General features: G+C 40.8%; 3 protein-coding genes across 10 annotated transcripts in view; 1 reads left to right on the top strand and 2 right to left on the bottom strand.

Moving 5' to 3' along the window:
• Positions 1–10,835, bottom strand: part of agrn (agrin) — a 274,348-nt gene extending 263,513 nt beyond the window's left edge. For 6 of the 7 annotated variants that reach the window (XM_036008107.1, XM_036008108.1, XM_031286349.2 and 3 more), the window contains exons 1-2: positions 10,366–10,835; positions 8,456–8,717 (exon numbers count right to left, since the gene is read on the bottom strand). In XM_036008107.1, coding sequence (XP_035864000.1) covers positions 8,456–8,717; positions 10,366–10,566 — 463 coding nt within the window. In that variant the 5' untranslated portion in view covers positions 10,567–10,835. The remainder of the gene's footprint in view (positions 1–8,455; positions 8,718–10,365) is intronic. The other variant, XM_031286352.2, reaches the window with a different exon arrangement.
• Positions 10,836–25,194: 14,359 nt separating this feature from the next.
• On the top strand, positions 25,195–120,924 carry mtor (mechanistic target of rapamycin kinase). Of its 2 annotated transcripts, none has more exons than XM_031286197.2 (58): positions 25,195–25,391; positions 25,843–25,985; positions 26,214–26,322; positions 26,488–26,720; positions 27,925–28,125; positions 28,239–28,373; positions 28,453–28,728; positions 30,151–30,259; positions 30,551–30,734; positions 31,118–31,246; positions 31,435–31,679; positions 32,322–32,531; positions 32,692–32,897; positions 34,077–34,199; positions 34,668–34,751; positions 36,252–36,344; positions 36,901–37,035; positions 38,400–38,529; positions 43,024–43,274; positions 43,405–43,491; positions 45,224–45,391; positions 48,963–49,075; positions 49,408–49,570; positions 50,044–50,136; positions 50,476–50,622; positions 51,189–51,331; positions 51,924–52,086; positions 53,343–53,488; positions 76,747–76,822; positions 80,539–80,678; positions 83,631–83,731; positions 84,326–84,441; positions 87,487–87,564; positions 88,549–88,656; positions 98,380–98,505; positions 99,177–99,308; positions 102,528–102,643; positions 106,050–106,167; positions 107,040–107,237; positions 107,572–107,672; positions 107,872–107,968; positions 108,095–108,193; positions 108,312–108,434; positions 109,062–109,244; positions 109,917–110,051; positions 111,225–111,399; positions 112,863–112,998; positions 113,224–113,371; positions 115,442–115,564; positions 116,443–116,525; positions 116,623–116,695; positions 116,783–116,857; positions 117,876–118,011; positions 118,847–118,912; positions 118,999–119,079; positions 119,335–119,415; positions 119,918–120,023; positions 120,382–120,924. In XM_031286197.2, the coding sequence occupies exons 2-58, from the start codon at positions 25,857–25,859 to the stop codon at positions 120,395–120,397; spliced, it is 7,551 nt and encodes a 2,516-aa protein (XP_031142057.1). In that variant the 5' UTR covers positions 25,195–25,391; positions 25,843–25,856; the 3' UTR covers positions 120,398–120,924. The 2 variants fall into 2 exon arrangements, with proteins under 2 accessions (XP_031142057.1, XP_031142056.1); XM_031286196.2 differs by having other exon boundaries at positions 107,040–107,321.
• angptl7 (angiopoietin-like 7) lies at positions 56,515–60,252 on the bottom strand. Its single transcript, XM_031286198.1, has 5 exons — positions 59,716–60,252; positions 58,174–58,274; positions 57,848–58,042; positions 57,414–57,609; positions 56,515–57,287 (listed from the first exon to the last, which is right to left on the bottom strand). The coding sequence occupies exons 1-5, from the start codon at positions 60,074–60,076 to the stop codon at positions 57,115–57,117; spliced, it is 1,026 nt and encodes a 341-aa protein (XP_031142058.1). The 5' UTR covers positions 60,077–60,252; the 3' UTR covers positions 56,515–57,114.
• Positions 120,925–144,179: the final 23,255 nt, after the last annotated feature.

Raw genomic sequence — 144,179 nt, 5'->3', positions numbered from 1 at the left:
ACAAAAGAATTGAATGTGTGTTAAACATGAGAGTGGAGACATAAAAACCAAAATGTGATGGGTCAGCTTTCATATATCAGCCCTGCCTGCCACAAAAGTGCAAGAAACATGCCAGATAGCCAATAAAGACGTGTCATAAGCGCGGGACACGATGCGTCCAAACGCACACATGATGACAGACAGACACATGTGCAGGTCATCATCAGAAAGTGAGAACGTGATTAAAGATGGCATGGAAAATAAAGAGATAATGGCAAACACAGAAGGAAAACGTGGAGGACAAGTCACAAGGGAGAGTGGGGTGTTCATCTTAAATTCATTCAACCCCCCTTCACTAACCCCCAGAGAGACGGGTGAGGGGGAGGAAAGGAAGTAACAGAGACTAGGCTGTAGTCTGAGGGGATATAGCTTAGGAAAAGCCTGTACATCCCGTGATTTGTTTGTGTACGTGGGAACCCCAAGTGTCAAGTCTCCCCTACTTCCTGTATGTGCAGCACTGTAATGTAGAGTGTTAAATCAGGCAATGCATGGGATTACACTCAAAGTAGGGTTCAGCAACATTTATGTACTGTACCTGTTTTACCATTACCATCGCTGCAATAGTTAGACACCACAAACCCTAACCCTAAAATTACCCTTAAACGAAATCCTGCACAGAGCCCCACATTCAACCCCATCGAACACCTTCGGGATGAACAGCGCCCGACCTCTCTAATGCTTTTGCGACTGAACGAGAGCAAATCTTAAGTAAAGCTTGCCCAAAAGAACAGTAGGGCTGCCACCTCTTAGTCGATTAGTCGACTAATCGGTCGTTTTGGTCTTAGTCGACTAAGATTTCTTTAGTTGATGAGTCATTTTTTTATGGTTTATTCATGCTTAATTACTCATTTCCAAGAAACTTATGAGCACATTTCTGGTAAGCACAAGATTTAAAGTGGTGCTTTTGCAGGATTAATTGTGGAGAAACTCAGTTTTACAGATGGTTCATTAACTACATTTATATTGTGCTTTTCTAGTCTTAACCACCTCTCAAAGAGCACAGCTCTGTCGATTACATCAACTAATCGATTAATCGACAAAATCATATAAGTGTTAGTCGCCTAAGAATTTCTTTAGTCGAGGACAGCCCTAAAGAACAGAGGATGTTTTTGCAGCATACATGCACACATGGGTGTAATATGGGTGATTAAACAGAACTTGTCAGGGTCCTTATTGAAAGTATTGTTAAACATATAAGCCAGTCCAAATATAGCTAGAGAAGCCTGGAAACAAGGATACCAGCTTTATATAATTAGCCTCATTGCCATTCATTGGAATGGTGGCATGTAACAGGTGCATCCCACAAGACAACAGGGAGCATGATAGGTCTAATTTGCCAGCATTGGGTCAGTGCATCTCCAGCTCACAACCAGAAGGTGACAGAATGTGATTAACCTTTGAACCAAGTTTTACCTGTTTTTTATCCAACTGTGGGGTAATTTCCATAAAATATGTCTCTAAGTCTCATCTCTCAACCCAGAAATTTCTGTTGTCTGAGACTCTCAGACAAATGTTTATTTGTTAAAGGCCAAAACCAATTTAATTAATTCTGAGGAGAAAATCACAGCATCTTAAATACTGCTAGCAAATGCTGACATACACCCACCTAAAGACAGCTGACTGACGTTTAGCATTTGTTGAGTATATTCAATTATCTGCTTTTTATTAAAAGCAGAAGGTTTGAATAGTGTTCACCAAGCACACTTAGTGAAGATCATTTTATTTATTATTTTTTTGAAGTTTGTCAAACTATTTCCAGAGGAAACGTTTATCAAAGAAGTCCCTTATGTATCCAACAACAAAAAGAATTTACAGGGCACAAAAAAACATTTTTCATTTTCTTCCCTTGTTTTCTCTTGATCTGAGCCGCTCTGTAGTGACAGCTGAGCTGACCTAAATACAAATCGCATTAGGGCTTCTGCTATCCCCCTGGTATCCCACCAAAACCCTTTTCTCTAAACCTGATGTTTTTGGCGTGATGACAGTAAGTAGCCACACTTGCCACGGCAGCTGCCCTGCTTTAGAAATGTGGTCTTGGAGCAAGAATTTTGTCATGGATCCAGTTCCCCGGAGGGAACCCCATCTCATGCAGACTGCTGCTCTGAGCTCTAATGTCTGGAATAGAAGAGGGAGGTTTCCAGGTCACTGTACATCTAAGTCCTTGCCCAGAGCCTCCCAGGTTAACTTTCCTGTTCCTTAACTAAAGAAGAACTTAACTGGGACTTTTACACCAGCTAACTTTACATCGTCTTTTCAATTTTGGGAGCATCAAAATAACACTGCTTGTCAACGACGGTTAGCTTTACCATCAAATTACTTACTAAATGACTTAATCATGATGCATTTTAGTATGAATTCTGATCCAACCACAGCAAGAAAAAATGTGCCATGTTGGGAGACCTTGTGCAAGTCTGTTTCAGAAATACTTCGATGGCACTTTGATGGCTGTTTTCTTAACTTTCAAAAAGGAAGCATCAAGATCTTTTCAACTTCTTTTGCCCTTAGGGTAGTAAGCTAAGGAGAAAAGCCAGGTTCTGTGCTATACAAGGGACATCATACAGGTATTTTACAAATCAAGGGAATAAATGAAATCATGTCTTATTGCATTGACCAAATATAAACAAATACATTCCAACAATAATTTCAGACTTTGCCTTATCGCAAGATAGACAATATATTTGGACAGGCTAGATGTCACACATTATTTCTATATGTACACTGTGGGCATGTTAACATCTCACTGAAGTGACAGGCATGTCACTACATGTAGGTACCTTTGCATACTATCGCAACCGATTCTTATCTGCATGAGAGTGATACACTCCTGGTTTGGGCTGGGATATAAGCCAAGGTGAACAGACTGCGGTTAAGTGGTCCGTTCCTCCTTTGCTCTCTTCCATCTTTCATGGCTTTTTCATTTCGGAGTCCTTTATCGCTATGCCAAGCAGGCTCTCCGCTCCCGCATTTTTAATTAAAATCTAAAATGTGCCATAACTCTGGAGACTCTGGGCTAGCTGGCAAACAGGTCCATTGGTCTTGTTTCTCCCTTCAAGCCTTTGTTGCTTATTTCATCAAAGCCTTCCATCAAGCCTTTCTATATGTCCAATTCTGTTCACTTCACTGCATAAATGCTTTAACATAAGCCACAAAGGGTACACCAATTTACCAAGGGTACACCTTTGTAGAAAAGCTCTACACCAAGCAAATGAACTCTCACTCTTAGACTATAGCCTAATCCAGTCAAGGACCCTGAGAAAAATCCAATCCTTAAAGCCAGTCTTCTTGACTTCTCCTTGCTGTAGACAAAAGGCTGCTTGTGTAGACATGGACTGGATAAAGACCCCAGTGCTTTAGTTCAGTCAGCTGTCTGCGTAGAGTTCTCACACACTTTCCAGAGCCACAATAAAATAAACTTCATCTGCCCTTTGGAATTACTCATTAGCCATATGTTTTTATACCTCAGAAAAGTCAAATATATAGTAGGTTGTCCTGTTTCACTGTGCACTAGTGATGTTCTAATCTGTCTCTAGAATGTCTTGGTAAGATTAAAACATGAGCAGGTGGTAGTGGAGCCTGATATTTAAATTATAGGGCAACCAACTTGCTGCAAGATTTCCCAGAGTGTTTCATAGCAGAGGCAGACCACCTTGCCTGAAATAAAGACTGCCCCCGCTAAACTCGGTGGAAATTATTACACTTATGAAATAAACCTTGTGGGAAAACAAGCAGAGATGCTACATCAGATAGAAGAAGCCATATAGAGCCATATGTTTTAGAGCTGCAACGATTAATCGATTAGTTGTCAACTATTAAACTAATCTCCAATTATTTTAATAACCGATTAATCGGTTTGAATAATTTTTTAATGAAAAAAAAGTAAGACATTTCTGATTACAGCTTCTTAAATGGGAAACTTTTCTAGTTTCATCACTCCTCTATGACAGTTAGCTGAATATCTTTGAGTTGTGGACAAAACAAGACATTTTAAGATGTCATTGTGGGCTTTGGAAAAAACTGATCAACATTTTTCAGCATTTTTTGTATTTTATAGACCAAACAACTAATCGATTAATCGAGAAATTAATTGACAGATTAATTGACAACGAAAACAATCATTAGTTGCAGCCCTATGTTTAATAAGAGAGGCTACTTTTTAGATATAGTAGCATGAGATCTCAGCTCAGTTTAGAGAGCCACCTCTGAAAAAAAAAATCCTGGGAGTAAACCTGGGTTGGCTTATCAACATACTTTCAACATCGCATGAGTGTCTTCCAGGGCTTTGAGTCACTGATTAACTTCAACTGTGAAGTGACCCCTGCATTTTGCAGTAAGTCTTTAATTGTTCGTGAAACACAGGAGTCAACTGCCCTGTGGATGATTGGCATTTAAGTTATGAAAAAGTAGACAGCATGGCTGAGGTGTTCACTCCTCTCCATTTTGCCCTTATCATTCTATCATTATCTCCTCACATATCAAGAAGGTGAGAAGGGAGGAGGCAGCCAGGTAGGAGCTTGTGCATGTTAGGAATTCCTGCCAATTCCGGTCCTCCTCCTTGCACAAATAGTGGGGAAATAAGCTAAAAGTTTTCGCTGAAGGAGAGCTGGAGAAGGGGGGGGGGGGGCTCAAACAGTCATCCCACATCCCACCCACCCCAAGGAGCATTCCACAGGACTGTCTGCTCGCCCATCATTAAGCAAGACCACCTGCTGGCAAATTGGGACCCCCATCATGTTCTCAGCAAGCCTGGCTAGCCCCATTACCAGTGAACCTCTGGACTGCTGTACACACAGATCATAAAGAGTCAGTGGTATGTTGAGCAGTAAAATGCTGCTCATTAACATCCCACAAGGACTTTTGATTGTCCAACCAGTGGAGCACACTAGCTGCAGTCAGTATTGCATATTTAAATAGATGCAGCACAAAGGGGCAAAGAAAAGATCTTTGATGCAGCTGTTGCATGACTATGCACTGACTTCGGGCTGGCTCATCTCTCCACTTCTATAAAGAGAGATAAAAAGGGAAGGAGAGGAAGATATGAAGACAGAAGGAAGAAACAGCCCTTTGTTGCTGTTCTTCGTCTGCGCCTTGAGGAAAAGACTCTGGCATCAAGTCATCAAGGGCTGAAACAAAAGCAGCTGATAAACAGAACAAGACGGATAAGATCTCCCTGTATGTTCAACACTTCTCCATCAAGAGGGCTTCCTCTCTTCCACCCCCCCCCCTCCCCCAACACCTCCTCCTTGTCTCTTTGTTGCTATTAACACAGCATTGGGAAAATGGAAATCATAACAAAACACAACACTTTTCAACTTGTTCCCTTTTTACAAAGGGCCTTGAATGTCCCCCTTCATCCACTTTTACAAAACCATGACTTCACAAAGACACAAATGTCTGTGTTTGATTCGGACACATTATCTGTCAACTCTCTGCACAGCACAACTGACTACAGTAACATTTCCCTGAATGGTAGCTGGAGGACCAAACAGAAAGAGATTCTGTGCCAAAGGCCCTCTGCTTATCTGCCCTGACAAGGTACAAATCCAGCAATGCAGATGGTACACCAAGTTACAATTTTTGCTATTTCACATTCTTATTCCAACCCTGTGGTTATGCGTCAGTAAGTAAAGATATGGTATCAGGAAATAAAAAAGGGGCATTCTTTTGCACAGTAAATATGGTGTACAGCATTCTAAGAGCTGGTCTGCACTGCAAGTGTTTACTGAGATCTTGTAAACACTCCTCTGGGGAGGGCCGCTTTGTGGCAGATGAAAGCCTGTAGCCAAGTGATCGCACACATGGACTGAGTGGCCCTGAAGTGCCACCGCCCAGTGCGAAGAGCACAGGAGTAGAAAAAGTGTGAAACATAATGCCTGAAGGCATCTATCTTCACGTGGCACGGATCCAAACTCTGACAAATATGCCACAGCAAACACAACATCCCTCACGTTCCACCTCCTCACATGTACAAAAGATTCCTTTGTTTTTCCCTCGTTTTACATCAATCATCTTATTTTCCTTCGTGTCTCTCTCAAAACTCTTGGTGGCAAGGAGTTCACACAAAGTCTTTTTCTTCCACCTCAGACAATGCGCCTCCCCGCCTAGCTCTCTGCCAGGCATTCCTGAGTCTATCCTAGCTATCGAAAATGTCAAGAATGAGGAGAAAGCAGAGGAGGGTACAATGAGTACTGCGGCAGGTAGAGTCTTGTCCCGCTGCACTGACATCCCACAGTCTCCGGGGGTAGCGGTTGCACAGAACGGATGGGATCTAACTTGACTCTCTTAATTAAAACTCTGCACTGGAACAAGCTTTTAAAGCTCATTCTCTACCGGATGGAGGCATGCAAGTTAATTATCAACGACAATTTTACTCCCCAAAAAACAAATATAGATTTCATGATGGGGCTGAACCTGACAACTGTCCCAGGATATTACTTATTGGTAGGGCTGGGTACCGAATTCAATACTTTTTAGCCACCGACCGAATTACCTCCTTAGTATCGAGTATCAAAAAATGCCTCGTCATTCAATACCAAATTTCAGTACCTAAGGAGCAAATGTCATCAGCGTCAGTGAGCCAATAAGCATGCAGCATGCTTCTACCACTACCAAGATCTAATATTGCTGGTGATTGGCTGTCTAACGTTACACGTCATAGAGACACGCAGGAAAAACTATGTTGCGCACAGAGACGGGGCTCACAAAATAGAAGTTGAAAAATAAATAAAAAGATTTGTGCCCTAATGTGTAATGTTGTAATTTCTTTTTGCTAAAATGGATTTTATAAAATTGGTATGATATTAAATTCAGTATCGTTCAGGAACCGGTACTGAAATCACAGTATTTGTATCGATGCCCAGCCCTACTTATTGTACAATCAATGCATAAGAAGTTCCAGAGCTTCCCTAGAAAAATGTTCAGTTCTCTCAAAGGTCTTAAAACATGATTTCTGTCCAACTTTTGCCTGATGACTTCTTCAAGTATTTCCTTACCGCTATTCCTTTGACTGTAAGGTGATATGAGAAAATCAGGTTATGTGAAGTAAACCCTCTTCAAGTACAAAGCCCCGAAACAAAAAGCGCACATTCTAGAAAGTTTGTCAGAGCCAAGAAACTCCCCTTTCCACAACAGGAGTCCAAAAAGAAGAAAAGAGGGGTGAATAAAAAGGTTAGCAGTGCAGTGTTTCGTGCCTGGACAGACAAACAGAAGAAGTTTTATGTGTGTGCCAAATGCAACTTAACACTGCAAACAAGCTCCATCCATTGGAACATCCTGCCACCCAGAAATGTTTAGCTGAAAGTACCCAGGATATAGACCCTACAACTCTGAAACACTGATTGCCCCAGAAAGCCTTCAGTAAGGTGATTCGTGCTCTGATTCATTTCGCCCTGGTGCTACCGGCCGGTCTAAGTGTTTGATTCAAACTTTGAACAGCTGCCAACATTGTCAAGCATCAGTAAAAGTTAAACAGCAGCAAGCTTACTGATCACTGGCAATGGGGGCAGAGGCTGCTACAGTCTCACAGTCACTGTAAATGCTGAGATGTATTAGTCATGGCTGTATGGTTCTGACAAATTACTTCTCAACCAAAAAATGACTCATAAAAGAGGAATACAAGTATTTAATTCTCTCTTTTAAATGCTAAAGTTCTGGTACACAAATCAATAGAATAAACAACAACACATCACTCATCCCGAATTTAAAAGCTCCTTGAAAGCTATTTTTTAAAGCGTGTATGGGCAAGTTTGATCCGTCCATTCATCGCCTGCTTCTGCTGTTGCAGTCTTTGTCTCTCTGTAAGTTAAAATGGTTTGAACCTGCGTTGCCCCGTAAAGCTCCCACGTCATGTAGCATGTGTATGTAAGCGTTTCAGTAGCATGTGTATGTAAGCGTTTCAGTTTGACCCCTGACTTAATAAATTGGCACAGCTACAGGGTGCAAAGGTCGGGAATCATCTCTTAACTGCTCAACCTGTGTCCTTAATGTGTTATTTAGACACACCCACCTTAAGGCTATGCTGGAAAATGTTGGAGCTTCACCATGGCAACAAAGCTCCTAAAAATGACTCAGGTGTACTTGTTTCAGTTCTGGGAAAACTTTGACATTGTGAGCCTGAGGCTATGTAATTTCAGCAGCCACCGGTGTATAAAATCCTTGCTGCTTTAAGTGATTTACAATTACTGTAAGAAACTACAGCATGAATCCTATACTGAATTTCTCACAGGTAAGACAAAATAGAAGTCACAGCAATTTGACTTATCAACTAGCAATGATAAGCCTTGAAAGGCTTAAAAATTAACTCCTATGCATGTTTATCATATTTAGAATTACTTTTTTAGACCCCCAATGAAATGTGGTGTGTATTCCATCCCATAAAAGATATAGGTCTTATTCCATTCAAAAAAACCTGGCTGCTTACCTTCCACGCAGTGCTCCACGTCCTCCAGGTTGCGCAGGGTAATCCTCATCAGACTTGAGTTGAGCATAAGTTCGTTCTTGTGTTCTGGACCCATGGCCTCCGGGGCAGGGTTGAGAAAGAATATGCGTGTGTCGCCCGTGGCTACCTGGTTGTCGCAGATCCCGGGGTTGCCAAAGCCGCCGATCATCAACTTGTTGCCACCGTCCAGGAGAATTTCGCGGTTGACGTTGGTCTTCCCTTTTAAGTAGCGCCACACCCTGACCTTTAGGCAATAACAGAAAGACAGCACACTCTTTATCATTTTGTCAAAACCCAAAACATATACCCCATTTTTATTTTAAGTATTCACAAGGGTGCTGTTAAAGACTTGGGGCCCCTGTCAACCTCTGGACCATCTGAATCAATGCATGCATGTTTTTGTGATGAAAGTTGTTTTTCCGACTTTACTGTTCAAATCTTTATTAGAGAATGTTATTTACACCTGTGCAACCAAAATATCCCCCATGTTGTCTTACAACAGTGATTCTTAAGAGATTATTACCACTAGAATAAATATACAACATACAAAAGTTCCAGATGCAGCTTATGTCCAGCCACTTGAAAACGTAGTTCTAAAATACTGCATGCACTCATAGATCATAGTGCATCACAGGAAGTGCAGCAAAGTTTTCTTTATGCAAAGTCATGAGAAAGCTCGCCCCTTCCGCTACATGTTAGCCACCTTGTCTTATTTCAAGGCTTGGTGGTGGTTTCTGTTTCCAGAGGGAGAGCTGTGTGCCTCTAATCTACTCCGCTGATTCAACGGGAGACAGGAAGCATATTGCTGCTGAGGCAAAGAGCAGCGAGAGAGCTGACCAAACAACCAGTTGTTTATTTTGACAGATTATAGAGTGGTCTACCACAGATCCATGATGATGCAAAAGTTAGTTTCATGATAATGGCTATGGAATGAGGACAGAGGAAGGCTGCATCCTGACTGAAAATGTGCTTATTTGTGGAACAGTGGATGTTTTGTCTTTTTTTCATCATGCGCTATTATGTGGTCCATTAGTCAGAGACATAATGTTCCTGTGTCAATGAGAGAATGGGAAAATGTACAGTTTCAGGTCTATCACACACAGGTTTCACATGAGTGACTAATGACTATGTATCTGTATTGCTTTGGGCACACCTTGCAGCACTTGTCAGTGCTCTCTTCTGAGATCGAAAATATGTTATTTTCTCCTACAATCACAAACTACTGTACTGGGTGCTTTAAGTGTTTCTGTGGTATTTCAGTTATCTTATTACATGTTTTGGACTTTTTATCACAAGGGGCATCACTGTTATAGCCACAAGTCACAAATCTCTAGTTAGGGATTGCACTTGTCAGCAACACCACAGAATCAATCATGATTCAGAATATCACCTTTGCAGCCACTGGCAAATTAAGTTGCATGTTTTCAACATTTATGACTAGAAATCAAGTGAGAGCTACAGCCGGGGGCCACTCTCTTACTGCAGCATGTTAGGGATGATTACAAGGTTGGTTAGGCCTCCCTTGTAGCTATATAATTGGTAAGTGGAAATAAAAAAAAATCTATCTATTTCGGAAGGCAAATTGGATTGACTGTCAGAGTCCATGTAACCTCTGCCAAAGGCTTCTGGATGAATGAGTTTGTAAAATGTTTTTCAGGCAAGCTGTTGATGCCTTTGAGAGTGTGACTAGAAACTCGGTGGTAATGGCTTCCATCAGCTACACGAGAGTAAAGGTAACGTTAGGGCCTATTTAAGGGATAATGTGACTTCTAATAGTCCACTTAAACCCTATTAGTAGTTTTCGTGCATGGAGCAGGTGTCTTTCTCTTGAAGCGATGCACTCCTGCGGATACTTCACTTGATCGTTACAGAAACCACATAAAATGACTTACCTTGCAAGAATAGGTATTATGCACCGGGTCCATGTTAATTATTTCGTCCACGGTGCCGGTCAAAACTATGTTGGCCTCCTCTTCCCTGTCCTCCAAGTCTCTCTCTGGGCAACTTGCGGCGCAGCGGTGCCACAGAGCCACGAGCAGCCCCGCCAGAAGCAGCGCTGTCCGGCCGGCCGCGAGTGTCCGCTGGCAACCCATGACCACCCAAAAAGTAAACTTTCTTAAAATTAAATTTAACCGCCCGGAGCGCCCGAGTACAAACTCCAAAGTCTTTCGAATGCGTTTAAAACGTGCTCCTTTTCACAACTTCTCTACGGACTACCAGTGTCACTTTCACTCTGCAGCCCTGTTCCCCGCATCTACAGCCCGGGTTGAAAATCCCTCTCTGCCGCCGCCGGCTGAGACCAAGAGGGAAGAGAGGAAGGAGGAAGGAGGAGGAAGGGGCAGGGATCTCTCTCAAGGAATGCAACTGCACTTCTCTCTCCCTCTCTCTTTTCCTCTCTCTCACACACACACACACACACACACACGCACACAGTGACGCTCCTGGATTTGCATGCGATCTGAATTGCTGATCCCCACAAGTGAAGTGAGGGTGAGGTGGGTGGTGGTCGGGGGGCTGCGCGGTGGGATGCATGCAGAAAGTGGCTGTCCAACGTCGCCCCCAGTCGGACAGACAGTGTCTTTACATCCGGATCTCATCAGCTGCAACCCACAGATCTTGCAGATGCACAAAGCAGAAGCAGGTGGGAATCGCATATAGCCTCTATGCAGATCCATTGCAGTGTTGATTGTAAATTTGATATCCATTAGATGGGTCATCAACAGTGTGCAGGGTATGTAGGCTAGTCATAGCTATGCAGGAGCCTACCTCTAGCCAAAATGATCTATTTCATAACAGCACTGTTAGATATTTGAAACATCACATCATGAAACAAAACAAGACTGAGCTTATAGTTAAGTTCAAAGTTAGATGTATGATGCCACTGACTTCCCTCAGACTTGCCAGGCAGGAGGAAGCAGCAGAACTCAGAATGTTAAAGGTTTTAAGGCCCTAACACACCAAGCCGGGGACTAGTGGCGACGAAGGCCGACTGTGACGTGGCCTCGCGTTGGCCGCATGGATGTAGTAAGAGAACGGTGGACTGTGGGGTCATCGGGGTCTACAAAGTTGCACTGATGGATAATGACGTCGTGGATGTATATGCCATCATTTATCTCATCTATGTGAGCATATGTATATCTTGTTGTACGTTTGCCATCTTATGGACATAATGTGCAAAAATAGTTATTCTAATCGTTCAAACCTGTGTGTTTTGTAGAAGAAACATTCCAACGTAATTTTTGACCAGTTTTGACAGCTCTCTTAGTGTATTGCTCAGATGAGATGAAAAATGAAAGAAGCCTTGTGTGTGGCTCTCACAGTCGTTTGTTTTCCTCACTCTCGTTTTCCGACGGCCGAAGACCGCAGAAAAAAAGGCCGACACTTGGCGACAGTGCGGGACACACCGCACAAACTAGTCGGTCCTAGTTGGGCCGACGGTCAGCTTGGTGTGTCAGGGCCTTTAGGAGTACTTTATCACTGACATGAGTTAAGGCTCTGACACACCAACCCGACGGCCGACCTTTGGCAGAAAAGGCAGTCGGACTGACTGCCTCCCCGAGTTGGTCAAAAAAGTGCCTCGGAACACATCGAAGCAACGCCGACTTGAGCATACGTTCTGCGCGTGTGCGAGACATAATACGTCTCCATAACAGCAGGCAGGGCTAATCTTTATTGTCGCCCAAAAATTGAAAACCGGCAGCTGATTGGACAAACGCGTCGGATTTTACAACTGAGCATAATGGCGGCTTGTTCAGAATACAATCTCATATTTTACGAAGAAAGTTCACCGAAACATGTTTCTGAAAACATTTTAAGCGAGAAATAGGCCATGCAGTTGCTGAATTGGTCTTCATTTCAGATCGACAAAGGTCAGTTTAAAAGATTTTCGTCAGATTTTGAGAGGCGTTAGTCACGCTCATCCCGCTCGTCATTTCCGGGTTAGCGCTCCACCAATCAGATTGTTAATTGAGTCCGACTGACCGCCTTCCGATTCAACATGTCAAATTGGCTGATGAAAATCTTTCAAACTGACCTTTGTCGATCAAAAAAACTGACAGATTCAGCAACTGTATGGCATATTTCTCGCTTAAAATGTTTTCAGAAACACGTTTCGGTGAACTATTTTCGTAAAATACGAGATTGTATTCTGAACGAGCCGCCATTATGGTCTGGCTTTGAAATTCGGGAGAAGCCAGACCCACGTGACGCGTTCGTCATTTCCGGTTTTAATTTGTTGGGCGACAATACAGATTAGGGCTGCCTGCTGTTATGGAGATGTATTATGTCTTGCGCACGCGCAGAACGTACGCTCAAGTTGGCGTCGCTTCATTGTGTTCCAAGGCACTTTTTGGACCGACAGGAGCCAAATGATCAGTCCGACTGCCTTTTCTGCCGACGGTCAGCCATCAGGTTGGTGTGTCAGAGCCTTAAAGTGGTCGCCCCTTAACCACAAGATTGGCGGCTCGATCCCAGGCTCCTCCGGCCACATGTCAAAGTGTCACTGAGCAAGACACTGAACCACAAGTTGCTCCCCGGATGTTGTATGTATAGCTGTCCACTGCTCCTAATGGGTTAAATGCAGTAGTTGAATTTCACTACATTGTGCTGTCAATTGAATGTCACAAATTAAGAATAAAGTTTTGTTTTCGTTTCTTAAAGCTGCACAATATTTTTACATTTACGAATGGATCTATTGAGTATAATGTCAAAGCTGTTGCTCATAGTGACAAACCCCACAGGGAATTATGACCCAACTCTGCCGTTCCCCTCAGCTGTAGCGTTTTAGCATCTTTCAGCTGATTGTTTTGGTTTTACAGCATGCAACTTTACTGTTTTGTTCAGTCTCACAGTTCTCATCTACCTCTTTCCAAGCAAAAGCAGGCAGCTGTTTTCAGAGCAATGACAGTTTGCAACTAGCTGGTGAACTCAGTGGAGCACTTAACAGCTAAAGAGGCAGCTGTTTTCTAAGGAGTTGGTGGAGACCAAAACAGAGTTAAAAGTCAAGTAAATATTATACCAGGCACATGACTTCAAATGAATGTTACTGTGTGTCTGATGGATGTGTAAATACAAAATACATAGGGAACTGTTTGCTGCCATGATAACCTTATAAGGCAGTAATATGTTATGTTAAGTTTACAGCTTGTTTCACTGACTTCAAGTTGCCAAATAATCCATGAATGTAGCTTTCAATCAACATTGCATACTCTAACATTTAAACTTGAATTTGTCATCTAAAAAATTCCGAAGGCCTAAATTTGCATTATCCAATGTCATACCATTTGAAAACGTAGGCTTTAGCTTAAACCTTTATCAGATGTGTTTTTCTCATTTTTAGGGTCTTGGACAGTGCCTGAAAAATCCATGTAGACTGAACTCTACAGCCGAATAGGCGGATGCTAAACTCACAATATGTCATATATTATTAAAGATTCCCCTTATATTGTAAAACTTCCCATGTTTAAATCAGTAAATGTTACCATATGGCTATTTTGTTAGAGCTCATATTTAAAAACAGACAGTGCGTAAATTTCCACTCTTCAAAAGCTGTAATTTTAACTACCCTTCTATTCCTGGGGAAATGACAGGCTTGGTTATGCACAGTTGCTAGAGAGGATAGGCTATTTGCAGAAATTTGTTCAAGTAGGCCTCAGTTTTGACAGCTGAGTTAACCCAAATAGAAAACTGTCTTTTAAATGAAAAACTATGTTTGTCAGTGCAGTTTTCATTCAGATGAGGTGAGAATTAAATGTGTTGCTTAAATTATTACAAGAGAACACAGTCATCACACACTATTTATCTGGCAGGTACAGTGAAATCAATATTATTCAAACACAAATAAGCTCTCAAATGAACAAATGACATAATCTGTGACAATAATTTGGTTGTACGACCTGGAGCGGCTCCACTGAAAGTAAATGGCAGACTGACTTTGTGGTTTTAAATAGCATTTTCATTGGCTTCCAGATCTAAATGAGCTTAATGTTATAGCAGTAATGACTAGTTTGAACAAGAGTACATCCAAACACCAAAATATTTCCACTGCATGATATTATAAATCATTCTTAATATATATATATATATATATATATATATATATATATATATATATATATATATATATATATATATATATATATATATATATATATATATACGTATGTTGGTATTGATGCTTTTTTGACAAGCCCAGCTCTTTCTTTGTTTGTGGTTTAAAGGGGAACTATACAGTTTTTTTTTAGCTTGATTTACCATAACTGAACAGCTTTGGAGTCATTGGAATGGTTATATGACTTTTTTCGGGTTGAATGGTGGTCGTCTTGCTCCCCCCTAGCGCCTGTGAGCGAAAAAAACACCCATGCAACTTTCGGCCGGCGAGCTGACGGCCTCAGCGTCAGGAAGTATCGCGTGATATCAGGTCTCGCGATGTAACGAATTGCTTCACGGCACTGCACACATACAGGAACCAGCTAGCTATAAGAACACGGTAGCGATGGAGTTTTTCACACTATCGCCATGGCTGAGCCAGCAAAAAAGAAGCAGAAAGCTAGGAAAGCATTGTCGGAGGAACAGAAAAAGAGGAAACGGCAGACTGACCGAGCGAGGAGTCAGACACAAGTAAACATAGGAGATGCCAAATATCTATTTCAAAGCTGTAGGGGGAGCTCTATAGAGAAACCTGCGAGCAAAAAGCGAGAAAACAGCGAAGAAATGGCCAAAACTGCATAGCGCCCCTTTAAGAAAACAGTAATGAGGGTGTTTTGGGGTACAAACATTCAGTGAAATTTTCACACAACACAACGATAAAATGGATGTTCTTGTAAAGTGAAAGTATTATAGTAAGAGCTATTATTTCCCTCATATTTTTTTTAAAGCCTTTTACTAATTAGCTTAAGAGCTAATTTCTTTTTTACATTTCGTACATTGGATTAAATGACTGTGTACCATGAAACGTAACTGCTAGGCTTGTAGTGACAAACCCACAGGTTTGCTTTACTTTTCTTCCAACATGTTTTATTCCTTTGGTAAATATGTGTATGAACCATTAAAACATATACAATGTTATATATATATTATATATAAATAATATAAATATTAAAAATATATATGCAGAGTCAAATGCAGAGTGCAAAAATTTGTCAGAGGCAGATGGCATTTTTAGCCTTATATAATTTTCTGTAAAACGTCCTTGGGACCGACATCAAGCACCACTGTAGATTATCAGTTGTCTTTCTCTGTGGATAAAAAACACGATTATTGTAACATCTAATAATGTGAAACTCGCCAGAGCACAGGAACGATCACGTCCTCCCTAGTCCGGTTATCTCCTGACAGCCCTCTGCATCCCACAAATATTTCAACAGAAAAGCCCCAGAGAGTTAACAAGCTTTAACAAGTATTTGAATGAAAGAAAAAAAATTCAAAGGCCCCTTTTAAAAAGACATACTGTATGTGACAAGAGAAGTCCAAGAAAAAGAATACATACTCTTTTCCAGTACACCTCCATGTCAGAAAGTCAGTCCCCTCTAAGAAAATGTAGGTTCATGTCTTTGCTCCCCATTTTCTCTTTATCTCCTGTAATTGCATCTGCTTCAACAATCTTAGTTGGTAAAGAACCACTTGATGACTGTGCCATCTTGTAACAACACCTTTTTACAGTTTCTGCAAAGCTAGTTGGTCTATTTTAAACAATATTTGGCAAGAGAAGGGTCACATTTTGTTTAAAATACTAGCTCTCAGCAGTGTCATACTGATCTTGGCCTCAAAAACCCCACAGCGGTCAATCTGTACTTTTCACAGTTATGACAATGATGGAACCAGATGGAGTCTTTTATTATAATCTATTCTACTAAGTTATACTTATGTTGGTGGCTTACATAGAGGAACCCATCGCAGCTGGAAAGAGTTGACTGTGTTTTCAGACAAGTGTCATTGGAAAGAAAGAGGTGTAACCCGAGATGCAACATTAGCAGCCAAATTGCATGCAAAGCCCGGAGCTCTATTTCACCAAGAAGCAGCTGCATGGTTGCACCCCTGGATATCACTGCATCACGGCCAGTCAGAGAATCACTGTGCAGTGCAGTATTGAAAACGTATCCAATCTTTGGGCTTGTGTTCAAGTTATGTACGTGATACCTTACAGTGCGTGCTACATAAATAATGCACCACTCCTGCTAAAGTTATTCTTATTATGTCTTGGCATTCAATTTTATCCACTGTTTCAACATCCTTTGTCCTGATAGTGTCTGTTCATTTACAATGGTGTGTTTTACCTAGCTCTTATAGATAATATGCAGGCACACTCCCACTTAGTATTGCCCAACATGCAACACACAGATACACTACTGTACACACATACACTGAGACATTCCAGCGTTATCAAACGAGGCTGCTGTAGCCCTTTTGTTTTTCCAGAGGACAGGCCCCTTTATCAGGTATAAGCATGAGAACAGAGGAGCGAGCCTCGCCTGCCTGGCATCTATCCGCCTCAGACCACAGACATGGTGTCCAGTTTCCTACAGTACAGCCTGCCCTCTCTCTACTGTCCCTGTGCGACAAAACTCATCTGCATTTTGAAATGCAAGTCATTATGGCTATGTTTATTGTTTGTATATATGTATGCATGCATAAATCCATACACAGATTTCCATGTGAGTAATATCAGTGATACAAGACATTAAACGCATCAGTGAACATAATTGCAGCCTTGACCAGGTTGTTTCCAAACCACTTTGTGCCAAAGACAAACACAGTCGAAATGTTAAGGTGCCTTGGCAACGCGCCTATGTTTTTTGGAAGTTTCACTTTCACTTCACCTTGTCTTTTTACTTAATTGTTTTAAAAGGTTGAGCTTTTCAGTGTCTGGATTTTGATCTGAACATAGCCTAACATCTTCCCTACTCCATGCAGACACACATTTGTATGTGTATTATATCTAAATTAGTAAACTAACAAATTAAATCATTATTATTATTACAAAACCACATGGATTTACATTGTCAAACGCATAAATAGCACTGCCTCATTTGTGTATGCATTATGTGTCAAGAATAAATCAATTAAATACATTGTGTTCACATTAACCCTCTAAAGGACCCCTGGAGGCTCCAGGACCCCTCCAGTGAGCTGATAAAATAATCTGAAGCCAACACTGGACCTGGTTTCCTTCAATCTATCACCCTTTTCATATTAAAGCAACGACGGGAGAAAAACTTTGCTACTGGTTTAAATGGGTCAACACAGGTTACCTGACCTGGCTTCACAACCAGTGCTTCACCACACCTTGGTATCAACTATAATGACTACAGTATGACATTTGCAAATATACTTAAACAGCGAGATAAAATAGGTACGGTACAGTATAAATATCCCTAAGTCAAGATGACCATTGGATGACAGGAAAGCCTGTGAATGAAGGTGGAGCTCCAGAGTGATGTCCTGCTTAAACATGCAATAAATGGCTTACCAGGCATGTGTATGGACTATAGACCAAGACCTTGGTTGAACATCAATGATCAGAATTTCTTCTCAACACCATGACATAAAGTTTTACATGAATGGTCAAAAAAGGAAAAAGGAAAACGTAAATATGCTATACAGGATTGGCTTGAAGCTTTCCTCAGTTTTAACAGAGCAGCGAGAGTACAATCTGAATAGCTTTAGAGTCTGTATTGGTTGCCAGATGGTTTTACTTCTGTCTTTATTACTCTTGCCATAAGGGCAGACATTAACATTTGCTTATGTGTCTGAGAAACTGTAGGAATTTCATCAGGTCCTTTTTGAACCGCCATATACGAAATGCCTATAGCAGCTCACTGCATTTGCATAAGAAAATAGCTTTTTCAATTTTGTGTTTCTGCACATTTCAAATCAGTTTTTGAGTTATTAGACCATCTGGTAGAATGTTCATTCAAAGTTGATTGGTTTTGCAAACAAGGTACGGTTTGTCATTCACAGCATTGGATTGTTTTAGGAATTGCACATTGTTTGCTGGACTCATTCATTGCAGATGTGTTTAGTTCTGCTGTTTATATGTTAGGCATTGATGCAACTAGTGCAAAGCTAGTATTATAGACATATATCTTGTGGAAAAGAAGAGTCTATAGTACAGAAACTTTAGAGCATTTTATTTCCATATGCAACTATAGTCATCTTCGTGCTGTGTGCTTACAGACTAGATGGAAAGTTTATGGGAAAATTAGGTGTTTTCCTGTGCTAAATTATATTCCTCCAATTGCAGCACCACTTTCCCGAGACAAACAGTAGAGGTAGAAGAGCTGCAGCAAACAGACTGTGTTTAGACATTTTGCCAGATGGCCCTCTGCTTTGCGGCGTCAAGTCTAAACAGGATAGTTGGTTTCACACCTGGTTTTATCCCTGTGCATTTAACTGGAATGTCAGATGGTTCAATGCCCTGTGGAGCCTCTCCCCCTTCTTTTTTTCTCTCTCCAGCTTTTTTGAAAGTCTGCAGTTTGAGCAGAGCTGAAATTTTTTTGTCAGTGTCAACAGTGTGACAAACTGGTACACGTCTAGCTGCACTGGATGAGGACTCACGCAGGACCCCCTTTTTCTCTACGTCTCTCATACCCAAATATGAAACGTCTCTCTGTGTTCATTTCCAATATAAAAATACCAGCCTTATGGTCCTTGAGGTTCTCCAGCACCATCAGTATCTGCCTTATTTGAATGGATTGCCAAAGATAATTTTGAGTAGAGATAAAGATAAAGCAGTGTCAGTGAGGAACACCATGTCGACTGTCTGATTCATTATAGATAAGGACCCAGATAAAGTCCATTCATGCCACACATGGTGACTGTATTGCCTCCTAGAGAGTGTTTAATGTTGCCACACATAAACATAATAAGATGAAAGTAGAATCAAGGTAATATGGAATTTTCTAAACTAAAATAAATCCACAAAATTGGGGTTACAAAATGTTAATGTCAAATGCAATGTGTCAGTATGAGTTTCCTGTAAACCATTATGTTTGAAACCAGCTGTGAATTGTTTACTGGCCATATTGACGGCAGGGTAGCAGAGAATGATAGCGAGCCAGCTTCCATTACTATTAGTTGGTTACGAGACCTCTCCATCCTTCTGCTCCTGCCCAGCTCCTGCTCGTTGATGCAGAGTGGCCACAATTGAACGACGACTATTTTGTCTAATGGATACCATTAATTCTTTCCCAGCCTGCTCTTTGGCAAGCGCTCGCCAGAGTCCATTAGGGAATTTGTCCACTGCGAACGCCCACAACCACGCCACTGCAGATGAATGGCAAGATCAAAACCTGTCTGACTCCAAGTGATTTAGTCGCCACTGTTGAGCTGATTTTGTATTCTGTAAATGTTGGCTATACAGTTATTAGATGTGTAATGAGATATATTTTGATGTGAAATTGACTACTCCAATTCACCATTAATGTCATCTCCTCTCTGTTTGACATATTGGATCTCACCATAACAATGGGATTACCTAAAACAGTGGCCTGTTGTAGAAATCATAAGTAGTATCTCCATGGAAACACCAACGCCATTTCAAATCAGAGGCGTCAGTGCTCCCTGATTAAAGACGTTTTGATGTTCAGGAACTCGGTGTCAGAGAGAAAACTAATTTCCATAAGCTGGCATTAGGTTTCCCTGCACTGCGATTCATTGATTAGTGTTTGATCCAAACGTCTCACCAAAGGAAGGAAACACAATCAATAGGTGTGTGTGTGTGTGTGTGTGTGTGTGTGTGTGTGAGCGAGCGTGCGTGAGTGCGTGCATGTGTTTGTGTGTGCGTGCGTGCGTGTGTGTGTGTGTGTGTGTGTGTGTGTGTGTGTGTGTGTGTGTTTGTAGCTGCCCTTCCTAAGTCAGGGAGCTGAGTACTGTGCCAGAAGACAAACTAAGCACTGTGACAAGAAAGTGCAGCATCATTATGGCTTCTTCTTCTGCAGACTTGGTTCGACCCAAAATGGCTGTCCACTTGCATTAGCTAATTGAAAACCCATAAATCTGTTGTCGCTCAGCCACTTTGCACATTTTCATCTGACCATGCATGCCGCATTCATGCAATGTCTGCAGAATGAATGGGAAACCTCCTGCTATCCTGACTTGGGAGCCTTCATGCATTGCTTTAAGATTGTTACCTCCATTGTTAACCTTACTCACACCACACAGTATAAGTCTAAATTAGCTATTTTTACTATGTTACATTAACTTAGTAGAAGCAAATGCAAACACATAGTGTGTGGCTCCTGTATTGATTAGCTGAATAGCTTGTATTAGTGTTAATATCAGATTTAATTTAGATGTAACTGCCAGCCATGGTGGCTAAAATTACTTTGCCACAGGTTTATTAACACATCTGTAGTTTGGTGGGAAATATCGTAGCTTTGAGGAATTCTTCAACGGACACCTAAATGGTATCCAACCCAAAAATGGTAGGACAACCATCACCAACTTTTGCTTCCAAAGTAGTTTTTATTGGAAGTGCCATACTGAACATATCCATAGGCTTGTGCAGGTAGGTAGATTAGGCCAGGATACAGCGCTGGGTTGTGGCCAAGTAGGGGATGAGAGCCGCCCCCATCATCTAGAAGCAGATGTTAGCTTATGAATCCTTGCCCAGGAATCTGTGACTCATACCAAATTCCTCTTTCTGCTTCAGAACAATCATCGGGAACCTGTGGAAGAATGAAATGGGGAAAGGAAAAGAACATGGGGTGGTGGAGGGTAAATCATAATGTGTGTGACAGAGGGAGGGAAGGAAGAAGGTGGGAAGGATTAACGGATGGATGGATGGATGGTTGATGAATAAGGTGGGTGGAGGAGTAAGTGCAGGAGTAAGCTTACCTTTTCAACCTCCCCACTCTCTCCTCCTTCAATCTAGCTAGGATGGCAGACTCTATCACATCATAAGGGAAATATTTCAAAAGCACGGCTGAGTGAGGAGGCATAGCAGAAAATAAACAGGAGCGACGGCAGAAGAATCAAAGCCTCGGACTGATGAAAGTGCTCCCAACATCCTGTCTGTCACTTAACAGAGGAGGCCGACTGCCTGTTAGGACAAGAGCTCTTTGTGGCTGTGAGAGCGCATGCATTTGTGGTACTCGAGTGGTTTATGTGTGTGCTGAAGTCAAGTGACTGCATGTGTGTTTCATCTCCCAAAAAAACACCCTCCCCCTCTCTTTCTTGTTTCTCTCACTCACACACTACACACACAAACTTTCCAGTGAAAGTGCATGTCTGAAAGAAAGGTGAGTGTTGCCTATTGAATGAGTTGATGTCTCATCCGTGAAATATGTCTGGCTCGGTCAGTCCTGAGAGAGGGGCCTTTGGGTGCAAACGTGGGAATCTGCAGCCTTTCCTAGCATTGTTACATTTCACTTCCCACCCCCTCACCTTCTCATCTTCTCCATGCATGGCTGCCAGGCTCTATTTAAGCTTCTCCTCCCTCTGCAAAACCACATCACACATGCACATATTAACACACACATTTGCACATGTGATGCACACACAGAAACACACACTGCTGCAGGCTGTTACTGTCTCAACCTGATTGGAGTTTAATTAACATTATGTAACTTTGCATGTTAATTACCAAATCACACACCAACTAAATCTGCAATAACAACACTTTTATCCAAAGCAACTTACAATAAGTGCATTCAACAGTGTACAAAGTACATTAACTTTATGCTGAACTGCCTCAAGTGCTCCATTTAATTGATCTATACATTTAAAAGCAAAAGAAGACCCATTAATCTGAAGTCCTAGGAGAAAGATTTACGAATATGTTATTTTTTTACTAGATACAGGGGTCAACAGAAGAAAATCTTAAAGGACGAATCCGGCGCACAATGAACCTAATAACATAACCTTAATAACACGTGTACCAAGTCGACCGTTCTCTAGGACATGTTTTCATGCTAATCGAATGTGACCAGTTTTAGCACAAACCGCTAATTAGCTTATAACGCTAGTCGTCAGGGCACAGGTAAAGTAAAAAGAAATTGCTATTTCTATACCACTAACAAGGCTCAAAATAGCACCACACTTCCACGGTAGCATAATGAGGGTCCCTACATCTAAACCGAAGCATTGAGAGCTTTGTAAGTGTACAGACACTTTATTAAAAATATAGTTTATAAAGACAGTACCGTTCACGTATACATGCGGGCACCATCTTGGAAAACAGTCACGACCAGTCGATCGACGAACGCTGTGTAACCAGTAACCAGTAACATAGCTCAAGCACGTGAACGGTACTGTCTTTATAAACTATATTTTTAATAAAGTGTCTGTAGACTCGGTCGACTCTGTACACGTGTTATTAACCCCTAGATTCATTTTGCGCCAGATTTGTCCTTTAAGAGTTTTATCATTTAATAAACACTTTCATTGCCAGAAGTCAGTTATACTGTGTATGTGTCAGAGTGATTCAAGTCCGCCATTTATTAATTGAATAGAGTTTGAATATAGGTTATTTCAAGACTACTTTAAACCAGATGTTTGTGCGTGGTATTAACCTTCATCTTAAATGGTGGTCTTCTTTACACGCTTCTATGGAAGCGTGTAAAGAGAAAGTTTAGTTCAGCTACAATTTTAGTTCTCTAAATAAAGGGCTCATTAGACCAGGGGTCACCAACCTTTTAGAAACTGAGAGCTACTTCATGGGTACTGAGTCATACGAAGGGCTACCAGTTTGATACGCTCTTCTGAAATAACAAATTTGCTCAGTTTGCCTTTAGATATATATGATTATTAATGATTAATGATACTCATCTATGTGAAGACACTGATCACGTTAATGATTTCTCATTATCAATAATTATCAACAATGACTTAACAAGGTGGAAACAGATAATATCAATATTCAATTTTCATTTTTAGAACAGGCCTGAGGGCTACTCATGTGGTCCTTGGGGGCTACCTGGTGCCCGCGGGCACCGTGTTGGTGACCCCTGCATTAGACTTTCAGTAAATGGTGCTCTGTGTTTATGTTTTTGACAAGGTCCCAGTAAGAATATCTCCAGCTTGACTCACATTCAATTGACTCTTTAAGAAAACCTTTTATTAAATCAGTCTTCATTATAGCTTACATTTGATCTATCCTGAAATTAAACCACTCCCCCCCTTTGCATGGGACCTCTTGGAGCTCCCTAAAGGACCACTCATGTTCTTCATGCTGGGAACCACTGGTATAGCTAAATGAGTTGGTGAAATGTTTGCTTACAAGAGGAAACATCTATCATACCATGACCTCAAACTAATGATGTTAGGAATGTAAAAGATCATGGTAATTATGGTTCATTTTGATGAGGATGAAAATGCATTTGACATTTAGGTGCTAATTTCCTACAACTGAAAAACATGAGGGTATGGGTCTAATTGGTGTGTTGCAGTGTGTTAAATGTCACCATTCAGACATAGAGCTACCTGCAGTCAGATATGTCCCTCTCAGTAATAAAAGCTGGTTGAATACCTTGACAATGTCTCCCCCTTGAGGCTGAAAATCATTTAACTATTTTTACTATATAGGTACAATTATTTATAGAAAACATAGTTAAATAATAAGTATTTACTTATAGGTAAAGACACATTAGCAGGACAAAATGAACCTGCTAGTTGGCCTTGGGTTAAATATAAGATGCTGGGCCTCAGTTAATCCCCTATTCCTCCTACTCTCTCAGGTGTTCTGTGTGGTAGTTTATGTATATATGCACATATAAAGATACAATTAAAATTACAGTCTTAAATTGTTCAGATTCAAGGAAGAGATTGACTTTATTAATTCCTCTTGGGGAAAATAAATGTTTTAACTCTGTTTTTACTTTTATTACACACACACACACACACACACACACACACACACACACACACACACACACACACACACACACACACACACACACACAGATAGATAGATAGATAGATAGATAGACACTTTATTCATCTCAAGGCAAATTTTAGGCATCCAGTAGCTTAGACAACCATAACACAACAAACACACATACACACATATATCTCACATACATAAATATCACTCACAGAAATTTAAAGAGTTAACAATTTGTGAAGTGATTACAAAGGTCTGGTATGGACTGACCATGTGATGCAATGACCATGATAAGGTGCTATGGTAGAGTGTGTGCAATGGTGGTAGTGCAGGGATTGAACAGTGCAATAGCTTATTATTAAATATTAACTATGACTATGAAAAGACAAGAATGTAAACAATAGAATTGCTTGACAAGCATGCACAAGCAATAGTTGTGGAGAGATGTCACAGTGATGGGGCTGCCACACTGCAACTCCAAGCAGTGCCTTGGAAAATGTTGGCCCTGTCCATAATTCCTAATGCGGGCCTGCTTCTAGGGCTCTTGGAGTTCTGGTACCCTGATTCTTGGTAATCCAATTCACAGCAGATTTTTTTTTTACATATTATAGCAGGAAATGCACGGAAATGCACATAACAGCACATAACACAAATAATGGCTCCTTTGCAGTGTCTCAGAAAGCCATGTCAGAGTGAGAACACCCAAATGGAGTGCAGCTATTAATATTAATAACATGAATAACACCTGTGCTTTTTATAATATGAGTCTGAATGCCTTGAAAAAGGTCTATTAACTATGACACGTTCAGGCTTTCAATTAAGTGGTGTCATTACAAATCCTACAAATGTTCAAGTAAAGTGTATCAATGTACCCAATTTATCTGAGCTAGATGCGTTCAGCTCTGCGCAGGCCACTCAACGCAATACAACGCTTGTGAAGTTCGCTGTATGTACCCTGCTGGAGACGGTCCAACTCAACAGAGCGATAGCATAGCTAGCTAGCTAACATGTATCTGTGCTAGCCAGATAGCCGTAAAATGAGCGATATTCTGCAAGAGCCGAATAGCAATTAAGCGGCCGACATATTAATAGAAACAGGTAAGTGTTACAAACCGACTTTACTATCTTACTAGCTAATGCTTTGCTACAGCAATAGCTAACATTAGCTTAACAAAACCAGCATGATGCTCATGATGCTCAGAATTAGCCTGTACCTGATTTATACTACTTGGACGTGTCAGTTTTGTACTAGTGGCGTAACGCTAGATGATTTATCTTTCTAGTTTAGTGTAATGTCTCTGCTCGGTGTGTTGCTAATTAGCAAGGTTGACAATTTGTTACACAAGCTATCGTAAACTAGCTAGCACTCTATAGCTAGCTGTAACGTCAGCTAACAACAACATTGACCTGTGTAAACAACCCAGGACAAATATACTTTCTTTCCAAGTATGGTCTTTATACTTGTCATCCTTTTCTTTGTTGCAATTCTTTTGATAACGAAGAACATTTCAGTGAAGGCATGTTTTATTTGTTATTTGTCTCTTTGCAGATTAGGCCATCCAAATGGTAATCATGTCAGGCACAGCCACTGTGCTGCAACAGTTTATCAGTGGGCTGAAGAGTCGAAATGAAGACACCAGAGCAAAATCTGCCAAAGATCTGCAGCACTATGTGACTACAGAGCTCAGAGAGGTAACAGCAAAATACACATGGATGTAATAGAAACCTGCCATGATGATATAATCACAATATACTGTATACTGAATGAGTGTTGTTGCCCACAAGAGCTTTTTACACTTTCAATAGTGGATATGGACACCTAGTTTTTTTACCTTGTCATCGTAGGTTCAAGTTGCTGTCACCAATTTTACTTTTCCTATTGACGTTTCTTTTGTGGTACTGGTTTTGTGCCTTCCACAGTTAAGCCAAGATGAAGCCACTACATTCTATGATGAGTTAAACCACCACATATTTGAGCTGGTATCCAGCTCTGATGTGAATGAGAAGAAAGGAGGGATTCTCGCCATTGGTAAGCCGTAAACATTGACATTCCAAATTTACTTAATTAAGTATGATTCACATAAGGTCTGGTGGAATTACTGCTCTTGATATATGTCACATGAAAATGTGTATAATAGTATGCACACAGTATGTGTGAAACAGTATATTACTGTGACTCAATCATTTGTTCCAGTGAGTCTGATTGGAGTCGAGGGAGGCAATGCCACCAGGATCAGCCGCTTTGCCAATTACCTGCGCAACCTGCTCCCCTCCAGCGACCCCGTGGTGATGGAGATGGCCTCTAAAGCCATGGGGCACTTGTCTATGGCTGGGGACACCTTTACTGCTGAATATGTGGAGTTTGAGGTGAAGAGGGCCCTGGAGTGGCTGGGAGCAGACAGAAACGAAGGCAGACGCCATGCTGCAGTAAGTGACTAGCAGACAGCAGGGACTGTGTTGTTTGTTGTTGAAATACCACCACTTTTTGGTGGTGTTTATGTGTGGTGAAGATGAGGGCGTAGGAGCGTTTGACTCAAGGTTGTCCCATTGCACCGTCGCCTTTTTCGTTTTACTTTGTAGAGCAGTACGAGGCACATTTGTGGCTGGTCTACCTTTCCCTGGATGGAGAACTCACTCATTGCTGTTCAGGAGACAGTGTTGAATTTTGCTAGTAAAGGATAAATACCCCCTTACCTAATTTTTAAAAACATAATTTTTTGCAGAAAGACTGTTCTTCAGTATCAACTTAGTTTTTGTGTTTGTCAAAATACAAACATAACCGTTTTAAACCTAGCTTAAATAGGTTGGAGGGCGGCAGTAGCTCAGTCCATAGGGGCTTGGCTTGGGAACCGGATGGTCGCTGGTTCAAGGACAGAGTGTGAACTGGTAGCTGGAGAGGTGCCAGTTCACTTCCTGGGCACTGCCAAGGTGCCCTTGAGCAAGGCACGGAACCCCCAATTACTGTCACAGCTTAAAAACTCCTTTACACCGAACAAGAAGATGTGGATGTGTTTGAGCTTGTCACTTGTTAAACAGTAGATGTGAGTAATTAGTTAGTCTGTAACACACATGCACTCTGGCCTTGTTTATCTTATCTGCAACTATTCTCTGATGCAATGAGGAGTCTGTTATTAAAACCCTGCACAGGGAAGTGATTCTAAAATGATCAAATCAAATGTAGGCTTTTTGTGATGGATTTTCTAACTTGGGAAATTTTCAAATATGAGTGTCAGGAACTGGCCCTCCTTAAATAAAAAATGTTTGCTGATGTTTTTATGGACAGCCATTCATGCTGACTCTGTGCAGACATCAGCAGAAGTTATGAAAATGTTTAGGGCCACCAAAATATTTGGCATGAGTAATGCTATTAACCTCTATAAGATCAGCATGGAGAGAAGAGATTATGGTTGCCAAGCTTGCTTTAAAGAAGTTGTTAGTTGTTGACGTTGAAGGTCACACGATGACAATTCACACAATTTTTAAGTGTTGAACTTTAGAGCTCGGGAATAATACAATAACTGCTGAGTGATTTCTGAAATCACAATATTGACATATATTTACACTGGAAAGAAATAAAACCCAAGAAAGTCAATTTATAACCAGCCATAAAATGATTTGTTGTCTTTCCTAGGTGTTGGTGTTGAGGGAGCTGGCTGTGAGCGCACCCACCTTTTTCTTTCAGCAAGTGCAGCCCTTCTTTGACAACATCTTTTACGCAGTGTGGGACCCCAAGCAGGCCATCCGAGAAGGGGCAGTATCTGCACTGCGAGCCTCTCTCATCCTCACCACACAGAGGGAGACCAAGGAAATGCAGAAACCACAGTGGTACAAAGTAAGACATTCCACTCTATCGTCCTAAAGAAGTATCTCCCTTACATGTGTTTACCAGGGTAAAACGTATGTCCTTGTAATAGGCAACATGAGTGTTTGTCTTTACTGTAACAGCAAACCTTTGAGGAGGCAGAGAAAGGCTTCGATGAGACTTTGGCCAAAGAGAAAGGGATGAATCGTGACGACAGGGTCCACGGTGCTCTTCTGATCCTAAATGAGCTGGTTCGTATCAGCAGCATGGAGGGAGAGGTAAGGGCTCCATTTACTGTGGAAACATTCTCGCGTCCACAAGCAAGACATTCCTCTCACTGTCTTGTGTCTATGACAGCGCATGCGTGAGGAGATGGAGGAGATCACGCAGCAGCAGCTGGTCCATGATAAGTACTGCAAGGAGATGATGGGATTTGGAGCCAAGCCCCGACACATCACACCCTTTACTAGCTTCCAGTCGGTGCAGCCACAGCAGTCAAACGCCCTCCTGGGCCTGCTGGGCTACAGCACGCCTCAGGGCTACCTCAGCTTCGGAGCCACGCCGGCACCTACCAAGAGCTTGCTAGTGGAGAGTCGATACTGCCGTGAGCTGATGGAGGAACGATTCGATCAGGTAGATTTTACAGCAGAGGTCTGGTTTTTCCCAGAATGCAACAGTTGTTTGGGTAATTGCTTGATCTGACAATTATTATGTTAATAAATAGTTTGTATGCCTGTTTTTTGGGTTGTCCGTCCGTCCCTTTCTCGTAAAGGCGATATGTCACTAACGCCTTGAGGGAATTCCTTTCAATCTGTGCTGTATTTTAGACCATAGCGTATGGTGTTGTTATCTTGGCATACATCATTTTATAAAGTTTACTTTGTCCACTCCTAATAACAGTTTGGGATGATATGGTTGTTTATCAATATCTTAGTCTGTGACTGTTAGAATGATTGTTTCGACAGTGGCTCACGCTGTGGCCTTCACTTAAGAGAGAAGACGCACCAGCCCGATAATCGGCCGTCGGACCATCTGGCGAGGTCAGTGACTCGAGTCTGTTCAGTGTGTCCCGTGCCGTCGGCCGTCCGAGGAGCCGTCGGCCTTCATTTGGGCCGACCCAACATGTTCAGTCGGGGACAGGGCAGTCGGGACTCACCCGGAAATGGCGAGCAGATGAACCTCTCAAAATCTGACGAAAATCTTTTAAACTTTGTCAATCTGAAATGAAGACAGATTCAGAAACTGCACGGCCTATTTCTCGCTTAAAATGTTTTCAGAAACACGTTTCGGTGAACTATTTTAGTACAATATGAGATCGTATTCTGAACAAGCCGCCATGAGAGTCTGGCTGTGAATTTCCGGAGAAAAAAGAACCACGTGATGCGTTCGTCCAATCAGCTGCCGGTCTTCATTTTCTGGTAAATAATCAGACTGTTAATGGAAACAATACAGAGCAGCGCCGCCTGCTGCTATGGACACGTATTACGTTTTGCGCACGCGCAGAGTGTACGCTCAAGTCGGCGTCGCCTCAGTGTGTTCTGGCATTTTTTGGACCTCGGGACCCGACTGATCAGTCCGACTGGCTTTTCTGCCGACGGTCGGCCCGTCTGGTTGGTGTGTCAGGGCCCTTAGTCTTGGAATCAGCATGCTGCTTTGGTTACGAGTATGAGCTGCTAAGTCTTAGTTAACTTAGAAATATGATATGTGAGAAGAAGTATCTTTGAGAACAAATTGAAAACAAGAAAGACTATTTCATTTGTCAGTTCAATTTGTTTTTTCAGCTCTATATTTGTCCAGGGCTTTCATCTGACCAGTAGTCCGTGAAGATGGCCAAGTACAAACCACTTCATAGGACTAGTAAGCTGAAAGTCATCTTTCCATCAAAAGTTCAAACTTAGTGTTAGAAATAATGATACTTAGCTCCAACAACATTGTAGCAGGCTCATGAAGAGATTCAACAAGTATGTGTATAAGGTCAACAACACAAGGCCAGTGCTGTTTTGAGCACCAGAGAAATCATAGTTGACACAGGCGTTTATTATGTGCTTTGTCCAGGTGTGTCGGTGGGTGCTGAAATACAAGACCAGTAAAAACCCTCTGATCCAGATGACCATCCTCAACCTCCTTCCACGCCTTGCTGCCTTCCAGCCAAATAACTTTACAGGTAGAACAAGTTAATGTTTGAATCCAGATGAATCCGTCTTTAATACAGTAACATGCAGCCATGTATTTTTCCCAGCACTATATCAACAGGGCTTTTTGGTGTTTATGGACAAGAAATGTAACGAGGTCATGACCAATACTTTTTAGACTCCTCTGTCCTGATTTCAATGGGCTTTGCAGTAATACATTGCTTGTAGTTTCTCCCAGTCAGTGTCAACAGTCATGTGTTGCAGCCTATACAAAGCCCTACCTCTGTGTTTAACTATTTGCACTTCTTTCATCCACTGTGCAGACCAGTACCTCTCAGACACTATGGGCTACCTGCTGGCCAGTCTGAAGAAGGAGAAGGAGAGGACATCAGCTTTCCAGGCTCTGGGGCTGCTGGTAGTGGCCGTCAGGGCAGAAATCCAGCCTTACCTCACAAAGATCCTTGAAATCATAAAGGCTGCCCTGCCACCCAAGGACTTTGCACACAAGTTAGTATTTAAATGCATGATATTGGCTCTACAGTTAGTCTCTGTATACTGTACATAGTATTTCTTCACATTCAGATGTTAATGTTTGATTTGTCTTTTATTATTTTGTTGTATTTTAATAGTTACTGTCTTGCTACACATTTTTGTTCACTTTTCTCACTAGGCTTTAATTTCATTGTTGCTTTACATGTTTTAAGAATCATTCTAGTTTTGTTTTTGTGTTGTGCAATATTGGATGAGACCCTCCTCAATCTCCAAGTGCTAGTTTATTAAATGCATACATTTTTTAAAGTTTAAATAATTTTGGGATACTGTCTATGAAAAGAAAAAGAGACCTACCACGAGAGCATGTTTTTTCATTTTCCCGTCTTCCATGTGTGCAGGAGACAGAAGACCATGCAGGTGGATGCCACAGTGTTTACCTGTATCAGCATGCTCTCCAGGGCCATGGGTCCCAGCATCCAGCCAGACATCAAGGAGCTGCTGGAGCCTATGCTGGCTGTGGGCCTGAGGTAGGACAGAATGGTTTTACCACTATGCTGAAAAATTCAACTAACAAGGTTTTACCATTGCCTGGAGTGGATTTTTGGGCTGGGTTTATACAAGTAGCAGGGTTTAAATAGAGAGTTTGTTCATAAACACAACATAGTTCTTGGGTCTTTTCATGTTAGATCTTGTCCTTTTTGACCTTTTCATGTAGTCCTGCGCTGACAGCAGTGCTGTACGACCTGAGCCGTCAAATCCCCCAGTTGAAGAAGGACATCCAGGACGGCCTGCTGAAGATGCTTTCCCTGGTGTTGATGCACAAGCCGCTGCGTCACCCAGGCATGCCCAAAGGCTTGGCTCACCAGCTGTCCTCGCCAAGCCTCACAAACATCCCAGAGGCCAGTGACGTAGGCAGCATCACACTGGCCTTACGCACGCTGGGAAGCTTTGAGTTTGAAGGCAAGAACCTTGCAAAAGACACAGCTTTAACCCTTGTGTTGTCTTCACGTCAACCTTGAAAACCTTTTCGACGTTTTTGACGCCTTTTTTTCACAGCTTGTTTTTGCTTTTTCAAACGTTTTAAATTGTTACATGTTTTTTCTACACATTTTCAGCGCTTATTCTACGTCCCATATTTTCTGATATAAAACAAAAATTGAAAACGGGTCAGTGTTTCCCGAAGTCAATGCAAGGGTTAAAGCAGGACCATCATATTCAAGTTTTATATTTATTTCTTAAAAAACACAGGGAGGGGAAAACCGCACTTGGTTCTGTCAGTGGAGGAAAATTATGATTTTTAAATGTAGGCATTACAGCCCGAGAGAAATCATAAAGCATGGTCACACTGCACTACTGGACCGTGTTATGAGTAATTAAATATTTTTGGCTCGTCCTTTGAATACAAGTTGTTAACCAACTCGCACTGCAGCACACCACCAGCCTTCTCCAGAGTTTAGTTTTGAAATCCCAAACCAATTGAAATCGAAGCCTTCTACATGCATTCTGTATTACTGCCCTAATTTGCCCTAAACTACAGCACTCTAGCTGTAATTCTAAATCTCCCAGGGTAGGGATTATTCTAACTCTTTGTTCTTTCACCAGGACACTCCCTCACCCAGTTTGTGCGCCACTGTGCTGATCACTTCCTGAACAGTGAACACAAGGAAATCCGGATGGAGGCAGCTCGGACCTGCTCACGCCTCCTTACCCCCTCCATCCACCTGATCAGCGGCCATGTTGTTAGCCAGACGGCTGTGCAGGTTGTTGCAGATGTGCTCAGCAAGCTGTTAGTTGTTGGCATCACTGACCCAGGTAACACATGAAAGGGTAAAAAAAGTGGAGGAAAGGGGTAGTAGTACCGTGTGGATTTATTGAGCATAGTTTCATTTTGAAATTGGTGGCACTTGACGATAAAGGTAATAAGAGTGATAAAAGGGTCAAAATACTTTTTCTTGTTCCTGTTGTCCTGCAGATCCAGACATTCGATATTGTGTACTGGCATCTCTTGATGAGCGCTTTGATGCTCACCTTGCCCAGGCTGAGAACTTGCAGGCGCTGTTTGTTGCACTAAATGATGAGGTGTTTGAGATCAGAGAGCTAGCCATCTGCACAATCGGACGCCTCAGCAGCATGAACCCTGCCTTTGTCATGCCCTTCCTACGCAAGATGCTCATTCAGGTAGGCACTACAGATCTCACAGTACGATTGGTTTAATGCAGGGGTGTCAAACTCAATTTCACTAAGGGCCACACTGGAAAATGAGAATCACATCAAGGGCCAGACATGTAGGGTTTATTGACATGCTTTTATTTAATCCAAAAAGTTAAATATCTTTGACTGTATTATTGCATGTCTCACATAGTCTTCTCACTCACAGTTTGGTCGACATAAAGTCCTAAAAAAAAGTCAGCAAAAATGTTCTTAGCCATCATAGAAGAAAGCGCCCAAAAACGAAGAAAAAGCGACAAAAACTAGGTAGGCCAAAATGTATTATAAACCAAAATTGATATGCGGGCCGGATCAAAATCTGCGAGGGGCCGGATTTGGCCCGCGGGCCTTGAGTTTGACACGTGGTTTAATGGTTTATTGTGTTGAAGGTTCTATATGGTTCAACTGAACACATTGAAACATACTCCCTCTCCTCCTTATTGGTGCTTTTTGGCATTTTTGTCCTTTACCCGATTTGGTACACTGACATGCCCAAAAAGGTCAACGCCAGATGTTTAACAGCTGTAGTACAAGTGACAAATTTTCATTATTAAAGTTCTGTTCGGGGTTACAGTCTATCCAGGCAGATTTTTTTGCGGGCATGGCGATGTACCAACATGGGCATGGAGGAAAAAAAACCTTCTTTCCTAAAAACTTATGCCATCTGAATAATTTGAAATATGCTACTCACTATCCACATAGGGGCTTTTAATCACATTTAAAATAGAGCATTTTTGAGTTGAAATCATCATAACATTCTGCCCATTCGTAACATTACGTTTTTTTTAAATCAAAAATAAACGAATAAAGGTTATTCCTGTCAATGGAGACGATGTTAGATAAAAGGAAAGGATGTTAAATAAACATACAATATTTAGATTTTTACCATCACACACATCTATATATGTTTGTTCTACTTGAAAAGATCACTTGTTGTCTGTTGTTTCAATTGGACACCAGATGGCGGCAGAGGCTGTGGTGTTATGCACAGCCTAAACATCCAAAGTATTCCTCTATAAGACCTAGTGAAGTTTTCTTTTTCAGGACGTTGCTCCCATAACACTACTATGTACACTATGCATTAACCTTTAAGATGTATTCCAGATAGAAAAGACGCTATACTTGACACTGTTTTAATTATTGTTGCAGATCTTAACAGAGTTGGAGCACAGTGGTGTCGGCAGGAACAAAGAGCAGAGTGCTCGTATGCTTGGCCATCTAGTCTCCAACGCCCCCCGCCTCATACGGCCATATATGGAGCCCATCCTCAAGGTACAAGTCTGCAAGTTCTCCATTGCGAAGGTGTATGAGTGTATGAATGTAAACCAGGCTGTTACTTGAGAGGAGCATCTGTACTCTGTAGGCTTTCTCTAAATAAGTAAAAAGAGATCTCCACAGATTTCACACATCAAAGTCTGTTTACAAGTCCTGGGGAGTTCTACTGCATATGTGAAAAAAGTTGGATAAACCCCTCATCTCTGCTTGAGGCTACCAGCTCGAAGCTCTGTTAGCTGCTACGAACTGTCTGTGTGGGTCATGTAGGTGCCAGTTTTTGACAAGGAAGAAGAATGTGAAATAAAAAAGACAATGTTATAGGAGTCCAATGCAAAATATGTGGAGGTCTTTTTATGTCCATTACCATCTAATTTCCTGAAGCTCACTTTTTTTTCCTGAATATTAAAATGGGGAGCACTGGGTTTCAGTGGGTTAAGTTATCCCCGTTACTCTTTACTTTTGTAGGCTCTAATCCTCAAGCTGAAAGACCCAGACCCCAACCCTGGAGTGGTCATTAGTGTCCTGGCGACCATCGGCGAGTTGGCCCAGGTAAGGTTGATTGTTTCAATTACTTGAAGCTTTAGGAAGACAGTATTAGCCTGTGTTTGTTAATTTTCTAGCTGCTGCTGCTGCTGAAACCCAATCAATCTAAGCACAATTGGTTGCCCTGTGCATAGTATTGCAGTTTTTAAAGTCTCTCACTTAAACTGTTTTAATGAAAGCAATCTGAGCATGTCCTTTTCTGAGCTGTAAAGTTCAGAGTGGAGCCCCACCCATGTATGTGTGCCTTGCTCCCACAGAGGAGTCAGGAAAGCACAGTTAAAGGCAGGCAGACTCTGCAGCAGTTCTGACAGAGTGCAGGAGGTGCTCAGGTAGACCAAGTTTTCACAGTTGACTCAGTGCAGGAAGAGGCAGAAGCCCCGCTGATCAGGAACCAGCTGGAAGACACAAGAAAATGTAGGGAATACAGACGAGAACCACTAAATGCAATGTCAACTTGCATGCTTCATTTGTTAAAAAAATGCATACAAGCTTAAAGCCACTATGTGTAGAATTTAAAATCTAAATTTGTAGTGGTAGTATCAAAAAAGACACTAATGAATGTAGCAAAGCACCCTCCCTAATCTAGTCTCACATTGCCAGACCTATCTCCACAGCGCTGTTGAGTAAGGTCTGGCTACACCACAGATACATTCTAGGATAAGAGGATATGTTCTGGGTTGTTTGCATTTCTTTAGACCAATCACAGTCGTCTTTTGTGGCGCTAATTTCTGGACGCAGCGACAGTGCCGCTGCAAAATAATCCCAGGAAAGACACTTGTTTTGGTGAACCATTGGCAGCCCACACAAGAAAACGCCACATAAAATATTAAATTAAATGAAGTTAACTGTTCACACAATACAGTAACATGAGTTATTTAAATTAGCTGGATACATGGTTGAACCTAATATGCTCTTACCAGTGTGTCGCCGTTTGTGCGTTGTTCATAGCAATCCCCACCAATCGGCCCCGAAACATCCCAATTAGCTGGTAAATGCCGTAAACATATTCTTTGTAAACTTTACAATCGTTCACCAAAAGAACCAAACAGACCTGCCTTATTGAACGATTAAAGGTTTCGTCGAAACTTGCAATTTTCAGCGTGTAATGTTAGCTTGCTACCTCAGAGGTTGTTCTCATTGTTTCCAGTAGCGAAGGGATTTTGACACACAGATAGCAGCATGGGAGGGGCAAAGCCTTGTCAGGCTTATCCTGGCAATGTATTTTGTCGATCCAGACTACCCCTACCCTAACGAATCCGTCCCATATTAGAGCTGTCTGTGTTAAAGCTTGCCATAAGAATAATTGAACAAATGCTTTTTATAACATCAAAATTACACATGGTTTGATTCAGATTGAAATTGTTCACTTGGATCACTAGCCATTTTGATGTAAAAAGTAATTATTCAGTCCTTTTTTTAGATTTTAAAAGATCTTACTGGCAGAAAATTGGACATAAATTGAGATTTCATCAGTTTTGATTGGTTCTTCTGTGCCTGCCCTGCCAGGTGAGTGGCTTGGAGATGAGGAAGTGGATGGACGAGCTTTTTCCAATCATCATGGACATGCTGCAGGACTCCTCCTCATTGGCCAAACGACAGGTACGCCAAGAACATTTGTGTCTGCTTCATCTGTTCCTAATTTTCTTCTCTTATTTCTCCTCAGCACTACTCCAAGTTCTGAAAAATATTTATTCCTTGGACACAGTATAATACACGTCTACTGGAGTAAACAAAACTGGATGTAATTTCTGGAAACCTTTTTAAGTCACTCAGAAAGCATTTTTAAAGCATTGTGCTTTTGGTATTTACTGTTTAAACAGCATTGTGTGCCAGGACTCGGAGCTAATGCAGGGAGGAATCATTTAAAAGTATTAACCTATGATTTATCGATTAGGAACTGAAAAGAAGATTGAATTGATGAGACAAATGGGAATAATGATTGGCATTTTTATTCACCCCTGTTAATACAGAATAATATGAACAATAAGAATACAACAAAATCAAAATATAGTAACTGTTGCATTGTTTGCTAAGTAGACATTTTGTTACAAGGATGGTGAAGTAACAATGCAAACAAAAGTACATCCCAAACATGCTTTATGCTTCTCTGTCAGTGGCATTGTTCAAAGAGAATCTGCTTCTGACTCTCCACCAGGTGGCACTGTGGACACTGGGCCAGCAGGTGGCTAGTACAGGTTATGTGGTGGAGCCCTACCGCAAGTACCCCTCCCTTCTGGAGGTGCTGCTCAACTTCCTCAAGACGGAACAAAACCAGGGCATAAGGAGAGAGGTATGCACCCTTCTTTTCCCCACCGTTTTCTTAGTAGCAATGTGAACCCAACTCTGTCCTTCTGTGACTCATTATGTGGCCAGAAACCCTACCTGTCACCATATACTAAACACATTAAGGTCTGTTTAGATGTATTGACTTTGACTGGTGAATTATAATCACACAAATACATACAGTAGGAGCCTATGCACATTTTCCATAGTTATAAGGAACTTGTCCTATTTCTTGAGCTGTGATGTAAGTGATAATTGTCAAAGTTTCTACCCTCGCCTTTTACATTGGCGTCAGACTGTGTCTGGTGTGTGGTACTCGGACTTAAGCTCTAGCAACTCTCGTACCTTGGATCCACTTTTTGATAAATCTGAAATCCAATGGCAGTTGCTAGTCTAGATCGAATACATATTGTACTCTGTGCTATAGCCTCTGCCCTCCTTGAAGGAACAAACTTCAAACAGCAAGTATTTATGTTGAGTGTTAGCTTACTTTTTACTTTTTTATATGTTGTCATTTTGTTATAATTAAGGAATACCCCACTGAAAATTTATCTTTTGAGTATTTAAAAACTCTCAGCCTACCCACTGCTTCACAGAGGACAGCAACTGTGGTCAGCTTGGATTCACAGCACTTACTACAAGGTTCATACGTTTTGAAAAAACCTGGAAAAGTTATGGAATTTGAAAAATGCAAATTCCAGGCCTGGAAAGGTTTTGGAAACAAAAAAAGACCCAGAAAGTTTTGGAAAAGTCATGGAATTGTTTTTTAACACAGCATAATAATATGTGATTAATAAATGTATTTTCACGTCGTCTTAACCTCAACGTTCTCTTCGGGGCGCGATATTACAAATCCCACTATGAACCACATAAATTGTCATTCATTTTATTGTTAAACCTCTGAGGGTAAACTTTAACACAGATTTTTATTCTTATTGTATAATGTCGACTGACATTTTCAGGAATAAATAGTCATGGAAATTTGCCAAAAAATCATGGAAAAGTATTAAAAAGTCATAACATCCACTTTGGATCAATGAAAGTACATTTCCTGGATAAAGCCTGACATCCGGCGCGTGGCTCACATGCAGGGTGTCGGCCCTCTTTGTGTTGCCGTTTTCAAAATCCCTTTGCTACGAGGAACGACAACAAACTTTGAGCTAGCAAGCTACACGCTGAAAATGGCAAGTTTTGAAGAAAATTTGGATAATGTAATAAGGCAGACCTGCTTGGTTCTTTCGGGGAATGATTGTAAAGATTTACAAGGCATATGTTTACAGCATTTACTATCTAACTTAGACAGATTTTCCAGTGGAGGGCTAATATTCAGTGGAAGATTGCTAACTGTGTTTGTATGTTTGGATCCAACAGGCTATCCGTGTACTGGGTCTTCTCGGAGCTCTGGACCCCTACAAGCACAAGGTGAACATCGGGATGATTGACCAGTCACGAGATGCCTCTGCCGTCAGTCTCTCTGAGTCCAAGTCCAGTCAGGACTCAGGTAGGCCACTATTACTAATCACTGTTTTGGGAACAATTTTGGTTGCAATTTTTTTTTTACATATTTGTGTTCCTCAAAGTTACAGCAGGATTCATTTCTCAACTCTTGCAATTCTGCAACGGCTGGAAAATCTCTAAATCAACATGAATCTTTTTAAAATCTCACCGTGTGGGTGTAACCATTGGGGACAACAGCATGTCTGCGTAAACCTGATGGATAGTCTTGTAAAGAGTCTGTATATGGAGGACTTGGTATGATTTTGGCCTTGTGTTTCTTACATTCATCCTAATGGCATTTGTGTTGATTCTTCAGTCAGCCAGATTGCAAGGGGCAAGTAAACCACAAGACAGAGGTTATGTTTCCACCAAAGCATGAAGTATACACTGTATTAGCCCCTCTGACACCCTTTCAATTCTAAACCTCTCCCAAACCGCTCAAGGTGGTCAGATGTGTTTTGACCATAAAAGTAGAATGAGAGTAGAATGGACATTCCCGTTCAAATCGACATAGCAGGATGGTCAGAGCGACGGACATTTTTATGTCTACCATTGCCATTGCAAAGAACTGTGATCGTTGTAGCGGGCTAACAGATTATATTTCTAAGGTCAATGCACAGTGCTGAGCGCCATTTTCTTGAACTAGTCAAATGACCATGGCAAACAGTTCAATGTCTGTTCTTCTCTCATTCTATTTCTATGGTTTGAACACATTTAGAACATAAAAAGGGTGTCTCTACATTCATACAAACAAGTCCCGACCAGGAAGTGCACAAATCTGGCAGCAGACAGCCTAGACAGTAACGCACTTCTTCAAGATGGGCTGTGAGGTTACTTTCTGGAACAAAGGTCACAAAACTTATAAAGTGGTAGCTAGCATTTTAGAAGATGCATATACATTTCATTCAGAAAAGGCATCTGTAGTTGGTCATAATTTGATTTGTCAGTAGTATAGTATGATTTATGAAATACCAGCCAAATATTGAATTGCCTCCATTTTTGTCATGCAAAATAGCTGATGTGAAAAGAAAAGAGGGTCACAGATTATACATTTAGTAAACCAGCTGTTAATAGTGATAAGGTGGAAAGTCTAATTGAGATATGAAACCATTTGTGCAGGTGTGGTCGTTACACACATTTGCATGTTGAAACATGAATGCACACACAGAATCCCCTCAGCTATTTACAAGTCAGTCCTGCGGAAAGAGCTGTGAGTAAAATCCTTCGCAATCTCGCTGCACAACTTTTCTTGGGGCAGAATTCGATCACTCTAGAGAAGAACTGAGTTCATTTCTAATTGCTTGAATTGCTGAATGTGACTCGTAAAACCAATGCCTTGCCAAAAACACTTATCATTATCTACAGCTCATTAGGAAAAAAGGGCACAGTTACGTGATATGTCCACACTCCTGCATTTGAAAAGTTAGGTTTGAGATGTGTTGGAGCCTTCGGAATCTAATCTCTGCCTGCCGTCTGATCTACACCCAACTAAACCTCGTCCAAAATGAGGGTCTGCCAGTTCAGAGGGAAATGTAACCCCGACAACTGTAGTTAGATTTGTTTTTAAAGTGTAAGGGGTTATAGCCACATACGTTCTGTACACTAGAGGGATTTCCAACATTACCCTAGAAGGGGCAACTATGTCATGGCGCATTGCATTGCTGGCACACCGCTTTGTTTACATTCATTTTCAACCATGAGCACACAGCTACAAACCCAAATCAACAGAGAACACTGTGACAAAACATTATCTAACAAGTGTAGCGAAGTGGCTCTGTGTAAAGGCTAATATTGCTCGGTTAGCACACTGACAGCATGTCTGAAAGCACAGCCGAAATGATAATTCATAAACGGAGTAAACGTTAGTGTTAGCCACCATGCTAACAGCATCGATAACTTTGCCAAACAGTGCTGTCAGTATTTTTATTTTGCAGTTTATTAGCAATCTGTTTCTTGCAGATTGTTATGTTAATGAGAATACAGCTATTAGAGTTAATATGTGAAGTCGAAGCTGATTCTGTCAGCTGAAGGGCAGCTAACATTAACATGAAGCTTCCAGCTGAGCTCCTGCTGTATAACTTGTGACGCAGTTAGGAAACAAGAACAAGCTAATTAATGATAACAAAAGCATTTTGACTTTGATGGCAATTTTGTTGTCACAAACCATGAGAACAAAGCATGAGCTGTATGTGACAAAAGGGAACAAGGCATTTTCTTACCTTAGCAGTATCTCCTATGGAAAGATACATTCATGATTACTTAGTTATACCAGGTTTCAAATCTGGATCATATTCTCTCCCAGCCTCAGGTTGTTTTAAAAGCAAGGGTATCCATGAAAAGTGGTCTTAAGCCGGGAGCCCAATCGGCTGCATTGTTCTTTACTTTTCACAATATAAAAGAAATAAAATTCTGATGCTTTTAGTCTTTTTTAGTCTTACCAGTAATGGTGTAAAAACAGTTGAGTTTATCCTGAGATTGGCACTTATGGAAAGGCCATGTTGTCACCAAAAACATTATGATTCCTCCACTGTTGCCTGCCACAGAAACTCATGGTAATTCATGAGGTTTTGACGTGCCTTATTATGGTCGGAAAACTTTTTGAATGTAAGGTTTTTCATTTCAAGGCTGTCATCCTCTGGAGATCTTGAAAATTCATAACATTGACAATACAAATGGTCAATGCAGGTCTCCACTTGTTTGACCCAGTCATTTGTCTCAGAATTTGATCTTGGACAATATGATAATAGATTTACAAGTTTGTTCTCCGATTAAATGGACTGTGACTGGAATTGGAAGCTGTACATCTGTTGGCAGATTTGTCAGGGTCAGTGTCTGAAGCACTAGCAATATTTGACAGCATGTATTTTGTTACGTGGGAGGTCGTTGGCTAGGCCCAGCTCCTCACCTGACAAACGAGACCAATCGCGTCACTAAAGAACGTCAGGGTCATAAAAACTGATGAGATGGTGCATATTCCCTCTTAGTAAGTTGCTGTAATTACATCTATTATTATGGCTAGGAAACACAGCTGAGGCCTGAATTACTACAGTACTGCTGCCTCACAGCTACATCAATGCCTGTTTGTGGGTTGTAAAGATACAGATGTGTAGCCGTCTATCACCAGCATTAATCTAGACTTGGTGAAGGCCAAAATAATAAAAGATCCAAAGCTACCCTCTTTAGCCTGCGTGTTCTGTGCCAATCTGTTTTGTCTACGGTCCAGAGTCTTCAGGGAGACAACTGGAGCAGCTGAAACTGTACTCCTGCAGAAGGCCAGTGAAACGCTGAATACCAGACGTCTGTATTCTCAGATGCCTTGTAAAACTCAATAGCTCTGTATAAATAAATGGACATACTGACCCCATTTAACACAAAACACATTAATACAACTATTTATTTAAAAGATATATGCATTAAAAATGTTAAAAAATACCATTATTGTTGCTCGTTTCTTTTTAAGAAATACATAAAATTATGCTCTCTAATTCTGGGCAGACTGCCGAAACCCTCATGTGGCTCTTTAGATTCTCCTGTACTTGATGGTTTCTCAAGTGGCTTCTTACAGATGGCAACATGAATATCCTAAATTTTAAGGTAAAAGTGTGAAAACCAGAACCAGTGCCAACCAAAAATGGCACAGTTTGAAAGAAAAGCAAGGGACAGCATTGTTGTGGGTGAAACACGATCCAGGAAGGCTTGTTTGAGTATATATCCATGTGTAAAGGTTTATCAGACACCCACATGCTCCACAGCTTTTTAAAATGTGTACTATGGGACAGGATTTTTACAACACTATCATCTTATCTTCCGTTTTGACAATTTCGAGGCCATCAGAAGTATTAATCTTCATATTTTAACAATCAGGAATGTAAGCTTGCAATGATGTTGCATTGTGTTGTGACAATAGTGGACCCAGCTTCTACGTTTTAGCTGGATGTCCTGCGATCTTTTGCCGAAGCCCTCTGCGTCAGGTTCCCCACTGTGCTCTGTGCAGCATTCTTATTTAATTAAAGGGATACTTTGCCGATTTTAATCCATCTTTGTGTGGGCAGTGTGTTAAGATGAACAGTGTGTTGCTTCCCTCCGTGGCGCCAGTGCACAGAGCTCGGAGCAGCCGAGGTCTGCCGAGATCCACTGGATGACGCGAAATGTGTTGTTTCCGACCTCCGCTGTGGCCATGAAGGGAAGATACACACGTTCATCTGCACACACTGCCCTGACACAGAGCTGGAAAATCAGCAAAATATCTCTTGTGTTTGAGATGCCATATATCACTGTTGATATACTCAAACTTACACACCGGAGAATTTTTGTCTGACTAATGGTCTCAGAGTGTCACAACGGCATAGCCTTCTTTAAAAAAACAAAACTAAAAAACTACTTCTGGTTCTTTGCATACCATACAGCCATCTCTTTCTCAAGAATGTGAGTGTTGTATGATTCATTTGTAGCAAACATTTAGTTAAAACCTTTTCACCAATTTTCCTCTTCCTTACAGCGGACTACAGCACTAGTGAGATGCTAGTGAACATGGGCAACCTGCCCTTGGATGAGTTTTACCCTGCCGTGGCAATTGTCACTTTGATGCGCATCCTGAGAGACCCTTCACTCTCCAACCACCATACTATGGTAGTCCAGGCCGTCACCTTCATCTTTAAGTCTCTGGGCCTCAAGTGTGTCCAGTTCCTGCCCCAGGTCATGCCCACTTTCCTCAATGTCATCCGGGTCTGTGATGCCAGTATCCGAGAGGTAGGAAGCACTACAGAATAAGAGGAAAGAAGCTGTCTGGTTGATTTATCTGTTTACCTCTGGTGGTCAGTTATTCTCAAAGCAAGTCTCTTACTCTTTTTTTCTTTTCTGTGCTCTTTTTGTTCTCCAGTTCCTCTTCCAGCAGATGGGAATGGTGGTGTGCTTTGTGAAGATCCACATCCGCCCTTACATGGACGACATCTTCACCCTCATCAGAGTGAGTAACTGTGTCAACAACCCCCCCCCCCTTTATTTTCCTGTGAGTCAGGCAAACAGCTGTAAACTCTTAATTGCACTCAGTTGTGCTCGCCACTTATTAGGAGTAATGTATTCGGGGCCCCTGGATGAAGTCTAAGTAAGATAAAAATCACAAAGTGCTTCACAACAAAATGTAATAGAATACAACAAATTAAAGTACAAGAAAATTTAAATACAAATAGAAAACATAACAAACAACCATAAAAAACCTAACTAACTAAAAGCCTGCTTGAATACCAGAGTCTTCAATTGCTTTTTAAAAGATTCGACAGAATTCATGTCACACAGCAGTTCACATCATGTGTGGTGTGGTACTTAATAGCGAGATTAAAGAGGCTGCGGGACAGGGAGAGTGAGAAAAAGTTATTTGGGTAATATTCTTTTTACTCTCCCTTTATGCAGTTAAAAATACACTTTCTAACAGGTCGGCTCCTGTTGTCCAATTCAGAGAAATCTGGTGAGGACTCACCCTTATCACATGATGTGGAACAACTGCTAAAGTCATAGCCCTTGCACTTGCACAAACACACTTGTCTAGCACATAATCATAGCAAGGCACAAAATATCATATGACTGTCCTTGTATCGGAATCTTGGTAAGCCTGTTACCGGCACTTTTGCAATGGCGGTAACTCCTCCTGAAGAAAGTAATTGAGAGAACTGGACCACTGAGTCCCTCTGAGTTAATAAATGGTGAGTGAAACAAAGAATCTATTCATTTTTGCTCCAGCTCAGCTCCTGCATCCAGATGAGGGGGCTGGAATAGCCATTCAGGATGTACACTCACTTGCTCTCTAGTCAGCTGCCACAGGCAGGGAAAGCAGGAAGTTGGGGGCTGCTTGAGACCTCTGGTCACTGACAAAACACCTCTGCCAGATCTCACAGCTGAACCCCATTGACTGACTGACGTATTGCGTGACTTCAACTCCTCCACCGTAACTCCAATTGCTATTATCTCTAATGTACACAGTGGCTGTGCCAAGATTTTCCAAAACGGTGTCATAAGCCACACATACGTGATGTCAGTCCCAGTTGACAGGAAATTGTCTCCATTCCTCGCCATGTAGTATCATGACGCTCCTTCTCTGCCTCTGGCACGTGAAAGGGAAATCTGTCCAAACGTCCATCTAACACTCAGCTCATTGATGGAAACGCATTTTGACCCAATTCTTCAGACCCACAAAACATAGGAGAGCAAGGTGAATGAGGTAGTGCTTTCTACTTAGTGCTTTGGATGTACTCTCTGAATATTAAAATTTTATATTCAGAAATTGGCCTTGCAGGAATTGAGATCACTCTTACTTAGGACAAACGTATAACTTATGACAACAGTCACATCTGTCTATTAGTTTAGGGATTATTAGTTTTGCGCATTTTTTAGCTCACACTGTACATTTGAGGATAGTTTTGGCCATGGGTTTCTCTCCATAGTGTGACTTCCTAATATTATTTAATTGTTGTTGTTTAGTAAGGTAGTAAACTCATCAGGTAAGAGAGAATAATTCTAATCTGAAATTCTGTAGTAGACATTTGCTTGATAGTATAACAATCCCTTTTAGAGCTGTATAGTAGCAGAATGTGTTCTGCTGGTGTGCTATATAAAGCAAGGACATTATTCCCTGAGTTTCTTGAATAAATAATACATATGATGGTGTTCTAATTCATGCCAACATTGTATGCTCTGTCCTGTAGGAGTACTGGACACCAAACAACCCCATGCAGAACACCATCATCCTTCTGATCGAGCAGATTGTGGTGGCGCTGGGTGGAGAGTTCAAGCTCTACCTGCCTCAGCTTATCCCACACATGTTGCGTGTCTTCATGCACGACAACAGCACCGGGCGCAGTGTTACCATCAAGGTCAGTGCAATGTGGTGTAGTTCAAATGTCAAAATCACCAATGCTGCTGTGCGATTATAGGCCTACACCTGGCTAAAGTAGTGTATCATTATTTTTCATGAATTTAAAAGTACATGTGATAAAAGGGTACACCAAAGGTACAACCACCAGAAGTCAGTGAAAAGCTGCTGAATATAAGCTGCTGTCCCTCCTAATAATGCTAGATAACAACTCATGCTAATGTATTATTATTGTATAAGTTTTTTTTTAGCAGTAACACATATTAAACACATAAGTAAAATATTTTTTTTTGTTTATGATTAGATGAGAAAATAGAAATTACAGGTTGAGCCTTTAACTGGGACACATGGATGATTAACATGTCAGAATTACAGATCAAATAAGAAATTCAAGGAGTTGTGTGAAATTTAGGTATTGCAGCAGTAACACTTACAGAATTAATCAGGTAAGAATAAACATACACATACAAATCTAATTGAAATAATAAAATTAATAAAGATTTAACAAATTGAGATGTTACAGAAATCAATCCAGTAAGGCTGGAATTGAAATTGTGTTCACAGAGCCCTCAACAGAGGCTTAGCAAAAAATAAATGGCTTGGAAACAGGTTAATACTACCATGAATGCTTATGCAGCAATATGAGCAATAGCTGATATAAAAAAGAAATTGAGTCATTCGAAAATACGCGCAATAAAAACCAGCTGCTGTGGCCCAGTGCACAGGCAGTATCATCATCGAGTGCGTGTACTTTTCAATGATGCACTCCCTGCATATTGCATCATGTTCCAAGTCCTCGAGCAATGCATCATTTTCCATTTGTACAGTCATTTGTTGCCTTTCACATAATTTAACTGGTGGTCTCAGTTCAAAGAGTATGTCTAACTCTCACTTTCAAACTGGCATGGATGGCAGTTATTCAGTCCTACCTAGATACATTTGGTAATGCTCTGAGAAAACCTATAGTAGCCTAAACATCTGTAATATAAATGCCTGAGACTGTCAGTTGTCAGCATGTTGCCATGCTTACTTTTTTACTGTTAGCAAATTTGGGGGATTATATCAGTTCCCAATCTACTGTATTTGGTGGATCATTTTTTTAATATGCAGCTTTCCTTGTTGTCCCCAAAGTGCTGTATGCAGTACAGAATTGATACATTCCACACTAGAACAGGTAAATAACCTGATGAATCAGTCAGATGAAGGTAAAAAAGGTATATATGGAATGATCTGAATCCTTCGTACCATTTAATAATCTGATCCAACTAATCAATCATCCTGTCTGTAAATCAAAATTACTGACTTGAGATTTAATGCTACCCTGGAGAGTTTTTGACCACTAGCAGCACTTTGGAGCAATATTTTTTATAAGCGCGTCTCCGTACGAGCACAAGTGCGCAAGCTTCATGATACACATTCCTGATGACAGTGTAACGTTATGCCACTAATCAGCGGTTTGTGGCAGTAATGCACCAAGAAAGGTAGCAATGCACGGAGTGGCAGTTTCACCACTCTGACATCTCTTCACAACAACATAATGCATGTCTATAGGTCCTGTGTGTGTAGTTCGGGCCTATGTGTGTGTAACAACGGAAATAAAATAGAATTTTCCGAAGAGAGATTAATAAAGTTCTTTTTCTTCTTTTCGACAAAATGTGTGTTTGATTAAACACAACGTAACAAATTTGTGGACTGCTGTTGTTAGCATGCTAGCTCCAGCAGTTTATTTTTACAACCTGACCCACACTATTTCCTGTTCCTCCTGCTTTTTGCCACGCAAATACATTTTGTCAGGCGGATTTTGGTGTGACTGTGCCGTAAGAATTCTCCAAGCAAGACAAACCCTGTGCAAGAGAAAGATGTATAGGAAAGAGGTAGGCGGGAATAGGTAGCTGTAATAGAGAGTAAAGTAAACTGTTAAAGTCTAGTGCCCATAAGAGTTGACCGCTCAGCTCACTTTGACTCTACTCTGATTAATAAAGAAAAAGTGACAAGTTTTGTGTCATAAATCTGGTGGAGGAAGTGCAATAACTAGTTTGAAAAGATCATATGTCAGATTTGAGTTGTCATTTGAGTAGATAACTTAATTTTGCTAGCTCTGCCAAGAGGAGTGTGTGTTTTAAAAGTAACCCCATCACTCCACACTATTTCAGAAGGCACAGGAGCTCAGTCCACAGTTGACTTATTGGGGTGCTGTTTTCTTTTCGCGGTTTCCATCGATATCCATCAAGACCATTCAGGTCTAAGCCATTCACTTACAATGCAGCAGTTCAAAGAGCATATACCTGTAGCTAACACACTCTCCCGTTTCAGCAGCTGCTGCCAGTAGTGGTCTGGGTTTTCCCTCGAACCTTAAATCATGGTTTGGGCACAGACCACAAAGACAGAATCATAACAAGCACGGTCATCAAGTGCTGTTTTGTCTTTAAGTCTGCAGTATTAGATAACCCAGCAGCCCACAGTCTGAATAGTCCATAACTCTGGCCTGGTCTGGAGCCTAATCTTTAGCACAGGATGGGGGTCACGAAGTGGGGGAACTGGGAATCGGGTTACCCTCTAGTCCAAAGGAGAAGAAAAGAAAAACATACTCCCATCAGGAGCTGTTCAGCCACCACCACCCCCCAGCACACACACGCACACTTGTACACATCCACCTTGGCTTCCTGCTGTCTCGCCTTGCACAATTTAGACATGGGGGTGGAGGTGCGAAGCCATGAAGTGGTCATGGTGTGTGTGTTGGGGGGTGGGGTGTGTTTGTTCACTGCAGCATACGTCATCCTTTAAGACCACCATCTATCCATGCACACTCCTCACACATGCTCCACACAACATGACGTGACCATGAGACGAAACTACAGAAGGCTTTCTCAAAAAAAGAACACCACAGCTAATGTTATACACTTTATTTAAGATGTGTTGACAATTAGCTGGCTGGATAGAGGCGACACTCATAACATCCATTGAGCCCTGCAACACTGATCCCTTTTTATGAATTTAGAACTTTATAGTCAGACATGAATTCAGACATGAATCTAATCTTTCTCTCATAGCTTCTTAAAGGTGGTTCTCATAATTTTCTATTTGTTTTATGTGACCATATGTGTTTGTTTATTTGTTATTTCTGTTCTCAATTTTTTTGCATTTTTCCCAAAGAAAAGCTTAAATGTGCTCTAAACATATCCAGTGGGATTCAAACCACGAACATTAAAATGACATAGTACACATCTCATAGGATAGTTCAGTATACGACACGCCCCACATGGTTTCTGTGTGGAGTTTTTGTACTTGAAATGTGCTATATTTGTAGCTCTATTCCACAGGATTATATGTTATGGTCCGTGGTGTGTAAATGACGTACATTAATAAGATATTCGCTCATTCATTCACTCATAGGAATGTAAACTTTTCCTGGAAGGCTAGCATGTGTGCCAGCACCTTCCTGAAATAAAACACCATCCGGCTTTTCTTGGGGGATTCCTGAAAAAGGCCATTTAGCCATAACAAGCTCATTAAAAATCAACTGCTCATGTTAAGTGTATGCAGGACTGAGCAGTGTGTGCTCTCCTTTGCAGATGCTCAACGCCATCCAGCTGTTTGGTGCCAACCTAGATGACTACCTGCACTTGCTGCTGCCGCCCATTGTCAAACTGTTTGATGCCTCTGATGTGCCCCTGCAGGCCCGCAAGTCAGTACTCCACACGGCTGTCCCTGTGCTCATTTTTGAATCTAGCTCAAATCCATTCTCACTGGATCTCACACAACAGTGATTTTATTTATGTAACTTTGTTGTATTATCTCCTAAATCGATTTTGATTGTATATACACATAATTCTTTTACTATACTAGACCTATGATACCAAAAAGTAGAACAGGGTTCCACTGGTAGTATTCTTTACAGCATACCATTTTTATGTGCACTTTTGAGTCCTTGGGAGCAGGCCATGTCTCTCTGTCCTGCTAATGTTTAAGTGAAGCTGAGTGTTTTGTGTTTATCGGTTTTTCCTCTGTTTGGCTCAGGGTTGCCTTGGAGACATTGGACCGGCTGACAGAGTCCCTGGACTTCACAGACTATGCTTCACGCATTATCCACCCAATTGTCCGGACACTTGACAGCACGCCTGAGCTTCGCTCCACCTCTATGGACACCCTGTCCTCGCTAGTCTTCCAGTTGGGAAAAAAGGTAGCTATAGCTGTCCCCAGGGCTCCCTTTAGATGTAGCTATTATTCAAAAGACTACTTCCAGCCTTCCTACTGCTGGCTTTACATGAACAGCATTTCGGTAACCATCCACCCCCCACAGTCTTTATTACTTCCTGCCAGACTGCTGATGTCATTGACCATTTGGTGGCGGGGGGTGGTGTTTATGAGAGTGGATGAGGTCACATTCACCCCTCCCTTTCATCCCAAGTTTTCCCCTCCTTATACTCGATCCCTCCTATCGTTTGGGGCTTAACCTCAGAACCACCAGCCCACATGCAGCCTCGTCTGGCAACAAATATGCAGGGGAAGCTTTTGATCTGATACTCATTGTGGTTAGAGACAAGTGCAGGATACTCAGTTATTTGGCTTCTGGTGTCGGGAAAAAGGTAGCCAGGCAAAACCACATGAAGCACACATACACCCTTTTATTTACCCTTTTCCCCTTATTTTCAGTACCAGATCTTCATCCCCATGGTGAACAAAGTGATGCTGAAGCATAGGATCAACCACCAGCGTTATGACATACTCATATGTCGCATTGTTAAGGTAAGTCCCCACAATTTATCCAGGTGTTCTCAAAAACAAAAACACATTTCCAACATGTCTCCTAAATTCATTGTTCTTTGCCTTTTGCCCAGTCAGGCCCAAACATTATAACCCTTCATGACACAAAGTAACTGCACATGGTCAAGCAATAAATTACATAATCACAAATAAAAAAAACCTTTTTTTATGTACAGTGCATCATAAGCAAGTCGTTACCATGCTCTGTTTATCAACAGTTATCCCTCAGGAAGGAAATGCACTTCTACATTTATAATGTATGTTTTGAGGCCTGACGTGTGTGTGTGTGTGTGTGTGTGTGTGTGTGTGCGGCCATTATAGGGCTATACTCTGGCTGAGGAGGAAGAGGACCCTCTAATCTTCCAACATCGGCATCTTCGTGGTAACCAAGGTGATGCTCTGGTCAGCGGTCCTGTAGAGGCGGGGCCTATGAAGAAGCTTCATGTCAGCACTACTGCACTTCAGAAGGTCAGAAGGGATAATTGATATTTTACTTTAAAAACGGGTTTTTGAGTTATACTTCCATAGTGAGAAGTAGCACATACAAGTCCAGTGTTGGTTTCACTGGCATGGTTGTTGACTGCACCTATTGTGATTGTACACAGTAAACAGACCATAGTTTACTTGTAGTGATGACATAAGGACCAACAGACCGGTAATGAATTGAAGATTAAACCTAAACAAATGAGCTGAGAAACACACTTAAGACAGATGCTTATATTCAGGGCACACGGGGTCACTGAATATGAAAATGATGTGAATCATATGCTATGGCTCATGGTTGAATACCCATGAGAGATTGACACGCAGACTGATGCGTTGCACAGCGTTCTCCATCACCATCATCAAAGCACCAAATGAGGCAATATTTTGGAAGAACGCGAATGTGATGACCAGTAGCAAAAGATTTATGTGCGCATCTCAGCCAGATCATCCCACACGCATTACCTGTGACACTCAGATCTGGTGAAACTGTGTTGCTCCCACGTAGTTCCCAGTGACGTCTGAGATGGATGATTTCTTTCTCTTCACAGGCTTGGGGTGCTGCCAGAAAGGTGTCCAAAGATGATTGGCTGGAGTGGCTGAGACGCTTGAGTGTTGTGCTACTCAAGGAGTCGTCCTCCCCAGCTCTGCGATCATGCTGGTCACTAGCACAAACCTATATCCCTCTCGCCAGGTACACCACTTCTTTGGGTCTACCTTTTCTAGCTCACTTTCTCCCTCCTCTATAAGGAATAGAGGGAGGAGAAAGTTGCTTTTTTCTTGTCATAGTTCTCAGTGTTTAGTGTAACCACTAAAAACATTCACATAATCGCCATATTCATGTAGAGACATAGAATGATAGAGCAAATAATTTAAAGCTCTGTCTTTCTACTTCATACCTCTAGTATTAGTGTAGTGGACAGCCACTGTTGAGCAAAGCAATGAAACTGATTTTGTAGATCCACTCATCCATGCAGGGCTTCTCAGATACTAGCATTAGCTTCTATAGTTTCCAGATATGACTGAATGTGTGTAATTGTAAATGTGAAGCAGATTGTTACTGGATAATACTATAAATGCGCTGTGATCAAAGCTATAAAACAACATTGGACCTGGCTATACAGTGATCCTTTTTACAAGCTATAGAATAATTTAGCTTCTTATGGATTTGCTGGACACCAAAATTCAAAAAGCCTAAAGCCTGCTTTTGCAAAATATCATAAATGTAATGTCACACATTGTGGTTATTTGTTTTAATGTGTAAATGCTGTGTCTGTGGTCCACAGGGACCTGTTCAACGCAGCCTTCCTGTCTTGTTGGTCTGAGCTGAGTGAGGACCAGCAGGATGAGCTCATCCGCAGCATTGAATTAGCTCTCACCTCCCAGGACATCGCCGAGGTCACACAGACTCTGCTCAACCTGGCAGAGTTCATGGAGCACAGTGACAAGGTTAGCATTGAACTGCAGCAGCTAAATTAAACTACAGGACCACTGTAATACAATTTACACTGAAGGATTGCTCATGTCATGTTTTTATTTATTGCAGGTCTGTTTTAGTAGAATTTTCTAAATTCAAAGTTTAATATTAGGTAGTGCATTTTGAAGGGGTGATGAATAAAGCTTTTCCTGCCTCATAGAATTTAATCCCAAACCACCCATCATAAAGGATTAGATGTTATTCATTACTACCAATGACTCAACTATAACGTCCATTTTTGAGCTTTTTATATACAAACTCACCAGCCCCTTTGCGGAACAAAAAGAACATGCTATTTGGATGTCCATGACATTACATGCACAACATGATGTTGAAATAACATTTGAAATCAGGCTGTACTTTCATGGGTCTCCAGCTGGCAATGCAGCAGCATTCAAATCTCATTTGTTTTAATCTTGTCTTTGTGGAAACAACGATGACGGTTTACTTGGCTCTGTTAATTTTATGCCTTTCTACGTCATCAACGTATCTTTACACTAAGTCGTGCATGAAAGTATTCAGTGTTTTAAATGTATGTATCTGCTCGAAAATTCAAATGGCGAACCAGATGCAAAACAGAGTTCATGACCGCAAATAACAGAACCTACATATATGTGCTAAGTAAATGTATCAATGCAAAAACAAGAGAAACCACCCTAGTCTCCTCATTTGCCCACATACTTCTCAACAGTAACATTAATAGTCACAATAAGAGAGCGGATCAGAAAACATTGCTATCATTGCAACATGGCTGCTATTATTGTGATAAAAATCAGAACAGGAACTGTTCTGAAGGAGATAACATTTAAAACTACAGCAATACTTTTTCCACCGGTATTGCAAGACTACTAAAACGTTAACGGAGAAAGCCTTTCTGAATGGCACTTCCCCCCTATTGAACTGTTTGACCACACATGTTGAGCTAATTAGTGATGGTACTGTTATGTTGAGGGCAGAGACCGTCATAGGTCATAATAATAAAGCATTTCAGCGGGGTTACCCCTGCTGTGAGGCTGCAGTAGAAACACATATAAAGTGTTGTATTCCTGGTCGGTGGAAAGAAGGGCATAAGATGTTTTCTGTAGGCTACCAGACACCCCTTTTTACGGTAACTCAGTTGCTACACCAAACAACCTTATTTCAGTCCTTCACTGTAATTGCGTTATAGTGTACATTAAATATTACAATTACAAATTGGTTATTTTATTCAATTTGTTTCCTTTTGCAGGGCCCTCTGCCCCTCAGAGATGATAATGGCATCGTGCTGCTTGGCGAGAGAGCTGCCAAATGTCGCGCCTACGCCAAGGCTTTGCACTACAAAGAGCTGGAGTTTCAGAAAGGTCCTTCTCCTCTCATCCTGGAGGCTCTTATCAGGTAGGTGGTGTGAAAACCTCAGAAGCAAACTTTTAGTATGAGAAAAAAACATGTCCTTTATAAACTGTGAGAAGTTGAACTTAGTCTTTCTTCATTACAGTATTTGACTGAAAACAGTAACACAATTTTCCTTTACATGAACAGGGAAAATTAGAAATAACTGTATTTAATAGTCCACCTAACTTATTGTATGATTGTGTAATTTCTCCTTTGGTCCCAGTTTAACAGTTTTTTTTTTAGAATTTAAATTATAGTAGAGTCAAATGAATATGTAGCTTCTTTCAAAGCTGTATGTAGCTTTTAACTTTGAATAAATATTTAACTTTGAAAGTAATTATTAACTTTGAGATCCTAACATAATTCAGTGTTTATAATTCAGACGAGGTCTCCTCCTGTTAGTGTAGATTCATCCTCGTCACAAAAACTAGGTTTGACAGGTGCCTCTGTGATAAAGAGTTATTGTATTAGAAGTTATTGCTTAAAGACAAACATTAAACTATTCTCTCAAAGTCAATTTTTATTTTAATAAATAACAAAAATTTATACTACACATAATCCTCCCATAAGCCTTTGATATCTTCTGTCATCTTTTCCATCCTCTTTTCTCATCCTTCTTTATTTCTATGCCTTTGGCATGGCATGGAGAAATCTGTTTTCCAGGCATCTAATTGGACGCTTGCCTCCTTTTCATCTACGAGTGTCTGGACTTGTGTTTCTCAGGGGCCTGTTTTCAATTTCTCAGGAGCCTTGATGATGATGAATGATGGGAGCCAGCACTCTGGTGGTTTCAATATCCCCATCTGGTTCTCACCTCTCCAGGATTTCCCATAAAAGATCTAGAGACTGTGTGTGCAAAAAGAACCACGTAAACCTGGCTTTACTGAGTTGTTGCTGTATTTAAAAAAAAAAAAAATAATAATAATAATATCTGATGCACACTTTTTTTAAGATGAGGAGGCATTCTCACTGCTACTTTAGTACCAGATGAGTCATGGTGTTTGTAGATGAGTTTGCGATGATTTCAGGAATTGTATGCTCTTATATGGATCTTCAGTTGAAATTCAGGGTATTCAATCTGAATTGGTGACATTCTCATAATAGTACATATTTTATAACTGTTGTAACTGGATTTTGGTGTGGTTCGACTATATTCTCAGGCACCGTAGTTTGGAAAGAGCCAGGAAATTGGTCACATTTTCCCAACTTTTTACCAACAACAGAGGAACATTGTTAATTGAGCATGCGGCCTTTGGTGTTGATGGTACATCATGCAGTGTCATTAAATTGACTTCGATTGGCCATTCGTTTCTGTTTTTATTAAATTTAGTTGAATTTGACACTCTGGTAGAAGGAATATAAATTTTCTTTCTTTTTAAGATTATTTTTTGGGCTTTTCCGCCTTTAATTCTTTGACAGGACAGCTAGGTGAGAAAGGGGAGAGAGAGGGGGAAGACATGCAGGAAATTTGTCACAGGTCGGATTCGAACCCTGGACCTCTGCATCGAGGCACAAACCTCTCAGCACATGCGCCTGCTCCACCACTGAGGCAACCCGGCCATGAAGGAATTTTAAATTAAGTTTAGTACAGTGTGTGTATGTTCAGATGTATAGAAGGCTGCAAACTGTTAAGCAAAATCTAATCTTATGCTAGCCATCCAGAGTGGCTTTTGTGCATTATTTTACTCAACTGCTCAAATGTACTTAATGTTTGAGTGGAAAGGGGTGGACACAATAACAGGAACATTTGTACAAGGTAATGCAGTCCAGTAGCCACACAATGTACTACATTTGTGAACCTTAAGATGTTCTACTTTTGTTATTACTGCGACAGGTGTGTAGATTACACCTGTCTGATAAAAAGAACACTTCATACACCTTATAAGTATAGTAGTGTGTGTGTGTGTGTGTGTGTATATATATATATATATATATATATATATATATATATATATATATATATATATATATATTTTTGTAGCTTAAAATGATCCCAAACTTTCTGTTGTTTTCTCCACTTGTCTCTTCTCTTAGCCCCTCACTATTTTCGCTCACTTCCTTCATTTTGTAATCCCGCCGTCTCCAGCAGCGTCAACCCGTTGTGCGACAGTATTAATCATCTGTGCGGAAACATAGCGGTATACAACGTTAGTTACATTGTTTGAACGAAGCTTCGAGGCATAGAATTTTGCATCAATGATGTTCAGTAATCAAATTATTCGAGTTACTCGAGGAATCGTTTCAGCCCTAATATTTATCGAATAATAACTTTTGGCAGCCCTATTCACTAAAGTTTAACTCTTCAGAAAATGTACAAAAAAAACTATAAATTACTTTTGTAGCAGTTGGGTTTCCTAAGTAAAGCTTGTTAGTCATTAGAATTGTGTTGTACCGTCAATAGTAACTGACCTCTTATAGATGCAGTTGAATCATCCACCACTTTTCAAGGTCTGCTTTTGTTGTTGGATATAGAAAGACCTGGTCATTTATCACCATCCAAAGGTCCCCTTTGGGTGTCCTTCATTCCACCGTGGTCATCTTTTCTAAAGGGCAGAGATACATGTCCAGCTTTAATTAGATTTTTACTCTTGACTGAATGTGTTACCTTGTAAAAGGAAGAGAATTTCACTAAGCCTACCACTGAGCCTGTATAGGCAGTGGTCCCTGTCTGTAGGTATTTGAATGCTCAAAGGAATTCTTTGTTGGTTCAAAGCGTAGCAAAACGGTGTTATTGTTTTTAAGGTAGTCAACCTAAAGGCATTTAAGTTGACAGGCAGAATTGTGTGTGTGTGTGTGTGTGTGTGTGTGTGTGTGTGTGGTCTTCATTCCTGCATTTGGCTTAGGTGCCCTGGGACCTTTGGCCAAGATGTCAGTAGATGACACAAGAGTCAGAGGTCGGTGGTTCAAGGCAAATATGTTGCTATTATTGGACAAGAATGGACACAAAATCTCCATTGAGTTTGTCATGTTTCAGCTGTGCTATTAAACGAAAAGAATAGTGTTGAAAAAAAACAGTTTGAGACAGCTTATACCACTCTTTTAAAAAATATGTTTATTTTCTATCACATAAAACAACATAATTACAGAGCTGTACACATTTTACAAATGACACATTTCCGTCATCAATGGTTTAGGTTTTACAATAAAATGCAGTGTAATTCATAGGAAGTACCTTCGGTGGTTAATCCCATTCCAGCAACTCACAAAGATAATTAGTTCCTACCAGTTTTTAATGATTTATACCTGAACCAGACCACTCTGGACTGATTCTTACTACTACCCATAAATGGCTTTTGTTAACTACAACATACATCCTAATGCTTTCAAGACAAATGAGAGAAGGAATCAAAATCCAGTTACCCATATGGGACAGTGGTAAAAGAGCATCTATCAAAGCTTTTGAAAAATAAAATATTTTACTGATAAATACACAGAATGAACTACAATTTACAATTAACCACAGCAAAAACATTACACATTCATCTGACTGAAACTTAACCAGACCATCACAAACTACATTTTCATTCCTTTCGCAGTCATGGGAAAGCACAATTTGGTTGAACAGGTATTAGTGAGATCTCTCAGCATTCATGCGTATGATCTTGGTCCAGGACACACAGCTGAAGCACTTATGGTTGAAAATTCACTGGCCGGACCTTCATCTCCACTTTCTTAAGGGAGTAGTTGGACCCGTGCCAGCCATACCAAGTGATTCCATCTGCGTTCTTTGTTATGTGCTGACCGTAGCGGTAAAAAACGCCATTCAAGTTTGAGTCAGTGCAGCAGTTGTACCAGTAACCACCTGGAAGGAGATGAAGGAAAAATAAATAGACTTAATGTTAATTGGAGGGAAATATGTATCTACTATGTATCTACTAATTACTGCAAGGATGGATTTCTGTGGGTTTCTGTGGCATTAATAATTTACCTTTGCGCAGGGAAGCACAGTCATCCACACATTTGTCATTGTCCTTGTTGACGGTGCTGAAGTTGGTGTTGTTGTGGTAGCGCAAGGAGTCTCCAGCGTTCCCGCTGTAGTTGGCAAGGAAGAGCTTGTAGCTGTTAAGCTCATTACCCACAGAGAAAAAGCCATACTCTGCATAGCGTTTCTCTCCAGCCCAGTCCTACATTGGAAAACACATATAACAGGATTTAGAGAGGGACAGTTATAAAACCTGAGAATATTGTCTGTCATGGTCTGCCTAACATCTCTAAAAAGGAGTTTGATTTATTATTAATTTTCTTACACTCAGTACCCATAGAAACAAATTGGTTCTGTGTTTATGCCCTTTTACTTTTGGCAATGAAATGGGTCGTACAAGCGTTAAAGCTTACATGGGTGCCATGTTTTCCAACACGTACCTCCATCTCAATCCTGAGCATACTGGGCTGCCTTGTTAGACGGAAGATGTTGTCATTGCCAAGCCAGAAGTCTCCGCGGATGGATCCAAATCCACTTTTGTACTGCTTCCAGTCACGGTTGAATGATGTCAGTCCGATGTTGCGCCTTTGGATCAAAGTCCAACCACCTCCATTTGTATCCATATCACAGAAGACCTGAAAGTATTTACCAAAATGTAATATAATGCGATGCCTCACTATCACCTTTTACACCTAAAAGTACACAACACTGAAATACATATAATAATAATAATAATAATGATAATGATAATAATAATAATTCTTACGGTCAGCTCAGGTGTACCCAGAAACTCATCTTTAGGCAGTTTGTACTCGCCAGAAATCTTGTAGTTCTTGCTGTACAGGGATGCACAGTCATATGTGGCATCTGGAAAAAAGAATCTCTTCAGTTATGATAAAACCATATGCAGTTTCTTAAAAATGTGAATGCCATAAATTCTCACAGCTTTATGGATATCCGAGTGATTGGGCAGATGAAAAAGTGACCTTTACCCCCACCAAAAGCAAAATAGATCAAAACAGAGGGGAATATGCACAGCATGGCTCAGATTTTTGCATAATTCCCCTCTTTTACTCCTGTTGCAGTATGGTGATGCCATTAATAGGGCTATGAGATCACTATGGAGCAATGAGCCCAATACTTTAAAAAGTCTGTGTAAAAGAAAAAGAGATGGAAACCTTCCACTTCTTCTAATCTTTGCATCCCTTCCTGTTCTGCTCTCCTGTCTCTAATTTGCTCAAGTTTTAAAAAGGCCTCTGTGTTCCCTTTGCCAGTGACATAAATGTGGCACTGCTAGACCACACAGTTAAGGTATTGAAATAATAAACTACGTCATGCCTGGTTAACCTCTCTGCAGCAGCCAGTGCTGATTAGTGGTGTGTAAAGTTCAGATGAATGTCGGAGATGATTTGGCTTTGATGGAGCTCTTTATGGACAGCCCTGCAGATGGGACTTCAGCTCCAAATTAATGCTTTTGACTGCTGTCGGGCAGCTCAGATAAGTGTGTGCACTGTAATCTACCTCGCAACCAATTCACAGCAGTATTTTGAAACTCACAAATCAAAGGCTGATTATAGTTTTTCACAGCTAAGATATAAAAATAGTGTCTTGTGTGCAAACTAGTTGGCCTATTTAAGGACATTCCAGTGAAATGAGGGCTTGTTATTTAGAAGAGTACATCTTTTCAACTTATTGTAAATTATTCAAATTAAACTGATAATTGAATTGAAAACAAAATTGAGATGGGCTGAAAAGGTTGGTAGGCAAACAGTACATTATAAGTTCAGTCATATCTTAAATATTTGTCCATGTGTGGAAATAATTTTGACACCAGGAGTGTGAATTTGACACCAACTGCTCAACAGGCTAAAGAGAGATGATGATGAAAAGAGAGTTGTCAATTATGCACAAGATTTAATTCAATTACATTTTATTTATAGTGTCAAGTCATAACAGAAGTTATCTCAGGACACTTTACATATAGAGTAGGTCTAGACCACACTATAATTTACAGAGAGCCAACAATTCCCCCAAGATTGCATTGCATTTGGTGGCGAGAGTAACTGATGATGTTAGAGTCACTGATGGATCAGTTTTACCATGTGTGAACATTTTACAAACTCTCCAGAAGTATTTTATTTAAATTGCTTTCATGTGAATTCATTTTGGCAAAAATAATCGTTAAACTAAAAATTATTTCTGCAATTTTTGAGATGTTGTGACACCAACCAGCAGCACACAGAACGTTGGTCAGTGTGTCATTGAATTCCTACTCTATTAACAGCTGTTAAAAAGTGTTGGTGCTCACCTGATGAAGTCTGAGTAGCAGACTGCGAGGTTTGTAGCTGCATGATCTCCACACGGTTGTTGATCTCTGAGTATTTGCTCTCTGCCTCTGTGACCCGGGCTTCTTGCTGCCGATTGTGCTTGTCCAGCTCCATTATTTGCCTCACAATGTTCATCAAGTCTGTCTCCTGCTTGCGACTCATCTCCTCGAGGAGACTAGTCAGATTGGCCACCTGAACCTTGAGAGAGCGCACCTCATCACAGCACTGAGCCTTGGGAGGCTTTGGAGGTGCCAGTCTCTTCCTGGGATTCTGGGCCCATGTCTCAGCCAACAGGAGCAGTGTGACCCCCAGAGCCACTATGCTCAAATTTACTTTTGCCATTTTCTAGATTTTCACAAATCTTTTGATTGCTTTCAGTATTCAAGAGTAGTCTATCCCTGTAGAAGGTCTTTGCCGGAAATATCAAACTGACAATAGCTTTGGCTGACCAGTTGAGTTGGAGCTCCTCTTTGACCAACGGCTCCCCCAGACTCTGTCTTATATCCACAGTGAAGCCCTCCTCTGCCTGAACATCTTAAATATTTTGCATGTGGGTCCTCCCCCTCTCTCCCAGTGCACACCAGTCACCGTGCTGACCCTCTCCAACCTTCAGGGTGGAGGACCTTTCCAGTCCCTTTCCAATTTGGTCTTCACATGCCAAGAGACGTGTGAAGTCATTTAAGTACTCTTAATTGTAGGTTAAAAGTTCTGTTGATGCTACCTTTTTTGGCAGATGTTAAAACATGCATGTTTTCTGCAGACACTTTCAGCATCAAATTTCAAAGGGTATTGATACAAGGAGAAAGGCTTAGTAAAACCTTGAGGATAAAATTAGGCCAAAATACAGTCCATTAAGCGGAAAGAATTTGTTCAGGAGAAGACAGGCAAAGTCTGAATATGCTGTCTACATGTGTAAAGGCTTAACATTTTGCCACCACACATGTGCTGCATTTTTTTAAGTAGCTAAAATGGTATACTGTTACCCACTAGAGAACAACAGAACTAAGTGATATTCTTGTGGCTTTGATGAATAACAGAAGGGTGCTTCTGTCTTATAGCACAGACAACACTGACATTGGTGTTCATGTTGCATTACTACTGCAAAATCTACAATTTAATAATTATTTAATAGATTGGGGAAAGCAATGTAATTGGACAAATATTCTCATGAATATTCAGTTTTTTTATGTCAAGTCGATTTTTTATTTATATACCGCCAAATCACAACAGAAGTAATCTCATTACAGTTTTCATATAGAGCAGGTCTAGACCATATTCTTCTACTATAGCTAAAATATTAATGGAAGATGAATCAATAATTGTTTTCAACCTTTAGTTTATTCAGGAGAGTTTAACTGATAAATTGCCTGTTAACTGACAAAAAAGATCCTCTTCAGATCAATGAATCACTGTCCTGCATAATCACTGTCCATCTAGTGATTAATACTGCTGCTCTTATTTTTTTGGACCCACTCATAAAAACATTGCTCCACAGTACTACAAGTGGTCAAAACTCCACAGGGTACATTTGAGGCAAATGTATACATTTTCTAAAAAGGACTAAAGGAGCTCTGCACAATAGTTTTTTTTAGTTTTGTAATACTGTACACTATTGGAAAGAAACACTCATGGCACATACAATGGTCATTGTGGTTGGAGCCAAATTTGTAACACCTACAATTGTGGATGGTACAAAGCAGCCTTATGCCAGTGAAAGTGTTCATTGGTGGTTTGACCCACCATTTACAACCTGGTGCTGAATGTGGTGCGTTTGTGTGGCTAAATGACAATGTTTGCAAAATTCCTGCTTTTGGGTCAGCTTCTCTTTTAACATTTCTAACAGGCCAATTGCTGGCTGTGGGTGGAAATGACACCTTTGCATTGTTAGACATCAGAGAGGCTTTCTTGAATCTTCAATCTGTGGAATTTCTAGCTCATTCCAGCTTCCCTGAGGAGCTGCCAGCCTTGCCAACTTAGAGGAGCCTTTAGAGATTAAGGCCAAAGGGGTGGTTGTGGGGTTTTGGGGGGTGTATGCCTTGGGCATTGAGACAACAGATCATGCATGACTTTTATGATACTCAGCTATGTGTGAACATTGCTGTGCAAAATAGGTGAACTGCCATGATGAAGTGCCAGAGTATGCTGTAAATACAGGGAGTTGTGCGTAACAATTTTAACTGAGACATGGCTGAACCAGGACATTCCTGTCAGGTTTTACTTGAATTTTATGGCTTTGCACTCCTCCACATGGACAGGAACGGAGTGTCTGGAAAAGGCAGGGATTGAGGCGTTTGCACATTCATAGACAAGAAACAATGTTGACAGTATATGTATGAAAACACAACATTGAGCTACTCTTTTTAAGCCTTTAAAGACCAATAGATTTGCCTCAAATGTACCCTGTGGAGTCTTTGACCACTTGTAGCACTGTGGAGCAATGTTTTGTGAGTGAGTCAGTATCTAGTGTATGTTCATATGGATGATGCGATACACATTCCTGTTGGGACTAAAACTTAACATCTATAAGTGAAAATATTTTACATTTGCACTATTTGCAATACGAGACACCATAATCCCCAAACATGTATCCCTATTTATGCCATGGCTTGCATTTTAATTTCTTGTACTGTACGTTACCCTGCACTGTACAGGACAGCATGAGACTTACTAATCCTGAGTAAGTTATATAAATGTATTTAACCCCATGGAAGCACAAAGCTTAGAGCTGAGGGGCATATAGGGTTGATGGAATATCACCACTGTGAAACAAATATAAAACTTGACACTTCTCCCTTAGTCTCCCATTTTACTACATAATCTCACATTACTAGCAGAGACCTTGTTGTTGTTTTTTAACTGTAGGCTTTTTGCGTTCCTCTTGCCAAATGTTTGGCAGGCGTCCGTCACTTTTCCTCCCTTGGTCAGGCAAACAAATAAGGAAACACTTTTGATGGTTCTGCTCTGCATCATCTTTGTGTCACGGAAACTGCGGTTCAGAGCACAAATTGCCAAATATCACATAATTAATGGTCTGTTATTGCTTTGATGTTTCACAGTGTTGAAGCTAAATGTTTGGATGTGTATAGCTCTTCCTTTAACTGATTAACATTAACATTGATCCTTGAATGTTGCTGGCCACTTTTTACAGCTGGTCACCACTTTGCAATTTCCCATGCACTTTAAAAAAAATATATATTGACATGTGCTTTTAGTTTCCTGTATTTGTTTGATTTGTAAGAAGCATATGGGAGTAATAAGCCATTTGTCGTCTTAATACAAACATAATAGGTTGCCTTCATGTGCAGTTTGCTGCAATGTTTTTAACTGCCAGACACATTCTGCACTCTGGTTAGATCATAGGCATGACCATCCTCTCGATTTTCCCCCTTTGTCAAAAAATAACAACAATTCTCCATAATGTCATGCTCAGGCCCAATATTTATGTGACTCAGTCACATGTATCTACTGGTGCTTGTAGCATAAAACTGCAAACAAATGTGATGATTGCAGGTTAGGTTCAGTCACCACATAATGATCTCCTGGATATTCATTCTTGCCATTATATTTTAAAATCGTGCTATGATATCTACCAGAGAGAAACTATTTAAAGGTAATCCAATTAGGATAAGTATCTTTGCTATGATATGTTAAATATAATTGAGTTACATTAGAAACTAGTTCTAACTCTGCTGCCAACAGCAGAAAGTTTACTAGTCTGAATGTTTGCTCTATTTTCTAACCTTAGCTTCTGTCAACATAATAGCTACAGTTGACAGATGTTTCTAACTAATAATATTATAAAAATAATGTAATGTTTGATGATGCGTAGTGCCTGTTGACCTTAAATCTTAACCTTAAGTCATTGATGTGCGTCAGTCTCTTGGAAAAATGTGGATAATTTGCCTTCCTGGATTTTCTCATTGTGAGTCACATCTCACTCTCCAGCAATGCATCCCAGCGGCATCACTTTCCTCTGGTCCTGGACTCTGTCATTCAGTGCTTGTACAAGAAAGTCCAGATGGATGCTGTTTTATATGTTTAGCATCATGCAGTTTCCCCTTCAAAACAGCTTCTTTAAACAGCATTTACCCTCTAACTATGTCTCACCAGGCTCTGTGTGAAAAATGCATGGCTCCTCTTAACATTAGAGGTATTCACTAAGCCTACCCAAAGCCGCCTTCTTTATATGACTTCCTTGGGAAGCCCACACATTTCATTGAACAGATTTTTTCCTTTCCCCTGTAAGACAGGTTGGACACCCTGTTGTGCTTTGCAGCAGTCATCTATCTTTGATAAGTGCGAGCTGACAAAACAAAGTGTTGTTAGTCAGAACATTCTCACAGACGGCTTTTGTGTCCCTAAATACACTGGAAAAACGTTTTGTAATCAAACAGTGACCACCGGGGCCTAGCTGTCATCGGAGAACTCATGGGTTCAATTACAGGAAAGGCAGGAGGTAAAAGCAGGAGCCAGTGGATTCCAGGGCCTCTATCTCAAAACTTAGAATTACATAATCTTTATTAACAGTAACCTATTCCACCTGTCAGCTCTGTCCGCACAGAAGATCCTCAGTTTGAATTCTACAAATGTTATTGTTTTGGCTTATTTAAAGGCATTATATTTGCTTGTGCGCCTTACACTCAGTATTTTGTGAATCATTAATATATTCTGTGTTTAGATAAACAAAACATATCAAAGGATGGAAATTGGAAATGGGCTCCCTGTGATTCACTTTATGATCGTTTTTAAGAACAATTTTTGTTCTTTACTGTAAAAAAGCAGGTTTGCTGGATTTATTTTACATTTACAGATACTATTGGTAGTTATAACATACAGTCTAGCTTAATTATTAGCACAGTTTGAATTGAAATTACATGCCGATGGGATGGATATTATCTTTTATAAGACAAGTATACCTAGGTTACCATGGATTTGAATTTTAAAATAATACATTGCATAATGATCTGCATCTCAGTTAAACCTGGTCACGTATTGGGTGAAATAAACTGTTCCATATTTTCCATAATGAAGGAGACAGTATGCACCAGTGTATCCAGCTCTTAGAGTGGCAGACTTTATGCCCTGGCAGGCCATCAAGAGGTCTGGTGGCTTAAGCTGGAGATGACTACCAGGTGGCGTCTTGTTGTTGCACATCGTATGCAGGTCAGGCAGTGGCCGTCTGCTCGCCACCCTTCAAACCAGTAGCTGGGACAGATAGTACAGGAGGGGAAGAAGGGTGGATAAGCCACTATCCCTTTTATAAGAATTCCCCCTGCTTTTTGTAAACACAGTTGGCCATGTGGCACTTCTTCAGAGAGACGTTTCGTGACACTGGGATGTAAAAATTGTGGGACAGAAAACCATTTGTGCCAGCATCTAGGGATCCCATTGTTGTTGTTTTTTTAGCTTTGTGGGTATTAGAATGATCCCAGGCATTTAAGTAGGTCTAACCATTAATTGAGGTGTGTGAAAATGCAAAAAACTCTTACTTTGTTTAATGAAGCTGTATAAGCTTTAACTACTTCTGTATCTATATCCATGTACTTAGAATTCCTCAATAAATATGAACACAGTGTAACCAGTACAAGTATAAAAACTATAAATATACTAAATACTTTTGCCTCTTTGAGCAATAGCTGGTGCTTTGCTGCTTTATGACTCTACTACTACTACGACACTATTTATTTTGGAGAAAACTCAATTATAGCACGAGTCAATTTCAATAGAACAAAATAAAAAAATAAAAATGAACTGGCATCTTCCATTGGAAATCTTTAATGGATAATTTCACTTTAAAAATGTTGTCAATATGTCACCCGTGGAAACCAGAAACATAGTATACAGATGTCTTTGTCCACATGGCAACAGCAGCATTCCAATGAGGTAGCTGTAAGGACTTTTTTTGGAGGCCACTGGAGACGCTTTGTTCTGTTGGCCTCTTGACCTGAAGGTGAGGAGCCCAGGAGACACATTCTGTAGTGGCGTCCCAATGTGGTGATACTGTGGTGTAAACATGGGTGGAATGGTTTCTCCGGCTGATGTCTCAATGGCCCCCCTAACACGTCAACTTCCTTGAGGAAAAAAAATGTTGCGTGAAATTATGCGACCGATCTGTTTTCTCTATATACTGTATACTATATCAACAGAGACGTGTTTTTCATTATTTGCGATACCACTGTTTATTTGCCCTTTTCCTATGTACAATTCCACATTTCACAAGTACTAAACTTTATGATAAGCTTCACTGGGAGAGCTGATTTTGGTCATTTCGAAGAAATTCTTTCAAAGTCAAGGGATACTAAGTGTTTCCTCATGCTGCGGCATCTGCTCGGTGACGAAACAACCACCTTTTTGTCTTGACGTTTTTGAAGAAATGAGAGACAAAGGGCTAGTCAGATGGTGTCAGAGATGAGTTCAACCCTCCTTTAGCCACACACATCCCAGGGCGATCTGGAAGGAAGCGGGTGAGGTAACCACTTTCTATCCCTCCATGCTTATCTCATGCAGTGATGCATTGCTGTTTCATAAGACACAGAGGCCAACATGTTGCGCATAATTTCCAGAGAAGATGTGTGCGTGCTACCCTTAAAGATCTATGTTGTGTTCATGTTTTACAAGTTTAAGATTTAAGTCCATATTTTAGATGGTGTTGAATGACACCGGCGTTAGGTATGTCACAACATTTAAGAGCTCCTATTATGCTCGTTATCAGCATCAGATTTGTACTCTCGGGCTCTCCTAGAATAGTTTTACATGCTTTGATGTTCAAAAAACATGTTTCTCATACTGTCCATTGCTGCAGTGCCTCCACCTGAAACACTGGGGGCCAGATTGTACGTACATTTGCGAAAGTAGCGTTATCAGCGCCGTGGCCAACCCGCAGAAAGCGCATGCTGTGATACATCAGCTTACGTCGTATTTACCAAACCTGCAGTTCATCGGGTAATCAGTGCCCTTTTCCGCTTGCTATACTGTAAATTGCGTGCATTTAAAAGCGCTAATTGAATGGGCGGTGGCAAAGAAATCCTGCTTGATGCGTGTTATTTCGGCATTAGTGGTGGGGAAATGTATGTATTGACTAGTGCGCTGTAGCAAAGCGTTAAGTACTTGTGCTATGATACGGTTGAGTGCAGACTGCGATATTCCCACTGCTGATGCTATAACTGTTTGAAATGATCCTGATGCCAATATTTGTAATGTAGTGAGGAGTTTAACAACTGCTGGAATGGAATGTGAACGCTGAGTCGGGGATTCAATGTCATCTTTGATTTCTTCCAGTAACTGTAATTTTGCACGGCTGCTTAATCTGTAACGCTTAATGATTTTGTGTTCACTCAACTGACAAAGTGTGATCCTCGTGGCAAAAATCTTTTCAGCTTTTCAAATCTTTTTCAGCCTATGTCTTTGTCTTGATCGGATTACTGCTGCCATTTCACCAGGAGGCAAACGCGAGGAAACCCGCTTGCGGCTGGTTTACACCTGCTTTTAAGAGGCGGACAATTTTCACTGCAAGATAGAGGCGCACTTTCACAGGAGGTGTTTGTACATACCACGGAATACATAATTAGGCGCACTTTACGCTTCTCCTCCCATCTCTTTATGGGAAACTCCCACTTTCCCCTTTACCCACCCATGAATACATATGCATGACAAGGAAAAGCGCAATTTGCCATTTTCAGTCCCCGCGACAGGCAGTCTGCGCTTTTACCTCAGTGCGGCCTGTTTGTACATACCTCGCCATGCTTTTACGTGCACGTTGCGAAATGAAAGCCTGAAGTGGGCGCAAAAGCGTTAGTACATCTGGCCCAGAGTGAGCTTTTGGCCCACTGTCAGTACCCGATCCGTACCGCCTGCAAGATCCGTTCTGCGCATGCGCATTATTACGTAGTAGAAAACTAACATTGTCCCTGTGCGATTTGTACTACGCATGCGTTGAAACACTTTACGACCAAACATCACAACTTTTGTATTAAATCTTTATTATACAATAGTCATACAAACAATCAAGACTTGTTGTCAGTTGTCACTGATCCTAAACCGTGTAGCAACGTCGTTGTTGTGTTGTTTATGTTAATGTTTTTACTTTTAATACTTCGTCTTGACTAATAACCATAGACTGTATATTATTAATGCGATGAAGTGTAAACGTACATAAGTGTCCTTTCGAAGACGGGATGACAGCTCTTCCAGACACCACTGCTGTATACCACTATAGTAGCTACATGCTAACGGCAGTAAACATGTCATCTTAGCTGGCAATGTTGTTAAATTCTCCCCAATTCCGGGTCACATTCCTGCTGAAACATGTCTGATTGTGTAGTGTTTGGTTCAGAACCCTTAATCTGCGATTTTTTACGTTAGAAAGTGCTACTTCGTTCCACTACAATCTAACGTTAGCATACTTATAGCTAACTATTGTAGCTGCATGCTAACGCGACATAGCGGAGCATATATAGCTAGCTATATATGTACGTATGTAGCAGGACTTTGTACCCTAAAAAAACAAATACAGTAAAGTGACCGGAATTTGGGGTGAAATGTCCAGCATTGAGCTACATAATAGTTAGCTAGGAGTATGCTGGTCTCTCACAGAGATCTCATTTGTAGCCCTGTTTTTACCTGATACTTTCATAAAAGTACAAACACGTAAAGTGAGAGGTATATGCACATGTTTAAACTATATTTCAAGCAAGATTAACCTGAAGCAGGACGGAGTCATGACTTAAAACACCAAAGGAAGGCTTCTAGCTCAGGCTAGCTAGCGTTAGCAAATTACCTTCAAAGTTGCAAAGAAATGATGAAACGTAAAATTTGAAGTCTTTATTTAATTTGCTACATGGTGTTGTACTGGATGGCCGGACGACCTCCGTATATCATTAACAGATACTTTCGGCAACTCCAGCAAACACCTTGTAAACTTCATCTCTGCCATCATAACGGTCTACTGTCACTGTCTAATGTTTTCTTCCGGTAACCATAGAGCTGTGCGCAAGCGTAGAACTGATCAGGCAGTGTCGTAAAACACGTTGAGTTTCTGCGCATGCATGAATTAACGGATCTTACAGGCAGTACGGATCGGGTACTGACACCCACCTTCCTGAAAAGCCCAGTCTGGTTTGATTGGTCAACCAAATTCAAACAAGCCACTGGGCGGACTGTGCTTGCTCAAGCACCACCTATGGGCAACATTTGAAAAACTGGGCTGGCTTTCTCAATCAATGACATCATTAATCATCTATTACACAAAAAAATATATAACATTCTAAAAGATGGGAAAAATAAAAAAAAAAGCATAATAGGGGCTCTTTAATCAAAGCACTGTAGTTCTGGGCTTCAAACCGTTGGAGATAATTTCGTTGTTTGACTCTTAAAAGCAAATGGTAAAATGAAGAATGTCAGTATCAAGCAGCAGATTTTAGATAACTCATTTGTACAAAAATAAAGCAAAAGGCTTGTCCCCAAAAACAAGTTGATTTGTCTTTGTTTGAAAGGGCTTATAGAAATATATCAGCCTTGCCTTAACCTGCCTTCATTCATCAACTGATTCACATGCCAGTAGTACAGTATCATTTTCTTTCAAAGCTGGTTTTGCTGCTAAAAACATATCCAGCTGAAAAAATAGGAATGTTTTGGACCAATTAATGTCAATCATTCTCTAACTGCCCATGACTGATGTCTGAGTGGGATTGTCGGTGCAACTTTTTTCTGGACGGAGAAGGAAAACAAATGTAGTTCATGCTACACTGGTCACTGTGATAAAATGAACAAAGGAGAATCATTTAAAACTAACTATTTCCAAGACCATCAATCTTGCAAAAATCAAGACTTGCTTTAGTTCAACACTTCATAAGCAGTACTAATTTTGAAGTTCATGAAGGTTTGCATTCTTAAATTTCTTTTGCTAAATGTGTTATAGCTTAATTTTTCTTCTTTATACAGTAGCTGGTGTGTGTGAGATGAGTGAACAATGGATATGTCCTTTCCAGGTGTGTGTGTGTGTGTGTGTGTGTTTTGAGGATTTTCGTACTTGTGCCACTGAATAAAAGAATTGTTTTGTAATACGCGCTGATGTAGTGACTCCCACCGCTTGACATGTTTTCTTGTAAACATGAGGTCATCTTGGATGGGCCTTCTCATGCCCTGTTGTCTTAGAAAGTGTTTGTTTCAGAGACATCGGTTGAAGCAGTGTAGTGAGTGTTGTCAGCAAAGTTCCGACTCCACACGTTTCTTATTTGTAGTCTGCTCGGACAAGGCCTGTGCAATGGAAAGACTCACCTAAGGTGCTAGATAGCTGGATTCATTCTGCCTGGGAATATTGTTGATTGCATTTTGGCTGCCACACGAATGAATGGTTTTTTTTAGGCACAAAGTCCAAAGAAGTGTCAGACAGCTAAGGCTCAGTGGTGTGAAAGTAATGGACCAGCTAAGCAGTTGCTGTTTTGGCTTGCCTTAGTCACATGTAATGATTTGTAAGGACCGAATCAAACCATGAACCTAACATGTTAAATGTATATGGGCAGCATTTTCTCTCTTGTAAAGTGATCAAACTAACTTATTGCCCAACTCCACTAGTTTGTGATTCACATTGTGATTTTTTCATATTTAACCTCTACATACGGTTCAACTCTCCCACGTATTTGAACCGTTTTTTGTGTGTGCATGCTTTGACAATGCAGTAACTAGGTTTGGCAATTCACAACTTGCACCTAATGAGAGACCTGCAGGACAGGTGTCAGTGCACCAGTCTTCAGTGATTAATTAATGTACTTCCATTGAAAGCCTGTTGATAACATTTGCCAATATTATATAAGATGTTTTTAAGAAATATCCAAACTTACAAATATGTTGAATTGATTCACATATGTTGTAAATCAATTCAATGGACCTTGATTCAGCTTTTCCTTGAACAGTGATTAGATAGCCATTCCCATTTTGAACTTATTATGTTCAACATTATGGAATGGAGTCAGCACTTGGCAAGCAAAGGGCCCAAAAAGCAGTAAGGATTAAGTGGATATCTTCCTAATTAGATTAAATTAGGTCCAGTAGTGAGGCCCAATTTTTCCTTTCTGTGAGATTCACGTACTTCTTACCCTCTCTGGGGGGACATATCTGCAATTTCCTAAAGGATCATGCTCTCTCCTCTCAACGAAATAGCCAAGCCACTTTAGAATAGTTGAGATGGGGATTATGGATTATTTTAGTAGAGTAGAAGGGATTTTGTTTCTATGGTTTAACATTTAAAAAAAAAAAAAGCTTGCTGCTTTCTGACCCAGGGTAATCATGGTTAAATGTATTATATTAATCAGAATCTTATGTACACATGCTGGTTTAGAGTTAGCAGTGTGATAAATAATTTGTGTTTTACTCTTGAGACACAAGTAGAGTTCAAGTGGTTTGTTTCTCTGTGTGTTAACAGCATGCCTCTACCTAGGTCCCACCTGAGATATTCAGTCAACATTTCTGATTAAAATATGCCAAAAACATACAACATCACTATAAATCTTTGTATAGTTAAAAGCCAAATATGAAGCATGAGTCTGTTTAAGGTGATTGTTTTTCTTTCTCCTCTGGTCAGAAATGTTTAAATAGCAATGATGCAGTGCTCTGTTTTTGTAATAGAAGGGCCAATAAAAATGTGCAGTCATAAGGTAAGATGAAAGACCAACTGTTCTTTCTGTATTTGGCCAAATGTAGGTATAGGGTCTGCATGTGTCCTGTCAAATATGTGATTTAATTCACTCTCAGACTATTTTGTTTTTTTACATTATAGAGTCTGACTGGCCTTGTGCATTTTAAAAGTATCAGCTATCAAGGATCTTCTCTCCTGAACTTCTGTGGAAAAGAGCCGCGTGCTAACCTCATTCAGGGTTTAGAATCAGACCACAAAGAAATCTGATTCAGGATACACAGCACATTTTTCTAAATTTCGTGGCATGATATAATAAATCATGACGGTTTTACAATTGTTAGGACTTAAGCTCAAGTTCTTTGCAGTGACTTGTCAATGTCTCACATGAGCAAATTTTGAGAAAAGTTCAGTTAGGAAGTGAGACTTGTGGCCCTGCACGAGAGAGAGGCTTGACAGTGGTTTCAAGAAGTTTTCTTCTTGCTAATACTGTAGTTTGATGGAGGTTTTTTAATTTTAATTTTTAAAGATTATTTTTTGAGCATTTCTGCCTTTTAAGGGATAGGACAGCTAGATATGAAAGGGGAGAGAGGGGGGAAGACATGCAGGAAAATCGTCACAGGTCGGACTCGAACCCTGGACCTTCTGCGTCGAGGAATTAACCTATATATATGTGCGCCTGCTCTACCAACTGTGCTAACCTGGCCACAGTTTGATGGCGTTTTTACTTGAGGAGAACTTTACGTGAGCCTTGTCATCTGGATGTGTTTAGACTGCGTGTGCTTGGAGCTGGCAGCCAGATGACTTCAGCTGAGGGACAATGAAATCTCCAGGGTCCGCAGGAGAGAAAGCCCTTATTCTGATTTGTCTCCTCAGATGAAACCACATCTGGGCAGCTTTAGCACATACCTCTGCAGCTTGTGTGTGGTGCGACATGGAGGACTTGCAGATATTTGTTCATTTGATGCTAAGTTGATTATTTGACAAGTAGTAATTTGTTGGTCCAATTTAAATTACCAAGTATACACAACATACCCATGTAATATCGTCAGTGATAGTCAGAATAATGGATAGTAGTTGTGTTTATTGAAGACTGTGGGATTGTTATTTAATTGGTTGCTGAAAGAGTGCATGGCACTCTATCAAGCCCCATGAGGGTCACACACAAATGCTTATTTACTAAAGTGAGCTCACTTTTCCATGTTATGCAATCACATCCTTGTCTAGTTTGATTTCCTTCAGTTCGTAAAGTCTTGCACCCTCAGTCATCTGTTTACACCAGGATCTTTTGAAAAATCACTTCAAAAACTAAAGGATGTGAAAGGACAATATTCATTGTCACGCAAGGCCAAAAGATATGATGGATATCCTGCGTCACTGTTTGGTTTAGTTTGGGATAGATCTTAGAACTTGTATATCAATTCTGAAATTTTTGTTACTGTAATACCATTTTATTTTAAGAACACTTTTTTAGAAATTTTAGTAACACAATCAGTGTTACACAAATGGTGCAGTGATTAGAGTGTATAGCTGATGGATGGATGGATGTTGCATGTGGTATGTTCAGACAATCTTTCTCTCTCTCTCTCTTTTTTAAAATGGCTTACAAGATATACATGTAGGGCTTCACTATTCTGACAATACACTTCTGTAGCACACCTACATGATTGAAGCTACCCCACATGGCTACCATTGTTCTTGTTGCATACAGGTACCAAGGAAACTTATAAAGAAGGAAGAGTCCTACGTCATTAGAATTTTGCATTGGTGCCAGACTTTGGTGCCAGCGTTATTTTCCTTGTTATTGATCTCGAAACAGATCATGGCTCTGCCCAGCAGCAGCTACATCATGAAACATGAGCAAACTGGGCAGGTCCGACATATAAATCATGATGAAACGATTAAGCTAGAGAGGCTGGAACGTAAGATTTGCTACTCATCAACACTGCAGCTCCCTGTCTGTGTCTTTTACACCTTCACAAGGATTATTTCTTACTAACGGGGTTTTATCTCCAAATTAATGTACAAGGTCAAGGTTCATTGACAAACAAAGTAACAAGTACCGAACCCGTAATTAATAATATAAAATTTGGCGATTAGCGCCACCTTCTAAAAATAATAGGAAACATTATCGATAGGGCTGGCTAACATTAGCCATCCTGAATATTATTAAATATCAAACAGTTTGATGGTTGGTTAGTTATAAATAACAAATATTCTCTATTACAATCAAATACATGTAGAATGCTAAAGGCTTGGCACCAATGATCTATGTGATGACTGTTCCTTCTTTATAAGTTTGCTTGATGGGTACCAATTCGAAACACCAGATGCACTTTTTTTATTTTATTTTATTATTAAATTGTGTCTTAATTATGGAATGTTGTTGTATGAACACTTATTGTTAAAAATGATTATAACACATAGAATATTTATCCCAATCACGTCCAAACAGATTATAAATTGTAAAAGTGAAAACAGCGCTGGTATTGGTATCATCACTGGTATCAGCGTTCTGTGATCGTCAGTACTTTGAATTTGTGTACCGGAATCGGTATCAGGAGAGAATCGGCAGGATTGGTTCATCCTTAGTTGCATTAAGTCTTTCTTGGGACACATATTGGCACATGACTAGCAACTCAGAGCATTGAGTCCCTGAAGGCAGCGATTGCTTTTTGAAAGTTATTTCCAGCTCCTGTTGTGGTTTTTTTGTTATTTTACCTGTCATCATGCAGGCCTGCACCAGCAGCTCCCTAAGCTTTGGCATGACCACTTGCTGTGCCATTTCATCACATTTTGTGGTCTTTACCCTCAAAACCTTTTACCTTTACTCTCTGTCAAACCAGATTTCTGACATATATGCTCAAGTATCCTTCATCAACTTTTGCCTGCTGTCCTCAGGAACTCCACTGCATACCAGCTCTCTTCAAACGCTACATTTTACAGATGTATTGGCTGTGGCTGCACACAGGTTTTGCAGTTGAGGAAATATAATAGACTTGCGGTTCATATGAGTGTTTCCAGATGTGGTGGCGGTGCGGGTGAGTGGAAGGTGTACAAACGGGAATTGTGGTGTCTTGACAGATAACGCATCATTTGTGAAACAAGTGTGACAAATGTCAATAGGTGCATTTACTTTTCACAATAACCACCTTGCTGAAAGAGTAAACATTTATTCTACATTGCCAAAATGCATTGAAACAGGTTTCTTAGTTGGCAATGGTAAAACTGCCTCATTGTTGGGTAAATTACTTTTCTTTAAGTCACATTGATAGTTCAGGGACACAACTCTCATTCATCCCTGGAGAAAACAGGGGTAGTAGTTCCACTGGCTTTGTTCTGCATTCTAATAATCACAGCTGTTTGTGGGTGGGAATCTGGTGAAGACAACCTTGACTCTGCTAGAGGTCTTCACAGGTCCAAATATTTGTGCCCAAAACAGACCCGAAAATATATTACCTGGGAGACATGGCACCAATTTGACAGGTGATTGCTATTTACAAGTTAACGTTAATTTACAAGTTGTCAAAACAAAACTTTGTGTCTTACCTAATGTAATGTAAGTAGCCTTCTCCCCTGTGCCTGGCCAACCTCCTTGCCCAGAAAGTTGGTAAAATACATCCATTCTGTTATTCCTCTCTTGCTGATTGAGACAGCAAGGCTAATCCACTTGTTATTTTAGTTTAAAAGTCCACTTGATGTCACGGTAACGGATCATGACAAAGACGGCTCGTTAAGAATCAGCTTTGCAGTTTTGTTTTTTCTAGCATAGTAAAGATAACTTTGGCCGTTTGTCTTTTTAAACTAAAATAACAATGTTGCTTGTTGCTATGGCTGCTATTGCTAGCATTGCTAATTTACTGCCTGACCTGTGCTCTCTGACCCTTCACCTCCTGAGCAGGGGCACTCGCTCACGCAGGTCATTTGGTACCACCTTGTAGCCGCAGATGCAATTTGAATACACACTAACAGCACTTTTATCATGGTCAGCCTGTCTGATCTCCACTCGGGTATTACACATAATGGCAAACAGACCTGGGACCCACTGTAATACAAACCCCAATTCCAATGAAGTTGGGACATTGTGTAAAATGTAAATAAAAACAGAATACAATGATTTGCAAATCCTTTCCAACTTATATTCAATTGAATACACTCAAAGACAAGATATTTAATGTTCAAACTGATAAACTTGGAAAAAAAAAAATGAAAAAGAAATTGCAACTCTTCACTCATTTTGAATTTGATGCCTGCAAAAAAGCTGTTACAGGGGCAATAATAGACTGGGAAAGTTGAGGAATGCTCAAAAAACACCTGTTTGGAACATTCCACAGGTGAAGAGGTTAATTGGTCATGATTGGGTATTAAAGGAGCATCCCCAAAAGGCTAAGTCATTCACAAGCAAGGATGGGGCGAGATTCACCACATTGTGAACAACTGCGCGAGCAAATAGTCCAATAGTTTAAGAACAACATTTCTCAACGTACAATTGCAAGAGAATCTGGAGAAATCTCTGCACGTAAGTGGCAAGGCCAAAAACCAACATTGAATGCTTGTGACCTTCCATCCCTCAGCCGGCACTGCATTAAAAACTGACATCATTATGTAAAGGATATTACCACATGTGCTCAGGAACACTTCGCAAAACCGTTGTCAATTAACACAGTTCGTCGCTACATCTACAAGGGCAAGTTAAAACTCCACCATGCAAAGCAAAAGCCATATACCAACAACACCCAGAAACGCTGCCAACTTCTCTGGGCATGAGGACGTAAAGTAAGTGAAAACGTGTGCTGTGGTCTGATGAGTCCACATTTCAAATTGTTTTTGGAAACAATGGACGTCATGTCCTCCGGGCCAAAGAGGAAAAGGACCATCCAGATTGTTATCAGCGCTAAGTTCAAAAGCCAACTTCTGTGATGTTATGGGGGTGTGTTAGTGTCCATGGCATGGGTAACTTGCACATCTGTGAAGGCACCATTAATGCTGGGAAAGAATTCCACCTACAAAGCCTCAACAATTAGTGTCCTCAGTTCCTGCTTATTGAGTGCTGTTAAAAGGAAAGTTGGTGTAACACAGTGTTAAACATGCCCCTGTCCCAGCTTTTTTGGAATGTTTTGCAGGCCTCAAATTCAAAATGAATGAATATTTGCACAAAAAAATAACAAAGTTTTATCAGTTTGAACATTAAATATCTTGTCTTTGTAGTGTATTCAATTGAATATAGGTTGAAAAGGATTTGCAAATCATTGTATTCTGTTTTTATTTGCGTTTTACACAACGTCCCAACTTCATTGGAATTGGGGTTTGTTGAACGCCACCCGACTGTTGACCGTATATACCGTGGATCCTAACCTGTGGTTGTTTTTGTCATATCTTGCAGCATCAACAATAAACTGCAGCAGCCAGAAGCGGCATCTGGGGTGCTTGAGTACGCCATGAAGCATTTTGGAGAACTGGTGAGTGCTTTTCCCCCCTCTCACCCTATGTTGCATTCAGGCCGACACTGGGACAAAAATCCTCTTTCAATCGTACCACCACAATGGCACAACAGGGACGCTGCTGCAGAGGGCCTTTGCAAAAAACATTGTGCCATTTATACCTTTAGCAACAGCCCTAACCAATTCATTTGACCTTTGCATTTCTTGATACATTTTCAGACTAAATACTTTCTTAGTTAGCTTAGCCGCCCGTGACAGTGTGCTGTATTATATGTGGTCTCTTGTCCGCGTACACCTTAATGTACACACTTAATGGGATGCCATTTCCCCATACACACAGTTTAACATGGGGATGAGGGCCATTTGAGACACATGCTCCCAGAACACCCTGTTCCTAATGTGCAGTACATGGAAAAACCATCTGTTACGCTGATCAGTAGTCAACAGCAAGAAGAAAAATGATGGACTTTTTCATCCAATGGACAGGATCTTTGGATTTTATTTACACCTTTTATATGTCGCTGCTGTGTATTTCTTAAAAAACTACTATTTACTTTTTTCCAGTGTAAAAGGATATGTTTCATACAAAAAATGCAAACCGTAATGATTTCTTAATGGCGAGCGGTTTGTAAGGTCTCTGTAAGGCCCGCCGTCCACAGCTGCCCAGAGAATTTGGCCCACCCATGAGGAAATAGAGCTACAACCGTGGCCGCAAGCTGGTCAAGGCCACACCCCCACCCTCCACCTTGCCCCACTTCTCTTCTCCTCAATAGCATTTAAAGCTACAGACACAGAAATGGCACATCCTAAGGAAAGCTCATTGTGGGATTGGCTCGTAGTGGCTGTAATTCTTCATCAAGGCTGAATTTCGGGAAAGAGACTTCAGACACAGTATTAGGGGACCACTAAGGCCTATATAAAAGCATCCAAAAAGCAGCATGTCATAAGACCTTTAAAAGTGAAAAGACTCAGTAAAACAGTTTCACTGTGCACTTCCAGGAACCTTGTTAATGAGGTGACCATTTGGAAAGCTTTATTGTGGAAGGATGCAAGGTTTCCCTGTTTAGTATACCAGTCAGGAACCATCAGTAAAGCAAAGGTTGGATGAGATCTATATATGTATCATTGGTTGGTGTCTCCTAAAAGAAGACCCAAGTCACTTTTACAGGAGGTCAGCATTTAAATATAATAGGTCCAGGATTGATTGATTAAGTTGGGAATCTCTAATCAACCATGCAAAATTCTAATATAAGTTATGGAAGTCTTTGGGTGACTGTGAAAGGACAAGGTGTGTAGTTTGAACCAGGTTCACTGTTAGGATGCAGTGATGCTAATGTTTTTACTCAGTCTTTTAATAGTCAGTGTTTGGCAATTTTAGATGAAATGCACCTGTGAAATCAAGCCTTCCCACTCATAAAAAAGTCTCGTCCCTGGATAAATGAATCAATACAGCAGTTTAGGAGAAATTGTTGACGGATTGAGCGTCTATGGAAGTAGACTAAACTCGATAGACTTCACCTTAGGGAGCTAAGGTCTTCTTTAAATGAAATGCTGAGAAAGGCTAGATCTCAATACTTCTCCCAGCTAATATCAACCAGACAGAACCATGACATTTTTGACAAATTTCAGTCAGGTTTCCACAAAAAGCATTTCACGGAAACAACATTACTTAAAGTCTCTAGTGACATTATGATGTCAGCTGACTCTGGGGAACACACAGTTTTGGTCCTATTAGCCCTTTCATCTGCCTTTGACTCCATTGAGCATACTATTATGATCAGTAGACTTCACGATCTGGTTGGAATGTCTGGATCAGTTTAAAGCAGCCATATTATGCTCATTTTCAGGTTCATATTGTATTTTAAGGTTGTACCAGAATAGGTTTACATGGTTTAATTTTCAAACACTCGCATATGTGCAGTAGCTCAGATGTAGATCATGTCAGCTAGCTAGCTCCATAGACAGTAAAAGAAAGGCTGTTTCTACAACTTCGGTCAGTTACAAGGCAGGATTAGCTGGGAGACTTCTAAATGAGGGCGCACATGGAAGTAGTTCTTTTGTAGATTATCGTGAACTTGTGTGTGTTGTAGCAGTGCTTTGCTATTGAGAACGAGGTAGCATGCTAGCGTTAGCATTAGCGTTAGCATGCTAACGCTACGAGCTAATGGTTGCGGTTAGCCTGCTCGTTTCGGCTTGTGACGTCACAAGCCGTGCCGATTTTGACCAGCTCACCCAGAGACTGAAGGCAGGACACATTCAGAAACCGTATCTCACTCTAAACAGCATGGATGGATTTTTTTCAAAGTTTGTATGTGTGTGGAAGCACCAGAGACACAAAAGAACACCCCAAATCCCAGAAAAAGTGATTTTTTCATAATATGGGCACTTTAAAATGGTTTACTTCTTACCTTTCTGGCAGAACTTCAGTGTTTTTGTAAACCAGATCATGTCGGACACTACAGGGTTGTCATGTGGGGTACCTCAGGGTTTTGTTCTGGGAGCGATTCTGTTCGTTTTGTATATTCCCTCTTGGACAGATAATAAGCCAGTTCAGTGACATATCTTACCATTACCATTACCATCTTTATGCTGATGATGATATCCAGCTGTACTGCTCCTTTAAGGCTACTGAGCTCTACAAACCTTTGTCCTTGATAAACTGCTTTACTAGCATCAAGCAGGGGTTAAGTGACAACTATTTGCTGCTGAACCCAGATAAGACGGAAACACTAATTATTGACCCTAAAAGTAGCGTCCCGCTGATTAAGCAGCATATTGGTGCTTTAGGCTTGTCTCCAACCGAGCCTAAGGAATGTAGGTGTTGTTTTTGATTCTGCGATGTCCTTGGAGCATCACTCCAAACAGTTAATTAGAAACTGCTACTTTCAACTCAGGAACATAACTCTGAACTTTGACGCGAAGGTTGAATTGGAAATGATCATCCATGCTTTTATCTTGTCTTGTTTAGATTATTGTAACAGTTTTTTTACATGTTTGAACAAGAAAGAGCTTTTCCGTCTGCAGGTTGTTCAGAAATCCACTGCGAGGCTTTAACTCACACAAGCAAAATAGCGCACATCACACCTGTTTTGGCATCACTTCACTGGTTACCAGTTCATTTTAGAATACATTTTAAAATGTTGGTCCTTACTTTTAGAGCCTTGCACAGACAAGCTCCTCCTAATATGTCTGACCTGATACAGCGTCACACTTCTTCCCGGTGTCTGAGGTCATCAGGTCAGATGTTGTTAGTGGTCCCCTGCACTCATTTTAAAACCAGAGGGGATCTGTCTTTTCAGGCAGTGGCACCCAGGCTGTGGAATGCACTGCCGCTCTTTACGTTGTTCAAATGCTGTTGATTCTTTTAAAAGCAGTTGAAGACTTGGCTATTCAAACAGGCTTTTAGTTAGACAAGGGCTTTTATGGCTGTCTGATTTTATGTACCTATGTTTTCCTTGTATTTTTACGTCTTTTTTTTCATATTCCAATTTATTGTAAAGCACTTTGTGATTATCTGTGAAAAGTGCTATGTAAATAAACTTTACTTACTTACTTTACTTTCAATACTTTTTGCTAACACAAAAAACCCAAATGTATTAAATTGTCAACTGTTCTAGATAACAAACTTTGTAATGAAACAGAGAAGTAGTTCAGGTTAATTGCTTGGTATCTTACAGTGACATGCTTCCAGTTTAATGTTTCTCATGTGTCTCCTTTCTGCTTGTAACTACTAGGAAATCCAAGCCACTTGGTATGAGAAGCTACATGAGTGGGAGGATGCCCTGGTAGCATACGACAAGAAGATTGACATGAACAAAGAAGATCCAGAGCTCATCCTGGGCAGAATGCGCTGCTTAGAGGCCCTGGGAGAATGGTATGTCAGTTGTCCAGTCTGGGTTGGAGTTAATTTACCATTATTAATGATGGTTATTTAAAAGTGTTACTTATTTTCCTGTGTAAACACTTAAGAGAATCAGTGTTAATGTTTGCTGACCTGTATTCAATTTACAATTCAAGTTGGTTTTCTAAAAACAAACTGCTGTGGGCATTTTTGTATTAATGTGTTGTGTGATTTGCTGAAGTGATGAAGAAGAAATTAGTTTCTTTAGTTTTTAACCTTGGCTCTAATGGATAAAGAGATTGTCTGAGGTAGTATACTTGCTGTGAGCTATTCCATCTCTCATTTTTAATTTGCGTCGGCAGCCTATTCCCTAATGAGTCCTGACATGGAGGCCTTTGATAACTGGGCCAAAAGAGAGAGAAAAGTTCCTCTTAGTTGACCGGAGTAATTTTACCGGGAAATGCATGAACAGGCATCCAACGGCAGTAAGAGGCGCCACCACTCCAATGAAACCTCACCACAGCTGAGGCTCAGCCTGGTAACACCCAACCCACCTTCAAAGACCTTTTTTTTTTTTTTTAGAGAAAAGGAAAATCACAAGCTCTCTGAGGGATCCAAATATGTTGATCGTCACAGTGCTCATAACGTTAAGCAAATGTTAATTTGCTTATGTAACCTGCCTCCTTGTGCCATTGATGTATACACTGAGTCATTTCACACAAAATGATTCAGTAGTTTCACAAGAAAATTATTCAGCTGAAGAGAGGCTTTGTGTTTATGTTTGTTTGTTTGTGGCTGGGTAAGCCTGGGCAGTTGACCAGGGTCATTAGTCAAAGGAGATCAGACAGAAACATTGTTCCCTGTTAAGGTACATACAAGGGGATAATGGACCCGTGTTCTCAGTGATAATCCGCTGCTCAGAGTGATTGTTTTATGTGTAGTTGATGTTTTTGACACTTGAACTCAAACCTTAGTTGAGTATTCGGCAGCTTTGAAGTAACCTTTGGTCTAGAATGTACAAAGTTTTGAAGTTATTTAATCAAGGGGGTGAAACACTTAATGAAAAAGGACTTTGAATTGGCTAAGTCATCACTGCTACAATATTAGGGCCAATTTTATTTAATTTTATTATCTACCCCCCTGTATTCTTTATCTGTCCAGTATACTGTATACAATGCAGTACTAATACATGTTAGTGTTTTTCAAATTGTGACCACTAATTGTCTCTTTCAATGGAGTGGGTTTGGGAAAATGTCCATTATTTTGAGACAACCCCTTTGACACAATTAATAAATACTGGTGCTCTTTTATTTAAAGAAAAATTGCATTTGCATTTTTGGTTGTAATAGTCTTTTCTTTGGAAAACAGAGTGGATTTTGGCAAGAATTTATTCCAAAATAACAGGATGTTGATTTCCTATATTTAGCACTAGTTGTGTTGCAGTTTTGTTCTGTTATAGTATGATGCTAATGTTACTTAAATGCCCTGCACACCCACACAGGTGTGAATTGATAAGATTAAAAAATGACTGCATTCCAATTAGGTAAGCTGGGTCCTGGTCATGGCTTACTGGACACTTAATGAAACTGAGTCATTGTTAACGTGTGCCGTGAAAACTGTCTATTTGTCTCAGGTATAAGGAAACTAACAAGAGAGTGAGGGAGATGTCAATCAAACACAGTTGGTGCACGCTCACAGTCCTGAGAAGAGGTCTTATCAGGCACAAGCAAAAACCCCTGTGTGGCTGGACCAATGGTTTGTAGTGTAGGGCCTTTAAAAGACTGTTAAATTAAGACATGCTAAATTAATGTCTTATTTTAAAATGTATTTTAGCAACTTCTCAATTGAAATTCCTAAAATGTGAATAATAGTCTGCTGAGTCAAATTATAACTCAAGCTCTTCCTTCCGCTGGACTCTCTGTTCGTCTGCTGTAGACAAACTCACATACACCCAGCGTACCGGAGCTTTTTGTACTTGTGGCTGTCATGTTATACAATAGCCAGGCAGCTGGAGAACGGCTTCACTTCACTGACCCCTATCCAAACCTTCCTCTCTCTTTTTATCTGTCTGTGCCTTCCTCCCTCTTTCTCTTCCTCAGTCTAATCTCACTCCAGCTTCCTGCCTGTAAAACACATGCAACAGGTTTGATCTCCTCCTGGACAATGCAGCACTGATTGTTGTTCATGAGGGATTAGTCTTGGTTAGATGCAGCTGACCCTAACATGAACATTCATCTGTTTGCTTTGATACTTGATTTTATCAGGACTGTTACTGGACGGTACACTGATTTAAGATGTTCATCTTTAAGAACAAATTAAGAAATAAATAATGGCAGATGTAAAAGAAACCAGGTCTAATTTCTCCTCATCCTTGGCTGGAAGAGCTTGGCTATTCTGGTGAAGGATTTCTTCAACTGTTGTTCCATGCAGGAAAAGAAAATTTTGTGTTTTTTTTTTTTTTTTTTTTTTTTTTTTAGATTATTTTTTGGCTTTTCCGCCTTTAATTTTTGACGGGACAGTTAGGTGAGAAAGGGGAGAGAGAGGGGGAAGACATGCAGGAAATCGTCACAGGTCAGATTCGAACCCTGGACCGCTGCGTTGAGGCATAAACCTCTCAGTATATGTGCGCCTGCTCTACCCACTCAGCCAACCCGGCCACGAAAATTTAGTGTCTTGACATGTATACATTATCATTAGAACATGGACTTTAGAAGAACCTTTTATCTCTTGAGGATAAAGACTAGACCAGTACAGTATAGCATCGCTTTAGACAGTTATTTTTCATGTCAGCTACTCATGACTCTATACCTTTGGTACTGCAGTGTATACAAAAGTGCTGTGCACATGATTACCTGATTAGTTAGGGAACCTGATGATAGCTACAATCAGTTCCTGATTCACTGATGTCATCACTGTGAACATGGGACTGAACAAATCAGGATCTGCTTTTTCTACCATCTGAAGCCTGTGGTTAATGTTTTCCAGGGGCCAGTTGCACCAGCAGTGCTGCGAGGAGTGGACGCTGGTCAGCGAGGAAACCCAGGCCAAGATGGCTCGTATGGCTGCTGCTGCTGCCTGGGGTTTAGGTAACCACTAAAAAGACTTCATATCATATATGAACTAACAATTGAAAAGTCAGCTGGGTTTTAAGAAAAGAGAAAAGCACTGAGAATTTAGGCCATCCTCAGCCTGACTCAACAATGCAATTAAACTGAGCAGCAATGAAAACAGTAACAGCTCTTGCCAAGTCCCCCTCACATAACCATATGGGAATGGTATCCAGTCATAACATTGACATATCGTAACGTGCAGTGGTGGAGAAATGCAGGGACCACACTGCAGAAGCATCCTCTGAGATTTGCGGTCTGTGGATTTGACTTTCTTAAGTCAGTCGTAAACCCTTAGACGAACCCAACCACCGTCTATCTGAAGACTCAAACCATCTTTTATTGTTGTAGTTGGGAAGCAAAATGTTGAGGTTTCAATCATTTAAATCATAGCAAGTTGAGGTGAAGTGTTGTTTAAACCAGCAGTGATGGGCTGCCAAACTTCAATCTGCCTCAGTCTTGCTAAGTCAGGTCTTAAGACATCCGTTAATTAGCCCTTTCAGTCATTATTAAATGCTTCCTGCTGAAACCAGTTTTTTGTGCTTTTTCGTAACGTGATTGTTGTTCCTCCAGGGCACTGGGACAGCATGGAGGAGTACACGTGTATGATCCCAAGAGACACACATGATGGGGCTTTTTATAGAGCAGTGCTAGCCCTGCATCAGGACCTCTTCTCATTGGCCCAGCAGGTGGGTTACATTACCACTCACAAACACACCAGTGGATAAGATTTCCCCCCATTCAACGTACATTAAAAGTCTATATTTTTAGAAAACATCTCATAAAGACATGCCACATGGGAATTTGCCTAGTCTCATGGTTTCTGGAATTTTCATTAGTCTTCATAGCAGGGTATGAAAAGTTAAAATCATTGGAAACGATCTCTGTAAAGTAACATAAAAATTGCTTTACGCCTATTCCAGTCAGTATCAAATTCCTCCATCATCTCAGGCTTTTCATTAAAAGGAATAAAATGAACACGTTTTTTTTTCTTCCTTTTACAATGTGGTACCTCGTTGGTGTGGAAATATTGTGTAACTCTTGAAATTGTAAATCATCACAGCATTCAGCCTCAAACAAATACAGATCCCGTTCCCTCTGCTGTGTGCCTGTCAGCAAGGTCTGGTGGAGGTCAGGGTGGTGTTTTCCTCATTTGATGAAGGTTGGGATGTTAGATGAGCTCATGGCGCCTAGAGATGGATTTGTTCAAGCTGGATGCCAGCATGTCCTATGGACACAAGCTCCAGCACTGACACCAGTAAACACCTGCTCCTCCAATTTCTCTGGACTCATCCTCCAACTCCCCTTTTCACCACAAAGCCCGGGAGACCTGCTCCTTGTGCCCCTTCATCCCTCCACAGCCACCCTCCCGTCTCTAATTTGGAGATTAGATCCAGGTGTAGCCTATAGGATTCTACATCAGCTAAAAAGGGAAAGCAGACTTTTGACTATTGTCATCATTGAGGCAACTCATAATGAATGAAAAGAAATGAAAAGCAGATGGAGCGAGGGTGAAAGCTTAAATGTCAACATGAGCTCAGTCTAGTCTTCCGGATGTGGTTGGTAATCCTCGCACTTAGTCCTTTTGATTCCATTGGGCTGTTCCTTTCCTCCCTCTATACCCCCAACAACCACACATGTGCTCCAGGAGTTTCAGCATGTGTCTTTGTGAAAGGGTTCAGGTTACTTTGCTTTATAAATCTCAGTGTTTGGTCTGTTCCAGCGATGATGTGTAGACACGGCAGTCATGCTCCCCCCAGTAAAGCAGTCTGTGGCTGTGCCAAGATTTGTTTTACCCAGTCATCCAGTGTGCATTTGATTTGTAAATTGTCTCATGGTTTTTTATAAACCTCAAGTTTCCTTTAGCAGTTGATTTAGCGCTAACCATTTACATAGAGGCCTTCATATCACACTGTAATAATAAAGTAATCTCATTGGATTTAACCCTATTTAAGTACATACAATAAGTGCAACCTTTATGTAAGGGAATGGAAGATTGGGTCATAGTTTGTTTGTGCAGCCAGAAGCCAGACACTGCATTTATCAGGAGTCGTCTGGACTGCACATTTCCAATGAGGCCCCAGCGCAGTATTTCAGAGTGGAGGCTGTAAAGAAGTAGCCTCATTGTCACCTTGTCCCAACCACCCTCCCAAAACCCCTCCTCTTGTTGTGCATGCCTGAAGAGGTGTTTAGGCACGCCATTCCTCCTTTCCCTCCCCGCAAAAAATAATAATTGGGGGGATTTGGTCTGAAACAGCTGTGTCTCCTGGCCTCAGAGAACTTCCTTACTCATCCTCCCTTATTTTACCTTCCCACTAATAACAGTTCCCAAAAACATTGGCTGTAGAAGCCCAAGAAATCATCACGTTTTCAGCCACAGTACTTGTGTCCTTGTTTGTCCCTTTTGCTGCTCTGGATCAGGTTTTTCTCTCAGTTACTGTTTTTCCACCCCTCAGGGTTCTCACTGGTGATGGAATGTCTGCAGTATCCCTGAATTTGGGGAAGTGTAGTCCTGTTACGAAAAGTTAGGGAACTGGAAGTTTACAAATGAGTCAGTAATATACAGTAATACATAAAAAAAAACAAAAGAAAAACGGGAAAGTAGGAAAAACATTTTTAGGCCATGAAAGTACTCTGACAGTTGGTTGACCATTATGGAAACGTTTGGGAATTTGCATCACAGTTATGGAAGGAACAGTGACTAACAGCCCCTGTTTTGAACTCTTCTTTATCGCTCGCCAATTCCTCTCCTTTTCTCTGAATGTGCATACAAAATAAGGCTGTCTTTTTAAAGATACATCCACAGCCATGGTTACATAACTTTCACACATTTCCCTCTCCTCATAAAACACTCAGCAGTGCATCAAACCATTTTGCTATACAAGCAGGTGTTCTAGTCCTAGTTGCATTAATGTGTCACTGTTGGCTGCACTTAAGTGAAAAGGGTGTGAGCAGCGAGCAATAACATGCCTTCGTTCATTTGTACAAAGTACGTTATTCCCTGGGTTTAGTCCAATCCCGGCTGTTCCTGATGCAAGATGGTTTTAGGATGCTGTGACATTGTGTCATGGTTAGGGCTGCCACCTCTTAGTCGATTAGTCGACTAATCGGTCGTTTTGGTCTTAGTCGACTAAGATTTCTTTAGTTGATGAGTCATTTTTTATGCTTATTCATACTTAATTACTCATTTCCAAGAAACTTATGAGCACATTTCTGGTAAACACAAGATTTAAAGTGGTGCTTTTGCAGGATTAATTGTGGAGAAACTCAGTTTTACAGATGGTTCATTAACTACATTTATATTGTGCTTTTCTAGTCTTAATCACCTCTCAAAGAGCACAGCTCTGTCGATTACATCAACTAATCGATTAATCGACAAAATCATATAAGTGTTAGTCGACGAAAGAATTTCTTTAGTCGAGGACAGCCCTAGTCATGGTACATTCTGGGGTCACGCTATCCTTATGTTATTGAGGAAATGCCATTGCTTTTTATTAGCTTTACTGAAGAGTTGGAGTATCTTGGGCAACTAAGTGGGAAAGGGAAACTTTGCAACTTTTTTTCAACCAGCTTTGTGTCATTGCAGTGTGGTTAGTATATGCAGATAAACATTGTTTGTCAACACAAAGACAAAAAGCTGGTTGAAAATCTGCAAAATGCACCATTCAGGCCGACATTCATTTCATTAATAGATCATACCGTCAATTTTTGTTTTGTTTTTGTTTTTCATGTAGTGTATTGACAAAGCAAGAGACCTCCTGGATGCAGAGCTGACGGCCATGGCTGGAGAGAGCTACAGTCGAGCCTACGGGGTAAGTGTTCCGCCGAATCAGCCAAAATATTTAACGCCTGGCTTCAGTCCACCATCTCATTTTTCATTGTATTCATGTGCAGAAGGATTATGCCACGGCAACACAATTTTATTACAGTGATGATCTATAGTGGCCGGGTTGGCTCAGTTGGTGGAGCAGGCGCACATGTATAGAGGTTTACTCCTCGACGCAGCAGCCGCGGGTTCGACTCCGGCCTGCGGCCCTTTGCTGCATGTCGTTCCCCCTCTCTCTCCCCTTTCATGTCTTCATCTGTCCTGTGGAAATGGGGGCCTAAAATGCCCAAAAAAATAATCTTTAAAAAAAAAAAAAAAAAAAAAAAAAAAAGTGATGATCTATAAAAGATTAAGTCTGAGATCGAGCTTCTTTAGAAGTCAGAAGTATAAATATTTACAGTTTCCACTGCTCCAGGCTCCTATTTTATTATCTATATATGTTGAATTATCCATCAACATTTCAAATCTGAAGTTGAAAACTCAAACAGCAGTGCTCCTCTCATACAGATGTTGTCAGGTAATGTTCTCATGATAGCCATTTGATCTTAGTTGATTTTGATTCACATACTGTAGCTGTTCACCATGAACAGCAGACACACTTCAGCAGGCATCTAGACTCTGAATCTTTGTACAAATGGCAGCCATAAACAAAGCCTCCATATGGAAATTACCAACCTTTTCTGACAGATGCCGTACAAGAAGGTCCAGTGGGTTGCTGAATGCATTCGATTGTAGATACTGATTAATTTACAAGCTTTAATGATCCTTTTTATATTACACAGAAGGGCCTTTTGCAACATTAATAATGATTGTGTGGATAAGAATAAATGTGTGTGTGTGTGTGTGTGTGTGTGTGTGTGTGTGTGTGTGTGTGTGTGTGTGTGTGTGTGTGTGTGTGTGTGTGTGTGTGTGTGTGTGTGTGTGTGTGTGTGTGTGTGTGTGTGTGTGTGTGTGTTTTTCCGTTTTCCAGGCTATGGTGTCTAGCCAGATGCTGTCAGAGCTAGAGGAGGTGATCCAGTATAAGCTGGTGCCAGAGAGGAGAGACATCATTAGGGATACGTGGTGGGAGAGGCTTCAGGTAACTACACACACACACACACACACACACACACACACACACACACACACACACACTCTTGTGCAACTAGAAATGTAAAGCAGATGCTGGAAAGGCTACTGTTACTAATGGGAAACATTACAAGCCAGACACCATACATACACACACACTAATACCTCAGTGTGTGAGGATTTAACATATTTTAGTTTTGTATGTTTATTTCTACATTTGAATTTAAATTTAAAGAAGATTCATAGAGTAGAATCATGTTGGACTCTGGTAAGTGTTATTTACTGTGGAACAAACTTCAGATGAAGGTCAGTAGTAACTAAGTCAGAGATATGTTATTTACGTAGCCAGAACTAGTTACTATCTGTTCAAATTGGTCTACTTATCTATAGAAATTCTGTCACAACCTTTCTTGACAAAGAAAGTCACTTGAGCTACACTACGTTGTATAAATCAAATGTTTTTTGACACTGCACTCTGCAGTGTAGAAGTGACCAAAATTTGATTTGTTTGGTTTTTAGTTCACCTTTGATTCTGGGTGTATGTTTCTAGTCACATAGCAGGTTGCTTATATTAGACCAGTGATTCCCAACCAGGGGTACATGTACCTTAGGGGGTACTTCTGCAGTTGTCAGGGGGTACATGGAAAGATTGAAGAGCAGCTTAACTAATTTGAAAAAATAGACGACATGATTTTATTAAAATATATCCACATATTAACATTAAGTCAAATGTAACACCTGAATACTACATTTTGCAGATATGGAAGAGTGTGTGCACTGAAAACTAGTTGGCAAGTAAGTACAGAAGTTTAAACAGGTAACCAAAAGTAATGACTTAACAGTTCAAACGATTAGCTTAAAGTAATGGAAAAATGGTTAAAATAGTTTTGCTTGTTGATAAAGTGATATCAGATTTGAACCACACGAAACTCACTTTGGCCACGGATCGTTTTGGACATTAACTGAAGGTTATGACCAAAGGTGAGCATTAAAGGGACAAACAGTAAATGGACTTAAAGGTCACATATTATGCTTTTCTGTGTCTTCTGTCATATCTACAATGTTATAATGATGGATTTTCATGTTAAACGTGGCCTTAACTTCAAATAATGAGGTGAATGTATTTTAGACAAATCCTTGTGAGCTAAAACATTCAGATTTCCAACTATTCTGAACACTCCGGTTTCAACAGTTTTTTCTACTCGGCTATGTACTAACTCTAATAGAGAAGACACACCAGCCCAGGTCCGTGACTCGAGTCTGTTCCGTGTGTCCCGTGCCGTCGGCCGTCCGAGGAGCCGTCGGCCTTCATTTTGGCCGTCCCGACACGTTCAGTCGGGGACAGGGCAGTCGGGACTCACCTGGAAATGGGGAGCAGATGAGCCGCTCAAAATCTGACGAAAATCTTTTAAGTTGACCTTTGTCAATCTGAAATGAAGACAGATTCAGCAACTGCATGGCCTATTTCTCGCTTAAAATGTTTTCAGAAACACGTTTCGGTGAACTATTTTAGTACAATATGAGATCGTATTCTGAACAAGCCGCCATGACAGTCTGGCTGTGAATTTCCGGAGAAAAAAGAACCACGTGACGCGTTTTTGTCCAATCAGCTGTCGGTTTTCATTTTCTGGGAAATAATCAGACTGTTAATGGAAACGATACAGAGCAGCGCCGCCTGCTGGTATGGAGACGTATTACGTTTCGCGCACGCGCAGAGCGTACGCTCAAGTCAGCGTCATCTCAGTGTGTTCTGAGGCATTTTTTGGACCTCGGGACCCGACTGATCAGTCCGACTGGCTTTTCTGCCGACGGTCGGCCCGTCTGGTTGGTGTGTCAGGTCCTTAAGCCAGCCTGCTATGGTCATCTGCTCCAGGTAGGCAGGACTGGAGTGTTTTTTTTTCTAAGCTAACATTAACATTGTCCCATGTAACTACATGCTAACTAGTGTTCATTTTGTCACCTATTTTTTTGTTAGTCAAGTTTTAGTCAACTAAAAGTCTCGTCATTTTAGTCTAGTTTTAGTCAAAAGAAAACTCAATATAGCTTAGTCAAGTTTTACAAAAAAATGTAGTCTTTTTTTAAATAAATTATTTCTGAGATTATTTCTGATAACCATTTCAGTCACATAGTTATATAAAAATATATAAAGTTATATAAATATCGATGGAGTGCCTTCTCCAGGTAGGGAATGAGTCCTTACTCCAATTGAAGGAGTTTAAATACCTTGGGGTCTTGTTCGCGAGTGAGGGGACAGTGGAGCGGGAGATTGGTCGGAGAATCGGCGCAGCGGGTGCGGTATTACATTCAATTTATCGCACCATTGTGACGAAAAGAGAGCTGAGCCAGAAGGCAAAGCTCTCAATCTACCGATCAGTTTTCATTCCTACCCTCACCTATGGTCATGAAGGCTGGGTCATGACCGAAAGAACAAGATCCAGGGTACAAGCAGCCAAAATGGATTTCCTCAGGAGGGTGGCTGGCGTCTTCCTTAGAGATAGGGTGAGAAGCTCAGTCATCCGTGAGGAGCTCGGAGTAGAGCTGCTGCTCCTTCGCGTCAAAAGGAGCCAGTTGAGGTGGTTCGGGCATCTGGTAAGGATGCCCCTTGGGCGCCTCCCTAGGGAGGTGTTCCAGGCACGTCCAGCTGCAGGGTTTCCCGCAGCACTTTGCAGCTCGGATGGCCCGCCTAAGCTGGGGAACCCTACCGCCTTAACTAAGTCGTCGTCAAAAAAAAAATCCGCTGCACAAAAGGCCGTGAAGTGCATCTCGGACAATAGCGCGGACGTGCTTCACACCGCGAGCGGGCACGCGTGCCACACGGCCAAAATGAGAGAAAGAAAAAGAGATGTGGTCCGTCGCTGTCTGGACGATAACTAGCCAGTTGATATCGCGCGTGTGTCCGTGAGAACAATCGCCAATTCACCGGTGCGTGTGCGTCAGAGTTTGTCAACAAATGTACGGCAGCTGGGGCATTTATATATGTTTCTCTGTCCTGTTCTTCACATCAGTGAGGCTTTCTTCTCTTGTTTCAACGAAGTGAATACATGACGAAGTGACTAGAACTATCCATCACCTCTCGCGCGTGGTTTCGCAATGTCCCAGCTGCTGCCCGGTCTTTGAGACACAGCAGTTGTCTGGTTTTTTTTAATCACTACACGCGGTTCACAATACATGGTTAGTTAGCGTAGTTACACACAGTGAAATGACGTGTCCTGTTTTTATTTCACGCATACTATCTGCTGGAGTGAGTGAAGCTATGGGCTTAGCTCTGTTATCTCAGCGCAGTTTTGGAGACGAGTTGTCAGGCGAAGTGGAAGAGTGCGTGTCACGGAGGATAATGGGAGCAATGCCAGTCAGATGGCAAACCTATCACCTTAACTAACACATTTTCTGTGGGAAACCCTGAGCTGGGAGGAGGCCTCGGGGAAGACCCAGGACTAGGTGGAGGGATTATATCTCCAACCTGGCCTGGGAATGCCTCGGGATCCCCCAGTCAGAGCTGGTTAATGTGGCTCGGGAAAGGGAAGTTTGGGGTCCCCTGCTGGAGCTGCTCCCCCCGCGACCCGATACCGGGTAAGCGGACGAAGATGGATGGATGGATATAAATATTGAGCCTCTTCCTTATTTCACCAGTAAATTCCTGTTAAATGACAAAATCAACCACTGGATGGGAAAAGGGTATTTTACAATAACTTTGAATGAGGCACGAGGCTGGCGAGGCGCGTTTCAAGTGAACGCAACATCTGTGTTGTTTTTCAGACAACGGCAGCTACAGACTGTCGTACGTCCTGGTATTGGAATCCTACACAGTGAAATACAGACAGACTTTTAAACCGTTTAGCTGTCAGCATTTTAACTGTGTTTAATCCAGCTACTAGCTAACGGTAGGCTAACATTACCTGCTGCCAAGTGTAGTGTTAACTAGCGTGACATGCGGCGATGTTTCGGTTGCCTCTAACATCTTTTTAGGAGCATCAGAGAGAAGCGCAGGCATTTATGTGGCACCGAAATGAGACACCAAAATCTGCGTTGCTATTCGGTCCGTTATAACGGTCGTTAAGGCACCGGTGCCGTATTAGCACCAGGTCTTGGTACCCAACCCTAGTAACAGCTGAATATTCTATCTCATGATGAAAAAGTAGAGACGATTGTAGACAAAAATGAAGAGAGATTTTATCTTAGTTTTTATTTTATGCAAAACATTTTAGTCTCGTTTTTTTTTGTCAACAATAATGCATGTTTAGTTTTAGTCAGCGTTTTTGGACATTGGTGCAGTCTCATCGTCTCGTCTTAGTCATGGAAAAAAAAGGTCGTTGACGAACATATTTAGTCTTGTCTCGTCTGACGAAATTAACACTAATGCTAACAGCAGTAAACAATGTCACCTTGGCTGCCAGTGTCGTTAAATTCTAAAGTAGCTACATGGGTAATGGCAGTAAACAATGTCATCTTGGCTGCCAATGTTGTTAAATTCTCCCCAATTTGGGTTGCATTCCTGCTGAAACATGTCCTATTGGGTAGTGTTTGGTTCAAAAGCCTTTATCCGAGATTTTTGATGGTAGAAAGTGCTGTTTTGTTCCCCAACGTTAGCATACTGCTAACTATTAGGTAGCTACATGCTAACGCGACATAGCTGTAATCTCGGCCAATGCTGGTCATTTCTCCCCAAATTCTGGTCACTTTACTGCTGGGACATGTCCGGTTGTGTAATATTTGGTTTAGAAACCTTTTATTGGTGATTTTTCATGATCCAAAGTCCTGCTATATACTCCGTTTTCAGTAGCTCCAGCTTCAACTAGTGAAACATGGAGCGGAGGCTCTGGAGCTTATTTAACCTTCAAAATCGGGAAGATGTCCAGCAGTGCCATCAGCTCAGACCTGGCAGAAACCAGTGGGACCCATCTACTGTCCGGAGAAGTCTGGCCAGACGTGGTCTTCATGGAAGAGTTGCAGCCAAAAAGCCATACCTCGGACATAGAAACAAGGCCAAGCGACTCAACTATGCACGAAAACATAGGAACTGGGATGCAGGAAAATGGCAGCAGGTGCTCAGGACTGATGAGTCAAAATTTTAAATATTTGGCTATAGCAGAAGGCAGGTTGTTCGCCGAAGGGCTGTAGAGCGGTACAATAATGAGTGTCTGCAGGCAACAGTGAAGCATGGTGGAGGTTCCTTGCAAGTTTGGGGTTGCATTTCTGCAAATGGAGTTGGAGATTTGGTCAGGATTAATGGTGTCCTCAATGCTGAGAAATACAGGCAGATACTTATCAATCATGCAGTACAATCAGGGAGGCGTATGATTGGCCCCAAATTAATTCTGCAGCAGGACAACGACCCCAAACATACAGCCAAGGTCATTAAGAACTATCTTCAGCGTAAAGAAAAAAAAAAAAGAAGTCCTGGAAGTAATGGCATGGCCCCCACAGAGCCCTGATCTCAGCATCATCGAGTCTGTCTGGGATAACATGAAGAGACAGAAGGATTTGAGGAAGCCTACATCCATAGAATATCTGTGGTTAGTTCTCCAAGATGTTTGGAATAACCTACCTGCCTAGATCCTTCAAAGACTTTGTGCAAGTGTACCTAGAAGAATTGATGCTGTCTTGAAGGCAAAGGGTGGTCACACCAAATATCGATTTGATTTAGATTTCTCTTCTGTTCATTCACTGCATTTTGTTAATTGATGAAAATAAACTATTAACACTTCCATTTTTTAAAGCATTCTTAGTTTACAGCATTTTTACACACCTGCCTAAAACTTTTGCACAGTACTGTATATATATGTATATACATATATTAACATTAAAGCATGTAAACATGTTCTAGTACAAACACAAAATGCAAGTATAATCCTGAAAATGCTATATAATAGTTGCCCTTTAAAAATAAAATAAGAACATATTTTATTAAACTGTGACCTTGCTTGCCATAGCCTGCATGAAATTACTCTTGTAGGAATATTCAGAAAAAGCGTGGCTTGTTTTGTGTAACCCACACTGTAATCCCATCCAAACTCTTCCTACTTCCTGACACTGATTAAGATTACTGTCATTATCTTCATTATTTGTGAATTACAATGTTGTACATGCTGTTAAATGAGACAGCAGGACGTGTGGAAGAACCACAAATCCACAAGCGGTCAGGGAAAATTGTGGCACCCGCCAAGTCTTTGGATTTTGAGACAAATGCCATCCGATCTAAGATAATGCTGTTCAAGTTCATCTTGAACAGTATTCAAGTTCATCTTGAACAGTATTAGGCCATGTTGGCCTTTTTACAGCTGTATCAAAATGTGATTGTTTGAAAGGTCTCATCCTTGTATGTGCATGTTGAGAGAAGAATTAAGTCAGGCAGAAAAACCATAAGCCATGATAAGCCATTGACCTGTGATACACCTTTCCTGATCCCTTGGTATCCACGCTGCTTAGTTACTCTCAGTTCCTGTGGGCATTCCTGTCTCACATCTCCTGTTCAGATGGTCCTGACATTTTGGAAAATCCCCAAAACCTGTGTCATCCTTTACCTTAACCACAGCCCAGGAAGATTGTATTTGTCTAAAGACTGTATATTCCTGCCCAGAGGGCTCTAGTATACCTTTTTCAAAGTCAAATTTGGAGTATTCTTAAAGGCTGTTTTTTTAGCAACAGATGCAAAGTGAATATGTGTATGTGAATTTATGCCAGCCACATGGATGATCTTCAAACATGAGCGACTGTCCATTATTTGCATTCCATTATTAATTCTTTTCCATAACATTGTAAAAGCATTAGTCACACAATAATACATTTCAGGGCGATGTAAGAGAGAATATTGTGCTAACGTTGAACTATTAGTCGGTGCGTGCATTATAGTATTTTGAAATTAATTGTTTTTTTTAGCCTTGGATTAGGGTTTACATTGACATTTGTCAGCACCAAGAACTTGTCTAAGACAAAAAAAACACTGCTTGTTTTCATCAAAAAAATATTTTCCTGTCGATTCGTATTACCCAGCTGTTAGAAATGCACCTCACACTTACTAATTTCTTTGTGACATTTCAAAAGATTTTATAAAATTAGCTTGACCGTTGAAATTAAACCATTACACACATACTTAAATCCCTGTGTAGTAAATGAAGATACTCTTGATCGTTTTGACTTTTTCCATTCATAACAGATGGAGGTTGGTTGGAGGAGGTATTTAGGATCAAGAAGGGTCGTCTTGAGCAAACAGACAAGGCCAGCAGCACCAGAGCTGGGTCTGCAATGCCTGACAGTTTTTTTCTCTCTAGTGATTTATTGGAGGCTGACCTCACACATCTGTCAGGGAGTCACTGTCCCGCTTCTTTCTTTTATACCAGTCTCTCCCTCATCAAAGGATTAGTGGTAGGGCAAAGAGTGTATGGAAATACTGCACCCCACTGCTTGTGGGTAAATGTGTCAAAGTTCTTGCACTTCTAACCCTGTGAGAATTTTGGACTCTTAGCTGTAGGTTGCTGTTCTAAACTATTGATCTTCTTATGTTCCCTGCTCTTTTTTGGTGTCTCAGCTTCCACTAATGTAAATCATGGGACATTTATAACTTTCCTCCTAGAAAAAGTTGGGTCGACATCGGGTCCAACTTCTCTTGCTTTACTAATGTTCCCTGTAACCCTAACCCAAATTTTTAAAGCAGCCATATTATGCTCATTTTCAGGTTCATATTGTATTTTAAGGTTGTACCAGAATAGGTTTACATGGTTTAATTTTCAAAAAACACCATATTTTTGTTGTACTGCAGTGCTCTCTCTCACTGCTGCAGATCCTCTTTTCAGCTGGTCTCTGTTTTAGCTACAGAGTGAGACTTCTTTTCTTCTTCTTCTTCTGTACTATCTTTGATTGCACTCGCATATGTGCAGTAGCTCAGATGTAGATCATGTCAGCTAGCTAGCTCCATAGACAGTAAAAGAAAGGCTGTTTCTATAACTTTGGTCAGTTACAAGGCAGGATTAGCTGGGAGACTTCTAAAAGAGGGCGCACATGTAAGTAGTTCTTTTGTAGATTATGGTGAACTTGTGTGTGTTGTAGCAGTGCTTTGCTATTGAGAACGAGGTAGCATGCTAGCGTTAGCATTAGCGTTAGCATGCTAACGCTACGAGCTAATGGTTGCAGTTAGCCTGCTCGTTTTTTGTTTGTTTGTGACGTCACAAGCCGTGCCGATTTTGAACAGCTCACCCAGAGACTGAAGGCAGGACACATTCAGAAACTGTATCTCACTCAAAACAGCATGGATGGATTTTTTTCAAAGTTTGTATGTGTGTGGAAGCACCAGAGACACAACATAACACCCCAAATCCCAGAAAAAGTGATTTTTTCATAATATGGGCACTTTAAACAATTTACTTACTCCACACTTTTATTAGGCCTATTCAATATATTAACCCTTTCTCTAGCCCCTTTGACAATATAACGGTCAAACAGTCACACATTGGTAAACTGTGGCAGAAAATTGACCTTAATATTCATACTCCTAGACTAAGGCAGTGGGTTTGAAATTGGCATACCAATGACACACAGTGTTGTGTATGTTTGTTTTGGTATTTTTGCCCTTATTCGATACAGTGGTTCAGGCGGCAGATGTGAAATATGGGTGAGAAAAAAAGGGGGATGACATGCATGATCCATGCATGGACATATTCAAACCAGGGACGTTGCGGTTACATGGTACACGTCTTAGACCACCTGTCCACCATGGCGCCCCCAATAATATAGAGCCGTTCTTTTCAATCAAGTTGCTTCAACTGGATAATTTGGCACTTCCTTATAACTTCTCAGCAGGATGATGTCAGTAATCTCTTGCAGTTAAACCCAGACTAAACATCTAATCACTGAACATAGTTTTTGCCAGATTCTACCTGCACTCAGCCCCTTATCCCATCATGTTAAGCCTACTTCAAAAACTGTAGTATTTAATTCTAGCCTCAGCTTTCAACAGCTCACAAAAAGGCTCGTCCCGACATACTTTTGCCATCTAAGGAATACAGCAAAAAAGGTTTTTAGATAAGATCAACACTTAATGAAAAGGACTTAAACTTTGAAGGAAGTAAATTACCGCGCCAAACACAAAGATGGATTGTATTATCTGTCAAACTCTGCTAGTAAATCAGCACAATACTGATTTCAAGACCTCATTTGTTTCTGCTAGTTGCCATGCAACCTAATATGACCCTTCCTTGTGATTATAATTAAGTCCTTTTTCGTGAAATGTTAATATTATTTTGTCTACTCCCTGTTGATTTGCTTACATTCAAATCATACAGAGAGGATTATACAGCGCATGCTTTTTTTCATCAGAGTCGGATTACTCCACTGTCTGCCTGCCCCTTCAGTACTGTGTTATACGTGTTCAAATTTGTTTATTATTAGGATAAACCCCTTGAGATGTATCATCTCGTTTTCGAGGGGGTCCTACAATGATGAGGTTGAGGGTTAGGATATTAGGATATTTAATAAAGAAAATCTGCTAATGGTACTTACAAATATATGAATACAGAATACTGTTTTTCTGGCACATCAACCTGTACTCACATGTGGACTTGTTTAAGACAGGGACCCCTAGGAGTAATAGTAGCTCCCTTGGATTTCTTCTGTACTACTCTCTCACGTGTGCTCATTCTCTTGAGTTTAACGAGTGGGTTCCTCTCTTTGAAGGGAACAACAAAAGGGTAATGCGTTTAACCGGTCTGATCCTTGTGATTTTTGGTGTGTTTTCCTCTAGGGTTGTCAGCGTATCGTAGAGGACTGGCAAAGGATTCTGATGGTCAGATCGCTTGTCATCAGCCCCCACGAGGACATGAGGACTTGGTTGAAGTATGCCAGCCTCTGTGGCAAGAGTGGCCGCCTGGTCAGTACATTGACATATTTGTACAAATCCCCTCAGTATTCTCTGATCTGACCCCTGATCATGCATAATTAATTAGAATCCTGGAGAAATAGATCAGAGTTGATTAAATCAGTATGGTCAAATGGAAAAGGGAAGTCAATCACACTGTTAGAAACCTGAGACGGCATATCTGCACAATTTAAGTGGTGCAATTTTCCATCCTTTACCTCACTGTTCTAATTGATTGCAAGGGATGGCAGACAATCGGCCAATTTTTCCTTCTACACACTTGTTGCATTTCAGCACACACACACACACACACACACACACACACACACACACACAGAATGCCAGAATCCCCAATTATGATGTAACTTAAAAACGAATGTGATTGTCAACGTCAAACATAGGAAATGTGATTACAAGGGGGAAAAAATTACCCCACTAAGACTTTCTGACTTTCTTTGTCTTGTTGTTCTCTCTTTACAGGATCTTTAGCACTAACTCATGTACTGACCTATTTTATTTTTCACTCTTTAAAAAAAAAAAAATCTTAATCAAACCTTATCAAGGTAGAAGTTAATCATGCTTGTATTGTCTTGGGGTTCCTAAGAACCTTCTGGGTTGTTATTAAACTGTAAACTTTCCTTAATTTGCTCCTTTTGCCTCTGTTGCCCTCTTAATCCCTGCAGGCACTGGCCCATAAGACCCTGGTGCTCCTTCTGGGTGTCGACCCCTCCAAGCAACTTGATCACCCGCTGCCCACAGCCCACCCACATGTCACCTACGCTTATATGAAGTACATGTGGAAGAGTAACCGCAAGGTAAGAGCGAGTGTTGACTCGATGGTTTATAAATAACATTTTGTACATTTTTGTTGCTTTTCTGTAAGTCATATATAGGCAAGGCAAGGCAGCTTTATTTGTATAGCACATTTCAGCAACAGGGCAATTCAAAGTGCTTTACATTAAAACAGATAAAATATGAGAATAAAAGTTACAGTGCAGTATAAGAAATTAAACATTAAAGAGCAGTTAAAACAGTTAAATATATAAAAGCAGATACAATAGGAATTTCTCTTTATATGCTTATATAGATTGTCATACAGTGTCACCAGTGCAACTTCAGTATAAGAAATGAACAGTTATTTAAAGAAAGGCAACATCAAAAAGATAGGTCTTCAGCCTTGATTTAAAAGAACTGAGAGTTGCAGCAGACCTGCAGTTTTCTGGGAGTTTGTTCCAGATATGTGGAGCATAAAAACTAAACACTGCTTCCCCCTGTTTAGTTCTGACTCTGGGGACAACAAGCAGACCTGTCCCAGATGACCTGAGAGGTCTGGGTGGGTCATAGTGTAGCAGCAGATCAGAAATGTATTTTGGCCCTAAACCGTTTAGTGATTTATAAACCAGCAAAAGTATTTTGAAATCAATTCTTTGAGGCACTGGAAGCCAGTGTAAAGACTTCAGAACTGGAGTGATGTGATCCACTTTCTTGGTGTTAGTGAGGCCTCGAGCAGCAGCGTTCTGAATCAGCTGCATATACTGTGAATGTCATCATACGTGACAAAAGTACAGGTAGTGCTTTTTAAGGATGAACAGCAAAGGGCAACATATCAGCTTTTAAAGAGTTCTGATGGTTATTACTTGTATTTGGAAGTTTTTAGTGCAACATTAGGCAACAATCAGAGTTTTAAATATGCCAGATAGGGAGGGTTTAAATTACTGGAACATAAGTGACATAAACGGCTAATTAATTTAACATTATCGGGGAAACAGCCTGAGAAACATTAACACCAACAAATTACATCTGTAAAAAAGAAAATTGAAATTGCTACCAGCCTTGTGATTGTATAGTCAAACTTAATTAATCAGTCCCACCAGGATCTCAAAGGTGTTTTGTGATTATTAAAAATGAGGTAACTGTTATATAATAATAGTTCCACATAGAAAGATTTATATTTAGTGTAGTAGGTTCTCTTTAGATAAAAAGCCTTAGGAAAAACAAAAAAACATAACATAAATAATATAAAAACATAAAATTGAAGCTATAAATAGCATATGTTAAGTAAACATAATAATAATAATAATAATAATAATAATAATAATAATAATAATAATAATAATAATAATAATAATAATAAAAGAAATCCATTTTTAATTTGTATTGGTTAAAATTCACAGTAAACTTGAAGCATAACATTTAACCACCCTTCTTTTGACAATGTAATGAGCACTGGCTGTAATATTAAGTGCGTGCGTGCGTGCGTGCGTGTGTGTGCGCGCGTGTGCGCGCGTGCGCTCGTCATTCGCGGGGGGAACGGAGCAGCAGCCCCGCCCGCTGCAGGGAGCCGACAGGATTGAAACAGCAGCAGCTTTCAGCGACTTTATAGTGAAAAATCGTTACAGCGTACATTGATGTTAAAATGTATACAGATAGTTACGCGTCTGTGGCCGATCACGTGAAAATCGGCCAATTCCGGTCACCAGCCAGTCAATCGGTGCATCTCGACTTGCTAGCTTACTGAGATGAACGTGAGACGCTAGATGCAAAACATGTCCGTCAAGCTTAAGTTGTTCACTTTCTTGTTTGTAAAACTGCAACATATTGAACAGTAAATGTTCACAGTAAAAGACAAGCGTTTTTGGTCGCCATTCGAAGCCATTCCATTACATTTAGGGACTCATTCTTGTGTAACTTCTGAGACGTTTACATCTTCTTGGATAAAAGCCTGAGTCGATCAGTAAAACTAACTCAACTGTTTATGTTGTTGTCATTAATCTTTTTTATCCATGGCAACAGTGCGTGAAGTAAGCCTCACTTAATACTAGTACTCATAAATGTTAGTGTTTTGTTCTGAACGATTAGTGCTTTCTGCGGCAGAGCATTCGGCACAAAAACACCCGCCAAACTTCCAACTACCAGCAGTGGTGACCTAAGATTATACTGTAGGTTTCAAAGTACATGTCATCAGAGCAGCCTGGGATTGAAGCGCTCTGCCCTGTGCCATTTGTCTACCGTGCACTCATCTCTCACACACACACACACACACACACACACACACACACACACACACACACACACACACACACACACACACACGCCTATTCACATACGGTATATACACCCCTTAACGCACATAAACACACCCACATTTATTGCCAGGTGTTGAATAGTGTTTGTGGCTCCAGAGTGCAGCTCTCATTAGGGGACTTAGGTAAGCGTGAGCGTAAGCGTTGCTGTTGCACGAGCCAGCTGCACTGCTCACCAGACAAATCAGAATATATAAACACACACACACACACACACACACACACACACACACACATACACAGCTGGAAAGGACATATCCATTGTTCACTAATCATACTTGCCATTAATGGGGTGCTATTGAGGGAAAACCATGCAATAGTGGGTCATCTATCAGGGCTAATGATAAGAAGTAAAGCACCTACAAATCAGAGCCTGAGCAGTTTCTGGTACAGACAAATTCTTCATTTTTCATTTTTCTAATTTTATTCCTGATATATCATTGTAAAGGGTAATCATACATGATAGAACTTCCCAAATCCCAAATCTGTGCAAGCTGCATGGCATGTAGTACAGGTTGCCTCTAATTTATTCAGATCAGACATCATGTCACAGTCATAATAAAGGTAATGTAAGTTCAAGTAATACAAAACAGTGTAACCATGACAGCAGAGGATTTTTCCCGGTGAGCCACTGGTGAGTCCAGAAACACTGATATGGACAGAAAAGAATGCTCGTTGTTGGGCTTGACTGCATTAGACTGGACAGTCGGCTCTGTAGGAGCCGTAACCAAATGACAACATGTAGTTGTGCCACTTCTATCAAGACAGGTAGATAAATATAGTATATCATTTTGCTAGTGAATTTAGCACAATCGGTTCACTGTTTATCACAAATCACTTGCTTGTATTTAATTCAAAGGGGTTTCAGAAAGGACCAAAACAGACAAGCGTCTTGCTCTAAATGACACAGAGTCTTTACCTGCCGTTGGTATTTGTTTTTTATCTCTCCAGATTGATGCCTTCCAGCACATGCAGCACTTTGTGCAAGGGATGCAGCAGCAAGCCCAACACGCCATCGCAGCTGAGGACCAACAGCATAAGCTGGAGCTCCACAAACTGATGGCCAGGTCTGTACTTTTCTGTAAGCACAGTAGCAGCAGCAGCTCACCACCTAATGAGCCTTTTTCACAGAAAACTTTTTCCCATGTCACAGTAGGGAAAGCACAGGTGTAAATAATAAAATTAATGATGGCTGAATTCCATTTAGCGGCTTCAGTTTCAGTGTCCTGGTATTGTGCATGCTGGCTCACTGTTAATGCTATTAGTAACATGTGCTTTTCTTACTATAACAAGTCAAACTTTCTGCTGTGAAAAAGGCCTATGGTGGATATCAAGTGTCTACATACCCAGCTTGCAGACATTTTCATTTTTAATGACGGATGGTCCAAAATGCATGTCATTTCATTAAGATAACTTGCAAAATATGAGTAAACATTAAAGTGCAAAACAAATTATAGCTATGATCTGATCTCCATCAAAGGCTTACTTGAAAACGTATTCAAGTACTGTATTCAGTAGACTGGTAGGAAAACTGGTAAGAAAACAGATAATTGTCTCAGTCTGATATCTTGATGCTTTGAGTTATATATTACTACAAAGTAGTTTTGACATTATTTCTTGATTCCTCATCCGGGCGTGCCAGAGACTGATCAGTACAACCTGTACAACATTGTGGTCAAATACATTTTAACAGAGCCAAGTGACATCTATAAACTATGTTGCCATAAAGTAAATGTAATTGGATATCAGTCATGTAGGCTAGGTTCAGAAGTAGCATGTATGAGTGGAGTAGGTGAATGTAGACAAATAATGGAGATGCTCTTCTTTGGAGGATAGGTTTTTGTGAACAGTTCTCAGCACCGGCTGCTTTTAACTGCTAACCTAACATAGAAATGTAACCATTTAAAGAAAGGTGATAGTAATTATATTCAAGAAGGATAGAAGGAGGGGAGCAAAAATCATCAAATTAAATGTTGAAACTTAAATGTAGTAGCTTTACATGTAAAGTCTGCTTATTGCATTACATGTAATATAAATCAAGCAAATAATGAATTGGCTTTAACCAGTACAAGATAAATTGAAAACACTGCATGCTTTGAAGAAAACTCCAATTTTATCTCTTCAGATGGATGCACAAATAAGGTTGACTCCATGACTTTCGTTTTTTGGTACATATCACTAGTGAAGCTTCTTAGGGAAAGTCAAATTCACACAAAGTAATGCCATTGTGTCATTATGCATTTAGATGTGGTTCAGTAGTATTTAATCTCAGAACTACCTCTGTGCCAGCCTCTATACACCCACTCCAGCACAATTGAGAAAACAAAAAGCAACATGCTGAAGTAACGTCATGTATTTTCTGTCCTTGTGTTGTAAACACAGGGTCGTGAACAGTGTGTTCTGCTTGTTTTTCATGAGCATGACCTGATCTGGCATACCACCTTTTTTACCAGTTCATTGGCGTCTTGTATTGTGGTCTTTTTCAAAGCTGTCCAAATTCTCTGAATGTCTCACCTCAAACCTGTCAATAAAACAATCCCTTTTGGCAGTTTGTCAAACACAGCTACTTATCACAACCCAAACATGGCACAGTGCCTACAGGTATAACAGACCAGGTGTGTCTCTTCCACTGTGTGGCTGGTTTGCACCTACACATCTTTGACTGGGTGTTGTGATCTTCAGCTCTCATCAACAGCCCTGGCACCTTTCCACTATCATCAACTCACCTCCTTGTGGCATACGATGCAGTGTGAAGTCTGTTTCAAGCAGTTGCCAACACAACACCAGATTTTTGGAAAAGGTTACATTTAAATAACGCTGATTTAGGGGATTAGAGAATGGAAAGTTTCGTATCTCCCAAAATGGCTTGGAATGACTTCAAAGTCAGAAGTTTGCATGCTCTTGTGGGCTCATGGAAATATTTGAGGAGGATATCTAAAGCGGTCTCATTTAGGTTTGAATGTTGGCTGCTTGCTTGCGCAGGAGAGAGAACAATTACTTTTTCAATTTGACTGCACTGCATTGTGTATCGTGTTGGTCAAACGACTCAAAACAAGCAAGGGGTGCAACCTGGAAGCAGACGGGTATACTCCTATGTACAGTAAATCATACAGTCGTCTCACCTGGCCTTGTGCACAAACACACACCAGTCATGTGCACCCCCCATCTCATAAATCATACATGACAACACACAAGCGTGACAACAGGCAGAAGGGGCTTTTTCACTTTTGCATCTTTCAGACAGTGACTCTGTCTGTCTGAGGAATGCATGTTGGGGAAAACACCTGTATAATGTCAGTCAGGACGCGTCCTCTCCAGACGTGCTGACACACTTTCGTGAATACAGGTCGGCTGTGTGGTATGGAGCACACCTAGACTGCTCAGTCAGACATACAATCACATGGATGCCTCCACTCTCTCTCCAAAGAATCAAGTGTAATGTCACTGCTATTTTACTTAAGATTAATAACCCTGGTTTCTCCTTTCCAAAAAAAAAAACAACAACAAAAAACATGTTTCAATGTCCCCAAACACCCTATGCTCCTCCTGCTTCTCCCCCAAAAGTATAACCCTTAACACGTCTAACCCAAACTGTACGCTCGCATGGAAAAGCACTCAGAAGAAATTACGTAATCCTGAAAGACAGCTTATTGGAGTTGCTCTGCAAACAGTATTCAGACTGCTGGTGGATGGGTCGACGATACAGTGCTTGCCAGTTGCTGGCAAGTAGTTGTTTGTATGTCTTAGCCCCTGCCAAACACAACTAGTTTGACTATTTGCCTGTAAGCATCTGTGTTTGTGAGGGTGATGAATTGGTCCTCCACATGGATGCCACAGAACTCACTGTTGAGTTAAATTAAAGGAAAAGTGGATTGGATAATTGAAAATCTCTAGATGTGATCTGAGAACCTTAGAGCACATAAATGCACTGCTGCTATCAATAGTGATACTTTTGATGAATGCCTGCATGATATCCAAGTCTTGTATCATTATCTCACTCCATTGTAATGGACTGCCCTTGGGATGTACTGAATGTCACTGCATACTCTATAAGCAATAACAACATAGGCATGGTTGTAAACTCATGGTAATGTTTCTTTGTGACTTGAGCCTTTATTTCCTCTTTGCTAATGTTGTCATGTAGTCATTGAATAAGTTACTGCAGAGCTTCTATTTACAACATTGCACTCTGACCTCGGTAACTTTTATGGTCTCAAAATTGTTTTTCTTGTGATCGGCAGAAAATGTCAGTTAGTGTTTTTATTATTTACAGAATACATTTCAAGTGTTTGTAATCGGAGCTTCATTGATTGGGTACCACTTCATTGTTAGGGTGCAGCTTTATACATGTTGGTTGGAGACTAATAAGTCAAATAACCTATGCTACACCAGGTTGGGCAAGTAGAAATGTTAAATAATATTTTGGTGGGATGAAAAGCGGGCATTTAAATGATCATTTTTCCTTTTATGTAGATGTTTCTTGAAGCTGGGAGAGTGGCAGCTCAGTCTGCAGGGCATCAACGAGAGCACCATCCCCAAGGTTCTGCAGTATTACAACCACTCCACTGAGCATGACCGCAACTGGTACAAGGTCAGTATCTCCCTTTTAACTCTAACCTTTCACTTTTGACTCTCTGCCCGCAGTAAAATCCCAGCTTTGTCGGCAGGAGGTTGCCATGACACTAATGTGTCACCAGGAAAACCTTAGAACCCATTGTATTGCCCTTGTACAAAACATGTCATAACATTGTTTAGTTTTTGTTTTTTGTCTGTCCACGGCTCATTGATTTTGCTCATCATATTGTTATATGTGCCTCTTCTGATGCATTAGACAGGGTTTCCGCGGTGTCTTAAAAAGTCTAAAATTTCAAAATCAAAATTTTAGGCCTTAAAAAGTCTTACATTTGCTGAAGTATTGTGTTCTAGGTCTTAAATAATTTTTTAACAGGTCTTAATTTTCCTACGTCAATGTCACACTACCTCTAATGCTCATTGAAATGTTCCTGCAGCGCTTTAGAATGTTTTTTTTATTTTTTATAATTTTTATTTTATTATTTTTTTTGACATCTGATTATTTATTTTTTTATGTCGTGATATAGGTCTTAAATTTCATTCATCTTGGTCTTAAAAAGTCTTAACTTTGACTTGGTGAAACCTGTAGAAACCCTGATTAGAGATATGAGGTGATGGAAGAGCTGGGAACAACTCTGCCTTTTCTTGTCCATGCCTGTGCTGCAGGCTACAGAGATGTCATGATATCCACATACCCCTCTCCCCATCCATCCTCACCAACGGCAACTCTTTGGATCAGTTGAATGTTTGGATGAGAATAATTACAGCCCGCTGGGAGATATCTGTCCCTCAGTAAACTGGAAAATTTCATCATGAACAAACGTGCAAGTCATTTCCAGTTACCTCTTCTTAGAAATCCAGTTTCACTCAGTTTGTACCATCTTTCTGCAGGCTTGGCATGCCTGGGCGGTAATGAACTTTGAGGCAGTGCTGCACTACAAACACCAGAACCAAGGACGTGACGAGAAGAAGAAGCTGCGACACGCTAGTGGTGCCAGTGCTAATAGTGAAGCCAGCAACAGCGACAGCGAGGTCGACAGCACTGACCACAGTCCTGTGCCCTCACCCGGCCAGAAAAAGGTCAATGAGGTGAGAGTCACAGAGAATGAAGCCCTCTACACACCCATCCTCATCGGCCATTCAGTGTTCTCCTCTTCTCCCAGTCCAACCAAGGTAGAAACAATTACTCAGAAAGCATAATTTTAAAGATACAACAACAAAAATACACTGCAAAAATTCTATCAAATTTTGCATAATGTTTGCTGTCTCCGGTAATGATAGAAAAATGACAATGACTGTCCAGACCTTGCCATCCCCACGTACAGTCAACACCAACAGTGCTGTATGTTCTCCAATATAGCTTTTTATTTTTTTTTTATTTTTTTGCATTAAAAAGCATCTGCCGTGTGCTGTCCCTCCACAGGACCTCTCAAAGACGTTGCTCCTCTACACAGTTCCTGCTGTTCAAGGTTTCTTCCGCTCCATTTCCCTGTCCAGAGGCAATAACCTGCAGGACACACTAAGGTGTGTTAAATGACTAACACACATTGGGCAAGTAGTCCAAACAAACAACCAAACAGTACCCATATTCATGGGCACCCAGCAGACGTGTTGTGTGGGGATAGGAGGACCTCTAGTGGTTGATTGTGATGTCATTATCCTTAATAATCAGGCAAGAAAAGATTTAGATTTAATTTAGTCTTTTATTGTTTGTATCGTTCAGGGTTCTGACTCTGTGGTTTGACTACGGTCATTGGCCTGAGGTGAACGAAGCCCTGGTGGAGGGTATCAAGACCATTCAAATAGACACCTGGCTCCAGGTAAAACATGCACGCACGCACGCGCACACACACACACACACACACACACACACACACACACTAAATGTTATATTTCACTGGTTACTGAGTTTTTATTTCGTTATCATTATCATTCTGCCTGTGCAGGTGATCCCTCAGCTCATAGCTCGAATTGACACTCCTCGAGCCCTGGTGGGTCGCCTCATCCACCAGCTGCTAACAGACATCGGACGGTATCATCCCCAAGTATGTCTGCTCACGCTACTGCTGATGTTGTTTCACAACAGAACCAAGAACACATTTGCTATGGTAACTCAAAGAAGTACTGTCAGAGATTGTTGGATTGTTCTGTGTTCCCCTCCAGGCTTTGATCTACCCGCTGACTGTGGCCTCCAAGTCCACCACAACAGCCCGCCACAATGCTGCTAACAAGATCCTGAAGAACATGTGTGAACACTGCAACACTCTGGTTCAGCAGGCCATCATGGTACAGAGATTTAATTGTTTCTATTTATCATCCTTAAATTTGAAAAGGTTTGTTCTTGTGGGTAAAATTGGAACTTTTGTTTGTCTGTTGTAACTGTGGATCAATTAACCAAGAATGTTTTTTTTTTTTTTTGTTTTTTTGTTTTTTTTTTACCTATCCTGACATGAATTATTAGAGCAAGAGCTCCTCTTCCTTGTCTCCTTATTTTTCTCCCACATTCAAGTTTAGTCTTTGGTCCGATTAAAAAAAAGAAAGTTGCAGTAGAAATATCTGTCAATCTGAATCAGAAAATCTCAACTGCTTCCATTGCCACTACTGTATACGGTACTGTCAAAAGGCTCTGAAAAGAATAAATTAAGTCCTGCCACTGCTGCATTGCAGGTATTTGTGCTTTCTGGGTTGCACTGATGTGTTGTCTGTTGTCTGAGGGATCAGAGGCTTGAACTAGTTTTTCTCCTTTTTTCTTTAGAAATGTCATATTTGTTATCTAGAAAGCTTAAAGTAATCAAAAATGTAGATACTGTATTATCCATGAAGACCAGGTGCCTGATATCTTATACCTCTGAGGTTTAAGGGGCAGTATCAGAAAACAGTCTGACCTTTTCATCTTTGTTTTTCTTCATCCAGGTGAGTGAAGAGCTTATCAGAGTGGCCATCTTGTGGCACGAGATGTGGCACGAGGGCCTTGAAGAGGCGTCACGTCTTTACTTTGGTGAGCGCAACGTCAAGGGCATGTTTGCTGTGCTGGAGCCTCTACATGCCATGATGGAGAGGGGACCACAGACCCTCAAAGAGACCTCTTTTAACCAGGTGCGTGCCATCCCATATTGGGGTTGACTTTAGTCTTGTTTTGTGCAACACCACAAACTAAAGCGTCTTCATGTCTTCTGTCCAACATAGATTAAAAGTTGCACGGCAGTCTTGTTGTGTGCAAAAATTAAACCACAAATTAGGCTGTGGTTTTTTTAATCTTTCGTTGTGACATTCAGTGGAAACTCGAATACAAATTCACTAAAGGAACATTTACTTCCTGAGCGCTGGAAAAAATAATGGGCTTAATATATGTACTTGAATTACATCCGTTATTAGATATCTTTCTGTTGATTAGTGTCAAAAAAGCGTCATTAAATCAAATCTGTTAAACAATGGGTTCATATTTTTGTAGGCATTGTAAAATTAACTCTGTTTATTTAATCACCACAAATTAAGTGTGAGTTTGTACACAGGACTACTGACTTCACAGCCATAAGTCATGCCAGTGACCCAGGCTCTCTGTTCAGATGTTTCCACTCAGGCTGCCGATGCAGATGTGCGCTATTAAAAACAAAATACTTACTGAAATCCTGGATTAATCAAGTTGGAACAGTAATGTTTATTGCCTTGACATTCAGTTTTATAGTCCTGCTGTGGCAAACCATATTTGTTTAATTGAATGAGTCATTGGACAGGGACAGAGTGTGTTTGTCTTACTCCATTCTACAGGCTTACGGCAGGGACTTGATGGAGGCTCAGGACTGGTGCAGGAAGTACATGCGGTCCGGAAACGTGAAAGACCTGACGCAGGCCTGGGACCTTTACTACCATGTATTTAGACGTATCTCCAAACAGCTGCCACAGGTGAGTGAAACTATAGAGTCACTGCACTGAATATGTTGTACTAGTTTCGTATAAACCTCATTCTGCGATTACTGTATGTACATGGACGTAATACTCTTAAGGCTCCTGGGAAAATTAGAGCTGACATCCTACTAGTTCTGCATTCCTATGTCCATTCCAATATCTTATCAGATGTGATGAGATACAATATATTTTTGCCTTTCATGTCCTGATTCTGTCTTAGTCATGTAAAGTGGCATATATTAGAAGATAATGATAGAGAAACAAGGGACTTCTTTCATTCTTCCCTTTCTGGGTGAAGTCATCAAACAAGATGCCAAAAATAGTGTTGAAAGATGTTGAAATATGTGATGAGACAGAGTGATGATGAAGTCAAAGAGGAATGGCAGAAGATCATAGAGTAGCACCACTCCTTTTAATATCATGCACTCAGTAGCCAGTAGCAGACAGCCGTTTTCTTGATAATTAAACTACTTTGTCCTTCACCGAAGATTCCAATATACGTAGTAGCTAAATACTCTTACAAACGCCCTCTGAGTAAATGGCTTACCAGGTCTTGTTGCTTCTGCAGTGAAGATGAAATGAAACTGATAGTCGTTCCTCGCAGAAATCATTGCGTTGTTGCAGAATAACACTAAAAACAGTTCTTTCAGGAGCTCCCTCATTTCACATAGCAAATGGAGATGGCAACACTATTTGACATTGTGGCATGGTCCTGCTGTCAGGGAAGCTCCCTGCTGTGACATTACAGTAAGCAGCATGAAATACATACAGCAACATAATAACATGCTGGGAGCATTTTATTCCTCCTCTGGGCATTAACATAGAAATAAACACTCTCCATAATGCATCCAAATGGCAGACCTAGAGCAGGTTGAGGCTGTGATAAGGCAACCATACATCAACATTCAGAATTTGCCTTTAATGCCGTTTAAATCACTGATGGTTGAATGCAAACAAGCAGAGAATGCATTTATGATAGACACACAGAGTGATTTACTAAACAACTTAAAACAACCAATGTCTGTAACATAAGGCACTGTTGACAGGAGCCGTTTTGCCAGTGCAGTGCAGGTTTAGTTTATTTTTCTTCTTTTTTTTTTTTTCTTTTTTTTTTACACATCAGACTTACAAACTAATTGCCTCTTCCCACCTCATCAACTTTCCATGCAGCTGACCTCCCTGGAGCTACAATATGTGTCTCCAAAGCTGCTGATGTGCCGGGACCTGGAGCTGGCAGTACCAGGCACTTATGATCCCAACCAGCCTATCATCCGCATCCAGTCCATCGCCGCCTCCCTGCAGGTCATCACCTCCAAGCAGCGCCCACGCAAACTCACCATCATGGGTAAGATTAGGAGAAAATTGCACAGGCCTTGTGGCTCTGAACCCATTATATTAGGAAAATGAATTAAACAATATCTGAAGTCAGAGTTGTATGCTTTCAGCAGGCGTGGGCCATCGCATTATTGAAAATTCAATATTAATAGAATCTTTACCCAAACACCAACAGCTCCAAGACCACTATTCATTTTGAATTTATCAGTCATGGCAAAGTCTTGTGTTAAACCTGTGATTAACTTAATACCATAATGAATCCCACCACACACAAAGAACTACTTTTTAAAAAACTCAATAGCCGGGGAGCTCATGTCATGAGTCATGTATTGTTTTTCAGATTCTATCCCGAGAGAAATTGTGCATTTGTCAGGAAACCTCTTCCAACACCGTTCCATTGGCATTCATTTGAATACAGAAATAAATAATTCTGACATTTTATCCCCTACTCGGCTTTTTGATGTAAAATACAAGACCGAAGTTCTTCTAAAATGGTACAGCACTGTAAAGTCACCTTGTCTTGAAGCGATATCCTCAGATTATCAATCACAAATGGTTCACCCTACTTCACTTTTCCACTGCACAATGTGATACCTTGTTCTGATGTATCCCATCAGTGTTACACAACGTACTCTGTAAAAGATTACAGCCAATAAATCAACTGACCTCTGGAGCAAGACTTCAGATTAAGACCTGTCACCCACTGCAGGCTGCTTAGATTTACTGTCAGCGCTCTGTCCCCCTAGTGACACACAATACATTGCTTACTGGGATTGTCATTAGGAGCAGACTGAGGACTCTGTCTTACTCGTTCCACTGGAAGAATCAGTTAACTCCATTAGAGGTAGTATGATAATTACAGTGAAATCATTGTGATGTGGTCTGTTGAGAATACTGAGGACAGTATAAGATAGTGGAACAATTAGATAAGTGACATCATATGTACTTCAGAGTTAAATACATTTTCCTCACTGTCATGCTGAAAACTTACTTACTTACTTACTTCTGCATAAGAGGATTGAGTTGACGGCACAGTTCATCCAGGTCATAGATACATATTTTCCAGTTGCCGCAGTCAACAGAACTGCATGTGAACTTCACAAGGTACTTTCAGTATGCATTTATAAAGCCATGTGTTTGTTCTGTGGGGTTCTTTTCCATGACAGAGTGATTATAACACAACCCCTCATATCTGTCTCTTTGGAGTGCCATTCCAAACCGAGGTTGACCATTAAGTGAGGGATTATTGGGACAAAGCTTACTATAAAAGTGATTTAATATGGGTTCACATGAAATCACTTATTGCCTGCTCAAACTTCCGAGACATTGCTTCAGGCGAAGGTAATGGAGATGCAGCTGCACAGCAGCAGGCGAGCACCCTGGAGAAAACAGCCAGTAGTGCCAAATCCAACCATATAATGTTCCTTATGCAATGCCTCAGCAGTTTTTGTTTGTTTGTGGCGCCCTCTACAGGCAGCAATGGCCATGAGTTCATGTTCCTGTTGAAGGGCCATGAGGACCTGAGGCAGGATGAGAGAGTTATGCAGCTGTTTGGTCTGGTCAACACACTTCTGGCCAATGACCCTGCGTCCTTACGCAAGAACCTCAGGTAGATACACATGTTTACACACACACACACACACACACACACACACACACACACACACACACACACACACACACAGTCTGAGGTATGGTACGTTTCTCACGTCTTGAGCACACACACTTTCATACTCTCACAGTTGTGGACATGAAGTTAAAAAAGGTATTGAAGCCTTGACAATGAATTGTGCGTTTGTTTGTGATTGTTATTGCTGTATGTTGCATTCACCAGCATTCAGCGCTACGCAGTGATCCCCCTATCCACCAACTCAGGCCTGATTGGCTGGGTGCCCCACTGTGACACCCTGCATGCCCTCATCAGAGACTACAGAGAGAAGAAAAAGATTTTGCTCAACATTGAACATCGCATCATGCTCAGGGTGAGGAACCACTAACATCAACCATTAGGTTTCTCCTTTCTGCCTTTTAATAACCGCAAACAGACCGCATATGCTTTTCCTGCCTACACATGTTTGTTTACATTATTGGAGCACAGTTTTCTCCGTTTAAATCTCAGTTAACTCACCTAGCAACATGTGTGAAACAATTACAGTGCATTCCCAGGACGGATTTGAATTATGTTATGTTATTAAATACGTGTGTGTATGTAAATGAGCATATGTCCTTGGATGTTATTCACTGTTTTGTGCCAACAGGTGTTTAATTCATGAAATGTATGTAAATTTGTTATTTTCATATAAAGCATCCACACTAAATACTAAATAGATTCATCAAAGCTGAGGAAGCGTCTTTTTTCATTACTCTTTAATGACAACACATTCACAGGTGCTTAATTGTCATGAATTAACTAGATATCTCTGCCTCAGAAATGCTCAATTAGGCATAGAGAGCACACACATACTGTACATAATCTTCCTCACTAAAATGTCACTACAAGAAATGAAAGTGCATCGGATTACATATTTTAATTTTTTTTAAGTTTTGTTGTAAAAGGCCTTTTTTTGTTTTGTTTTCAACAACGTTTTTATTGAATTTTTAGTAGTGCAATTATTAACTAGGCATAGATAAGAAACAAAAACACAAATAGGAGCAGAGACTTCAACAATAAGGGGCATAAATCAAAACAACAAGAAATGAGATATGTGTCCACAAATCTTTCTTGCAATTTTACTAGAGTAGATTTTTGTTAGTGCTGAGAAAAATATTTGAAAATCAAGTTAAACTTTATTTAAGTAAACTTTATTATTCCAAAAAAGGGAATGAGTGCTAACTCGCTATTTAATACAGTGAATAGGATATTTACCCGTAAGAATCATAAATTATTTTGAAATGGGTTTCTTAAACCTTTGGGGAAATCGATCACCTTGGTTGACATTTGGCAGAGACAGAGCGGGTTAAGACCCTGACATTCGCTGTGCGAAATGCTTACAGAGAGTGGTTTGATTGAAAACTGTACACTGAAGAAGAAATATCAAGGCTACGGGAGAAAGGCTGAGGGCTGGAGATCAAGTGCAATTGGTCCAAAATAGGATGATGACATCTTGTCCAATTGTGAAATGATTTACTGGTCAACAGGATGACTGACTGTGACCAGACAAGCAGGAAATGTCACTCACTCTCAGCCCCTCTGTCAGTTGCTGTAATCACAGAATAAAATAAAAAAATAAAAAAATATTTTATAAATATTTATAAAAATAAAATAAAATAAAACAGGGATTGAACCAATTGAATCCGTGTCCTGTGGAGTTGGGACATGTTAAATTCACTCAGATGTGAGAACAAATTGGCCATGTACACACTTTTGTTTTTTTGCTGGCATGTTTTAAATGTCATGAAGATGAATTTGATTTTCAACTGACTAATAGCGTTATTAATTATACGTTGCATTCAGTTTAAGCATTCTAAATGGCAAGATATTAAGCTGACCAGTCAGTCAGCCAGGCCATTAATCAGTTTTAGATAAAACATGAAGAAGATGGGAGAGGGAGACAATGATAGATTGTAGTTTTTTGGAGTTTCACTGTTTCTTTCTAAACCCAAAAACTTTATAGTTCATTTAAACTTAAAGTGTTATTACTTCCGCCAATATATCCATCACTTGAATTCATTTTTATTTTACTGTAGTAGGTATCAACGCAGTAAACATTCGGTATGAAGAGTCTGTCAACATAATTGATCTTAAATTCACAAAATAATATACTAACCTTCCAAAAGCATATCAGGTTAAAAAAATGAATCATCCTTTTTAATACATTCCTTGAGCTCTTCCATTCACTTTGAGGAGTCTTTAAATGTTTTTCAGTGCTCTCTGGCAGCCTCATATTTATGCACCATAAAGTTGTTTGACTTTTCATTTGAAATGCAAAATCCAGTATCGTTCCCTTGTAACTGGCATTAATGATTCTTGAATTTAACTTGTCTAAACTCGCTGCATGATATATTTATTCACATTTGAAGTGTGCTTTTGTAATGGGCTTTGTGTATTTCAGATGGCCCCAGACTACGACCACCTGACACTGATGGAGAAGGTGGAGGTGTTTGAACACGCCGTCAACAACACGGCTGGAGACGACCTGGCCAAGCTCTTGTGGCTGAAGAGCCCCAGCTCTGAGGTGAGAAACTCTGCCTCTTTACTCTGTCAGCACAGAGGACGATGATTGAGCGCACTTGATCTTTTCAGCATCCATCCTCACATTTCAGTGCTTCTGGGGTAAAATGTCAAGAGTGTTCAGTGATAGAAAAGATAGCATACAGATCCATGCATTGACATTTTTCCAAGAGGCTGGACTGGCAGAGGGAACATAGTGAGTATCCAGTCTAGGGGTGGGGGGGGGGGGGAAATCGCTACAGCATAGTATCGTGATATTTTTCCGTGGCAATACTGTATCGATACACAGACGCCAAGTATCGATATTTTATTATACATGTGTTGGTCAGTTGTCCACTTGACAATCCCATTTTGCAGCAATAAAATTGAAGTGAGATGAACAAACAAAGAAATGTATCTTTTTAGATAAAACAGATGTTGACAAAGTTTCCTTTTTGGGACATTGTTTGAAATTGGGGAAAAAAATTTAAGTTGAAAAAAACGTCATAAATTGCAATATATTGCAGATTATTGCAATATGTTTAAAATTGCAATAATATTGTATCGTGACATAAGTATCGTGATGATATCGTATCGTGAGGCCTCTGGTGATTCCCACCCCTAATCCAGTCTCTCACTTTTCTAAATATTTTAGGTAAATACAGTAGAATTTAAATAAAAGAAGAATCTTTTTTCTGGGTTGTGTGTCCTACTTTCAAACCACTGACTTAGCAGGACTTAACAAACCTTCAAATTGAATACATTTTTAGGAACATTAGTACCTTGTGTTCCTGATGTTCTGCATGTTCAAGTGTCTGGAAAGTTGTATCAAGCTGCCCGCCAGAGATTTCTGTGCCATTTACTAGAAGAGCTCTCATAATGCAGATGTTGTCTCTCCTCCAGGTGTGGTTCGACAGGAGGACCAATTACACACGCTCCCTGGCTGTGATGTCCATGGTGGGCTACATCCTCGGACTGGGTGACAGGTGAGTTTCTCAGCCAAAAGGTTGAAGTCTTTCATTATTTCCAACACATTGTTAGAAGAATAATAATAATGACAGTTATCCTGTTTCTATTCTCCAGGCATCCATCCAACTTGATGTTAGATCGGTTAAGCGGCAAGATCCTCCACATTGACTTTGGAGACTGTTTTGAGGTAAGAGGAGATTTTCTTTCAAAACGTTATCCACAGATTATTTTTTTTCATTTATCCGAGACTGACCCTTATTACAACATACAACAGGTCGCCATGACCAGAGAGAAGTTCCCTGAAAAGATCCCATTCAGACTGACGAGGATGCTGACCAACGCCATGGAGGTATGCATCTCTGCGGCATCTTATGCTGTGATAAACACACTAAACACAACAGCGTGTTAGTATTACTGCGTGTGGGATAGCTTAAAGCAACCGCAGGAGTGTATCGCTTCTAGCCTGGTTGTAACTGAGAGTGGGTCTGGGCAAGCTTCATTCACAGCTCATTTCCAAAGGGGCGTCACCAACGGATGCCGCTCAAATGCCTCTGGGCGCAATTGGATAGTCCTTCAACCAATCAGACCAACGATCCGGGTGACGGAGCAGCGGCATCGGGTTGCTGCGCTACGGTGGCCGTCATGTTGAATGTAAACAAAAAGGTGCTTGCCGTCACTGTGCTATCGTCATCGTGTAAAGCCCGCCTCAATGGTTGTGATTGGTGCCTCGATTTGGAAAAATTGGAAATGGGCTCGAATGGGCTCTTGGCCAGAAATTGTCAATGTCAAATTTGCCGGACGTTCGTCAGGGTTTTCCCAGGCTAGTTCGCTTGAGCTTGGAAAGTCAAAAACTCTTTTTTAATGAGTTTTTATTTTTTCTTAGTGTTAAAGTCCCCCACATTAAAGCTATAAATACTCCTACCCATACTACTGGAACTAAACCGAATCCTGTCTGAGCTTTTCCTCCTGTGTCTTCCGTGTTTTAGTCAGAATAATAATTAATCTTTTTCGAATGTGCAGCATTTTATCAGAAGTCATATCTCACTGTGCCTTGTATTTATTGAGCAAATGAGAAAAAGCATTACACATCAAAGCATTAAGAAATAAAATTCAATATTTTAAGAGGTTTAAGTTGTATTGTCTCTTAAATAACTTAAATTATGTTTAAAAAGGGGTTTAAAGCCAAATTCTAGGATCTAAATATAAACAAAAAGGTTGCACCTCTACAAAACCTCAAACACCAGATTGGATCCTCCTCTTAACTACCAAAAAAATCTTTAATGTACAAACACAAGACAGAAACCTAACCTGATGTTATGAAAGTTTATTTTTTTCATCAGTAACATTTCCATCTGATTGTGTGGCAGGTGACAGGCTTGGACGGTAACTACCGGATCACCTGCCACACAGTGATGGAGGTGCTGAGGGAGCACCGGGACAGTGTCATGGCTGTGCTGGAGGCCTTCGTCTACGACCCGCTGCTCAACTGGAGGCTCATGGACAGTAAGAGATCATCAGCATGGTCAAAACTTCAGGAAAGGAACACGCACAACTGAAAATACAGACAAAAATAACCACGACAGCATCACATGACAATAACAATAAACAGAATGAGAAAAAGATCAGCCCAGAAAAATACATTTTGCGACAGTCAGCGCAAATTACTCTACAAACTCCTTTTTTGAAGTGGTTGAGAGTTTGGAGCATTGCAAGTAATCAGATGGGGCTAAAAAGCTAAAGTGCTTTCACTAGTAAAACTAGTACACTAGTAAAATGGAAATCTATTTGGCTCGTATTTGGGAGAGAAATTAACCAAATGCTTGAAGTGGTGTAGACATCTAAAGGTCGTTGGTTAATTCAAGTAAATGAATATCTCTGGCACTCTATCAACGAATACTGTCAAGGTTGCCTTAAGCAAGGCATTTTATCCACATGCTAGAGTTCAACAGCTTATTGTAAATGAGAGTCAGTGTTTTCAGTTTAATACAGCTTTTGATCATTAATTGTTAAATCGTTATAAAATTATTTAAAAAATACTTAATTTAACTATTTATAGTTTCTGACTTACTCCCAGAGTCTGCAGGATGCATTAGTGGGCCCATTTTCTCTTTTCTCTTAATTTATTTCTACAATTCAACCAGATCTGGTTTACAGTGAATATCAGAGCCTTAACTACTTGTAAAGGTTAGAAAAGAGCTTCATTCTTCTGCATTTATAAAGGTCAGAACAATGCTGCTGCTTTCTGTGTGATGGATGAAAAATAGAATATAGTACAGTAATTGTCACGTTGAGGGGGAAAAAAAGACTCACTCACACACCTTTTCTGTTTCACCCACAGCAAACACCAAAGGCAACAAGCGCTCCCGCACCAGGACCGACTCGTACACTGCTGGACAGTCAGTGGGTGAGTCTACAGTACAAACTGTAGCCATGTTTTCTACCTAATAATGTAAGAATGTGTTTGAACCTGTGTGACGGTGTCCTTTGCAGAGGCTCTTGAGGGAATAGACCTTGGAGAGACCACACACAAGAAACCAGGGACCACAGTTCCTGAATCCATCCACTCCTTCAGTGAGTTGCCAGCTCATTCTGTCATCCATGGATTAAATGTTGAAGCCTTTTGTTTTTTTTCTCCGCTTGTTCTACTACAACAATACTAAGCTCTCTTGCTGTCATAAGTGATTGGTGCAACTGCTGTGCTATTGTAAGGCAGCACTTAAGTTCACATTGATTTGAGCTGCAAAGAAGCTTGGTGTAGAGCACTTGCTTTTTCTTAAGTTGTTAGTAGTTGATGCCAGCGTGTTTTTATTTATTTATTTTTTTTAGTTGGAGACGGTTTGGTACAACCTGAGGCACTCAACAAGAAAGCCATTCAGATTATCAACAGAGTAAGAGACAAACTTACAGGTAAGTTCTGCAGCACTCAACAAGTGCTGCCAAGGTAAATATAGTTGTACAAAAAGCTGCTATTTGTCCTTTTTATTCTATCTTTCCGCACCAGCTTCTGCAGGAAATACAGATATCTTTGTATCATTGTTAAAATTCCTCAGGTCGAATGTAAATAAAAAAATGTAAATCGTAAATTACCATGTAAACAAAGGTGAAATTCTTTATTGTGAAATAAGTACGTGGTAAAATATTTATTCACTCAAAGACTGCAATGTTTTAGAGCAGAAATGCTGTACAGAAAAATGTCCAATTATCAGAAGTTTGACTCATACTTTACCTTCTTCAATCATGTTATTATACTGTAGGCTAACCCATCTTTTTCTGTAGCCAGGTCTTGGTCAATCCTAAAAATACCTCGGTGTCACTGATTAAAGTTCTTGAAACGGAAGCGATTCAAGCCTGACCAGATTGAATTTTCTGGTAAAGGTCTAGTATTTTGATGAGAGTTTGTTCCCTGCAGGTCGAGACTTTTCTCATGATGAGACACTGGATGTGGCAACACAAGTGGAGCTCCTAATCAAGCAGGCCACTTCACATGAAAACCTGTGCCAGTGCTACATTGGATGGTCAGTACTGCTGCTTCAGCTTGCTGCTGTTTTTTTACCAGACAATTGTTTGCGTCTGGTATTTTCTGCCTTCAAATTTAATTAGGCCAGTGATGTAGGGCAGCAGAAATCCACCTAAAAACTGTTTAAGCTGACCTTAAATATGGTGATGTAAGTTTATTGCATACATTTTTTTTAAGTGTATTTGGCTTTTGTTTATATGATGCTTGTTTATGATAACCCCATTCGCAGATCATTTTGTAATTTTCCCACATTTTTGAGTGTATTACTACATCACTGGTGTACAGGAGATGAAGTAGAATGAGAGGCATCGAGGCTTTGCTTGACTTAAGTGAGTCATTACTTTTTCTTTCTTCAGGTGTCCATTTTGGTGAAGAACCGTCTCCGGCAGACAAAGTTACACTTGACATTTTTTCTCACTGGTAAACCAAGAAGAAGTACTCAAATACATGGATATCCACTGAAATATGTACTTAAGACAGTGCAGAGCCTTTGCAAAAGATATTCTTTTTGTTATTGTAATGATCCGATTTTCCAGTGGCGTGTTTTAAGTTCATTAGAGAGTATCTTAAGAGCTCAGTTTTTACCTGGTGATTATAATTTAACTTCCAATGACTTCCCTGGCTTTTAACCATACCACCATAATCACTTGCTTAAAGCTTTCTACGGAGGCCATATTGTAATTATGACATTTCTTACTTCACACACTGTATTAAAAACCCACTAGTCTCTTGTATCATTGTGTATTAATGTGACAAATTTCAATAACATAGTATGCCTTTAACTAACTTAAACATTCTTTAAAGTTTACTCATGACAAAATAGAAGTCAAATTTGATTTGAAATGATCATAATGTACTGTATGGGCATTTGTGTGCCATTAAACTCTGTACAGATACCACTGTGACTGCACTGTGTTCATTTGACAGGACACACCTCTTTTAGTTGCATTAGACACGTAGTAGACATTTTCATCTTTTGCCTATCTTCTCCATTAAAAAAAAAGGGGTGTAATGCTCCCCATGTTTTTCTTTGAGTGCCCACAGAGGGCACTCTGACTCCTAATATGATCCTTCTTCATCTTTTCAGGAAATACTTTGAGAAAGGATGCACTCATCAGGCCAGAGATGATGAGATCAGACTAGATTCTCATCTGAAACCAGAACAAAAAAAAAGAAATAATCTGGATTTTCGATTCAAATGCAGTCCTTGACAGAACGAAAACCGAATCAGATGTAGCAAATTGCAGAGGCAGGAGGGGAGACAACTATTAATTTAGTTTCCCTGGGCTGTTATCTGGTCAATGCAAGGTAGCTTCTATTATACTTGTGCTCATTGCTATTCCCCCTCTCATTCTCCATTTATTTCTTTCCTGCATTCTCCTCTGAAGGTTAATTACTTATAGATAGTTAAGGATTACAGATCAACAAAAAGCAGCCCATTGATCTCTTCCCTGCCGTACCCACCTCTGCAATGTCACACTCTTTACACATTGGGACAGAGGCCTGGTGATTATCTGTTCATATCGATCGATTCTTCCTCTGTTTTTCCTTGCTTTTCCCCCCTTTCTGTCTTCTTTCCCTTCACTCTATCACATTCTTCCCTCCTGCCGCCAAAAGCTCATTATTGAAAATGTGACTTCATAGTCTGCGCCACCATTTATGTTGTTCTTTCTCACTCTTCTAATTTGTTTGTATTTTTTCAGCCTCTCAAGTCTGTTGAGAGGCTGGCGAGTCAATAGCTCAAGTTAAATAGGCTGCATTGATTGGGAGAGGGATTTAGCTGTTTACCAACTGTGGAAATGGGCCTGGGCCACAGAAAAACAGCACGGGTGTCTGCATGGAGCAAGTCAATGGTGACAAATGATACTCATTGGGAGACAATGCCCCTAAATGGGGGAAGGTGAAGGGCTTGGCGGCAGAGGCTGAGGATGCAGCAGGCCATGCTCCATCAGCTTTTAAGGTTGTCACATGAGGCCGTCCAAGCCTGACACCTTGAGCCAAGACATGAGGAATTATGGGATACAGCAACACATTCACAAGTCTGCGCTCACCCGCTAGGACCCAGGCCTGTTTTGTTTTCATGTTAGTGTTTCCTCTATCCTTGAGCTTGTATTCCTCCACAAGAGCTCCCCTCAGGATGTATTAAGCTTCTCATAACCTCTAGGGATTCCATAAGTGCACTATCCAGCACTCATCGGGTCTGGAGTGTAGCCAAAGCACACTAAGCATAGAGAAGAGTCATTTTTTTCTTTCTTGTAAAAGCATCTAACTACCTTAACTATCTTATCAATAATAGTAAACCATTATTCACGAATAAAGAACATTGTGAGTCCATCAGTTTGCTTTACGTACAACTTTACAACCATGTTGTACAACCACAGTTTCTACAAGAGAAAGGTAGCCTACACCAGTGTTTCTCAACCACCAAGGTCCAACAGGTGATCTTGCAATCCTATCTTGATTCGTAAAATCACTACAGTTCCCTTATTAGGCCGAGGGTTTGAGGATATTCAAACCGAAGGATTAGAAGTCCAAGCGGCGAAGGCGACCACTGAATAGGGGGACACAGTTCATTTTATCTTCAGGGATCACGGGCGATGTGGGATGGAGCACAGGTCTTTGCATCAGCCTGATGGTTGCACGCTGGATCTAATTAAGGTTTCAGGAAAATGTATAGCTCTGGTAACGGTGCGTAGATCAGGTGTGAAGGAGTAGAGCTGGAGGAGAAACTTGCAGTACTTGAGTCCAGTTAAGAAAGAGTCCAGCACAAGTGTATAACGTGCAGAGTGCTAGCTGGATACCATCTCCTCCCTGATTTACTCACTTTTTTTTAAATTTATTTTTATCTTAGACGAAATAGTCCTCTGCTTCCCTATTGTTATGAGAACACTTAGCCTCTCAAACTACACAACCCCCCTCCAAGTCTTTCTCTCTGGCATGGCTGACAGCTGTGAAGAGAAAGACAGAGGCGATATTGACGGCCAACCAGAGGAGTTCGATAGCAGGCTCAGGAGTTTAAAGCAGGAGCCTGCAGCCAGGACTCGGGCTGTCTTTGTGCACTGTGGTGTAAAGCCAGTATCGATGAACTTGACAGCAGTTTAGCCCGCCTGAGATCTGCTGCTCTCTAAGGACTCTTCAAACACGTTCTCCCGCCAGCTTTAGCCTTGTTTACCCTGCTAGTTTGTGTTCCCTGGAGCTAGAACGTCAGAAATGTACTTAGAAGATTTTCTGTTTATGTAATAATTTGTTTGTCAAGTGTCAGCAGCAAATAGTGGGACAATTTAAGTAACATGGTGTCTTGAAACTCCAGCACAAAATACAGAAAGGTGTTTTAGTTACTGTAACCATGCTGTAAACACAAATAGAAGCAGGCCAAGGAGGGACAAGACTAAAAACTGGGCCAGTTCGAACTGAAAGCTGCAGCAGGCATCTTGCATGTTGCCAGCTCCAAATGGCACCATTAAGTAGTTAAGGGTTTGAAAAATTACAACTTTAATACCCAGTGACATCAGCAAATGGCGCACAGTATGTTCTTGTTTGTGTTGACCAACTCTGCCGGTCTGTGATGTTTTCTACCAAAAGACACAAAGGAATGAGTCCAGAAGCAAATCTATCGTTTAACTACAATGTGTTATTACGATGTAATGAGGACACTAGAAAAAGGTAACCATATTTTGTCATATACCTCCAGTATGTATGATCTTAGATACAGTTTTCTTTGATTTACCCAAGATTTTGCTGTATAATCCACAAACCTCACTGTAGCCAAATTTTGTAATGTGGTTAAAGCATCCATGTGTAGAATTTTAAAATGTCAGATTTTGGAGACTCCTTATGATAGCATAACAAAAATAATGCACACCACTACAGAAAAGAATAAACTACGATCGTGGTAATCAATCAAATGTTTTTAAAGTGTAAAATCACCATTAGACATGGTCTCAATGCACTTTACAATTAAAGGAACAACAGACCGCAACAAAACAATTGAACAGAATTAAAACAGTAGTGTGTTATGGTTGGCTATAATATGATGAGTAGAGGTGGGTTTTCAATCAAGATTTGAAAATGTCAACTGAGTGAGCTTCTTTAACATGTAGTGGGAGGCCATTCTAAAGAAGAGGGCCACGGTAGGAGAATGCTCTATAACCAACAGATTTTTTTGTTTACTAGGGGAATGACCCTCAATGGCCTTGTATGTTAAAAGAAGAACCTTAAAATCAGCTCTAGCTTGCACTAGGAACCAGTGAAGAGAGGCCAGAACGGGTGTTATTTGATCATATTTAGTAGTTTTTGTCAAGATTCTGGCTGCAGTGTTCTGAGCAAGTTGAAGGCCTTTAGTGGCACAGTTTAAAAGACCAGAAAACAGGACATTGCAGTAATCAAGTCGGGAAGACAAACAACGTAATGAAGACATATGTTGTCTATAGCAGTGGTTCCCAACCTGGGGTCCGGGGACGGCAAAGATCACAGGGGGTGCGCAAGTCTTTATCTGGTTTGAGGTTGAGGTAAAAAAAAAAATATTTGCACATGTTAAATTATGATAATAACCTAGAATATATAATGTATACAAAAGTCTGTATAAAACACTATGTATTTTTGTTCTCATTTAAAATTGTAGGCAGGCTACTTAGTAGGCCAAACCTCCGGGACCTCTTAACCTGGGACCCTTGCTGTTATCAGGTCAGCTGCTAGCTGCTATCATCCTCGTTTTTCCTGCCGCCACAGCATCACTATTTTATGAATGAAACATGGCGGAGAAACGTAAAAGTGCTGATACCTCCTCTGTATCAAAAAAGAAAGTAAGGCTCTATCTCGAGAGTTACCTCAACTTCGGTTTCGGAGGGGGGGCTCAGCTTTTCTTAGACATAAGTAGGGGGGGCGCCAAGGAAAAAAGGTTGGGAACCACTGGTCTATAGGTATTTCTACTAGTTTGTGAATGACAGTGGACATTGAGGTATTGTATTTAAGTATGTGGCAGCAGGTATGTGAATGTTATTGCTCACATTCATGCGTGTGTGTCCTTGTTCACAAGCAAGTGCATTAGAAGAAATAAAACGGGTACTTTTTGGATCCAGCATCCAGCGGCAATTGGTGGCAGTGCATCTTGAAGAAACATTCTTGGGCTAACTTTGTAGTTAGTGCCATTATTCCTTTAAGGTACACCCACACCCACACACACGCACACGCACGCACACACACACACACACACGTTTGTTTCACTATCTTTGTGGGGATCCGTCATTGACATAATGCATTCCCTAGCCCCTTACCCTAACCTTAACCATCACAACTAAATGCCTAACCTTAACCCTTACCCTCACCCTAACCATAACCTAATTCTAACCCTAATCCTAAAACCAAGTCTTAACCCTCAAACAGCCCTTTAACCTTGTGGGGTCCAGCATTTTGGGCCCCACAAGGCTGTGCAGACCCCACAAGTATACTGTATTCCCTGGTTTTTGGACCCCATGAATATAGTAAAACAAGCACACACACACACACACACACACACACACACACCAATGCAAGCATTCAAAAACTAATAATTGGTTCTAGTGTTTTGGTAGCATCATCTCTGTGACGACCAGCATTCCTCCCACCAGCATGGTGATGTCCATGTCCCCCAGTGCTGTGTGAGGCAGGTTATGGGGAGGTAAAGGTCTCCAATAGCCGTGAGCCTGGACAGTTGAGTCATCCATGTATTCAACACTGTAGTAACACAATGTTGTTGGGCAGTCAAAGGACAGCGCTGTGGGGCTGATAATATTATTCCAGAACCTGATGCAGTTATTTGACTGTCTGACCAAAAGTGACCTTAACATTGTATTTGCTTCAGCTGAGCTGCTCGGCGGGTTGCAGTCGGCTACAGTGCGAGTGGCTGTCTGCAGTTGTGTGTGACAGCTCCCAGGTGTGAGTGTATGCGACTGTATGAATGTGCTCAGAGAGGCTGCACGCTCAGCAAAATCCTTCCCTGGATAAATAAAGATTGTTAAAACGTTGTTTGTCTCAGTACTTTCTGTAGATGCAGTTGCTGCGCCAGTCGCAGCGAGTGACTCTATTCAATTTGACATTTCTATTGCATTTTGGCTTTATTGGATTGCAGAGAGAGATAGGAGACAGATGCGTCAGCTGACACTTTTCGAACACATTTTCACAAACACAGTCTAAAAAGTAGACATCAGCAGCTAAGACTCAACCATACAGTAAATACACATTCACAGCTTAACTGATTGACTTTAACTAGAATGTTGACTTAACACTTGATTAGCTTAGCTTAGATTAGATAATTGCGTTAATGAGTTAAACAGGTGTACCTACTAAAGTGGCCTGTGAGTGGATGTGTGTTATTTTTCTTCATTTTCAGGTACAATGAACAGAATCATCAAGCAAAGATGGAGCATACTTCAGTGCAATTGAGTATCTTGTAAAATACTTAGACCTTGTAAGACATTAAAAGCTGAAGCATAAATGCTGTATGTCTCAGGAACAGTTCGCTCCTTTATTTAAGGTACGACAATAAGTCTTGAGATCTTAACAAGTCCAAAAAAGCTTCCTGATTTTCTGGAAATATCTACTTAGGGACCGGTATTTATGGAATGGACCACCGGAGGAAAATAGGGGAGGGTCATGTCTTTTTATTTTATGCTGAGGGGAGGGTCATCCAACATTTTTTAGTCTGGGTGGGGGGGTCACCCAACTTTTTTATTCATGAAAAGAGCAAAATTTCAAAGTGGCTTGTTTGGTGCATATTTATCCATGTAGCTCTCAGTCTCAGCCCCCTAGCAGATGGGTCTGACCGCATACGCGGAGTTTGCTGGGGGGGGGGGCAGGAGGAGCACTGCGGGTAATTGCATTGTTTAAAAAATGACTGGAATAATTACATCTGGCATGACCAGATATTAAATAAATATCTTAAATAACACAAAACAACTAAATAGCGGTAGGTAATACATCAGAGTTCATATACTGCTTTAGTAAAAAAAATATTACCTGGCTGACGATGGGAGCAGCAGGACGCAAAAAACGAAAGTTACTGTTGCACTATGTCTGGACATCTTGCCGTGCCAACCTTGCAATAAAGGTTTCCTAAATGCCATGTATATAAATGTGATGTCAGCTTACTAATTGATTGCAGGTTTTGTGTAGATTTGGACTTGTATACGATTATTCCACTTTGTTTAAACGGCGAAGTGGAGAGGCCTCGTTCACCTGTTTGGAGCTGGCTGGTGAATGTGACGCCTTGCTGGATACACCGTGTCATTTACCTTTTTGTGGATCTACTGATCGCTGTGGATTACTTTTTTTCCGTGTCATTGGATTACGGCAAAATAGGGATCTTTTTTCTCAACGTGTCTTAACGTTTTATGGTGAGTTTGGAGAGGCATCTCAACAGACTGTAGGTCCAACACTGATTGTTCACTGTTACATTTTAGTTGAATTTAAGCGTCTGTCTATTGCGTTCCAAAACAGCCGTACCGCAATTGGATTTCATCAGGGCGAATTGTTAAATTGTTACAATGTAACTTAAAATCTGCTTTAAAAATAAACATGTTTTGTTTTGTTATGTTTTGGAATATAATGTTCAGCTTCAGCAGCTTTACCTATGTGCTAAACTATACAATGACGAAGCCTAGTGACAAGTCCATAGCAACCAGTGTTGAATTGGTTATATCCCAGCGTCCTTTGCTGAATGGTCTCAATGTTTTATTGTTTTATTTCATATGAATACTAGTTTACTAGAGGAGTAACTTAGTATTTGAAGTAATGCAGTAATGCATGAAGTGTGCATTTAGTTTCCATGCTTATTGTGTTTCCACAACAATGTTAGTGAGTAAATCTACTGAAATGGCCACCACACCATAACAGAGGAGTGGGATGTGTAAGATGAGAATGCAGAGGTTAACGCCTGTATGTCATGGTTGAAAAATCAAATGGTATCTGTACTTCTTTGCTAAGACAGTGCAAACTTGCATGCAAGGGGAGGGTCATTCTTCTTTTTCAATTCAGTTTGGAGGGTCACAGGAAAATTATTACTGACGAGGGGAGGGTCAAGTCTTTTTAGGTTAGAGACCACAAAACTCCTCTGGTGGCCCCTTAATTAAATAACGAACAGTCCCTTAACAAAAAAAAAGCTGTTGGACAGAAGTGGTTGCACCCAATCATATTTTTTCTATTAACCAAAGTAGACTCACTGAGAGCAACTGAGACTTCTTTTCCCCCACTAGTCGGCAATGGGGCAGCTGGGGATGTAGAGACTTGCGCACAGGCATCTAAGGGGATTAAACAGGCAACATCTGGAAAGTGGCACCCTTCAATAATTTAGTGCATTGTTACAAAATAGCTGGTGTTGGAAGCTCGCTGACATAGTGACTACTTGTGGGTGGTGCAGTGGGCTGCGGCTGCGGCTAGATCAGTTTGTGGCAAAATGGATATGAAGAGGAGTAGAGCTCAATAGAGAGCCAGAGTCTTGGTGGCACGTCCAGGCTAGCCTCTGATTCATTAGCCTCTGCAACCAAATGTAACCTTTCGTTGAGCATTTAGTTTGTCAGTTTTTCTGAAAAGATATGTGTTCCTAGAGTTTACTTTGAATAAACTGGTTTTAGGCTGGTGTAACCAAGCCCTAACCTTCAGATCAGCACCCTGTTCATCACTGTAGCCTCATCTTCTTGTACTTCATTTGCGCTGGTTGGTCTTCTACTGCCTTTTGCCTTTTCCCTGTAGTAAAGGTGTGACTGATTTATTATTCACGGTTATCCCTCTACATGCCAGTATTGCACTGAGCTGGTTTTTGAGAAGGTATGGCCTTCCTTTTTGGCTTGTCTCGGATCATCCTATGATGTGTCTCGCAGAGCTGCCAATGTATGCATGCTTTTTTGTGTGAGTGTGAAAATCTGAAAAGGGTGACTGTCTCAACAGCAATACCAGCCCACGTGCACACACTTCGTTCACGTGTCTTGTACACGTGTGGTCAAATTGCAACTTGGAAATCCCTGCATGCTTTACTGTCATGTGATTGGCTGTGTGGAGGCAGCTTAGAGTGCTGATGTTTACCTGATAAAAGTAGCCCCTGGGCCCTGCAGTATTAAAGTGGTGGACATTGTTGTCACCTTAAGAACTGAAAGCTCAGATTAGATGCCAGCGATCTCAGAAACTGCCTTCATGTCTGATTGTTGAATTGCTTGAGCCCTCCAAAGCCATGTGCCCAATCATTCAGCCTAAGTAACTTGTTGACGTGGGACTGTCCTCCAGCTGTTTGGGCGGGCCATCCTCTTGTCTTCCTGCTCAGATTTACTCACCAGGGGGAATAGCTATTACATCTCCTGTTATTATTTGCCATAAAAATGCGCTGAATGGCGACCAACTCAGAGGTGCTATAAAAAGCAGCAGGGTGTGAGATGGCGTCTGCACGTCGTCAATCAGACAGTGGTGAAACATTGGGCCTCTCCACTGGGTAGTGGAAATTGATTTTTCTGTAAGTCTCAACGATTAGGGTGTGAAAGAGGGAGTGGGGGGTGGGTGAGGATGGGAGGAGAGGAGCTGGGAGGAATGGGATGAGATGGGATGGGTTACTGTGAGAAAATGGAGGAAAAGCTAATGTTTTCAAGTGGGATAATAACTGTTGATCTGCCCTTTGCTTGTTTTTCTGAAATCTTAAATCACGGTGGATTTGCAGCCTATCAATCAGCGTGTTTCAAAAGCAGGACTTTGATGCTCAGCTTGAAATGTGAACTAAAGCATTCAATTCCCAAGATCGAAGTCAATGACTAGACCTTTTTCACAGCAGACATTTTTATGTCCGAGCAAGAAAAGCACAGGTGTAATCAACAACCTTAATAAAAGCTTCATTCCTGTTCCATTTCCAAGGTCCTTTTATTGAGCATGCTGGGTCACTGGCATGACTTACTGAAATACCCTGTTACACCTGTGCTTTTTCTGCTTTGACAGGTCAGAATGTAACAAAAGTCTGTCCTGGCCTTCAGAGCAGCAACCTACAAAAAATATTACATTTATAAAGTGCTTGTTGATTTTCAGAAAAATAAGTGCTAACTTTGATAGTTGTGTTAGGCATTTAAAGGATCAGGTTGGTGATATTCTATATTTTTCTTACTGTAAACAAGTCCTATTAAAAGACTAAAACCAAGTGTTGTCCTCTGTGTCATAGAGCTCCAATGTTTAAACTATACTAGCGCAACAAATGTGTATTCATCTGCAGCTGAAAATAGTTCCCAACAAATGCACAATTTACTCCTGTTTGAGTAAGCTCGATGGTGTTTTTTGCCTCCAATGGTGCCTTCCAGACAGCTAACCCTAACCTTAACCCTAAACATAACCATTGTCGCGCTGACTGGGAGGAGACGTTGGGGGCAAAAAACACCAAAGACCTTTGAGTAATGCTTGCTAAAAACTACAGTGCTCAGCTGTTTTATGAAATAACTAAGCTTTTTTTTTCTTCTTTAAAAAAAAAAAAAAAAAATTATGTATTTGTGACCTGTTTTAAACATTTTTATCTTTAGCAGGACTTGCAGCTGAATGGACCTGGACTTGGGCTGAGAGACACAGGCAGGGTAAGGAAGTCTGAAAGTATTAAAACACATGGTTGGTTTGGGCTGTGTCTATAATCACACACATTACAATTCCTTCTATAGTGAGCAGTACATTGACATTTCTGACACTTACATGGACACTACCTTCTTCATTGCATTGTGGGACATTTAATAGCACAACAGTAAATACAAGAATTTGAACACTATTATAGAAAAATGTCAGCCATATCCTTTAAAATTATTTTGGCAGCAAAAATTGACAAACATTTGCTGGTTCAAGCTACTCAAATGTTAGGGTTTACTGCTTGGTTGGACATTAGCATTTTTACAAAGTCATATTGGGCTCTGGGAACTATTAATTGGCATTTTTCACTATTTTCTGACATATTATAGACTAAACAATGCACTTATATGTAGCATTAATCATTTTTTTTTTGCCTCTGTCGGCCCTGTCCAGTCACATTTAACCAGAGAGCTTTGGAAACACTTTTGATTGTCCACCATCTTCCTGCAGAAGTCTTGAACAGGAGAAATGAGGAGAAGAACCAAATAAAGGAAACCTAAACCTCTCTTATGTGTGATTCAGCCTTCCAAGGGTTCTTGAGCCTTGAAAACTGTGATTCACAAGCTGAATGGCTGCGCACGCACACACACACACACACACACACACACACACACACACACACACACACACACACACACACACACACACACACACACACACACACCCTGCGTCGAGGAGAAGTGTAGCTGTGTCCAGCCCATCCAGTTTCCTGGCCTTATCTTCAATTCATTCACCATGCATCATCCATACACATAACTGCACTGTAAGCTATGATTCAGTGCACTATTCTTATCATAGCCCAGGCGTGATGATGTTCTGAGGCATGCTGGTGCAGTAACCCCCTCGCCTGTGTCTCCAATAAGCATAACCATATCTGACAAGGCCAGAGCTATTGAAGGAGGGGAGGGGGGAGGATTCTCGCCTCCTTCTGATAGCTTTCCACCCTTCTGTTCTCTTGGCTTATTTCCACCGGCACTCTGTGGCCTAAACCTACTCTTTCTTCTTCTCCTCCTTGAAATGTAGCTGATTTATTTTTCCATATTGTTTGCTCAACCGTTTCACTTTAGCCCTCTCATTTCCATCCCGGGGCATTTAGCATCAACAGGCAGATGAGTAACTATGTGGAAAAATAAATCAGCTAGGTACATGCATCAGGCAAACACCTCCAGTAGCTTCAGACAAGAAGGGATTGGATCCAGTAGAGATGAGTCGAGATATGGAGTAGTAGTGTGAAGCAATTGGATGCATGTTGCAGTATATAAGCCCACCAATCATTCTCTACATTCCTGTGAGAATACTTAAGAATGCTTGGAGCATTTGATACAGGAGCCACACATACATACACTTGAATGAATTTCACTTACTACCCACACACTGCTTTTTTTGAGTCGATCTTGTGTCTACAGAAATAATGTGCATGCGCCCATTATCTCAAGAAGGGGCTGCCAGAGCGTGAGGGGCATCTTTCGCCTGACTGACTTTCATTTACAAAGTGGCGATGTTACTTTTGTGTGGGGAAATGAGATAGCACTGCAGCAGACAGTAGGCTACATTATCCCGAGCCGGGCGCACATCCTGCTCTCTCTTTTTTTCCCTTTATCAGCGGCTTTTTCTCACATTGTTCATCAGCCCCCAAGACACAAAAAAGCCAGTCTCCCAGGATCAATTAGTCACTTCCAGGGAGCCGTGGAGTGGAGGGGGAGCTGAGGAGACAAAAGCCACGACCATCTTGGCGTCGCGGCAAGGTGATAAAGTGACATGGTCTTCCTTCCAGGCCATTAACGTGACAAGCAGTCCTTGTCCAGGGAAGGTGGACCTGACAGCAGAGTGGTGCCCCGCTAGGACATGAAGAGAGCTCTCAAAAGAGCAGTCACTTTCTTTGACACACTTTTTCCCCCCCTCTGTGTCTTTACTCCCTTCTCTCTCGCCAGCTGTTTTCATTAAGGTTGCCTGCTCTCTTCCTTTCTGTCTTTTTTAAAACTCCATCTTTGTCCTCTCCCTGGAGCTTTTTTCCCTCTCAACCTCTCCCTCCACCCGCCTCACTTTCTTAAAAGCTGTCTCTTTCTAAAGCTCCAAAGTCCTGCCCTCACCCCTCCAAATGTCTCTCCTTTCATCTTTGACTCTGCAGCAGCCTGCTCTCTCTCCCTCCAGTCTTCCCTCTTTTACATCTTTCTATCTTTGAATATCACCCATATCTGTTTCGTGTCCACCTTTTCCTCTCCGGCAACAACTCATCTGCTGTCTCTCTTCTTAAGGCGATCAAAGGTGACACTGGCAATACAAAAACAGTGAGCTGGCTCACAGTGTCACAGCAGGACACAGGCCCAACAAAACACAGGAGAGTAAACAAGGACTATTTTTAGGATGCTGTTGCCTGTCCTTAAGAGGCCAAAAGCAATGTGGTTTCTGTGTGCGACTGTAAAATCAAGATATCTGAGGACCAGATTTGTTATGCTGGGGTTGTTATTGAGACATGGGATGGATGGAAGTGTGTGCTGCTGGGAGCCAGTTTTCATCATGTATTTGTCAGGTTTGTTACAACCAGCAATGTAGCTCCACCTAAGAAGGAGGGTGAAGTGTGGCGTCCAGTCATCGACTTTAATAATTCGCACGAAGGACCATATCAGACGTTTACTTAAAGCTGTGGTAGGCACTTTGTTTTGGTGTTGTTGGGCAAACATTTCATACTAATCTTTCAGGATAGTGTAATTTAAGTGGTCTGAGAGGGAGAGCTGCAGAAAGAGTTCAAATCCTACCCACTGCAGCTTTACCTAAAATAATCTTTCATCATGGCTGCTGAGAACTATAGAACTATAGAAAAAATAGAGCATAAATCTACAAGTGAAGAGCATTATATCACATGCCATTCGCCATTCGCGTTAGCATGCTAGCGTTAGCCATAGCGTTAGCATGCTAACGCTACGAGCTAATGGTTGCGGTTAGCCTGCTCGTTTCGGCTTGTGACGTCACAAGCTGTGCCGATTTTGAACAGCTCACCCAGAGACTGAAGGCAGGACACATTCAGAAACTGTATCTCACTCTAAACAGCATGGGTGGATTTTTTTCAAAGTTTGTATGTGTGTGGAAGCACCAGAGACACAACATAACACCCCAAATCCCAGAAAAAGTGATTTTTTCATAATATGGGCACTTTAAGGCTGGGATTGCCTCCGCACGGCTCTCACATACCATTCCCCAATACCCCCCCAGTACCTAGCTTTTTTCATAGTCACATGTACTAACATGCATGCATGGCTGGACCCGCTATCAAAACAAAGAACAGAGATGTTTCGATTACAACACACAGAGGGAGTGTGACTTCACTCTCTGATCAGGACGACATTACTCCACTGTATCTTTACAAAGCAAATATTTGCTATAAAAATGTTCTGATTATCGAATACAGCCCCTTAAAGCATTCCTCCCTTTTTTCAGTGACCTTTTCTTAATCATAAGTCATTTGAAATGACATATATTCTGCCCTATAAATAATGTCATAAGGCCAGAAAAACAGCAACAAATTTCTGAGTTTAGTGAATGTTATATGAAAGAATTCGGATCAAACCCACAATAGCGTACCAGGAACACCATTCAAACTGTCTTTTGGACCCACAGCCATTAGTTTTGCCCCCTGAATTGTGCTGAATTGTTTGGATACAAGGGTGTTTATCCATCTCTCACTGAGTTTTCTCCAGTGAGTTATTTTTTAACATTTTCTGCTTGGCTGCCATTTGCTTCCTAAAGTAAAAATAAATAAATAAATAAATAAAGTGTTATCCGCCCCTTTTTAATGGGCTTTATGTGTTTTGCATCAATTATTGTGAAACATCTTTGGATGTGAAGTATGTGTGTATGCATGGACAGGCTTTATTTGTGATGGAACATCACACACATATTCCCAATTGGAGAAATTGGCTGAACAGGGAACAAATCTTGCAAGTTGTTAATTCTGCTTGGCGTGTTCACTTCAGTGAATAAAAACTCAGTTATTTCTGCTTTTATGGGATTTATTTGGCGCGTAACTATTCTACGCCCACGGCGTTGGTCTTCACAACGTGTGAAGTGAAGGAGAGGAAGGACTGAAACACAAACGCTGCCCCCACCTTCTCTGTCTCCTCCTATCAGTCTCACTTCCTGGAGTGCACTGCTGAGTTTGACCCTGCCACACTTCCTCTCCCAAAGAAGCCCATGGCATGACCTGCTAAAGGTACAGTTCATCATTATTACAGTGACCTCTTTGTGGGAATATGGAGGTTTGCAGTGTTATTGTTTTGTTTTCTTTGGTTTGTTTTGACATCACGTGTTCAGGTTGAAAGATAGCTTTAGGTGTCAAAACTGAAAGACTCCCCAAATACGTATACATACAGAGAGGACCATTTAAAGGAGCCGTGTGGCATCTAGAGGCAAGGTTGCAGATAACAACCAACTAAATACCCCTTCGCTCATGCCTACCTTTTCAAGTGTGTAGTAGAACAATTGGTGGCCTTCACTTCAGGTTAAAAATGCAAAAGGTCCTCTCGTCAGGGTTACTGTAGAAACATGGCGGTGCAAAATGCTGCTCCCTATGTGAAAGGCTCATTCTAAGCTAAGGAAAACACAACTATTCTTAATTTCAGGTGATTTTACACTAATAAAAAAACATAGTCATGGATATTATATTTCATTTCTGCCAATAGATCCCCAGAGATTCCACACATGCTTTTTTTTTTAAAGGTTATGTACACCCAAGTTACAAAAGAACACATTTTTTTCACTTATCAGATGAGAGTAGTGAGTAGATTACTGTCAAATGGTTTCAGTGGAACTACGTTTTACAAAAGAAATAGTCAACAGAAACATCAGATTCATTCATCTTCAGCAAATGATTAATTTGTCATAACTTTGGTGATATCCTTACTTTTCAGTAGGTATAATTTGTCCAGTACTTTGCTTTATGACCCACTCCTTAGATTCCCATTAGCTACAGCTAATGGGAATTGGCATGGTAACGCTAAATTTAATGTGAGCATGGTAAACATGTTCAACTGATAAACATCATCATGTTAACATCCCCAGCATGAACATGCATTCTGACTTCAGAATTTAGCTCAAAGCAACGCTGTGCCTTAGTACAGGCTAGAGTTCTGCATGGGCCAAAAACCGAGCCAACCCGTTGGGTTCACATCAAGTTTCTGAACTCTAGTACGTTTTTCATACACAGCTGAAGTCAGTCTGAACATGGTCTTAGTCTTGTTTAAATGAGACTAAGGGGCTTTGTTTGAGCAACACAAACCAATTTGGTTACACTTTACTTGAAGGTATCTACATAAGAGTGACATGACACTGTCATGAATGTGTCATAAACAATATAAACAAGTCATAAATGTTTATGACGTAACGCTTCTTTTATTAAGTATCATTCGGTTTTTGTCATGACAAGTTATAGATACGGTTAGGGTTCATGTGTCCTGACTGTGTCATGTGTTCATGACAGAGTCATGTCACTCTTATGTAGATACCTTCAAGTAAAGTGTTACCACAAATTCCCTTACACCTAAAGTGTATTTTAGGATGAAGGCAGAAATTACATAGGCAGATGTCTCAAAACCTGAGTGAACTATCAGTATAGATAAAAAGGGGTAAGGGGTATGTTTTTTTTTGCCATTTGAATGAACTGACCCTTCAAGGAGCGATTCAGCTCAGCCTAATTAAGCTTTGGGTCTTGAGGCGCTGATGTCAAGCTGTTCAGCTGCAGTAGGAATGAACACGTACTGTAGATGCTGACACTTTCTGACACTTTTCCTCCAAACTGCTCCACAGGGCAACCCAAGCCTGTGTAAGCTGCTTACATGTGTAGCTGTTCATTGGCTGCTGTAAAAAACCCTTTATTGTTGGTATTATGAAACTCCTGAGAACTTCATGCTTTTTATTGACAGCAAATACACAGCCAAAGGTGGTCGCCACTCCGGCACAATACTGCATGCAAAAGCACTGACGGAAAATTCCTCTGCTAACTTCTTTTCACTATTACCCAAAACACACACATCCACTTTGTCTCCTCCACCCCCTTTACGCTGCCGTGACAGCTTTGTCACAAAGATGAATTCATCGTCAGCACTGCAGCCAAAACAAGTAATTTGATTGCCCCGACCACAAATTAAGTTAGTGTGATTCAATTTTCGATTTGGGCTTCTCCTGCAGCCATACATCAAGGGAGACATATTTCATTACACAGCGAAACCACAGGCAAGCAGGCAGCGGTGGCCCGCTCCCTCCATAGGAAGACATCATGGGACCATTATGGCATTTACTCGATACTGCCACTAGTCCAGTAAGGCTGGTGGTGGCATTGGTGCCATCGGTGGGCTTGTTAGCCACAGGGCAACACAGCTGTGTAGTGTACAGCCAACATATTTAGCTTGTTTAGATATCTGCAGGCCAAGCTGTGACAAAGTGCTGGCAGGCCTGGCTGCACAGGAAATCACAAGAGACTGGTGCAGAGCTCTAGGTTTTCATTCCACCTGAAGATGCCAACTGACGATCTCCTCCCTCACCTTTAGCAGGTACGCAGCGGAAACCCCGGGTTGAATGAAGACCTGCAGACTCATGCTTTATAGGAAGTGTTTTCATCTTCTTCCTTGTTGGGATTCTGATACAATCACACCATCTCGTACTTTCTCACCCTCCTCTGCCTTTATTCCCTACTCCTCCTCCATAAGGTTTCTTCCTGTTCTAGTCTACTAAATGGGTTTGAAGACAGAGTGCTCAATCAGTGACTACCACCACCTCCTCCTCCTCCTCCTACTTCTTCTCTTTCCTTACCCGCCTCACAATGGAGCCAAGAGCTTTCTAATTAAACTGCAGGCTGTTCTTCTGGGTAACCAGAGTTTGAAAGCTGTGAAGTGAATATGCACCACTTGGCCATTAATTCAAATGAATATCACTGAGTGGTGCTGAGACATGCCCCTAGTTTAGCTTTTTATTTTTTTACAACATTATCGGCAGCAGACTTTGTCCCGGTGCATATTGTTGTTGTACTTTACAAATTACCTTGCTGTTAAATTCATGAAGTACAAGAGAGAAATGTCATTGGAGTAATGGGCCGTGATCAAACGTTTAGCCAGATTAGAACTGAAAGCATTTGATGATTGGGGAACAATATGCTCAATAAGAAATGGTGTTGTTGTAGGGTTTAAGAGACTTTCTTGGCGCACGGTGTAGTGCAGCCCTTTTTAATTTCATTTGAGACCCCCCCCCCCTAAAAAAAAGCTTATTCCTGTTTTTCTGTTTTGTAGCAACAACGTGACTGCCAAGTCAATCTGACCTAAAACAACGGTTGGTTGGTGTTGCATTTCAAATGCAAATGATTGTCAAAGTTAGATGTTTTTTGTTGTGTATTTCAGCTCCAACTGTCTGCAGATACAAGTAAGTATAAGTAAGGCCATGTTTACATGTTCATTTTCGATCAATTAAAAAACTTAATATTCCCTTGCACTGTATTTTTAGACCTACATGTCTATATGTGAATATTATGCATCCAAATCCATCCAAATAGTTTTTTAAAGACGACATTTCATTGTTTTTTGCTGAGGATGGAGTTCTCCTGGCCTCTTCAACTCGTGACCTGGTCAGTGTCTCATTCTTGTATCAGGTGATGGATGTTAAGTAACTCAACATCTTACTAACGTCTATAAAGGCTGTGTTTCAGCTGCAATTTTCAGTAGTTTGTCTCGTCCAAATTTGAAGAAAAAGTTGTCAACACCTGGCACGTAACAATTTGCTTTTCACTTGTGCTTTACAGGAGTAGGTGTGACCTGAAGCTGAAGTGGTAGGAATGGCCTGTGTAGCAATTAAGTACAAAACACGCTGCACAGCAGTTTATAATACTCCGACTCCAAGGATTATACTGCTCTGGAAAGTTATCACGGCAGCAAATATCTTTTTTGTAACAATTGCAAGGTAAAAATACAGCTTTACATTACAAAGTACAGGAATGCGCACTTCCTTGTATTTGATCGGCCACCGCAACACTCTGCCGGACCATGTCTAATTGCGGTCCAACAAACGTTGATCCTGGTTTATGTTCTTTACCATAGCACTCTGTGTCTCATTCTCACTTTTTTACCGGATTAGCCTCGTTGAAATGAATGAGGGGTCTGCATTTTTTTCACACAGGGCTAAAGTTGGTCTGAACGTGTAGAGATAGCAAGCGGGATCTCATGCAGAATTGCTGCTACTTTATGTTGAAAGTAGTTGAGGTGGTTCAGTTATCTGAATGTGGCTCCATAGTAAGTATTCTGGGAATGTCGACCTGGGACGAGAGCCCAGGTGCAAGCAGAACTCACTGGATGAATCTATACGCCCCATCTGACCTAGAACCCCTTCAGGATGTCTCCTGAGGACCAACTAAGACCCGTGCAAGTGACGGAAAATGTATGAATGGATCATTTTGATGGAGTGCAAGGTAAATGTCATCGGCTAAGAGAGTTCATTAGCCAGTTAAATTTGTAAATACATGTAGAGTAGATGGACTTTATCCCTTTTGGTTCTTGCAGTGCCCTTCTGGGAAATTAAATAGGAGAATAAATTATCTCTCTACAGGGATGTTGCAAGTAAGTCTGGGCCCAATGGAAACTGCTCTCTTGGGGCCCTGAAATAGTGCATATCTATAATCCCTGGCAACCCTATCCACATGTAGAGCCCCTGGAAATGGGTAAAAATATCCCCTGGAGAATATTTGCATGTGAGGTGGATATAAAGATGTCACAAATGGTTACTTTAAAGAAAATCTAAAATGGCACAGCAGTTTGGAAGAAGCTTAACATTGCCCTAAAAGTAAAGCGTCCTTCTCTTTGTCTGCTGAGTCTATCAATTCACATTTTCCCTTTTTGCCCTCCACAATTGAAATGATCCCTCACAGCATTGTGTCTTCAAGGCTGGCTGCTCAGGTATAGTGGAGATATGCTGCCTGTCTTGTGACGCAGGTTTAATTTGTGCTCCGAGCAGGATGGATAAGCACTACAGAGAGAAAGAGAAAAAGGAGGAGGGAGAGGGAAGCAGTGACAGAAACACCCACCAAGCATGGACTGTTTCTGGCAAATGAGAATCTGTTGTGTCTCCCTCTTCATCCAGATGCCAGGGCTGTGGGATTCCAAATTACGGCTGTAAATTTTGCACAACTGCTTCATGCTTGATTATCCCTAATCTGAGTTTTCACTCTCCCTTTTTCATTGCTGCTCTTTATGCCTCCTTTCATTTTGTCTGCTTTACTTTCTTTCTCTCTTTCTCTTCTGCTCTTACTCATTCTTTTTCTATGCGCATTTGTGTCCTTGTTTTCAGCCTTTCTCATTTTCTATCTACTTTTATTTGTGTTTTTTATGCTTTTCTCTTAAAAATACATAATTATTTAAAAGGGTCTGTCAGTGGAATTACATTGATCACTCTCAATAAGAATGCAACTATTCTTTATCTAGGTTTCGAAAGTATCCTTTAGTGACTTAAAAGGCGCTTATAAATAAAATGTATTATTATTAAATGCATGTCAACCCTCAATTTTTTAAATAAGTATACTATGTCTTTTCTTTCCTTTCCTGTCGATATTTCTGCTGTGTAACATCTTGCTTCCATCATTCACCCAACCTCTGAATGGGTTGCCCACTTTCTGGAGTTTTTCATCGCCTCAGATGGGGGATGAAGGCCAGACATTTCTCGCTGCTATGTCATCAACTCAAAATTCTCCTCTCATCTGTGTCTAGACAATGGCGAGATCTTGTGGCTTACTTCCTCATCTGGTCTTAATGCTTTAATATTTCATGCAGTTCAAGGCCCTCTTTGTAATATGCAGGCACAGCACTTTTCTGGACAGTATTTGAATTATGTGCCCACTGGCCATTCTCTGATCCAAACAAGAAGCAGACGTTTCCATGAAAAGAAATAGGGGTCACTTATACTCACCGTCATATTGGTGGAACACGTCTTTGCCTAATGGATACTAAGATTAGCTGTAAGAGGATGAGTCATTATAATCCCTATGCTAAGTAAAGGAAGCAACCATTCGACATTTAAGTGGACAGCGTCGTGATATCGGCAACAATAGATCAGGGGCTCCTGAGATGGGTGAAATGAACATTAATGGCAAATGTCAGGATGGCAAAATTGTGATTGAATTCTTTTTTTCTTTTGGTAAACGCATTGCCTGCTCCTTCATAAACTGTTAATGTGCGCTGCTGAAAGCAAGACAACATGAGTGGAAGCTGCAGAGACAGGACTGCTGTTCCAGGACTGTGGAGTTACTTTGCCTCTAACTGCTTGACAAGCAAACACAAACCTCCTCCTGTGGCTGCACTACAGTTTAACTCCATGGCTGAAGATAAACAAAGTACTTAGGTACAGTGGGCTAGAAGTGCACTTTTTGAGAAAATGTTTTGTTTTAGTATCATAACATTCACATATCTACTGTGTGTAAAACAAACCACTTTTAAATGTGTTTGCTCATCCAAACCAGAACAACACTGCCATCCCTATAGCCACGCTGATAGTGTGGCTAAATATTCTACAGCAATGTGTCCTTATTCTAGAGCCTGGCAGGTGACAGGAGACTTTCTTAAATGAATATTATTTGTGCACACAAATGAGTAATTTGTGCTGTTGAGTTATTGTCACGCAAAGGACCAAACTAGCATTACCCCTAGCAAGCATGTTTACTGCTGGGTATTATTACAATTTTCTTTTACAGATCACAATGGCTGTGGGCTGAGCAATTTAGTTCTATGAGTTTTCATTGGAAAAAAATCTTTTTTACAATGGGTAGCCTATGTTTCAGTAGGAAATTGATAACTGAAAATGACATTGTGTTTCTTGGCACTGAGCTGTGCCCCTTTAATTATTGAACAGAGTTGGTAAAAATCTTTTTTCTCTGTGACAAAACCACTTTAATACAGATATTCAAGGGAACCTTGTATGCAGTTTTCAAAAACTAATGAACTGGAAGTTGTTTTCATGAATATTTAAGAATGTCTTGAATATTTTGGAGGAAGGTTGGCTTCACAAGTCTTTAGTTTGTTTCCAGGGCTTAATTTGAGCCGGAACACGCCGGAACATGTTCCGGCACCTCCGACGTTGGATCCGGAACCTTTTTTATTGGATCCGGCACCTCCTGTGTCACTATGAAAAATTAGTCGCCTAAATGAAAAAAATAAACTGTTGTTTGTGTAGTGTTCAATGTTGTTATCTGTCTTGTTAGTCTTGATTCCCCATTGAAGTTCCACAAAAATCTTGTGTTTGCATTTTCAATGCGTTTTGAGGTGAATTTTCAGGGTAAGACAGAGGGGGGAGAGGGAGGGAGGGAGGGGAGGCACTTCAACAGCGCGGCACTGCACTTCAAGTGACACAAGCGCTTGTGCTGGTTGAGGATAAAAATGTCAAAAAGACAACAAAGTTTGCTTAACTTTTTCAAATACGCTGGCCAGTCGGATCCCAAACAAGCAAAAATCGTTTCTGCCGATCAAGAATGTGGAGACCACGGTGGGTTTTATGTTTTAATTGTCCGATGGATAGTTGCTGCTTTTGAAAACGATCGTTGCAGTGTATTTTTAATTTTTTTTACATTTCGCACCGATGCAGTGCACGTTCTGAAATAAAAATAAACATTGCCCTGATGTACACACAGCGTTGTTTAGGCTTTTTTAGTCAGAGTCAGAGAAGCTACGTAGGCAGGTGTAATTTTTGTTTTGGTTCCGTTACCTCCAAGCCCCGTTTTGAGTCGCCGGATCCACCCCCCCTCTGCGCTCCGGGACCTCCCACTTTACAAATTAAGCACTGTTTGTTTCTACTAACAGTTTTTATCTGAACTACTGGAACTACATAGTTCCTAAACTGACTAAACTCACAGGGAGGTCTGTCAGGGAGATCCCTAACGCTGTAATTTAATTCATTCTTCAGTGCTGTAAGGGACCGTTCGGTATTTATGGAATTGACCACCGGAAGAAAGTAGGGGAGGTTCATGTCTTTTTATTCTTTGTTGAGGGGAGGGTCATCCAATTTATTTTAGTCTAGGGGGGAGGGTTACCCAACTTTTGTATTCATGAGAACAGCAACATTTCAAAGTGGCTTGTATGGTGCATATTTATCCATGTAGCTCCATGTAGCTCTCTCAGTCTCGGCCCCTATCGCTAGCAGATGGGTCCCTCCCTATTTAGTCAGCCAGACAATTTGAACTGTAGCTTTAGAGACCGTGGGATTTCCCAAACTGAATAAATCCCGCTCACACATAAACACAAAACTGCTTTGCTAGCTCTATCGTATTGTAACTAAGACATCTGATGAAAAAATAATTTTATTCATTAGCATGATTGCCGTACTGTTTAGTTCAAAAACATCCAAAACACCGTACGAAAACATAACGGACCAGACACAAGCTTTTATTTTGAAAAGTCAAAGCTTGCGGACTGCACCAAGCCGGGAGGGCATGAGACGGGAGGTCTCCGGGCTGCAGCCATACCCGACTCAAATATCCTTTCGGTCCCGGTGATATTATATATATAATTGACAGCCTTTTCAAGGCATTTGAGAAGGAAGGAGTGGTAGCATGCAAGCTCACAAATTGATGCTCGTCTGAGAAATGGAGTTTTGGATCATGTTCAGCTTCGGCAGCTTTACCTATGTGCTAAAATATACAATGACTGAGGAAGCCTAGTGACAAGTCCATAGCAACCAGTGTTTAATTTGTTATTACCCGGTGTGCTTTGCTGAATGGTCTCAATGTTTTATTGTTTTATTTCATGTGAATACTAGTTCACTAGATGAGTAACTTAGTATTTGAAGTAATGCAGTAACGCAGGAAGTGTGAATTTAGTTTCCATACTTATTGTGTTTCCACAGCAATGTTAGTGAATAAATCTACTGAAATGGCCACCACACCATAACAGAGGAGTGTGATGCGTAAGATGAGAATGCAGAAGTTTACTCATGTATGTCATAGCTGTAAAAAAAAAACAATGGCTATCTCTATGTCTTTGCCGAGCGCAAACCAGTACAGAAGGCATCAATAAATTGTTGGGGAGGGTCATCCCTTTTTTCTAATTCTAACCCTAACCCTGGTGGAAGAAACCTCAGAGACAGAGTTCTCAAAACCTGGAAGAATGGCCCTATAAACGTGAAAGTCTGTCACTAAGTCGACTGAGTGAGTGAGTGGTGAAGTTACACCATTGTAGTCAAGTTGGAGTTTCAAAATGGACAGGCGCTGGTAACGTCTTTGCCTCTGCGATCAATGATCTGATCCACTTCCTCAATATGTATGGGGTTGTTGTTGCTGCGCAACGCACTTGTTACTCTCCCTGCAACACTTGACCCAGACAGCCTCATTTGAGAAATTAATAGGAGCTCTAAAATATTGCAATTTTTGGTGCCACATTTCTTTTCTGTATACATTTGTATATCCCTGTATATGGGTTTCTAACGTGGTGTTTCAATCCTATATTTGTAGGGTGTTGACACAGTTTGATGCATGTTATACGAGTAGAGAGTGTGTGGGCCGGCGAGAGAGAGAGAGAGTGATGGTGGATGC

Source organism: Sander lucioperca, chromosome 12 (genome assembly GCF_008315115.2).
Source record: "Sander lucioperca isolate FBNREF2018 chromosome 12, SLUC_FBN_1.2, whole genome shotgun sequence".
NCBI classification, from domain to species: Eukaryota; Metazoa; Chordata; class Actinopteri; order Perciformes; family Percidae; genus Sander; species Sander lucioperca.
This window is presented reverse-complemented; position numbering and strand designations above follow the sequence as displayed.

Excerpts from the sequence above, each read along its gene's own strand:
- mtor (XM_031286196.2), top strand. The coding sequence starts at position 25,857 with ATGGTAATCATGTCAGGCACAGCCACTGTGCTGCAACAGTTTATCAGT. Across the intron at positions 36,345-36,900 it reads CCTCATTGGCCAAACGACAG|GTGGCACTGTGGACACTGGG; the intron begins GTACGCCAAGAA and ends ACTCTCCACCAG. Across the intron at positions 106,168-107,039 it reads ATGACCGCAACTGGTACAAG|GCTTGGCATGCCTGGGCGGT; the intron begins GTCAGTATCTCC and ends ATCTTTCTGCAG.
- angptl7 (XM_031286198.1), bottom strand. The coding sequence starts at position 60,076 with ATGGCAAAAGTAAATTTGAGCATAGTGGCTCTGGGGGTCACACTGCTC. Across the intron at positions 58,275-59,715 it reads TGCTACTCAGACTTCATCAG|ATGCCACATATGACTGTGCA; the intron begins GTGAGCACCAAC and ends TCTTTTTTCCAG. Across the intron at positions 58,043-58,173 it reads TGGGTACACCTGAGCTGACC|GTCTTCTGTGATATGGATAC; the intron begins GTAAGAATTATT and ends AAATACTTTCAG.